Source organism: Pipistrellus hanaki, assembly GCF_964339955.1.
Source record: "Pipistrellus hanaki genome assembly, chromosome: 3".
NCBI lineage: Eukaryota > Metazoa > Chordata > Mammalia > Chiroptera > Vespertilionidae > Pipistrellus > Pipistrellus hanaki.
The window spans coordinates 35,147,764-35,282,142 of record NC_140505.1 but is presented as its reverse complement, the minus strand read 5'-3'; the positions used below and the strand labels follow the sequence as shown (position 1 = coordinate 35,282,142).

At 44.7% G+C, this 134,379-nt stretch overlaps 3 protein-coding genes across 5 annotated transcripts in view; 1 reads left to right on the top strand and 2 right to left on the bottom strand.

The window, feature by feature from the left end:
* Positions 1–2,925, top strand: part of PCCA (propionyl-CoA carboxylase subunit alpha) — a 348,368-nt gene extending 345,443 nt beyond the window's left edge. Inside the window, exon 24 of the mRNA XM_084880267.1 lies at positions 2,581–2,925. Within this exon, the coding sequence (XP_084736393.1) occupies positions 2,581–2,649 (69 nt within the window). The 3' untranslated portion in view covers positions 2,650–2,925. The remainder of the gene's footprint in view (positions 1–2,580) is intronic.
* On the bottom strand, positions 2,752–44,616 carry GGACT (gamma-glutamylamine cyclotransferase). 3 transcript variants are annotated; one of them, XM_084880305.1, is made up of 3 exons: positions 44,529–44,616; positions 21,175–21,300; positions 2,752–5,051 (listed from the first exon to the last, which is right to left on the bottom strand). In XM_084880305.1, the coding sequence occupies exons 2-3, from the start codon at positions 21,206–21,208 to the stop codon at positions 4,582–4,584; spliced, it is 504 nt and encodes a 167-aa protein (XP_084736431.1). In that variant the 5' UTR covers positions 21,209–21,300; positions 44,529–44,616; the 3' UTR covers positions 2,752–4,581. The 3 variants fall into 3 exon arrangements, with proteins under 3 accessions (XP_084736431.1, XP_084736433.1, XP_084736432.1); XM_084880307.1 differs by having other exon boundaries at positions 21,175–21,374; positions 44,481–44,606; XM_084880306.1 differs by lacking the exon at positions 44,529–44,616 and adding an exon at positions 44,278–44,463.
* An 8,697-nt stretch (positions 44,617–53,313) lies between these two features.
* TMTC4 (transmembrane O-mannosyltransferase targeting cadherins 4) lies at positions 53,314–114,127 on the bottom strand. The gene is made up of 18 exons (XM_084880265.1): positions 113,943–114,127; positions 110,776–110,988; positions 104,615–104,730; positions 103,264–103,480; positions 96,264–96,351; positions 83,366–83,463; positions 78,776–78,868; positions 78,393–78,557; positions 77,409–77,611; positions 75,707–75,878; positions 75,483–75,614; positions 70,310–70,389; positions 69,257–69,364; positions 69,009–69,150; positions 61,779–61,893; positions 60,681–60,793; positions 55,389–55,458; positions 53,314–53,735 (listed from the first exon to the last, which is right to left on the bottom strand). The coding sequence occupies exons 2-18, from the start codon at positions 110,932–110,934 to the stop codon at positions 53,587–53,589; spliced, it is 2,220 nt and encodes a 739-aa protein (XP_084736391.1). The 5' UTR covers positions 110,935–110,988; positions 113,943–114,127; the 3' UTR covers positions 53,314–53,586.
* Between the last annotated feature and the right edge of the window lie 20,252 nt (positions 114,128–134,379).

Sequence of the window (134,379 nt, the reverse complement as noted above, 5' to 3'; positions counted from 1 at the left end):
ACACCTGACAGAGGCGGGGCCTGTGGCAGAGAGGTGCTGTCAGCTCACAGTGAAATCTGCATTAGGGAGACACAGCTTCCATTTGTCACCCAAAGAGAAGTGAACCGATGCTCAGAGAATGTGCTGAGGACTCCAGTCCGTCCCGGCGGGAGGGCGAGGCCAGGCCAGAGGGGGCTGCACACAGCTGTCCCATCTCCATGGTTTTGGAAGAGGAGAAAGGCATGATTTGTACTTTTTTTTTTTTTTTTTTTTTTTTTTTTTTTAAGGAATCATGCTTTCTAGATGATTACTTTTTAAAAATATATATATATTATTGATTTTTTACAGAGAGGAAGGGAGAAGAATAGAGAGAAACATCGATGAGAGAGACATATCGATCAGCTGCCTCCTGCACACTCCCTACTGGGGATGTGCCCACATCCAACGTACATGCCCTTGACCGAAATCAAACCTGGAACCCTTCAGTCCGCAGGCTGACACTCTGTCCACTGAGCCAAACCAGCTAGGGCTAAATGATTACTTTTTTAATATATATATATATATATATATATATATATATATACACATATATATTAATATATATATTAATATATATATATTTTATTATTGATTTCAGAGAGGGAGAAGCGAGAGTTAGAAACATCAATGATGAAAGAGAATCATTGATCGGCCGCCTCCTCCTGCGTGCCCCCTATTGGGGATTGAGCCCACAACCCAGGCATGTACCCTTGACGGGAATCGAACCTGGGACCCTTCAGTCAGAAGACTGATGCTCTATCCACTGATCTAGACCAGCTAGGGCTACTTGATAACTTTTTATAAGGTGAACAAGAAAATATTGGTTTCTGCTCTTGTGAAACTGTTACGTTTGTTCCTGGAGATTAACACTGACCCTGCATTGGCACCATGAGATTTCCATCTGTGATGAGACCTGCCTTCATTTGGGGGGAAGCATAATATGTCAGATGCATGTCAAGGGCCTGAATTGATGGACTGAGGTACTCACACAGAAATGAACTTGGTCACAGCTCCCTGAAGGAGCAGGGCTTGTGTCTGTCCGTGTGTTTACGTCCTTGTGGCCTGGGCGTCACCGTGAAGGCTCAGCTGCTCCCTGGTCAGCAGCCCAGAGCTGCTTTCAGGGTGTCACTGGGCTCTGGGCGAATTTGTCTGTGGCCTGACCCCATTAGTTGCATTGCTTCCTGCTCATCCGTCTCCCTCCGCCCCCCAGCAGGGCTCCAGGATTGGCTAGAGCCCCAGCCCAGAGCACCAGGCCCTGGGGAGCCGAGGGGCTGGTGGTTCCTACCTGGGGGCCATTTTTCCTCCCAGAGAAAAGGTTCACAAAGAAGCAAGCTCTTTACTTTAGTAATCGCAATGAAAAATACTGCCTCTATAAACACTGGTTTCAGATCATAAAAGCAGCCACTTCGCCGAAACCAGTTTGGTTCAGTGGATAGAGCGTCAGCCTACGGACTGAAAGGTCCCAGGTTCGATTCCGGTCAAGGGCATGTGCCTTGGTTGCAGGCACATCCCCAGTAGGAGGTGTGCAAGAGGAAGCTGATCGATGATTCTCTCTCATCGATGTTTCTAACTCACTATCCCTCTCCTTTCCTCTCTGTAAAAAATCAATAAAATATATTTAAAAAATAAAATAAAATAAAAGCAGCCACCTCAGTGCAAACAGCCCCTGTTGAACAAGGCCTGGGAAGTAGTCATTGCACAGGTTCAGGTCGGCCTGAAAGGGCCTGGGCTACCGCTTAGGGAAGGGGGCCCTTCTAGCCCGCTGGCACGGAGCCAGCTGTCGCTGGTGCTGTTCCTGTGTGCCATTCATTAGTTCCAACCCTTCATTCATTTTTTCACCCGAGGAACCAACTCCCAAGAAGTCAAACCACTATTTCTTTCCCAGTTCAACCCGTTGCCCTCTTATTTGAGATCTGAACACAACTTGGGAAAGCAAACCTGATTAACGTTGGGAGAAATGAATAGAATGAAAGAGCACACCAGCAACATCGAGGGCGCTAAGTGCTTGTTCCATATCACACCAGAGTACTGCTATCCCTGTAGCCCACCGCTTCTGAGCATGTCATTTCCCTTCAGCAGGAAGTTTCTGGTGAGGCTAGGGAGTTTCTCCTGTGAATTAGTACCTGTTTGGCCTTTGGTATAATTGTATTTTGTTTCGGGCTTGTTGTTGTTGTTATATACCATTAACTCAAAGAGAACATTTCTGCAACCTAAAACAGCAGATTATGGAGGGCTGGGTGTTGAGAGCTTATCCAGGATCAACCCTAGTGGCTCTTAGGGTGCTGCCTAGACCCGTGAGCACCCAGGGCAAGGGCCGGCCAGCGGAAATTGCCTCCTCCAGCGACTTAAGGACAAGGACAGGAACACCAGGGGAGGGCAAGGTGGTGAGTCAGGGCCCTGCACGGCCGTCCCTCAGCACGAGATCCCCTGTGACTGCGACCCTGGAGTCCTACCTGTGCTCCCAGCCCGACCATCTCTCCAATTCCAAAATCGATAACAGCATTGCTTCTTCCTGGTCCAGTTAATCATTCTTACCCCCCCCCCCTTTTTTTTTTATTCAAGGTGAAATCAGTGCATTGTAAAGCTGGGGACACAGTTGGAGAAGGAGATCTGCTCGTGGAACTGCAATGAAGTATTTATAGCCTTTCAGCCGTCACCTGGTTTAATTAGCCATTTATATTATTATTCTTTCACTCAATTTATCCAAGCATTTTGCGGGAACACCCCTGCGCAGCAGATTTTACACGGTCATATTTATTCCACATATAGTCAAAACCAACATTCTGCCAAAAAAAATCACCAATGGAAATTTTTACTGTTATAAATACTTGTACATATGATTTGTACTTCTGCTATGAGATTTCCTAGTGTCAAAGTTAAATCAATAAAATTGAGCGTTTGTCTAAATATCAGTTTGCCCTTTTTTGAATGAAGACAACGTGCGCGTGGACTTTAAACACTAGCATTTCATTGTGATCCTTTAAAATATTTATATAAATCCCAGCTCTTTGTCGTCAGTTTTAGTAGGTTGGCATTTGCCAGCCTATAACCTGGATGCCTGCTCATCCTGGCTGAGGACTCCTGCTTGTGGTTACTTGTAACCTCCTGCAGCACTGACGGGATCACGGAGATCCCACTGCACGGCTCTGATGGGTGAGTACTGGATCTGCTGGATCCCTAGCCGTCACCTTAAGGAGAGATGAGTCACGGGGTCCCTCTTCCCCCTGGTACCCCCTCGCCCCAACTGCAGTGGGTGGGGTTGCCACCAGCTCTTCAGCTGATACCCATCCTTGCCTTTTTGTGTCTTTGTGAAACAAGTTTCCAACCAGGAAAAAGGGGCTAAAAATAATGATCGTGTCTTTGTGCCAGATGCAGTTAGTGATCACAGTCTTCCATTAAGTTGAAGAGTGAGCGAGCCCTCCCAAAGGAGACGAGGTTTCTGAGATCAGCAGCTGCATTTTCGTTCGGTTCCGAAGTTCTTGGAATACATTTCACACTTTGCTGGTAAGCGAGCAGAGGCAGTCGCGCACTGATCTGAATCTACGCTGACAGATCACGAGGTGGAGGTGGGTAGTAATTGCTGCTTCGTGCCTCACCAAAATTATTTTAAGTGCTGTTTGCGTTTGGAAGCTAAGCTCTCTGTCAGGCCTGAGGAACAAATTGCTAATGTGCTGGTTCTTCTCCAGAGACCCACCCCCAAATGCCGCTCCCTCGGAAGCAGGGACAGTGCCTGCCGCTGAGCAGTGGGCTTGGGGACCTTCCATCTGAAATCAGGGTGTTCAGCTGTGTCTGCCAGCAAGCGGGTGCTCATTGTTTTTGCTAGATTAGAAGAAAAAGAACCTTCTACCAAATAAGGGCCAAGAAAAGGGCCAAAAATGGCACCAGCACTTTTATATTTGACTTTCTAAAACATTTAATTTTAAACGATCATCTTTAATAGTCTCTTTAATAAGCTTGATCTGAAAATGGTGAAGAACAATGTTGTATGTTCTCCAAAACTACTCTAAAATGCAGCATGGTTTTCTTGAGTTTCTTTTATTATTTATTACACCGAGACATCCAAGATCAGCTCAGCATTTTTTTTCCCTCGGTGCTATGCAGGTCAGAATCAATAGAGTTGGGCTGCTAAAATCTAGCTGCAACACAAAGTCTTCACATTCATTTTAAATGTCATCGTCAGATTAAAGCAAAGCAGACAAAGAAGAAAGAAAGGGATGATAACATATGAGTTCCTGAAATGCCAGTTAAAATTAAAAGCCTAAATTTTTCTTACCCAGTACATTCAGACACCTAATGCTCTTTAAGCAGCAAGCGATAAAGCAGAGTAGTGGATGGACAGATTTCAGGGCACAATCTTATTACTGGTATGTCAAAACTATCTAGGAAATTGGCTGGCACCAAAAGAGAGTATGTCTTTCTCCGCAGATTGAGTTCCACAAATATTTGTTGCAAAGGACATCATTAGGCTTTTGCATTGGGTGCGTGCAGACCGAGCTGAGGTGATCTCGCCGTCCTCGGGGCTCTGTGTGTCTGCGCCCTGGCTGGAGGGCATTCCTCGGGCGGTCATCTGTTTTCCCGTGGGTTGTAGCGGAGCCCGTGCGGCCCCTGCGAGTCGTAATCGTCGAGGTGGGGGAGCCGGGCCCACTCGGGCGGGAAGGTGGCCGTGCTGTACACGAAGCACTGCCGGCTGCTCCCGGCGGCGGGCGGCTCCCCGGAGGCCTCCCCCTCGAGCGGCGCCACGCGCACCCGCACGCGCTGGTACATGTCGGGGCAGCCCTCGAACTCGTCGAGGAAGCGCAGCATCTGCTCGTCCACGGCGTAGATCTCCCCGGCCACGCGGAGGCCTCGCCCCGGCAGGTGCAGCAGCCGCGGGATGTTGTGCTCCCCGGCGATCACCAGCGGGTACGGCTCCTCCGTGCGGCCGCGGCCGCGGAAGGTGGCCCGTCCGTTGGCGCCGTCCAGCAGGACCTTGTGGTTGGGCTGGCCCCGCTTCAGGGTCCCGTACACGAACACGTCGGCCGTCGGGCAGAGGCCTGCGGAGGAGAAAGGAAGCGGGCTGTCAGCACACGTGCCAGAGACGGGCACGGCTTTGGGCTGAGCTGGGGCTGAAAGTTTGCCTGGAAGGCCAGAGAGTCAATATTTTGGATACTGCTGGAGCAGCTGTTCCCAACCCCAGCGCAGCCCAGAGCCCACTGCCCTGGACCACCCTGTGGTGGCTTGAGGTTCCAGGAGACACCTCAACCCTTTGTAGTCATTTTCTGGGGAAAGGCACTCTTGGTAGGAACACACTTGCCAGATGGAGCTTGGACTAGGATCCAGCCCTGAGAACTGCAGTTTTCCAGAGCAGTTCATTTTTAATCATTTTATTTATTTAAATATATTTTTATTGATTTTAGAGAGGAAGGGAGAGAGAGAAACATCAATGATGAGAGAGAATCATTGATCAGCTGCCTCCTGCACGCCCCACACTAGGAATCGAGCCTGCAATCTGGGTAGGTGCCCTTGACCAGAATCGAACCCAGGATCGTTCAGTCCACAGGCCAACACTATTCACTGAGCCAAGCCGACTAGGGCCACTTTTAATCATTTTAAAAGGACTTTAAAAAGCACACGATACATATTACAGAAGAAAATACGAGTGATGATGAATGAAAGTGTGCATGTGTGTGTGCGTGTTGTGCGTGTGTGTGTGTGTGTGTGTGTGTGTGTAAAATAGTCACCTGTGATGGGCTACAAGACAGAATTCAGGGGGCAGCACTGGCTTTACATCCCAGTCATGACAGCATGACCCAGCAGCCCTGCAACAAGCAGCTTCCTGTTCCCTTTTCAAGGTCCTGGAGGGCAATGAGGCTTCCCTGTGACTCACCGTGACTCACGCAGCGGCCTTGGCTCCGGTGTGAAGGTGAGTCCTCACTGCTGCCTGGGCCTGGGCCACAGGCTGTTATGTAACCCACCAGAGTAATGTGTGTAAAAATGACTCGGAGAGAAGTGGAAATAAATCAGAGCGGAGCCGGTTGGGCTCTCGTCAAAGCCTGGCATCTCCCTGCCCTGCTTGCCCAGCGCTGTGCAGGCTTCGGACACCAGGCGCCTGTGCAGGAAACAAAGGGTGTGTCCACCTGCCAGCGGCAGCCTACGGCCAGCCAGCAACGCCTGGAGGTGACACCCCTGGACATGCATCGCCTGGCAAGTGGCCCTTGGAGGAGCCACACGTAGTTCCTAGGTCTTGTGCTTTCTTCTCAGCCAACAGGCCTGGTCCGGGGTCTCCCTGCCTCTTCAGGGAGGAAGGACATTCCCAATGGGACTTTGCCCACCCACTCACCCCCCTCTACGGCCCTGTTCTCAGTCACCGGCCTGTGGAATGTCGGGAGTCCCATGGGGTTCAGGAAATTGTACTTGGGGAGGTGTGGCCATGGGGAAAACACAGGGCTGGCAGGCACATGCAGTCCAGGCATTTGACAACACCGAGACACCTCGAGCAGGACCGGGGCCTGCTGGGAGCTCCGGGCTGGTTACTCTGACGAGGCAGAGGACAGATCAGGCTTGTGGGACTTGGGGGGGGAGGAGGACCTGCCTCAAGCATGGAAAGTTAGGAAGTGAGTCAAGCAGAGCCTGGAATTGAAGTGCAGAGAGGAGGGAGGCACAGGTGCACAGAAGCGTGGGAGCTGCAGGTGGCAGGACTGCTGCATGGAGAATGGTGGGAGGACAGGAGACCGGAGAGCAAGCAGACAGGGTGGCGGGGACTGTGTATGGAGAGGTGGCCTGAGGAGTGATCTGGAGAGGAGGGTGGGATGGGATCAGAGCATGAAGGAGCCATCCCCGACTTCTGTCTCCCACACTTGCATCCCGTCTTGTCGCTCAATCTGTTTACTCCTCCAGGACGCACCCATGAGCAGGAGTTCTCACCTCTTCACTCTGTCCCCCTGTTCCCTAACGGGCCCGCTTCTCTGTTCCCTCCAGCCTGGACCCATCGCAGTCACGATCAGTCTCGCTGCAGACTCCATGACCCTGTTGGTGCAGCTGCCTTATTGCCCCTCATCGCCCTCCAGCCACCCTTGGAATGACGCCTGCCCACCCTGGGCCTTTGCAGTCACTACTTGCCCACTGGGTTCTAATCCCTTTAGATGCCCTCCTGAACAGCTGACCTGAAACAGCATCCATCCAACCTTTCAGTCCTATCACATCTTCCCCCTTTCGATAACATTTTATCACTATTATATATTTTTAATCATCACCCGAGGACATGTTTTTGTTTTTTTAATTTTGGAGAGAGAGGAAGTGAGAGAGGAGAAAGAACTGTCAATGTGAGAGAGAAACACCGATTGCTTGCCTCTTATACACAGCCCAACTGGAATCAAACCCACAGCTTGGGTATGTGATGATGGGGAATTTAACCCATGACCTTGCAGTGCATAGGACTTAGCTCCTACCAACTGAGCCACGCCAGCCAGGGCTCCTTAAATTCTTAAAAGTACCAGATGGACATAGTGTAAAAGTCAAAAAACTTCTCACAAAAAATGAAATTCCCTACCATTTGCTACCTTGAGACAACACGTTTAAGCCTTTTAGCTGCTGCATTTGATATTTATCTCCACACTCGAGGCCCGGTGCACGACATTCATGCACTGGGTTTGGGGGGGAGGGGCAGCCCGGCCTGCACACCCCTTGCAGTGCAACGGAGGTGGGAGAGGCTCCTACCACCACCGCTGCGCTTGCCAGCCATGAGCCCGGGCTTCTGGCTGAGTGGTGCTCACCCTGTGGAAGCGCACTGACCACCAGGGGGCAGCTCCTGCATTGAGTGTCTGTCCCCTGGTAGACAGTGTGCATGATAGCAACTGGTTATTCCACCGTTTGGTTGATTTACATATTAGCCTTTTATTATATAGGATTGATAGTTATACTGTTACTTCTTGATGTTTTAAATAATGTCTTGCCTTTGTACCCCAAAGCAGGTGAGCCATGCATTTTTAAAGTGCAGGCTTTAGAACCAACCTGCCTGGGTTGAAATCCTGGTTCTAGCAGTTTTAAACTATGACTTTAGGCAAACCACTCTCCCTCTCTGAGCCTGGGCTTCCTCGGCTCTAAAAGGAATACTATCTGCCTGCTTCAGAGGACTGTTGTGGTTCCTGCACATTTGGTAAGCCTGCATTCCACACCTGCAGGTTATTATTGCTACAGAAGCTCTCTCTGCCCACACCCCAAACCTACGTGGTCTCTGCCCCACGTTCCTCCAATAGACTCACATCTCAATTTCGGTCAAATCCATATTCAGCATTAGAGCTATGTAAACACTGTTCTCAGATAAGGCACATAGTGTACTGTGATTAATTTCCTTCCTTGGACAACTTTTTGTTTTTCTTGGAAAAATAGCTTTAGCTCTTGTCTCTCCCCGCAACTCACCACCCCCTTCGCTCAAGTTTCTCTGACAGTAATTTGGCCTCACATTGTCTAGAGCCCTGGAAGAATCCTTTCAGCCTTGGCCACCCATCGTTCACGTGTCCCTGCAGCCGTGGCTCCTGGAAGCTGTGCTGCTCCCGCCTGGGTACTGCTACCATCGGGCATCCCTCATGCCCCCCTGGGTCTCCCTGGGCCCCAGGACCCCTTCTTGGTTGGCTTTCTCACTTCACTGAGGCTTATTATTTCACATCCTCGATTAACAGTGTGGCTGGGCAGAGAACTCTAGAAATAAGTAACTTCAGAACTGTGACGGCATTTCCTGTGTCTTCTAGTCATTCAAGTTCTTGCTGAGAAGTCCCGTGACGCTGGGACCCATGGTCCTTTGCACAGGACGTGAGCTTCTCTCTGGAGGTTCTCAGGTCTTCCTCTGTCCCTGGGATTCTGCGATTCTATAAGGATGTGTCTGCATATATTTTGTTTTGTCTTGTTCCATTCATTGTGCCAGGAATTTCCACCTGAAAACGCATTATCTTGGATCGTGGAGAATTTTCTTCCCCAGCCTTCCTTATTCATTTTAAAAAATATATGTTTTTATTGATTTCAGAGAGGAAAGGAGATGGGGGAGAGAAACATTAGTGATGAGAGGGAAACATTGATCAGCTGCCTCCTGCACACACCACACTGGGGATTGAGACTGCAACCTGGGCATGTGCCCTGACAGGGAATCAAACCATAACCTTCTGGTTCATAGGTTGATGCTCAACCACTGAACCTCCTAGTCTTCCTTCTTGCTCTTTTTCTGGATCTCTAGTACTCAGATTTTGCATAACCTGGATTAATCTTCTAACGTGCTCTTTATATTCTACTTTATCTTCTAATTCTCCTCAAATTTTAAGTATTTTTATCCTATTTATTTCTAAAGTCTTTTTCTTCTTACATTTTGTTAACACCTGTTCATTCACAGCATAATACCATCTCTCATCATCTTTGGGAAGATCTTAGGAGTTTTTGTTTAAGTTTTCATCTTTCCCTCCAATGTCTCGATTCCTCTTAAATTCCTCTTTTCTTTGTTTTGGAATGCTTCTTGAAAAGATTTTCTTCCCTCGCCTAGCCTTTCACATTGAAAAGCGAGACACCAGTCCCAGCTGGGAGGCTGAGTTGGTTGGAGCATGGCCCCGCACACCAGAGAGGCTGCAGATTTGATTCCCAGTCAGGCACGTCTGGGAGGCAATTGATCGATGTTTCTTTCTCACATCCATGATTCACTCTCTCTCTGCCCACTCGCCCCCACCCCTCCTTCCTCTCTCTACAAAAATCAATAAACTTGTCCTTGGGTGAAGATTAAAAAACAACAACTACTACTACAACCACAAAAACTGACTCTATATGGGAAACTGAAGCTCTGTGGGAGGGGTGGGAGCCTGATGGTTGGCAGGCCTTGTGTGAGGGTTCTGGAGACAGGCTTTGAGGGGCCCCCAGATAACAATCTGTAGATATGCAGATTTTTCCTTGATCCCATATTCAAGGTGGCCCCTCACCACCACCCTCAGCTGGGCTTGGAGTTCCCAATACCAAGCCTTCTGCTCAGCCTCTCTGGACAGTAACCCAGCCTCTCTTCCTTTCCTGCCCTAATGTTTTTCCACACACATGGCTCACGAGTCATGCTTCTCTGCACTCCCGGCATCAGCTGGCTAGCTTCTGACCATTTAGGGATGTAGGTTTCTGGCTTCTCCAAGCTGCTAAGTCAGTAACCACTTATTTCTGTTTTCTACCTTCTAGAATTTTGTTGCCCTCTCCTATCTTCTGTCCTTCCAAGTCATTGGAATAGCAGTTAGGGCACTAGCAGGGATAAAGGAACCTGAGTCTATTCCCTGGGGAGCCCTCCATTATAGCACCCAACCTTCCAGAGGGCTCCGTATTGTTTTCCACTGTGGTTACACCAACGTACAGTCCTACCAACAGTGCACAAGGGCAGCCTTTTCTTCACATCCTTACCAATACTTGTTTTTGTTGATTTATTTAATGATAGCCATTCTGGCAGGTGTGAGGTGATGTCTTGTGGTCTTAATTTGCATTTTCCTGATGATTAGTGATGTTGAGCATCTTTTCATGTCTATTGGCCATCTGTATGTCCTCTCCTTTGCCCATTTTTTAATTAGATTATTTTTTTGGTATTAAGTAGTATGAGTTCCTTATATATTTTGGATGATAACCCCTCATTGTATATATCACCGGCAAATACATCTTTCCATTTCCTTTTGTTGATGGCTTTCTTTGTTGTGCAAAAAAATTTTAGTTTGATGTAGTTCCATTTGTTTATTTTTTTCTTTTGTGTCCCTTGCCCAAGAAGATAGATAGATAGACAGACAGACAGACAGACAGACAGATAGATAGATAGATAGATAGATAGATATTGCTAAGAGAGATGTCAGAGATTTTATTTATTGTCCATGTTTTCTTCTAAGAATTTTGTGGCTTCAAGTCTTATATTTACATCATTAATCCATTTTGAGTTTATTCTTGTATATGGCGTATAATTTCTTTATTTTTTAAAAAAATATATTTTATTGATTTTTTTACAGAGAGGAAGAGAGGAGGATAGAGAGTTAGAAACATTGATGTGAGAGAAACATCGATCAGCTGCCTCTTTCACACCCCCTACTGGGGATGTGCCCACAACCAAGGTACAGACCCTTGACCGGAATCGAACCCAGGACTTTTCAGTCCGCAAACCGACGCTCTATCCACTGAGCCAAACCAGTTTCGGCTAATTTCATTCCAGTATCTGTCCAATTTTTTAATAGACTATCTTTAGCCCACCATTATTTGAATGGACTGTCTTTAATCCATTGTATGTTCTTGCTCATTTGTCATAAACTGATCATATAGACATTGGTTTGGGGTTCTCTATTCTGTTTCATTGATCTGTATGTCTGTTTTTTTATGCCAGTACCATGCTGTTTTGATTACTAGAGCCATGTGGTATAGTAGTTAGATATCAAGTAGTGTGATACCTCCAACTTTGTTCTTCTTTCTCAAGATTTCTTTGACTATTCAGGGTCTTTTGTGGTGACATAAATTTTAGAGGAGTATTTATTCTAGTTCTGGAAAGATGCCATTGGTATTTTCATAGGAATTGCATTGAAACTATTGATTGCTTTGGATAGTATAGATATTTTAATGACGTTAATTCTTCCTATCCATGATCACGGTTTATGCTTCTATTTATCAGTATTTATATCTTCTTCAATTTCTTACTTCAATATCTTATAGTTTTCTGGGTTAACCTTTTTGGTTAAATTTATTCCTAGGTTTTTTGTGGAGTTTTAGATGTAATTATAAATGGGATTGTTTGCTAAATTTCACTTTTTGAATATTTGTTATTAGTGTATAAAAATGCAACAAATTTCTGAATATTAATGTTGTATACTGATACTTTACTGAACTCATTTATTAGTTCTAATAGCTTTTTTTGTGGAGTGTTTAGGTTCTCTATATATAGTATCATTATCATCAAATAATGACAGTATTCTTTCTTTCTAATTTGGATGCTTTTTATATCTTTTTCTTATCTGATTGATATGGCTAGGACTTCCAGGACTGTGCTTAATAAAAGTGGTAAAAGTAGAATCCTTTTCTTATTCCTGATCCTAAAGGAAAAGCTTTCAGTTTTTCACTGTTGAGTATGATGTTAGCTGTGGGTTTGTCATACATACCTTTATTATGTTGAGATATGGTCCCTCTTTGTTGAGAGTTTTATCATAAATGGATGTTGGATTTTGTAAAAAAAAAAAAAATAAATAAATAAATTTTTTGCATATGTTGATATGACCATATGGTTTTTATCCTTTAGGTGGTATATCACATTCATTGATTTGCAAATATTGAACCAGTCTTGCATCCCAGGAATAAGTTCCACTTGATCATGGTGTATGATCTTTTTATTGTATTACTGGATCCAGTTTGCTAATATTTTGTTGAGGATTTTAGCATCTACATTCATCAGGAATACTGGCCTGTAATTTTCTTTCTTTATAGTGTCTTTATTTGGTTTTGGAATTAGGGTAATGCTGGCTTTGTAAAATGAGGTTGGGCGTCTTCCCTCCTCTTGAATTTTTTTCGAATAGTTTGAGAAGAATAGGTGTTAATTCCTTGAACGTTTGGTAAAATTCACCTGTAAAGCCAGTTGGTCCAGGACTTTTGTTTGTTAGGAGGTTTTTGATAACTTTTAATGGACTAGAAATCAGTAAGTAATCTATCTGTTCAAATTTACTGTTCTTCTTGATTCAGTCTTGGGAGATTGTATGTTTCTAAGAAATTATTAATTACTTACAGGCTGTCCAATTTGTTGGCATGTAATTGTGTGTAGTATTTCCTTATATACCTTTGTATCTGTGATGTCCATTGTCATTTCTCCTTTTATTTGGGCCCCCTTTTTTTTCTTGATGAGTCTGGCTAAAGGTTTATCAATTTTGTTTCTTTTCAAAGAACCAGTTCCTTGTTTCATTGATCTTTTCTGTTGTATTTTTTAAGACTCTCCTTTATTTTTATGCTCTGATCTTTATTAATTCCTTCATTCTACTCACTGTCAGCTTTGTTTTTTTCTCTTGCTAGTAGATGAAGGGAGAGGGAGAGACAGAAATATCAATGATGAGAAAGTTTCATATATATGTGTTTTTTGTTTGTTTGTTTGTTTTTTCAGAGAAGAAGGGAGAGGGAGAGACAGAAACATCAATGAGGAGAGAGAACCACTGACAGGCTGCCTCCCGCATGGTCCTCACTGGGGATCGAGCCCACAACCAGGCATATGCCCTTGACCAAAGTTGAACCCAGGACCTCCAGTCTGCAGGCTGAATCTCTATCCACTGAGCCAAACCAGCTAGGGCTCTTTCTGGTTTCTTCAGGTGTAAGGTTAGATTGAGATTTTTGTTTCTTGGAGGCCTTTATTGCTATACATTTTCCTCTTAGAAATGTTTTGGCTGTATCCCATAGATTTTGTGTACTGTGTTTTCATTTTCATTTGTCTCAGGGTATCTTTTGACTTCTTCCTTGATCTCACTGTTAACTCATTTATTATTGAATAGCATGTTATTTGGCCTCCACGTATTTTTATGTTTTTCAGTTTTCTTCCTAGTTTATCTTGGAAAATATTCTATATGCACTTGAAAACAATGTATAATCTGCTGCTTTGGGATAAAGTGCTCTAAAAATATCAATTAAGTCCATCTGATAAAATGTATCATTTAAGGCTTCTCTTTCCTTATTGATTTTGTCTGGATGATCTATCCCTTAATTTACTGAGTGCACATGATCTTCCTACTTTTGCCTTTTAATTTTTGTACTAGCTTGATTGTTGATTGACTCCCTCTTTTTATTAATTGCCTTGTTGGAATTTTTTCTTTCCTATATTTTTCTTGTGTTTCTGATCTTTTCTAAAGAAATCCCATTAATATTTCATGTTATGCTAGTTTAGTGGTCATGAACTCCTTTAGTTTTTTTCTTGTCTGAGAAACTCTTTTCTCTCCTTTGATTCTTAATGATAGCCTGGTAGGTTAGAATAATCTTGGTTGTAGGTCTTTCTCTTCATCGCTTTACATGTTTCATGCCACTCCCTTTCCAGCCTGCAAAATTTGTGTTAAGAAACCAACTGGTTATTTTATGGGGTCTCTCTTGTACATAACTAACTGCTTTTTCTCTTGCTAGTTTTAAGATTCTATTCTCTGTCTTTAACCTTTGAAATTTTAATTATGATCTGTCTTGATGTGGGCCTCTTTGGGTTCATCTTGTTTGGGACTGTCTGCCTTTTTCCTTCACCGGGTTAGGGAGGTTTTTAACCATTATTTCTTTAAATTGGCTTTCAATCCCTTACTGTCTATCCCCTCCTTCCATTAATCCTATGATGAGAATGTTTCTACACTTGTTATCCCAGACGTCTCTAAACTATCTCATTTTTAAAATATCTTTAGCTCTTCTAATTAGATGTTTTCCACTACCTTGTTTTTTCAACAAGTCCACTGATTTAGTCCTCTGCTGATTCCCTCTAATGTATCCTTCATTTCAGTTCTTGTATTCTTAATTTCTGACTGGTTTCTATCTCTTTGTATAAGTTCTGAGTTAATCTAATCTTCCCTAAGTCCATTAAGCATCCTTAGAACCACTGTTTTGAACTGTATCTGGCAGATTGCTTGTCACCATTTTGTTTAGTTCTTTTTCTGGAGTTTTGTCCTTTTCTTTCATTTGGGACATGTTTGTCTCATTTTAGCTGACTCCCTGCTTGTTTCTACGCCTTAGGTTTGCCACTTCTCCCAGTCTTTGAAGAATGACCTTATGTAATAGCCCTGTGAGTCCCAATGGTACAGTTTCCTTTCTCACCTGAGCCAGGTGCTCCAGGAGTGTCCGTTGGGTGGGTTGTATGTGGCATCCTGTTGGCACTGGTATCCCAGGCTGGGTGTGAGGCTGGGTGAAAGTCTTCAAGGGGGACTTTCACAGCTGAGCTATTCCTCCTGATTCTCAATCGCCAAATCGTGAGTGTGGGACCTGCCTGTTTCTTTTCTCCCTGCCTCTTTTAGTCTCATTGTTTTTCTTCCTTATGTCCTTGGTTATAGGACGTCTGCTCAGCTAGTCTTCAGGTGGTTCTCCAGGATGGTTGTTCTATAATATAGTTGTAATTTTGGTGTGGTCATAGGAGAAGGTGAGCACAGCAGTTCCCTGTTCCAGCATCTTGCTCAGAAGTCCCCGTTTTTAAATGTACACTTTAGTTTTAAGTACATTCACATTGTTATACAACCATCATCCATCTCCAGAACTCTTTTCACTTTGCAAAACTGAAACTCTGTACCCGTTAAGCAGTAACTCCCCATTTTCCTTCCCCAGCCCGTCCTTACTGTTTCTATGAGTCTGATTACTTAGATACCAAAATCATACAATATTAAAATCATACAGTATTTGTCTTTCTGTGGCTTTTTTCATTTAGGATAATGTTTTCAAGGTTCATCCGTGTTGTAGCATGTAATGGAATTTCCTCCCTACATTATTTAAGGCTGAATAAGATGCTATTGATTTTATATACCACATTTTGTTCATCAATGGACATGTGGGTTGCTTCCACTAACTGTAATTGCTTCCACCTATTGTAAATAGTGCTGCTATGAACATGAGTGTATAAATACACTGAGTGGCCAGATTATTATGACCAACTCATCAGTACTTCTTTGGGCCACCTTTTGCCTTCAAACTGTGGCGATTCTTTTTGGCATTGACTCCACAAGATGTTGAAGGTGATGCGAGGAATCTGACACCATGCCTGATGAATAGCACTGTCCAGTTCTATGAGATTGGACGGTTGTGGAACCAGCTGCCTGATGGCTCTTTTAACTTCGTCCCACAAATGCTCAATTGGATTGAGATCTGGTGATTTGTCGGGCCACCTAAGCAAGGTAAAGTCTCCCTCATGTTCTTGAAACCACTCCTGCACAATGTGAGCACCGTGGCATGGCCCATTGTCTTGTTGGAAGAAGTCATCTCCATTGGGATACACCATCAACATAATAGGATGAACTTGATCAGCAATGATACTTAGGTATGTTGTGCTTTTCAGACCTTGTTCCACATAAATTAAAGGGCCCAAATCATGCCAGGAAAACATGCCCCAAACCATAACACTGCCCCCACCAGCTTGAAGGGTTGTACTCATGCATGTTGGGTGCATGCTTTCATGTTGTTTCCACGAATTCTCACTCTGCCATCTGCATGATGCAACTGGAAATGTGATTTATCGAACCACATGAATTTTTTCCAATGCTCAACTGTCCAATCCTGTGTTCCTGTGTGAATTGGAGACATTTTATCTTGGTAACTGCAGACAGCAAAGGTGTTCGAACAGGCCTTCACCTTCCATATCCCATAGGTTGCAGAGTACAGCTAATTTGCCTACAAACGTCAGGTGGTCATAATAATCTGGCCATTCAGTGTACATATTGACTGCCGACTGTAGGCCAGGCTGCAACACCCAATGAGTAATAGCCTCTTCCCCTTAACCCTGTCCCTTCCTCAGTTCTCTACCCCAACTTCTTCCTTTATCAAAATTATATGAAAACATGTGTTAGCTTATATTTTTCTCATAAAGCTCCTTAAAAAAATAAAACAAAAAGGAATATTATACATAATAAATGGAAGAGGGAATCAAGCCATATCAAGTATTGGTTGTGGCTTTAATGATTTTTCAGAGCCAAAAACACATAGTAAGGTGATATTACATAGAAATGATCATGGTTGGGCTGAAACTGGTTTGGCTCAGTGGATGGAGCGTCGGTCTGTAGACAGAAGGGTCCCAAGTTCGATTCCAATCAAGGGCATGTACCTTGGTTGCGGGCACATCCCCAATAGGGGATGTGCAAGAGGCAGCTGATGTATGATTCTCTCTCATCAATGTTTCTAACTCTCTATCCCTCTCTCTTCCTCTCTGTAAAAAATCAATAAAATATATTTTTAAAAAAAGAAAAAAGAAATGATCATGGTTGGGCCATAGGATGGTAATTGCGACTCTGCAGAAAATCAGTTCAGCAACTTTCTTCTTGAAGATGACAGCTTATTTTCATAAATGAAAACCCAACAATAAAAATTAAACTCCTTTTCTAGGAAATAATTTAGCCTACTAGAATGACCAAAATATAATTTTCTACTTTTTATCTGTTGAATTGAATCCTTTATATTAGTTTGAGAATAGTTACTTATGTAATAAAAAAATAAATAAAATTAATATTCTGCACTTCTGGCTCCTTTCACAAGAAAAACATCATTACCTTTCTGATTGTGTTTAGAACAACAAACACAGGTCCTTCAGGAAGAAACTTATCCTGTGGGGATTGGGAAAGGATCAGAGTTAAGCACTGAAACAAGCAATTAATTCCCATTAGAGGATTAAGGCAGTCATGTTCACTTTGAATCAGAAAAAGGAATTGTGAATAAAATCATGTACAAGCAAGAGGTTACTTGTCAAAGTTAATAAATTAGAGAATTGAAGGGCAAACTGGAATGCATAGAAGCTGAGCAGCCAATGCTGCCCTGGCAAAGAAACTGGTGGGCTCTGTATTCACGGACAAGACCCACGATTCTCAGAGAGCTTCGGGAACATGGGGGTGGGGACAGTCACCGCCATATGGTGCTGTCCCACAGCACTGCCCACCCTGTTCTGTCACCGTCCCCCAGGCACGATTTCCCTCTGGCACCTCCTCATTAAGACGTGAGACATTAATTAACATTCTATTGATATTTAACAATTTTACTCTTAGGTTTTATAGTTGATTCTAAAGGAATTCAAGCAGCATCTCTATAAACAACTTTACCAACCTATAAAGGATTGAGTGGGAGGTCACTTGGGAATCAAAAAGCCCAACCCAGCTGGTCTGGGATAATGTGGCCATCCAGGAGTCAGCACAGAGGTGGAACAGGCTCGGAGTCTCAAAAAGTTTCACTTCAGCAAAATTTGGCTAGTTTAACATTGTCAATATTTAAGAAAACAAAAACACTCATGAAAATGTCCATCTGGCCTGGCACTGCTTGAAATGCCTGTCACTTACTCAGCAGTTTTCCTTCTTGAAACACAGTCCACCTACAGTTTCATATTTCATCACTTAAGCAGAAATTGAAAGTGATTACAAGTCCTTCGCATAATTGTTAGAAAAAAAAAATCGAGCAGGAAAAATCTAAGCCACCTGGTGGTAAGAGTGTAAAAGGCAGGATTTAAGAGTTCATTGTGCTAGTTTTCAAATGACAACGACTGCATATGCCTAGACCACATTTAGAAACAAAAACATACCAAGTGAACCAAACAAGAAAAGTGCTGGTATTTAACTCTTCTTAAACCAATCTGCAAAAGGATTTACATGGACACCAGCTTCTACTATGAAAACCTTTAAAAAAAGGTGCCTCCATAAAATATTCATCCTGTCTGTATTAAAATTTAATGATACGAAGAAATATTAGTAAAAGCTGTATGTAATCACTTCAAACTGTTTTCTCCAAGCGAAAAAACATCAAACCACTAACCCTACCCAATTTGGCTCAGTGGATGGAGAGTCGGCTTGCAGACTCAAGGGTCCCAGGTTCAATTCTGGTCAAGGGCATGTACCTTGGTTTGCAGGCACATACCCAGTAGGGGGTGTGCAGGAGGCAGCTGATTGATGTTTCTCTCTCATTGATTTTTCTAACTCTCTATCCCTTTCCCTTCCTCTCTGTTAAAAAACCAATAAAATATATAAAACAAAACATCAAATCACTAACAATGCTTCCTGCCTGTTGCCAAGGTAAGACTGTTTGACTGGATTGGTGTCCCTCGAAGTTAAGGCCTCCAAGGAGCCTGCTGTGCACTCACCACTGGCTGGACGACGGACTGTTCCCGAGCAGAAGCACCTGCCCGAAGACCTGCCAGAAGCTCCCTCTTACCTGTCCTTCCCCACTTGCTGTATAAATTAGCTCTCATCGTCCAACATCTTCCGTAAAAGTCGGCTCCAGCAGAGCCCTGTCCCCACCGAATTTGTGAGGGGCCCCCCGTCACAGCTGAGCACCAGTTTCGGTGGAGCCACAGCAGACATTACTGAGCGTGGATGGATCTCGGTAAAAGCACAGATGATGCCGTGCATGGCTGCTCTCAAGAGGATTTTTATTTTACAGAAACCTTACAGTTCAGTCAAGTAGCCACTTCTCTCCCTTCCTATTTTTTTAAAAATATATTTTTATTGACTTTTCACAGAGAGGAAGGGAGAGAGATAGAGAGATAGAAAGGTCGATGAGAGAGAAACATCGGCCAGCTGCCTCTTGCAGGCACATCCCGCCCGCAACCAATGTACATGCCCTTGACCGGAATCAAACCCAGGACCTTTCAGTCCACAGACCGACGCTCTACCACTGAGCCAAACTGGTTTCGGCTCTCCCTTCCTATTGTAATGTTATTTTCCCCTGAGAAAACGCCGTGTGTCTGATGTAGTTACACACTAATTCCTCAGAAGTTCCTTGGAACTGTAGGAAACAGGTGAAAAAACAAAGTGCCCTGAACTTTAAACTGGAGTTTGGCCTGCGAGCATGAAGCGCTCCAAGGTCACGTCACTCGCCCCTCGGAGGGGCCGGAGGTGGGGGGACGGGGACGGCCGGGGGGGGGGGGGGGATGGACGGGGAGGGCTTGGGCATCCTGTGGGCGCTGAGACACTTGCATTCTCCAGCTGGCTGGTTGCTCTATAGCAATGACAAGCGCTTCCTGCCCAGCCCACCCCGCTGAATGCCCCGGAAATGTTCATGGCAAACACCTTCCTTACATTAACCAAGCAGCTCGGGTGAAATGGCTGGAGTTGAAATCAAGAAGTGAGGGCTGCATGCCCATCTCTCCCTGCACTCCCCCTGCATGGGACCCTGCACACAAACGGCCCGCAGGGTCTCCGGCCACACCGGGTCCTCGCACGCTGCCTCGGCGCCCATCCTGTGGGGTGTTACTCTGGGGCCATGCCAGAAATTTCTCAAGGAAGAAATCTTACTGCTGCACCACTTTAACGGTAATTGTGTTGTTGTTTTAAAAGCACAGTGACCAACAAGGGAGATGGCCAGCCCCCAGGCCCTCTCTGGAGACGACCAGCAGGAAAATTCCCAAACCCTGAGTCAGGAAAGGGTTCTATGAAACGGAGGATGGTGACCTGGCCAGGCCTGCCAGGGCCGCGGCTCCAAATACCGGGCACAGCCGGGGGTGGAGGTGCAGCCAGCTCCCCGGCTCCCAGGGCTCCCGGCAGGAGGTGCAGGAAGCACTGGGCTGGAACACCAGTCCGGGCGGAATGCTGTGGAGACAGCACGGGGGCCTGGCAGCAGGTCTGAGGCCCAGAGAAGAGGTGCAAGAGTCATCGTCGTCATGAAGCGCCTGCCTGCCCTGTGGGTGAGGCTTCGGGAACAAGACTACCTGCTGGCCACCTGGGGCTCAGAGGGGGAAATATAAATAACGCTGGCCGCCACGATTGAGAGCATTTACTGTGTGCCTGGCCCAGGCCGTATGTTTCACTTATATTTTCAAGCTAACAACCCCGAGACCTCCTCACTGCCTAGCTTCTTCCCGTTTTACGGACGGGGCTCTGAGACAGAGGTGAGGTGGCTTCCACAGGTGTGTCTGCCTTCACCCCTCCTTCCTGCCCTGCAAAGCTGGGCCCTCAGCTCTAGGAGGGGGACACTCCTGGTTCCCTCCCGCCCAACACTCTGGCAGGAACAACTTCCAGCAGCCAGAGGGCAACAGGCAGTTGGCTTGGGCCACTGCCCACACCAGGTTCCATTGGCATCTTCCTCGAGAAGGCATCTCGGGTACTTACTGAGCACCAAACACACACAGGGTACTTACTGAGCACCACACACACACCGGGGCAGTGGGCTGGGGAATCCTCAGTCTAGAGCGGCCACCGTGCTGGAACTCCTAACGACTGTACTGTGTGAGCGGGGCCTGAGGACACTGGAGCACACTCCAGTGAGCAGGGAGGTCCGTGCAGCCCTGCAGGCATTCCCCTTCTCGGTGCCCACAGCATGGAACCCCGGGGGACCCGCAGTGGATGGGATTCAGTGAGGACGAGGTAACGTCTCACATCTATGACTGGGTCCGCCCGAGGGGCCACACTTTCCACTCCAAGCAGAACTTGCTCGGAACGCAGTTCAACCACAAAGCCTACCCCATCTTCCTGTGGACCAGACGGCCACACACAGCGAGGAGGGTGACACAGAGGGCAAGGGGGCTCAGAGTACCTCGTGTTTCTCTTCCTTCCAGGCTTTGCTCCATCGTCAGGAGCTGAGGGCGGGCAGTGTTGGTAGAATGTACATATATCAAGAGGTGAGGTACAGTTGAGAGTGTTCTGAGCAGAGTTCCCAGTTCTGTTAAGAATAAAAGACATGCATGCACAAGTTATGGAATATCATTTCTGTGATTCCACATGAGTCAAATACTCCTATGTTTGCATTTAAATTTAAAATGGACATTGTACAATTATAAATATGAATGATAAGCTCAATACTAAGAATTTAATATAATAAATCATGGTAAAATGACAAAATGTAAATGACAATAGCCCTAGCTGGTTTGGCTTGGGTTGTGGGCTTGATCCCCAGTAGGGATATATAGGAGATAGCCAATCAATGATTTTCTCTCTGCCTCCCTCCCCCTCCCCCTCCCCCTCCCCCTCCCCCTCCCCCTCCCCTTCCACCTCCCCCTCCCCCTCCCCCTTCCCCTCCCCCTCCCCCTCTCCCTCCCCCTCCCCCTCCCCCTCTCCCTCTCCCTCCACCTTGCCGAGGTGAGTGGGCGTCTGAAGGAAATGGGAGCAGAGCCTGATTCCTGGAGACTTATACCCTGAGCAGTATTTGAACTTGTATTTTTTTGTGACTAAGAGAAATTGAGAAATTCCAGACTGAAGGCCTGCATGGTCTCTTTGGGAATTTGGACTGAGAGGAAGATCCACTTGCTTTACTGTAGCAGGTATTGAGTGCCTACTGCATGCACGGAGCTGCTAGCTGACGAGAAGGTTCAACCCCCACTCCTAAGCTCGTGGTTTGAGAAACAGTTTAGAGAGAAATGCAGGGTCCCTTGTTCAGAAAGCAGAAAGAGGGAGAGGGAGCGGGAGAGGGAGAGGGAGAGGGAGAGGGAGAGGGAGAGGGAGAGGGAGAGGGAGAGGGAGAGGGAGAGGGAGAGAAGGACTCTCCCGGGGCCAGTTATCCCCTGCCCTGGCCCAGCCTCCCTGGGAGCAGGGGCAGAGGAAGCCCCTTACAGAGACGAAAGGACATCTAGAACCTGCAAAACTAACCTCTAGGGACAGACCCAGATCAGTGGGGATAGGAAGATGGAAATGTCCTTTTGTCAAAAATCACTAACCTGTGCACTTCATGGGTGAATTTTCTTGCACCTCAAAGAAAGTTAATCTAAAAAAAATTAAATGAGGTCATGGGAGGAAGGCAATCTGTAGGCCACTCCGTCTGTAATTATTATTACTGGTTTCTATTCTTATCTGAGTTCAACATACTTCACAGTCCATAACCAAGAGCAGACACGTATCTTTTATTCAGCATTTCCCCAAGCATCCAAGTAGTTCCAAAGTATTTCTGACGCAGACTTGCGGTGGCCTCCCTTACACTCATTCACTGTCTGGAACCCAGCAGGCAGTGAAACAGCAGACAGACCTGCCTGTAACCGCTGCCTGGGGTCCCGGGAGGAGGCAGCAGACAGGGAGAGCAGTCCCAGTATGATGGAGGGTGCAGGGCCCTCCGAGGGACAAGGACTAGGACCAGGATTTGGGCCTCACCAGCTTCCAGCACCCACCCAGGGCCTGTCTGACCACGCAGAGGCTTCCGAGGCTGGCTGCTAAGAAATGCAGCAAACTACTTGCCTTTAAAGGTATTTTTGCAAGCCCGCTAGAGGAGAGTGCAGCTTTTAACTGACTTGCTGGCAGTTGTTCAAAATATATATATATTTTTTTTTCTGTTTGGAACAAGACCCCAGTCAAAGGGGAGAGAGCTGAGGATCTGCATGTTGTCAAAAACCGCAGTCCATTCTGATGGGCATCGGAAGGGCCATCGGGTTTGGTTGAAGGCGGTAACTCCCGTTCTACCTTGTGTGCCCCCACATGGTAATTTTTTTCTCTCTTGGTGACAACTCAGACAGAAAGCAATGGAGGGAAAGGTAATGACTATCTTAGTGTATTATTTATATACTAGAGGCCTGGTGCACGAAATTCGTGCACGGGTAAGGTCCCTAGACCTGGCATGTCATAGTGAGAGGTTGAACTCACAGTTGGTCAAACTCCCTAGGGGACAATTTGCATATTAGCCTTTTATTATATAGGAAGATTTTTATTGGCTTCAGAGAGGAAGAGAGAGAGAGTGACAGAAACATTGATGAAAGAAATCACTGATTGGCTGCTTCCTGCACACCCCTCACTGGGGGATTCAAGCCATAACCCGGGCATGGGCCCTGACCAGGAATGAAACTACAACTTCCTAGTTATAGGTCGATGCTGAACCACTGAGCCATGCCGGCCGGGCATAATATATTATTTAAAAGGTTTTGTTTTTCAGGAACATTTTAAGGTTATATCACTTTAAAATGGCTTTTATTTAACTGTTTTTTGTTTACTTGGGTGAGAAATAAGGAGTTTGGGCACACCACTTAAATTTAAGCTAGAAGCATCACAGGATAATAATTACAAAATATCACATTGAACCATTCATTCCCTGCTAGGTAGCTTGCTAGCTAAATATTTTAGAAAGAAGAGAACATATACCTGTTTAAACAACTCTTAGATAACCATCTTAGAAGTCAGGCCTACCCCAAAGTGATAATAAAATAGCTATAAATGCAGGTGAAGCTCCTAGCTAGGCCTGGGCCCAGGCCCCCTACCTCAATATAGTATTTCACAGCTTTGGAGGAACAAGTCTCCCAGCGGGAGCACAGGACAGAGAGCCAAGGGGTCAGAGGTCAAAGCCAATCCACTGCTGACCTCAGGCTGACTTGTCCAGGCCAAGTGAGGCAAGGGCAGGGCAGGTGGCAGGAGATGGAAGGTGTGGTGGGCCTGGCTCCACTGGGGCCCAGGTCCCCAGGAGAGCAACCACGGGCCTCCCCCAGGGACTGGGGACAGAACGAGTGAGTCAGCAAAAAGACTGTGTGAGCGGGGCCTGAGGACACTAGAGCGCACTCCAGTGAGCAGGGAGGTCCGTGCAGCCCTGCAGGCATTCCCCTTCTCGGTGCCCACAGCATGGAACCCTGGGGGACCCGCAGTGGATGGAATTCAGTGAGGACGAGGTAAAGTCCAACCACCAGCTGTCCTGGGACACTACCTGCACTATCACAGGAACCCTGAGCGCTCAGAGACCACCAGCACAGGGGCCGCACTGGCCGCTCCAATGCCCCTCACCCACTCCCCCCCCCTGCCACTGGCCCAGGAACATGAACTAATCCAAACTCCATTTCCAGGGGGCTCTCCAAGTCAGGGCCCAATTCTTTTTTTATTTTATTTAGTTTATATATATTTTAGTGATTTTTTACAGAGAGGAAGGGAAAGGGACAGAGAGAAACATCAATGAGAGAGAATCATCGGCCAGCTGCCTCCTGCACACCTCCTACTGGGGATGTGCCCGCAACCAAGGTACATGCCCCTGACCAGAATCGAACCTGGGACCCTTGAGTCCACAGGCCGATGCTCTATCCACTGAGCCAAACCGGTTTCGGCATAGGGCTCAATTCTTTTGGAAGCAATAACAGATTTACCTTCGGAATTTCCTTTTGCCAAAAATATTATTAAACAGCAAAAAAGTTGTTACCTGGAGAATGTCAGGTAGGCAGGAGGAATGCAACCTCCATTAGTGCCAGCAAAGAATCACCCCAACACACACATACGCGCGCACACACACACACACACACACACACACGCGCGCGCGCGCACATTTTAAAACATTTTTTAAAAGGAAACTTAAAGAAAAACACACCAGAACCAGAACACAAAATAAGCCTGGTGGGTTTTTTGATTAATTACCTGTCCCCAAAGCACCCAAATCTTTTTGTGCTTTTCTAATTATCCCCGCGTAAAACTCAATAAAAAGAGCTGCGAGATTAGTGAAAACTGAATTGGAAGAGGCGAGTAGGAGAAGAAATTAAGAGAGTGTTATTGAATATGCTTTAAACACGTTAGTGAATCCATTTACTCACGTCCCTGTGAGTACTAAACACAGCTGGTCACTGTTTGCTGACAGCAGTCAGAATGCTTTGGTGCCAAAACTTCTAGAAAAAGATGTTGTGTGGGCGTCAAATCGGTTTCGAGGGGAACTGGCATCACTGAACTAAGTGAATCCAACCCTTTTATACACTATATCCTCTCCCCCACCCCCAGATCCTGCTTTAAATGTATTAACTGAGAGCAGGGGCCCTGGAGATGATCCTCAGCTTCTCTCTAGGGTTTGGGGCTGGATCCCAGGACCCTAAACATCACTAGATAGCACAGGTTGGTTTATACGTGGCTCTTAAAAAAGCTCTTAAACAGCACTTAAAAGCCAACACACAGTCCACTCCTGGGAGAGCAAAATCCCTGTTAAAATAAAATAAAAAAATCCCTTGTGATTATCAGAGAATAGATGCTACTGCATTCAGGTTGGACACTTTTTCAGACTTATTTGAAAGCAACAGGACACTGGCTTTGGTTTTCATTATCAGACTTTTTTTTTTTTAGCTTATAGTGTGCTTTCAATCATAATAAAGAGCTGGTATTTAGTCTGTTACTATCTCAGGAGTTCCCGCCAAAAGAAAATAGAACACTCCTCCCCCTCCCCCCAGAGGACCATGCTTCACAAACCACCCCATCATTAAGGGTCAGGCAGACTCCTAGCTGAGACCCTTACAGCTGCACCTGGTCCTGATGCGCAGCCCCCTGTGAACAGCGGGAGGAGGGAGGCGGGTCCGCTCCCCCAGAGCCTTTCCAGCGGGAGAAGAGGACCCTCAGCGGCCCAGAGGACATGGCCCTTCAAAACCCATGCAAACTGCGCATTGTTTTAATACAGCAATGATGTCAGTTACTTTTGAGTTAAGGAATTTATCTCGGCCCCATCTTGGAGTAGAGACCATTCTCCACGGAGCTGGTCCCTGGCTCGCCAGGCTTTGGAAAGACCAGTCTTGCCCAGGAGGGCTACATCTCCCAAGAAGGAAAGGAGAGCCCTAACCGGTTTGGCTCAGTGGATAGAGCGTCGGTCTGCGGGCTGAAGGTTCCCAGGTTCGATTCCGGTCAAGAGCATGTACCTTGGTTGCGGGCACATCCCCAGTTGGGGGTGTGCAGGAGGCAGCTGATTGATGTTTCTCTCTCATCGATGTTTCTAACTCTCTCTCTCCCTTCCTCTCTGTAAAATATCAATAAAATATATTAAAAAAAAAAAAAAAAAAAAAAAAAAAGGAAAGGAGAGACTTCTCAGATCCGTGCCTCCCTGTGGGTGAGAGAAAGCTCTGAAGTTGCCGGTCCCTTTCCTCCCCACATGACCCTTGACCTCTGCCCTGCTCTCCAGCAAGGCTGCAAGGCCAACCCCCAGTCTCTAGGGCAGGGGGAGCTGTGAATGAACCCCGCCCGCCCAGATCTCTCAGGCAGACAGGATGGCGCAGACACATACGGACCAAGTGGAAACTGGTTTGAGCCCAGTTTGTTCATCTCTCCCATTTCCCCAGGAGAGAGGAAGAAAACGAGTTGTATGGGGCTGTCAGTGGGTTCTGGGAACTGACCCATTCTCTTCAATCCTCAGCAGCCCCGAAAGGCAGGCGTTATTGTGCCGTTTCACACACGGGAAACCAAGGCTCCGGAGTTCTTTAAAACAGCACAGCTATTAAATGGAATGGCTGGGGCTGGGGGCGGGGGGTGGTGAGGGGAGTTTGAAGGGGGCGTGGAGGGGGTCCATGGAAGGAAAAAAGAGGAACATCTATAATATGTTCAACAATGAAGATAAATTCAAAAATTAAATTTAAAAAAAATGTCAAGGCTTAATCCAAAATCCACATACGTTCCCCCAACACACACTGTGGTCAACCAGGAGAAAAACACAGACGCCAGGTGGCAGAAAACACGGCCGCTCTCGCCGGCTCTCACAGCAGATGGCCAGGTTCACTGTGGAAGTCCTGTTACTGCCCACTGTCCGCCACAGAGCAGGGGCTGTGCTTTTAAGACCTTCTCTTTACAACTTTGAAGACCCAAGCCAGATGTGAAGTGTTTGTAAAGCAAGGAGGGATTGGCCAGCCACCAAGATTATGTGACTATTACCTGCCAGAGTTCAGCAATCCCAGGCTAGCTGAGAGGTTATTCGTTCACTCGCCCACTCAGTGTTATCTGAGCACCGATGGTGGGTCAGGCATCACGCTAAGTGCCAGAGACATGAATATACAGTACACAGGACAACGGTCCCTATTCTAAAAGGCTGCTGTCTGATTGGGGAGACAAATACATTGAAAGGTAAGACAGGCATGGGGAAGAAGGTGTCCTGTGACCCGAAGGAGAGTGTTACCCCAGCAACAGGGCCCGCTGGGAGAATCAGGAGCCGGGGCCAGGGGCAGGGGCTGGCAGGGGAGGAGAGGCTGGTCTGACCTGGGAGCTGGAGCCAGAGCCGGAAGCCACGAGGACTGGGGAAGAGCCCAGCTCACTAGGGACTCTGGATTTCAGCTGTGCGTGATGGCGGTGATTGAGGGGTATTGAGTAAGCCTGGGAAGGGGCATGGTAAAGTTTATAATTTAAAAGATTATCTCCTGCGACCCTGGTGGAAGACCGTTGGCAGTGGTGATGAGAGCTGAGCCTGTGTTTACCCAGTGACCCAGCAACTCCGCTGCAGGCACAGGCTCCACAGAAGCGTGGGCATAGCTGCACCAGAGAGACATGATAAGATGATCCCGATCAGCACGTTCACACAGCACAGAACAACATACTACCCAAACGCCCACCAACAGTAAAATGGTCTAGTAAACGGTGTAATACTGTGGGAAATACGGCAAGAACAAATGAACAACTACACATAGCAGCTTGGATGTGCCTCACCACCCAAGCCAGGGAGAGGAGTCAGACAAACTGCCTACTCCGTGACTGGATTCACATGAAGGCACACAACTCCGCACTGACCTCTGCGCAGACAGCAGAGCAGTCCTCCCGGGAGGAAAGCAGCGCCTGAAGGGCATGGCCACCGGATCTAGCTGCTGGTCCCATGGTGTGCTCCTGGTAGAAAATCCATCAGCTATATGACTTCTCTTTCCCGATACAGCTTGGTAAATATACATTAAAATTGAGAAACCCACAGTAAGAGAGTAGACACTTTTGTGAGGAAAAATGCTTACAAGCATGAAACTACAGTGAACAAGAGGAAGACACAGAATGAAGGGCTCCCTAAAACTTAATGGAATCTGTAGGTGAGGGCGATGGAAGTCTTCACAGGAGTGGCCTGGCTGAGCGGACAGAGAAGCAGGATACTCAGGGGCTTGGAAAGGGAAGTGGCCACCGCTCCTCCCTCCCCCAGGGCCCGGGAGTGCAGGCAGATGCCCCTGGGTTGAGAGGGCTCCGAGTCATAACAGTCTTTCTCAATTGGAAGAACCTCCAATCACAGAAAATATTAAATAAAATTTAAATGAAAAATAATTAATAAAATTTTAAATGAAAAATAATTAAGTGAAACCAACTGAAAGCAAAATGGGCATTCCATGGGAGAAAGAAAAAAAGAAAGGAAGAGAGGGGGCGGGGAGAGGGAGGGAGAAAGAGAGGCCATCGTTGGCCCGCCAGGTGCACTGTAAGATTGAGAGAAAACGTACCGAGCTTAAGAAGTCTGCCCCAAGAGGAAGCAGAGCATGGAGTAGGCGTATTCCTACAAGGGCGAGAAGGCTTCAGAATCTCTAGCAGGACTGATGGGGGTGACTCTCTCCTGAAGGCAGTTAATAAAGTTTGGAGGAAGCGACTGCTACTTCAGAGGTGAAAACTGCAATGCAAACTCCAAGGATCATGAAAGATCAAGGAAACATGGCATCACCAAGGATCACCACACTCACCCCGAAACCAAACCCAAACACACAGATCTAAGGTTCACCCAATAAAGAATCAAAAACAGCTGTTAGGAGGAAACTCAATGAGTTACAAGAAAATACAGAAAGGCAATTCACTGAAATCAGGAAAAACAATCACATACAAAAAAAAAAAAAAAATGAGAACTTTAAGTAGCAGAAATCATAAAAAAGAACTAAATTCTAGAGCTAAAGAAGTCATGAATGAAATGGGAAAAAATGCAATAGAGAAAAATCTTCTGTTTGATTTATTCTGCTATTGATGCTCAGTGAAACAGAGTTAAAAGACAGGAACTTTGAAATAACCCAGTCATAAGAAGAAAAACAAATTGAAAAGAGTGAAGAAAGCCTATGTGAATTATGGGACACCATCAAAAGAACCAATATAGGAAGTGCACAGAAAACTTTAAAGAAATAACGGCTGAGAAACTCCCAGACCTGGGGAGAAAGTTGGACATCCAGGTTCATGAAGCTAATAGGTCACTCTGTTATTTCAATCCCCAAGATATTCCTCAAGACATAGTGTAATAACACTGTCAAAAAATCAAAGACAAAGAGAGAATCCTAAAAGCATCAGGAAAGAACAAAACTGTAATCTACCAAGGAATGCCCGTTAGGCCATCAGTGGCTTTCTCAGCAGAAACCTTATGTGTCAGTCTCCTGTTTGGGGGAGGAGGACTTTCGGGGAGGGGGGTAGTAAGTCTGAAGTCAGGGGGCAGAAACCTCAACTTGAACCACATCACCACCTTTTAAAAAGCTCTCGAAGGTGATGCTGGTGACCTGCCTCTTGGGAAACCACCGACTTCCCAGTGTTTCCCATTCAGGGAAGGCTTTCCTTTCCCAGCTTCACTGAGCTGTAATTCACTAAAACTGCACCTATTGAAGGTAGGTGTACAACGTGATGATTTGATGTGTATATGCATTGTGAAACTAACACAATCAGATTAACACATCCATCACCTCGCCTCGTTACCTTCTGTGCATATTTGCTTAAGATGTGATCAGAAAATGTTAAGAATTCATGCGCTGGTGGGGTCTGGCCGGCCCCCCCCTATTGGCCCGGGAGGGGACAAGGGAGGTTGGCTGGCTGGCCCCGCCCCCTACTGGGGTGTGGTGGTGGTGGGGGCGATGAGGGGCGGGGCTAGTTGGGGGGAGGGGCTCTGGTGGTTGGCAGGCCAGGCCTGCCCGCTGGTCGAACTCCAATCACACTCCTGGTGGAAGGGACAATTTGCATATTACCCTTTTATTATATAGGATAGTCGCCATCTGTCTGTACTTTAGATCCCCAGAAATTACTCATCTTGTAACTGAAACTTTATGCCCTTTCACCAACATTTACCACTGCCCTGCCCCCAGCCTTCTCCTTCTGCTTCTGTGACTTCCACTTTTTGGAGCCCGCACATTAGGTGGCATTGTACAGTGCAGTGAGTCCTCACTTAGTATCACTGGCAGGAACTGCAGCATTAAGTGAAATGACATGTAATAGAACTACAATACTTTTACCACAGGGCAGCAATTTTCAGCCTTTTTCAATTCATGGCACGAAAACTAATTACTGAAATTCTGCAGCACACCAAAAAATATATATATATATTTTCTGCCAACCTGATAAAAAAAAAATAGGTATAACTTTGACTCACTCACACCAACAGCTATTGTGTTGGCTGTTATCCTTTTTTAAATTTGACAATCTAAGGAAAAAGAGGTCATTAGACGCACATGTGACTAAATAAGCACTGCATAAAAATTCTTGCAAAAGACCACAAAAACATTACCAAACTTCTAAGACCCAAAACACTTCTATCATTAAACACTGACATCAGTTTGGGTTATTCGTCATTTAAGATGAATAAAAACAAGTAAGGGAGTTCTTTTCCAGCCGCTTAGTCCGGTTCGGGGTCATGGTGGGCGGAGCCTGTCCCGGCAGCTCAGGGCACAAGGCGGGCACCCACCCGGGACAGGACGCCCTTCTATTGCGGGCACGCTCACCGCCCCACTCCCTCAGCCTGGGCCAATGTGGACACGCCCGTTCACCTCATGTGCATGCCTTTGGCATGGGGAGGAACCAGAGAACCCGGAGAAACCCACACAGACATGGGGGGACATGAAACTCCACACGGACCGCGGCCCCGGGTGGGAATCAGTTTTTTTTTCTCATCATGATGACAGTGAACTGACATTATCCAGCCCTCCTCTATTTGTCTTTCTGTGTCTGCTTATTTCACTTAGAATAACGTCCTCCAGGTTCATCCATGCTGTTGCAAATGGCATGATTTCCTTCTTTTTATGGCGGGATAATATTTGTCTATTTCCATTATATATAATGGTCATCACTTGTGAATTTTATATGTGGAGAAAAGCGTAATATATAAGTAGACATATATAATGGGATATTATACACACACATACACACACACACACAGTTTCTTTATCTATTCATCTCTTGACAGACACTGAAGTTATTTCCATGTCTTGCCTATTGTGAATAAGGTCTTTCATTTCCACAATAATGCTACTGAAAAGTATTGACTTTTGGATTACAGAGGATTCCTTATGTAAAAACAGGGAAGGTACACTAATTCATGTTCACATGATTTTCTAGATAGTGTTTTTGTTTAATCTTTATTTATATGTTAAGTTCAATTAACCAGAAAAGCAAATTTTTCAAATATTAAAGATTTAACATGTGTACAAACCTGTATCTTGTTTTTTTTTTTTTTAAAAAAAAATACTTCCAGTATCCAAGCTATACAAAAAAGAAAAACAAAACACCTAAAAACAAAGATAATAATAAAAAAAAAAAGTCTTAAAATAACTAATACTGGCCCTTTCCAAGTTTTATACATATTAGCCCTTTAAATTTTGCCATTATTGTATGCAACTATGAGACTGTTCCCTAAATCAGTGGTCGGCAAACTCATTAGTCCAGTGTTTTTCAACCTTTTTTGGGCAAAGGCACACTTGTTTCATGAAAAAAATCACGAGGCACACCACCATTAGAAAATGTTAAAAATTTTAACTCTGTGCCTATATTGACTATATATAAAGTAATTCTCTTGAATAGGAATCAAATAAACACAAAGAAAGTATTTTATAATTACTTTATTATGAAATATTAAGTAAACAAAATAGTGAAAAATTATAAAATTCTTGTCTTGTCTGCACCTACGGCACACCAGGAACAGCGGTTGAAAAACGCTGCATTAGTCAACAGGGCCAAATATCAACAGTACAACGATTGAAATTTCTTTTGAGAGCCAAAATTTTTAAACTTAAACTTCTTCTAATGCCACTTCTTCAAAACAGACTTGCCCAAGTTGTGGTATTTTGTGGAATAGCCACACTCAAGGGGCCAAAGAGCCGCATGTGGCTCACGAGCTGCAGTCTGCCGACCACGGCCCTAAACAATATCACTGAATACAATTTTCCTAAGAGCATTACATGGTTACTTTCTTATGATTCAAGGTTGAGTTTAAGCATAAGTATTGAGCAACAAGAATAACCATCAGAAACATGGGGAATAAATTACATTTTTTACTTTCAACACCTGGTGTCGCCAGCATAACACAGCACAGAGACGCTCCGTGCTGTGTCCGATGGAGGGGAAGCTGGGTCTTCCCCGGGGAGATGAGCCCAGAGGCCCGGCCACACCCTCCAGCACGACCTACCTACACCCCGGGCGGGTGCCAGTCTCAGGAATCACATGGGTCTACAAGGTGCCTTTTATGTCTGTGTTTAATTTTGAGCATAATGACGCAAGGCAAAGACACGAGTGAAGTAAATTTGGAATACTTTTTTGTTACATGTAATATTTCACAAGCCATGGCTTGTTCACTTCCACCAACGAGTACCCCAATCTTTTGACCCTCTGCCCACTGCACGTGTGTGTCTGCTCCCCAAATTCACAGTTGCTCTTGTTCAGACTGGCTTGTTAACGACACGCCTGGAATTAAAAATCCAAAAATCTCCGCGAAAACATCATTCTTTAAAGTAACTGTGTTCATGTTGGACTTCAAAAAAAGGGGAGATTTCAAGAAGGAAATAGAGTGTCCTCCAGTGTCACAACCAAAGGTCACAGCGCAGACCCGCGAGAGGATGAGTTACTGCTGTGAGGCCTGTCGGCTTCAACCGCCTGACAATGTGAGCCTCTTCCATTGGCACACGGAACTGCTGACGGGCTAGCTGGGGAAGCACTTGTTAGATAAAACTGGAAAAAAACAAACAAAAAAAAAATCACAGCCCCAGTACTTCACAACTCGAGAAGCTGTTTTAAAACAAGATTACTGCCTAATAGCTCTCAGTTGTTTTCAGGCAGCAAACCCTGCAAAACCCTCTGGCAGTATAATTTTTTGATATTATTTCAATACCCTTCAGATTGCAGGAGTGTAATGTTATGCCTGGAGGCAGGAAGAAGCATGGTGTAGACTGAAGAACCTCTATGTCTGAAATAGACATACAGCTCATGATTCTCAGGTGAAACCTGGCCACCGTTTAGCTGGGTGACTGTGTCTGAGTTATTTCATCCTCGGAGCTTCGGTTACATGACCTGAGGATGATAATGCCACGTCAGCGATTGCTACGTTATAATGTATATAAAAATCCTGGCACACAGAGACTTTAATAAATATTAATCCCCCTCTGAAAGAAGGGGAAATCACGGAATTATTGTAAGGAAAAAAATAACAGAATGTATTACAGAGGGGTGTCTGGCATATAGTTTGTGTCCAGTAAATGTTAGTTCCTTTTTAACTTAGTAATCCCTAGAAAAAGCCATATCCTATCTAGAATAATTCAATGGTGTTCTTTGTAATGAAGTTTAATCTCTTGTGCATAGAAAAAGCTGTATAACCCTCTCTGCGATCCTAAACACTGCACACTAAGGATGATGTAGCACACCCACAGTTGATTGCAGAATTATTCACAGTAACCAAGAGGCGGAAGCAACCCTAGTGTTGGATAAACAAAATGTGAAATCCATTCCTAGCTAATAAAGAGGGAATATGCTAATTGACCGTCACACCCTCACAAAGGTGGCAGTGCCCGCAGCCAATAAGGAGGGAATATGCCAACTGACTGCCACACCCTCAAAGATGGTGGTGCCCATAGCCACAAGATGGTGGTGCCCAACCACCTAGGGTGGTCCGAGGTGCAAGTAAGCCTCAGATGGCAGCTGCCCAGCCACCCAAGGCTGCTCGAGACTTGTGCTGTCGGCAGTGGCAGCAGCAGAGGTGTGATGGGGGTATCATCTTCCCCAGTTCACTGGGTCACCTGCTGGACTGTGAGAGGGGGCAGGCTAGGCGAGGGGCCCCCCCTCCCCCTGCAGCTCCAGTGCATGAATTTTCATGCACCAGACCTCTAGGATACAATATTCAGTCAGACAGGAAGGAAATTCTGACACATGCTACAATGTGGATGAGCCTTGGGGACATTAATTATTCTGAGTGAAATAAGCCAGTCACACACACACACACACACACACACACACACACACACACAAATACTGTATGATCCCACTTGTATGAGATCTCTAGAGCAGTTACATTTCATAGACAGAAGTAGATGGTGGGCGCCAGGACCTGGGGGAGGAGAAATGGGGAGTGGCTGTATAGTGATGGGTAAAGAGTTTCAGTTTTGCAAGATGAAATCGTCTCAGAGTTCCGTTGTACAACAATGTGAATATACTTAACACCACTGAACTATGCACTTAAATAGTTAAGATGGTAAATTTTATGTGATGATTTATCACAGTTAAACATGAGGAAATGGTCGGTTTCATGAGGTAACTGGTAACCTGTCGTAATAACACAGGGTCCTCAAGCTGGTCCATTGTGGACTATTACAGATAGCGCGGAATCCATATCAAGCTGCAGGACTTACGCCTGCCACCTGAATAATTATCTGGGACTTATAGCAGGATTCACCTGCTAGAAAAATACGTGGAACTTGACATCTCTCACCATATAATATTTGCTATTATCATTGGAAAACTATAAGTTGTTAAAGCTGGAAGGAACTTTACAAATTACACTTTACAGTCCAAGAAAGTGAAATATAGACCTTAACCCAGTGAGAAAATTTAAGATAATACAGACAGTAATTATGAGAAGAACTGGAAAGAGAAACCATCTCCGGCTCCCTCTACGATCCTCTTAATGAATGGACACCTTAACTCTCCAGAATTCCTTAACCTCTGAACTGCACTGTTTAAGATGCTGCCACCAGGGGGCAGCAGGGGTATTAGGCTGGTATTCTAAAACCATGGCTTTAAGGCCCCAAGACATTTCTATTATTCCTTCCTCAAACCCAAAATATACATGCATATTTATAAAACTTTATTAATATTAACAAGCATAAAGTTTAAAAGACATCCATAACTTTGTTGTTAATTCTCACCTGAAGATTTTTTTCCCATTGATTTTTAGAGAATGGAAGGGAGGGAAGAAGGGGGAGGAGAGAGGAGGAAGAGAGAGCAAGCAACACTGATGTAAAAGACACACATTGATTGGTTGCCTCCTGCATGCGCCCCAACCAGATTGGGAATACATGAGTGCCTTTGACCAGGAATGGAATCCGTGACCCTTCGGTGCATGGGCTGATGCTCTAACCACTGAGCCCACTGGTCAGGGCATAGTACACCATAACTTTTAAACAAAACAATATGTGGGTCCAATGGAAGTAACATCCTTTCTAAGCCTTCACTGTCTTTTATTTAGTCCAGTCCTAACTGATGTAAAGGTTAATGAATGTTAGTTTTAAATAAAAAAATGACTTACGTACAGAAACCTATCCTATTTCTTTACATTTGGAAACAGATTTTCCTACTACTTGGCCTGTGAGGCTTCAGACTACAACCCCAAGCCCATTGGAGAATTTGTCCTCAATCTTCCTTTCTTGGTCAAGCTCAGGCTTTCTTTTAAGACCCCTGTGTTACAAAGGAAGGTATCTCAACAGGTTTAACCCTTCAGCAACTGTTCACAATAAAAAGCAGGAGATCCTAGTGAACCCTACGTGCACACCATCCTCCCAATGACACGACAGCAATTTCCACTCTGCCTTTAGACATAATACCACCAACCAGAAGCTCACAGCACAGCCGCCAGAGGGCGAGACCTGAGTTTAAAGACAGGCCCTCCCCGAACTGAGACTTTCAGAGTTCCATCTAACGCTAGGCATGAGGGGCGACAACGTTAGCAGTGACATTTTGGTAATTAAGCCAGTAGTCACCTTCACACTTTCAAGCAATAGTGACCAGGGACCATGGTCCCTAAATTATTCAAATGCAAGGCTTTTACTGCTGCCTCAGACACATGGGAGCAGTCCACTTTGACATTACAACAGAGCTCACTAGAGTTAAAGGCATTCAAAGAAATTATTCTCTGCTCAGATCATTTATTCTCCTGTAACTAATGAGTCACCAGTTAACCTAACCTAGCATGAAGCAATGAACTATTGGTTACTAATGGCAAAATAGGAATGGGACATGCATAAAATGCTTATAATGAATGAATTACTGCAAAATGCATCATGTATTTAGATACTATTTTGGAATCCTTTGCCATCTATTGTGTATCAATGATGAGATCTAAGAAAGAGTCCTAACCACATATTCTGCTTTTAACTTTTCCCCCAATAAAATAATTACTATTTTTAAATGTAGACTATCCCCCAAAACAGAAATATTTATTTTTATAATGGTATATAAAGTAAGCTTAATTCAGTAATTTATTAAAGAATTATTAGAAATGATTTTTGTAACACTTAAAAAACTGAAATAAAGTAATAAAAAATAAAAACAACATATATATTAGGATAACTCAAATTTTAAAAAAAACAAAAAAAAACAATAGCAAGTGCTGACAAGGATACGAAGCAACTAGAACTCCCATACATTCCGGGTGGGGATACAAAGACAGGGCACAGCCACCCTGGAAAACAGTTTGGTAGTTTCTTATAGACATTTATCAAATGACCCAGACATCCCACTCCCAAGATCTGCCCCCCAGAAAGATGAAAACTTTTGACCAAAAACCCATATAAAAATGTTTATAGTGCCGAAACCGGTTTGGCTCAGTGGATAGAGCATCAGCCTGCAGACTGAAAGGTCCCAGGTTCGATTCCCATCAAGGACATGTACCTTGATTGCAGGCACATCCCCAGTAGGGGGTGTGCAGGAGGCATCTAGTCGATGTTTCTCTCATTGATGTTTCTAACTCTCTACCCCTCTCCCTTCCTCTCTGTAAAAAATCAATAAAATATATTTTAAAAAAATGTTTATAGCAGCTCTATTCATAATTCCCCCCAAACTGTAAAGAATCCAAATGTCTTTCAACAATGATTGAATACAAAAATTATGGTATGTCTGTAAGATGGAATGCCATTTGGGAATAAGAAAGAATACACACGTCTGTGTGAAAAAAAGCCAGTCTCAAAGGTTTCACACTATATAATTTCATTTATGTGACTTTCTGGAAATGGCAAAACTTATACTAATCCCCCCTCATGGTTTTCATTATGTTTTTTATAATCTGCATATAACTTTATAGAAAACAAAATCAAGAGAGAAAGAGTAATTCAAGGCAGGCAATTATGACTCTACTAAAAAATAAAAGTCCTTAAAGAATGCTATTCAGTCCTCATTCAATGCTCATAAATCAGTAAAAAATCATGAGCCGTAGAAATATTAATACTTTTCATTAGCTTTGCTGCATGCTCCTAAGTAGAGATGACAACAGGAAGAGCTAAACATTCAAAAAGTTAAAAAGCAGATGTAATAATCTGAACAAATGGACAAGGGTACAGCATAATGTGCAAAGTTCCTCTCCAATTTACTCCGGCATAACTCAAAATGTCAGACACACATTCCATAAAACACCCCCCACTGACGGAAGTGAGCTCTTTCTTTCTTTCTTTCTTTTTTTAAAATATATTTTATTGATTTTTTTACAGAGAGGAAGAGAGAGGGATAGTGAGTTAGAAACATGGATGAGAGAGAATCATCCATCAGCTGCCTCCTGCACACCCCCTACTGGGGATGTGCCTGCAACCAAGGCACATGCCCTTGACCGGAATCAAATCCGGGACCTTTCAGTCTGCAGGCCGATGCTCTATCCACTGAGCCAAACCGGTTTCGGCAGAAGTGAGCTCTTTCTGACTGGCTGCCCATTATGTGGAAGGCAAAACTGGGGAATCAAACTGAGGAAGTCCTGATTCTCATGCAATCAGCATTAACAGATGAGAAAATGCTAAACATTTTTGTCTGAATTTCGTTTGAAATAGTCCAACACTGTGTAAGGCTAGCATGCAAACACAATGACATGGGTATGAATAAGAGAAAGAACGAAAAGGCGAAGCAACTGCAGCAGCCAAGCCCCAACAGGGTGTGGAGACAGGTGTGGCCATGGGGAGGACGGGCACAGGAGGGGGCCACTGAAGGTTCCTGACAGCCCGTGAGTGGAGCTCTGAAGAACGGGTGACACTTCCCATGGGGAGCCAGTGACTCCGGTCCCTCAGAAGTGTTGTTCATGTCGAGGAAGGAGGGGCCCAAGGCGTCTGGAGCAGAGCCACCGCCTCAGCGTGGAGGAGCAGCGGAAACAGGCTGAGAGCGATGAGCACCTGGGAGTAACGCATCTGACGGCCCCCGATGTCTGGACAGTGCCCTGATCTGCAGCAGCTAATGCATCAGGAGGCGGGGTGAATGAATAAAGCCCCTCCCTCCCTAGAGATGTCCATGTCCTAATCCCCAAAACCTGTGAACATGTTACCGTGCAACGCCTTGGGATGCAGAAATGATCCTGGGTTATCCACATGGGCCCAATCTGACAGCCCCTTCTCTCCTAAAGAGCAGAGAAGCTTTCCCGGCTCCTAGCAGAGAGCGAGTTGTGACCGCCTTGGAGGGGTCAGAGGGATGCGATATGTCTATCTTTCAAGGTGGAGGGCAATAAGCCAAGGAATGTGGACAGAAAACTGATTGTCCTCCAGGGCCTCAGGGTGGGCCTCGGCCCCGCTGACGCCTTCCTTCCAGGCAGGGAGATCCTTCCATTACAGTATGTGACCTTCCGAATCTCTTCCCTCCACACCCCACTGAACCACCCATGTGAGGTCATGACCCTTACTACATGGAGTCACTTAGCACCAACACCGCTCCACCTGCGTCCATGCTATTTGCATTCTTCTCCTTTTCAGAGTTTACATGGATTGAATAGGTACGAAATGCCAAGTACTATGTATAGAATTCCTCATGGGTTTTCTTATTCAATTCTCCCCAACAACCTTATCAGGTAGACATGACTGTTATGCGCATTTTTAAAAAAATAAAATAGTTGAAAATCATCCCGCTGATAAATGACAGAACCAGGATTAAAACCAGGAGTCTGACCAAAGAGTTGGTCCCTTTAACCGTGACAATAGCTGTCCCCTAAGTGAGAAATAGAAGTTCCAAGATCTTGTGCATTTAGTAACACAATACCCTTTAGCATACAGACCATTAATAGTTGCTGAATATGAACCAATGGGGCAAAGAGAGTTTTACCTTACTATTCTTCTTTTTTTAAAAGAAAACTTTATTATGAGAAGTCAAGTACATATAAAAAAAATAAAGTTATGATATAATGATCCTCCAAACACCCATCCCCCAACTTCAATACTTATCAATGTAGGGTCTATCTTAATGCTAACATTTAATCAATTTAATATGATATTATCTGGTAGAAAAAGTTCCCTATAATGCTATTCTTTTTCAGAATCACATGTTCTTTTTTTTTTTTCAATATATTTTATTGATTTTTTACAAAGAGGAAGAGAGAGGAATAGAGAGTTAGAAACATCGATGAGAGAGAAACATCGATCAGCTGCCTCTTGCACACCCCCTACTGGGGATGTGCCCGCAACCAAGGTACATGCCCTTGACCGGAATCAAACCTGGGACCCTTCAGTCTGCAGGCCGACGCTCTATCCACTGAGCCAAACCGGTTTCGGCAGAGTCACATGTTCTTAGCTCTCATTACATGTTCATTTATCTGTGTTAAAGAAATTTTTTTTTAAAATAACCTTGAAATGGTTATTATCTTTCTAAGCAAAACACAAAGCAAGTAAAACTGTAAAGAGATTTTATTTTTTCCCTACTATATAGAATTAAAATTTTCTGCAGAGCATAAATACTGTAAACAAAGTTTTAAAAAATGGGGGAAAAGTTGTAACATATTATATGACAAAAATTAGCATTCTCAGAATATAAAGAATTCTTACAAACCAATAAGAAAAAGACCGCGCCCCAATGGCGGTTGACTGGAAATAAGGAGGGAATATGCAAATTGACGTGACCAGGCGAGAGGCAGAAAGAGGCTCTGGGTCAGAGTGAAGGCGGTGCTGGCAGCCAGGGGAAGAAAAGCCAATTCTTGCATGAATTTTCATGCATCAGGCCTCTAGTAGTAATATCTAAAAATGCCCCCTTTTTGGGGGGTGCCTACTGCACGATCTAGGGTGAAATATTGTGTTATCTGAAATTTAAACTGCTGCAACAACAGCAAAAAACAAAACAAAACAAAACAAAAAAAACAATAAAGAAACTGTTTTTAGCAAACTGTTAACTATTTGATGGATATACTGAAGTCCATCATATCATTCCCTCTGCTTTTGTTTGCTTTAATTAAAAAGAAAAATAAACCAAAACCAAAACCTTGATTAAAAAATAAAAAGTTTATCGCCACACAGCCTCTCTCTCCAGGCACACCTCACCCGACCCCACTCCTTCTTACACCGGGTCCAACCTCAAAGTATCATTTGCTCCCATATCTCTGAACACAGTTACATTGTAAACTTCTTATCTTTGCTCATGGTGTCTACCATCAGGAATGCAACATGACACTCCTCTGCCTATAAAAATTCTAACTCTTGCCCTAACTGGTTTGGCTCAGTGGATAGAGCATTGGCCTGTGGACTGAAGGGTCCCAGGTTTGATTCCTGTCAAGGGCATGTACCTTGGTTGTGGGCAAATCCCCAGTGGGGAGTGTGCAGGAGGCAGCTGATTGATGTTTCTCATCGATGTTTCTAACTCTCTATCCTTCTCCCTTCCTCTCTGTAAAACATCAATAAAATATATTAAAATAAAATTCTACTCTCTGCTCAGGGTCCAGCTGTGACCTTCTCCGGATCCTCCAGCAAGAATTCATTGTTGTGCTCCCACAGCACCCTGCCTCTTTGGCAGGCATCCATCCTTCTCAGCACTTTAGCTATTCACCGTGTCTGTTACCTCATCATGCCACACAAACCCTGAAACTTTCAGTACCCAGCTGTCTTCTGTAAACCCACTGGAGGGCTACAGTAATATCACCTTACACAGCTCTCAGGTCCAACCCAAACAAGGCTTTCTGGCCCTGAGCAGCTTCCCTGACAAGAGAGAGAGAGACCCTCCATTAAAGAACAGGTCCCTGCTAAGCAAGATGCTGGTCACATATAGCCAATGCTCTCTTTCTTAACAAAATCCCTAATGATTGACGTTTGCACCTGGCTAAGGTCACTTGCTTTCGTCCTCCTCCGGTCACCTCTGCTTGAGCTGGGTCCCTCTGCAAACACGGCTGCCTGCAGCATGCCAGCCCGCAGGGCGCCCCACCCCCTCCGAAAGGCCCTGGCCAATGTGGGTACAAAGCCTTTCAGACTCCACTGGGAACAGCTGACGCAGACTAGGACTTTTGAGAGATCTTACTAGATCAAAGGAAGAGAAAAATGAGCAGGTAATTTAAAACATAAACATGTCTTCCGAAACCGGTTTGGCTCAATGGATAGAGCGTCGGCCTGCGAACTGAAAGGTCGCAGGTTTGATTCTGGTCAAGGGCATGTACCTTAGTTGCGGGCACATCCACAGTAGGGGGCGTGCAGGAGGCAGCTGATTGATGATTCTCTCTCATAGATGTTTCTAACCCTCTATCCCTCTCTCTTACTCTCTGTAAAAAAATCAATAAAAATATTTTAAAAAAACATAAACATGATAAAATTTCACAACAGGAAATGAATCTAAAGCAGTCATATTGTAGTGCAAAAAAATATTAACATTTAAAAGCTATCAAGACTACATTACAACATTTTCAAAAGCCTCCTAATATGTAAATCAAAAAAGGAGGAAAGTAGAAGAATAGCATGTAAGGAAAAATATCCTGTAAATAGATTGCATCTAGAAAATTTGTACTTTAGAAAATTAATTGTAATCCTAACAGCAAGACTCCCTTGAAAAAACACACATGGTGTCAAAACAAGCCCGAGGAAAATCATTTGAGCAAAAAAATGAAAAAGGATCCCAAGTCAAATTTATAGAAAATATTCCTATATTAACTTCTGGTCGAGAATATGTTTGTGTATTTTCAGAAAACAACTCCGAGACCATGTGGATTCTGGCAACAGAGAGGAATTGACAGGACTACTCCAACCATGAAGACAGAAGACACCTTGCCATAATAGCAGTCAGCAGCTGTGTGTCACTGCAGGTTGCCCAGGACCAAACCAGAGAGGGTTGGACCTGCATTACCACCATTTGCCCACCATCCAGAACTGAAATATCATTGCTGACATATACACATAAGGAACTGTTTGACATTGGAATTGGGTCTCAAAAGGGAGAGATCAACCAAAGGATTTGTGTGCATACCTATGAGCCTAACCAGTAGTCAAGGACAATAGGGGGGTGGGAGCATGCGTGGGGAGGGGGAGGGGATTGGAATGGGGGGTTGAGGACAAATATGTGATACCTTAATCAATAAAGAAATTAAATAAATAAATAAGTAAAAATAAGAACATAAACAGTTTCAGTTTCTATCTGTGTCCCATTCTGCTTCCTGCTGCCCGTTACCCAAGGCCGGCAGGAATAAGCGCCCTCTCTAGGACCAGGGGTAATGGTGAGGGCCCTGGTTAGCAAGGTCAGCTGGTCCAAAACATGTCCGAACAAAAACCCACCCATGAGAAAGTTTAACTTTGCAAACTCCACTTTTGAAACAGAACACTCTCTGCCAGGTAGTGTGCTTCGGAGTTTCTGGTTTCTCCTGGGAGTCAGTTCAAGAAAACAGCATTTGGGGGAAATGAGGGCAAACTACAGGAGCTCTTCAATATCAGCATTTCAGTAAATTGTGTGAGACCGGGGAGACCAGTCTTCAATTGAAGGAAAAAGTGCATACGTACATGCTTAAGACCTACACTTTACATGGGTCGACCCAACTGACTTAGAGGTACCCCTTAGTTGTTGTTTTTTTAAATTAAAATTTTATTTTATTTTTTAAATTATATTTTATTGATTTTTTTACCGAGAGGAAGAGAGAGGGATAGAGAGTTAGAAACATCAACCAGCTGCCTACTGCACACCCCCTACTGAGGATGTGCCCGCAACCAAGGTATTATACATGCCCTTGATGGGAATCAAACCCGGGACCTTTCAGTCCGCAGGCCGATGCTCTATCCACTGAGCCAAACCGGTTTTGGCTACTCCTTAGTTTTTAATACATGATTTCTCCCCGGGACATGAAGCAAAATTAAAGAGCAACCAGGAACTTTCTTGTCAGTTCAACATGAACAAAGTCCGCTTGGGCTGAACCGTGCCCTTATTTAGGGTTTCCAGTGCGATTGTATTATCTTTGGTCAACAGAGTGAACCAGCAATAACCGTATTGCATAATCAAGACAGCAAGAGAAACACACTGCTCCAACATTTCCTCCGTGTCACCCACGGCTCCAAAGGAAACGAAGCTCAAAAACTGGCAAATGCCAGAAATTTTTACATTTCTTTTTGCAGCTTTTGGTCTCCTCACAAACACAAACCTCTAACATTAAAAACAATCCCAGCCCAGCCAGCCTAGCTCAGCGGTTGAGCATCGACTTAGGAACCAGGAGGCCACTGGTTCGATTCCCGGTCAAGGGCACATGCCTGGGTTGTGGGCTTGATGTCCGTGCAGGAGGCAGCAGATAAATGATTCTCTCATTGATGCTTCTCTCTCCCTTCCACTCCGAAGTCAATAAAAAGATATTAAAAAATAAAATAGCCGAAACCGGTTTGCTCAGTGGATAGAGCGTCTGCCTCAGGACTGAAGGGTCCCAGGTTCCATTCCGGTCAAGGGCATGTACCTTGATTGCGGGCACATCCCCAGTGGGGGGTGTGCAGGAGGCAGCAGCTGATCGATGTTTCTCTCTCATCATGTTTCTAACTTTCTATCCCTCTCAATTCCTCTCTGTAAAAAATCAATAAAATATATTTAAAAAAATAAAAGAACATTAAAACAAATCCCGAAAAGTGTTAAGTGTTATTGAACGGAGAAATCCTTTCACAACTACCTTGTGAAGTATTCCCCTTTTCCTATTAGCAACAGCCGTGCACACCCGGAGGCAGGTCCTGTTCCCGCAGCGGAAGGAGCCGGCCCCCCCCTCCTCCTGTCCCCCCTCCCGCACCCCGCGGGCCGGGCCGGGACGCGGCCCCGGAGCTGCACCCGCGCAGGGACGGGCGGCCGGAGTCCCGGGGTCCCCGGGCCACAGCGCACACGGGCGGGGCAGCCCTGGTCCTCGGCTCGGCCCAGCCGGACCCTCACCTGCTGCGGAGCGGCGCCCTGGGAAGCACGGGCCGGGCCGCCGAGCGGAAATCTCCGGCCCAGACTCACCGGCCCCTCCGGGAGGCCGCCCCCGGCGGCGCCCCCTGGAGGCGGGACGCGGTACCAGCCCGCCCGGCCCCGCCGCGGGGTGCCTTTGCCGGGGCAGACAGGTGCGCTCTGACCCGCCCCACTGGCGCTCCTGGCTGCCTCCCTCCCTCCCCGGGGACCCAGAGCGCCTGGGGGGGAAGTTGGGGGGGGGGGGGAGATACACCACCTCAGCTACACACAAACACACACATAGACCAGCTTCTGTGGAATGAAGTCATCAGTGATCTGTAAAAACAGAACACCCATAAACAAATAGTTCAAAGTAGTGGTTTTCAAAATGTGGTCCCAGAACAGTAGCTTCAGCTACTGAACAAAGAAATGCACAATCTCAGGTACAACCCAGACTTTCTGAACCAGCAGCTGGGGGGGGGGAGGGTGTATGGGGGCGGGGAGGGGGCAGGTGTGCGCATTTTAATGAGAGCTTCAGGTGTATGTTCAAGTTTGAGAACCATGGTTTATTGAAGATTTGCTCTAGTTACTCTCAAACTGTATTGTCTATATGAATCAACTGTAAGATCTTGTTTAAAAATGCAGATTCTAAATGCAAAATAGTAGCCGACTACAAGTTGTGATTGAAAAATAAAATTTAGCCGAAACCGGTTTGGCTCAGTGATAGAGCGTCAGCCTGTGGACTGAAGAGTCCAAGTTTGATTCTGGTCAAGGGCATGTACCTCGGTTGCTGCGGACACATCCCCAGTGTGGAGTGTGCGGGAGGCAGCTGATCGATGTTTCTAGCTCTCTATCCCTCTCCCTTCCTGTTTGTAAAAATCAATAAAATATATTTTAAAAAAAAATAAAATTTAAAAAGTGCAGATTCTAGTTTGGGTAGTCTGGAGCAGGATCGCGATTCCACAGGATTTACACGTGAATGGGCACACACAAGGGCAGGCCACAGCACTCATGGCTGCCCTGCAAACGCAGGGGTGGGGACTACCCTCATCAAGTCTCTCAAGAAAAGTTCTCCGTCAGTTCAGAGGAGTCCTTGGCTTGTCAGTTTAGGGTTGGGGGGTTACACGGGAGCCCTTGTGAGCCAACCGCTCTGGAGGGGTTAGTTGCTGAGTTGATTCATCGAGGTTGTCAGATTGCATCCAAATGGCACAGAGGAGTCACCCCCTGAAAAGGATTTCGCCCACCGCCCCCTCTTTTCCTGCTCACCGCGGTCCATTGCTCTGCCATGTACAACCTCCCACAGCCTCCAGGCCCAGGGTTCTGCAGCTGGTAAATGACATGCCTGTTTTCAAAACTCAACAAACATTTCCTTTCTCATCCGAAATAATTTAAGCTAGCAAATGATCTCTAACTGGAATCATCCAGTTTGGCCATTTTTGTTATTTAAATCTCAGCAGGAAACTGCCAAATTCTGCTTTCCAGACCTTGGTGTCAGAAGGTAGATGCCTAATTTCTATTCGACAAAATACAGTGCACTGCCCTTCCCACCATGGTGCACAGGATAGGTATTCAGTAATATTTATTTAATTGGTTTACTTTTTGATCCTTTACCCTCTGTGAATCAATACAAACTTAACAGAAAGGCTTTACAGTTAAACATGGGATCCATGAAATAGGCTAATTTAGAAAATATGTGTGCAAAAAGTACAAAAAATAAATTATGCAAATAATTGGATTCCTTGCTTCCATTTCTAAACCTAGTTCTGAAAACATTGTTCAATTTGAAAGCAGCAGGGTTATTTTTCATTACCTTATCAAGTTATTTTACTTAGTACAACAGGTCTTACTGCTAAACAATATTCGTGGCAAAGAAATAAATGAGTAGACAAAACCAACCTCATGAAGCTAATAAGTTCATTCACATTAAATGCAGTCTAGTATCTCTGGAATCAATGTTTTAAAGATTATGCGAACTGCTCTCACACATTTAAAATTAAGGCATTGACCTTTCCTCCACAAAACATATTTAGCATCTGTTCTAAAAAGTCTGTGAAACTTCCTAAGCAATTACAGATGAGATGGTCTCATCTTGCCCATCTTCTGTAAATTTTAGGAATAACAAGCAAAGAATCAAGTGAAGTGTTAGATAAGATTGTTTTATTAGTTTTGGTAAATACAAACTTAATTCCTTAATATTAAAAATATTCTCTCTCAACGATGTTTCTAACTCTCTATCCCTCTCTTCCTCTCTGCAAAAAATCAATAAAATATATATTTAAAAAAATAATAAAAATGCACCTCCAGGCCCTGGTTGATGTGGATCAGTAGTTAGAGTGTCCTCCCGCGTACCAAAGGGTGATGGGTTCGATTCCAGGTGAGGGCACATACACAGGTTGTGGGTTCCATCCTTGTTGGATTGCTTGGGCAACTGATCAATTTTCTCTTTCTCTTTCTCTCTCTCTCTCTCTCTCTCTCTCTCTCTCTCTCTCTCTCTCTCATCAATGAAAAGAACATATCCTTAGAGGAGAACTTAAAAAGAAAAAAAAAAATGCTGGTTTGGTTCAGTGGATAGTGCTTCTATGGACTGAAGGGTACCGGTTGGATTCTGATCAAGGGCACATACCTGGGTTGCCGGCTCAGTCTGAGGCCCTGGTTGGGAATTCAGCAAGAGGCAACCGATTGATGTCTCTCACATTAGTTTCTCTCTTTCTCTCTCTCTTCCACTCTCTGTAAAAAAATAAAATAAAATAAAAAATAAATCAATGCAAAAATGTCCTCAGATAAGGTTTAACCAAAGCAAGCAAACAAACAAACAAACACCCATCCCGGTGTGATTACTGAAGGAGCACATGAAGAATTTCTTGAGTGAATGGGAAGGGATGGGACTTTGCTTTCTAACTGTTTTAGCAACTCTGCAAGCCAGAGAGTTTGTTTTTTTATTTTAATTTTGATTGATTATTTTAGAGAGAGGAAGGGAACGGGAGAAACACCAGTGTGTTGTTCCATTTATTATGCTCTTTTTAGTTGCTTCTTTTCTGGGCCCTGACCAGGGATCCAGCCCACAACCTTTCTGTATCAGGAGGAGTTCTAACCCACTGCGCTGGGTGCTGCCTGTCAGGGCCCCCCAACAAACCCCTCTGGTGCTCTGGCCCTGCTGTGGCCGGAGCTCCTTTCCACAGCAAAGGTGTGGGTTCATTCTGTCAGGGCACCTCTTAGGTTTCGGGTTTGATCCCCAGTGGGGATGACTGCTGCTCAGGCAGTGACCAAGGACCGCTGAGGTCCCTGTGCTCCAGTCATTGGGCGGGGAGCTGAGGTTCCATTGCCCGCATAGCCCACTCCTATCCCATTACCCCCGCTCCTCCATCGAGGATGACTTCAACTGTGGCAGCTGCGGGGCCTCCGCCCTGTACACATCCGCAGGGGTAGGTCGCCCTCCCGCAGCTCGCCAGGCCTGGCTGCTGCGCAGTCACCCCGGGAGGCAGATCTCTGGGTCCCCAGGGAGAGCGGGTCCCGGAGGGGCTCCTGGGCCGGAGTGGAGCGCCCATCCTACTCAGGGCTCAGACGGGAGAGCTGCCCAGGGAGGCCTCCCAGCTGGGTGCTGAGAAAGCGAAACTGGAGCCCTTCCTCCTGGAACTTCTGCCATCTTCGGTGCAGAAAGGGACGGATGAAAGCCTCAGCAGCCTTACTGGGGCATCTTTAAGTGAAGATGTTATTTTTTTTCAGTGAAAATAAGTTTATTGTGTCATCAGTATTGTGTAATCATTGTGATTAACACAATAACCTGCATGGAGTTATCTGCTGGGATGTTTTGTGCTGTAGGGCATGTGAATGCATTTTTTTTGACACAGCCTCACATCCCTCCCCCAACTCCCCCCACACCTGCAGCAGGAAGCCACGCCCACCCGTTCCAGCTGGTCATACCGTGAGGGCGTCCTGGACAAAGTTGCATATTCTTCCATTATATATATAAATATACAGTATATGTAGATTATGTGCCAAGCAGTGGTCTAGGGCTTTATATAACTCGTCTCATTTAAACCTCCCAGTAATCCTGGGCAAAAGGTCATATCACACCCCGTTTTATGGACGAGGAAGCTGAGTCGCTGCGTTAGTTTCCTAGGTCAGCCATAAAACAGCACGGGCTGGGTGGCTTCAGGTAGAAATGTTGTTCTGGAGGCCAGAAGTCCAAAGTCAAGGTGAGGGCACTACCTCCCTCGGAAGGCTCTTTCCTGGTGGATGGATCCTTCCTGGTCTCTTTCCGTTCTCGGTGGCTCCCTGGTATACTTTGGTTTGTGGCAGCATTAGTCCAATTTTTGCCTCCGTCCGCCCATGGCCTTCTTATTTTACGTGATACCCGTCTTTGGATTTAGGGTCCACCCTAAATCCGGTATGATTTCCTCTCTACCTTCTTAACTAATTGTATCTGTAAAGACCCTATTTCCAGGTGGCCATGAATTTTGGAGGACACAATTCAACCCACTACACTTGCCTAAGTCAGTGGTCGGCAAACTGTGGCTCTCGAGCCACATGTGGCTCTTTGGTCTCTTGAGGTTTTAGCAAAGGCCAGCTTAGGAGTACCCTAATTAATAACAATATACCTACCTATACAGTTTAAGTTTTAAAAATTTGGCTCTCAAAAGAAATTTCAATCGTTGTACTCTTGATATTTGGCTCTGCTGACTGAGTTTGCCGACTACTGGCCTAAGTTCCTACAAAAGAATGGGATTCAAATCCAGTTATAACATGCTTTCATTGCACATTCAAGCTTTGTGTACCCAAATGACAGCTGTTTCCAGACAACCACAGAGTACACAGAATTCACTGACGATTTAAAGACACGCTTCAGAGAAGAGTCTGTATGGCTGCACTCCAGTAGTTCAGCCAATAATCTGAAAAAATGCTGCCTCCCCAATTCTTGTCACTCAGCACTGCTCTGGGGCCCGAGACTCCTCAGCGTCTCTCTTGTCTGTTGGGCAAAGCAATTTAGCAAACACCCTGGTTACCTGAGTTTCCCTTATGGTGTTTCTTTCCCAGCAGGAACCTTATCACAGCTTTATTGCAAATGCATCCACGGCTCTCTTGAATAAAAATTTCTCTGTGCTGTCACACATGTTCCTTTATTTAGAAAGAAAATTTATTTCAAATAATGCAGAAATTTGCAAAGGAGAAGTCTCTCCCCACTCCAATTCTGTTCCTCTCAAAAAGCCCATGTAAATATAAACTGTGCTTTCTATAAGTTTAAAGAACACGTGAAGACGTGTAGTATTTGTTAGCATCCCCTGGGCTCCTGTCTCCACCATTCTCTCCTTGTCTGCTTCATTGTAACCAGACTGTCCCATGCAGGACCTTGGCTTCTTCTGCTTTGAACTAGATCAGCTCTGATCAGCATTTTGTGAGGAACCTCATCCTGAAAGAGGCCATCACCAAACCAATATCTTCTTGGTACAATTTAGAGCCGAGGGAGACCATTTAAGACAAGACTGTGAGGGGTTTTACAATGAGACTGTAATAATCATATTTGGTATTTATGAATGAATCAAGTAATATTAAATGTCTCACTTTACTGAAAATCAGGGTTACTCAACTCTTGTCCCAGCAGAACTCTGTTTTCCCTGGATGCCTAGCCAAGTTTTTATATCAATATGAGGTCAAAGAAGAAGGCAAAGGCAGCTGAACCAATATCTGTTCTTAGGAAGCAGATACCACAAACATTTGAGATGATTCTGTTTCATTGCCTCCGGGGGGGAAAAATAGATTTACAAACTGAGGGTGAATTTGCAACACAGAAGGAAAGAAATGTCCTGACAACCTTGGCAGGAAACTACGTGAATGAGCGGCTCCCGGAGAAGTCCCCTGGAGAGGGCCTGTTAACAATAGCTTGGTCCCAGATGCCTCCACCAGCATGGGTCACCGTCACCGGGGTATACAAGAAGGTTGAGGTAACCTAAACTGTGAGCTTCCCCAAGGGCAGGAATCCCCTCCGTTTTATTATTGTTTATTTTTTTGTGTATATTTTTTATTGATTTCAGAAAGGGAGAAAAAGAGATAGAAACAGCAATGATGAAAGAGAATCATTGATTGGTTGGCTGCCTCCTGCATGCCCCCACTGGTGATTAAGCCTGCAACCTAGGCATGTGCGCTGACCGGGAATCGAACCATAACCTCCTGGTTCGTAGGTCAATGCTCAATCTCTGACCCATCTGTTTTCATTTTCCATTGTATCACAGCAGCTAGAGCACTGCTAGTACACAGGCAGTGCTCAAGAAAGTATTTTGAAAAAAGTAGTAACATGAAAATGGCTCGAGAGATCCTTGTAATGGAACTGTTCTGTATCTTCACTATGGTGACCATAGGTGTGATAAAAACCGCACAGAGCACATCATGCAAGTGAGTTTATGTAAGACTGGTGACATCTGAATGAGGCTGGTGGGTGCATCAATGCCAATATCCTGGCTATGGTAATGTACTCCAGTCATGCAAGATGTTACCATTGGGGCAAACTGGGTGCAGGGTATATGAGGTCTCTTTATTATTTCTTTTTTTAAAATATATATATTTTATTGACTTCCACAGAAAGGAAGGGAGAGGGACAGAGAGTTAGGAACATCGATGAGAGAAACATCGACCAGCTGCCTCCTGCACACACCCTATTGGGGATGTGCCCACAACCAAGGTACATGCCCTTGACTGGAATCGAACCTGAGACCCTTGTCTGCAGGCTGATGCTCTATCCACTGAGCCAAACGGGTTACAGCTCTTTATTATTTCTTACAACTGCATGTGAATCTATAATTATCTCCAAATAAACATGACAGAAGAGGAGAAACAGTCTCAGATTGCCGATGTTAACCTAAAATCTAGTAGGATGGAGGTTAAGATGGACAATGGCTTTGAAAAGCTGTACTGGATTTAAGAGAGGCCACCGAGGGAGGAGACACACTAATCAGAGACAGACACTGGTGGGGACATTCTGGGGTGGAGCTCACCGGAGGGGGAGAAAAAGAGGAAGGAGGACTGTGGGATTACTGCCGCAGTCCAGTACTGTCTTCTTGGCCAGGCAGGGGAATGAATAATGGGTCTCAAGATGCAAAATCCATTAAGAAATAAATGTAAGCCTGCATTAAAACAGGGAAGAGTTGCAGCAGTAACACATGTTAAACAAACCAAGAACAAGCCCAGATCGCCACCTGGGATTCATGATGCTCACTACCAGGGAGGCGAAAGATGACGATTAGGAATCTCAAGATTTTCCCAACTGGAAACTCCCCCCATGTCTGTTTTTTAAAATACATTTTTATTGATTTCAGAGAGGAAGGGAGAGAGAAATAGAAACGTCAATGATGAGAATCATTGATTGGCTGCTGCCTGCTCTCCCCCACTGGGGATCACACCCACAACCCGGGTACGTGCCCCAAAGGGGGATCGAGTCTTGACCTCCCAATTCATAGGTCGAAGCTCAGAAGAGAAGTACTATTTTAAAGAAATTTGATTTAAAAAAAAAAAATATCAACAAGCATATAGTGTATCTGTTATCTGTCATGTTAAGCACTGTAAAGACCTAAATAAGAATAAGACAGCTCCTGCTCCTAACGGATCTATAAACTGTTATTGCTATTTTGGAACCAATTAAGAAATGTTTGAAACACAGCATCTTCTTTTCTGATTTATGTCAATCCTCAGCACTTTGTTTTCTGATGTAATGGAACCAATTAAATTACAATTACTGATATACAATTCTAAGTAGTTTCACACCCCCCCAAGAAAGTGCAGAGAATCAAATTCATCTCAAAGTGGGATCTATTCACCCAGTCCTCTGACTGACCCTGGGTAAAAATAAAATAAAATAAAATAATATATATATATATATATTATTTTATTTTATATATATATATTTTATTTTATATATATAAAATTCTGTTAAATGGCGCCTAAAGCCAAATAGAAGCCACACACTCGACAGGATTTGTGCAATAATTTTACTGCGTAAGAAATCAGAGATTGTATAAATCATTAAGTCAACATACATAGAAGAATGAAACAGAACAAACATGATTATTTTGAGCAAGTAAAATAGAAAAATAATCCGATTCTTAAAAATACAACAAACTCCCCAAATGTGGCTTCCTTTGAGAGAAAAATACACATCTTGCGTTTTCTGAATATAGTGATGACTAGGATTCCCTTAAGCCAGATGGTAAACTGCTTTACAGCTAAAAACATTAAAAAAGCAACTTACATAGATGTGTAGCCCTCTTACTACTGGATATAACACATAAAGACACCAGGCTGCCTGCTTTTGCCTGTAGCATAGCTTGGATTTTCTATTAGTAGTAACAATTCATGTAGAATGCTACACAATTTCCTGTGTTATGAAACTACAGGAGTTGGAGAATCCAAAAAATATTGCAGGAGTGAACTTCTTCCTATGAAGGAAAAGGTATATAAATGCACTAGATGTTAACATTTCCATTCTTCACTCAATTATTTGCCCTGTCCAAAACATAAAAGTACACATAAATATATTTCCTTACACATGAAGTTCATACTATATTATTTAAAAGATTAAGAAACCCAAAAATCTTAATTTACCCTTTGTTGTCATTAAATAAAATGCCTAATATACAGACACATTTGATATTTACATAAATTGTAGGAATCAGCTTGTCCTTTCCTGTTCACAGCCGATGTTGAATAAGTGCTAGTTTACACAGCACGGTTCACATCCCGAAGGCAGGGTTAATTCTAGTGTAAGTTGCTCCAGATAATATTTTTCTCTTTTTCTTTTGAATTAAAAAAAAAAAAAAAAAGATTTCATTCTGGAAATCTTGGGACTTATATTTGAGTGGTCTGAAAAAATACAACTTCAATGCAAAAACCTCATCACGTATTCAAGAGTATATACTGCTGGTGCTGTCATCTTTTTGCATGTCTTTGTTTTCATAGGAAAAAAAGAAAACAGAATAAGAACACGTAAGATTTTAAAATGTTGAAACGTAACCATAGGATATTAGCGATACGCCTCATGCACACAAACACACGCCAAATGGAGGAAGAGAAAGGATCAGCCGTCCTTCTTTTGCATCTGTTCCAGCTTGCGTCGCAGGAGGCCGTAATTCTCTTTAGTTCCCGGTGCCGCGGGGTCGAGCTGCAGGGAGATCTCATAGTGTTTTTTGGCCAGGTCCAGATGCCCCCAGCGATGATAGAGCACAGCTGAAATAGCAAGAGAGGCGTTTCACTGGGCACGCTCTCAATACCTCGCCGTGTTCCCAACCACTTCTACAAAGAAGTACTGAAGAGCCTCTGAAACTGTTTTCAACAATCAGTGTTTAAAACAATATTGCCTGTACCACAGACTTTATTTATTGGAATCACACTCCCTGTGATTGTCCGCTGAAACACCCCCAAGTCAGTCCTGGGGGGTGGTCTTCGTATCACTAGGCATGAGCCGTCTCCCTACAGCAACATTCTTACATAAAAGGTAAAAGGGAAGAGTGCCTTATGTTTCTCAGTCCTGCCGTGACATTTCTAGGAAGCCAGGCTGAATAGCTAGGGTGGGCTCCCTCATTGCTCAGAGCCCTATTTATTTTACATTAAGATCCCCCAGCCGAAACCAGTTTGGCTCAGTGGATAGAGCACCGGTCTGCGGAGTGAAAAGTCCCGGGTTCGGTTCCGGTCAAGGGCATGTACATTGGTTGTGGGCACATCCCCGGTGGGGGGTGTGCAGGAGGCAGCTGGTTGATGTTTCTCTCTCATCGATGTTTCTAGCTCTCTATCCCTCTCCCTTCCTCTCTGTAAAAATCAATTAAAAATATATTAATTAAAAAAAAAATTTCCCCAAATACTACCTTGTTTGTTGCCAGTTGAAAATAAGGGTGCTCACATAGAGGTCTGACCCTAGAGTAAATCTAATTATTAGAATGGCAAGCTTCTGAAGATGATAAAGATTGTGTAGGTAAAACCAACTTGCTAGACGGGCAGAAGAGCAACCATGCATGGGTCATGACTACAGAGTCTGTAGGGAACAGATTTGGTGGGGGGGGGGAAAAATAGTCACACGATTGAGCATTTTGAACATCAACCTACGGTGCTCTAAAAATCTTAGTTATTGAGATGTATAACGGAAGAAAAGAATTCTAGGGGACAAATCTTTGCAAATGCATTTCTAGCTGAGGCAAAGGAGAACAGAAGAAAGTGGAGGACAGGCTAGAATGGAAGGTCCACTAGGCAAGACGGGAAAAGGCTGTAAGTCAAAATTCCACAGCACATCTGTTTAGCATTCCTAAAACCCTTCTCATAAAGAAGGAAAACCCAAGTTTTATCATCAGAGTGAATGATGTGGGAGACTGTCCTGGTCACATAACTAAGATCTGTAAATATGACTATTATTTACCTCCCATTTTAGTATAATGATTTATTGATATTTTACAGAGAACAAGGGAGAGAGATAGAAAGCTAGAAACGTCGATGAGAGAGAAACAACGACCAGCTGCCTCTTGCACACCCCCTACCGGGGATGTGCCCGCAACCAAGGTACATGCCCTTGACCGGAATCGAATCCGGGACCTTTCAGTCCGCAGACCGACGCTCTACCACTGAGCCAAACCGGTTCCGGCTAGTATAATGATTTCTTAAACAACAACAACAACAAAACAAAACACACATTTTGTAAGCATGATACAGGCTAGGTTTGAAAAATCTACAACAACAACAACAACAACAACAAAACAAAACACACATTTTGAAAGCATGATACAGGCTAGGTTTGAAAAATCTACTTTTCCAGTATCCGTTTTACAGAAATCCACCCATTTCATCAAAATTACACAGACTTTCCATACGATCCAAATGGAAAAATTTCCTTACCCAAATTGCCATGGTAACTTGCGGTATTTGGATGAGCTTTAATTGCTTTGAGGAATAACGCTTCCGATTCCTAAAAAAATGAGATACATAAAAAGGTAATGCGCACAATACAAAACCAGTGCACAGTGTTATTGCCTATGGTTTCCGAACGCTCAATGTGCTGTTTTGGTTCCACCTCATTCTTCTCCCGGGGACACCGGGAAGCCCAGCACAGCCACGCCCTGTTGAGAAGAGGCTTGGAAGGACAATCGGGGGAGCGTGTGACAGGGCAAAGGGGACAGGGTCATAGTGGAGTGAGAGCAATGGGAAGCGATGATGGCTGAAGAGAGAAAATGAATATGCTAATGAGCTCTGCCACCTGCCTTAATGACATGGCAGGAATTCTCGGACTTCAGGCAAGTAGCTCAGCTCAGGGTGCGGAGGAGGGCAAGTGAAGGTCAAAGACTAAAAAGGGCTGGACTGTTGAAGACACCTATGAAGGTGTCCTTTTCTCCTCTTCTCTTTTCTTTTGAAAGTGTCATTTCCAGTCAGCATCAAGGAGCTCATTTCCAGGGTACTCAAGGTAGGAAGGAGTTGGGGCTCTTTTAATCTCCCCCAAAAGCCCACAGCCCAGAAGCAGCCCCTTCTCTCAGCTGGAAAAAATGAGCAGAGAGAATGAGGGAGAGGCAGCCGCCTGTCACCTGAGCCATCGCAGTACTGTACATGCCCGTGACCAAATGCCCCTGGTGTGTGTGAACGGATCTTTCTATAGATTTGCATTTCCCTCATGTAGAACTCACTTCCAGTGAGGTCAGAGGAAGCACGGCCGAGTGTTTGCTTCCCTGATCGTTACTGGCCATGGCCGGCTGGCTGGTCCCTTTCCACCCAAATGTGGAGAAATAAAGATGCCTGGTGGGTCTCACCGACACCTGCTGGGGACAGCCATTCCCGCCATTTACTCCTGATGCCGAAGGGCCCAGCGAGCTCTCCAGTGTGAGGACAGGTCCACTCATTCTGTCGGTGGGTGCCCTGGGCTGGCGGGTTTTTCCAGGTGGGCTTCCCAGGGCAGGTCCTAGCACTTCATAAAGTGTAAGACGTCTCGTTCCCCTGCTCCAGGATGGCCAGCGGCACTCCTGAGGAGCAGGCTGGGAAGGGGGTGGGGGCGGACATCTCTGAAACCACCTTCTCGACAGAAGTGGCAGGAGAACGTGTGTGTTTTAGAAACGTCGTCCAAGGGGGAAAACAGCACACGGGATGTCGGCAAGCATCCCTCTCAGAGCTCAGCTCAGACATGGCGCCCACATCCCACGTTTTAGAGGCTGCAACTCCTTCAAGGAGGCCTAAGATTTTCCTGCTCTCTTAGGAACACCGGGGGGGGGGGGGGGGGGGGGGGGGGGGGGGAAATCAAGTGAACTGTAGAGATTTGTAGTAGTTTCTAAGTAGCAGTGCTATTTCTGATGATTCTTAAATATTTCCATTTAAAACCTAAAATTTGAGAAATAGGAAAGCCAGGGAATCTGAGTCTAGTTTAAAACGCTCCGAGACATGCCCAATGTGCTAGCGAGAGAAAGCTGACAGATAAAAACCAAGTCAGGAGTTGGAGGATGCTGGACTCACTGCTTGATGAACTAATTTCTCAAATGCCCACCCGTGTGGACATCACTGAAGATGGCGTGGCGCCGAAGTCAAGTGTGGGAACGTTCGGGGCGCTGTGCACAGGGAGGGTCTCAGGGCTTACGCCCCATTAGGGGCTGCTGCCCTTGGCTAGGCACGGCCTGAACCCCGAGAGGTGAGGAGGAGGCTGGGTGGGAAGGAATGGGAAAACAGGAAAACCAGCGAGGTGATGGGGGAGGAAAAAATGAGCCTGGAAGATAGGAAAATGATGGCACGTTGACAAAAGAGGTGCCGGGAGGAAGGGCAGGTCTGGGGGGCACGGAGAGTGTGGGCTGGACAACCTCCCTCTCAGACGGCACCGGGGCAACCTTGAAAAGAGGCTTCCTTGGCCTCTGGGGCTGTACGTGGGCTTGGGAGGCAGGGCTGGGCCACAGGCCTGTTTCCATTACAAACGTCTGTGGGCATTCCAGGCCCAGAAAATGCTCCTAGATCAGGCCTTGTAATGCCCTGTTCCGGAGAGCAATGAACTGTCTATAAACTGATCTTCTGTGGGAGTGTGTGGATGCTTAGAGACCCAGGGAACATGCTGATTTATGCCAAGGAATAAATAAATGAACTCCCATTTTAAATCAGGTATATTTTTTCATTCACAGAAAAGGAAAAAGAATATTATTTTCTGAAGTGCAATAGACAAGATGGACTTAACAAAGGGGTAGGGCAGTGGTTGGCAAACTCATTAGTCAACAGAGCCAAATATCAACAGGACAGCGATTGAAATTTCTTTTGAGAGCCAAATTTTTTAAACTTAAACTATATAGGCAGATACAGTGTTGTTAATTTAATTAGGGTACTCCTAAGCTGGCCTTTGCTAAAATCTCAAGGGACCAAAGAGCCACATGTGGCTAGCGAGCTGCAGTTTGCTGCCCACTGGTTTAGGGCAACATGTGAGGCAGAGAAAGGCCTTGCGAGGGAATAAGCCAGGGTCTTTATGTCTAGGTGGAGCGGACGGGGCAGTCAGAGGTCAGTTCAGCCACACTGGCTGGCAGGGCAGCACCCTTAAACCACAGACAGAGTTTCGCAAGGGCCATCCATCCTGGAGCCTGCTCCAACAAGGGCCTCATGTAGGCAGTCCAGAGTTAAAATGAAACCACAAGTCACATAGGAAGTGAGTGGTTCCCTCTAATTTGCCTTCCTTTCTTCCCGTTCACCCCACACAAAAGTCTCTGTCTGGTGGTGATTTGGGGGCCACAACCTCAACGTCTGTTATTCTCCCTTTGAAGCTAAAAGAAGGCAAACCTCAGGATCAGAGCCCTGGCCAGCAATAGTGCCTACCTGAGATTTAGAAAAATTATTTTATTTTCAGTTATCTTACATTTGTAGCAATACTATGCTTCCACTTTAATACATGTTTCTGTGTTAAAAATTTAAATAAAGGTAATTAAGTAAATAATAATAAAAAAAAAGTAATATGTAGATGTGGCCAAAGAAATTCATGAAGATGTGACATAAATGTCTGGAATTGGGGAAACTGCTCTGTAAACATAATCTGTGGAACAGGCAATATAGAAAGAGGAATTAGGTCGAGAGGGAGTATTTTAAGCACTAAAACATTATTCTTCTATTTTTGCTGTACCACATTAGCCATAAATTGGAAATTAAATGGCAATAAGTTATATCAAATCTAGTTGGTTTTAATGATCCTTAGAATTTAATTTAATAATCATTGAACTAAAATTACTGTATATACTAGTATATATACACACATATACACACCATTCAGTAGTTATAAATTACCTTCTTGTGCATTTTTCCCTCTATCATTTCTGTTGTACAGATGAGTAAAGTAAGGATTGGTTAAGTGACTGCTGTTAGGTAAAAAGGGCTGCTCGCATAAGCAGATGTCCCGTAGTCACAGGGGTATAATAACGAGAACACTCACTCTGCACACCAAAGTCTCAACAGAGATTCTGGAAGCTTAAATGTCTCAGAGCCAAATGTGAGGCGCATTCAGCCATTTCCCAATTACTCCTGGGGCACTTAATAGAGGCCCATTAGCACGCTGGGCAGCAGTGGAGATGGAAAAATAGGACCAAGGACTCTGACCTCAAAAAGGCTTCAGGCTCACCAAAGAGACTCATCAAAAGTTCATGAGACTCTGGAACAGCAAAAGCTTAGGTGGAAAGGGAGCTGACGGGCAGCAGGCATCTGTCCCTGTGGGGACCGTGCCGAGCAGGAGGCCAGGCTCCGGGTACCCGGAGAGCCCCATCTCGGCCTCCTCTCCAGAGCTGCCCGCCCGGGGCTCTGCAGGAACAGGTTGCAATGGCTGACCAATAGCAACAGGTGTCACTTCTGTGGGAGAAAACCCTAAACAGTGGTTTAAAGTTCCAAATCTCGAATTTAAAAAATGTATGAAGCCAGGGCGTGGTGGCTGACTCACAGCTCATAATGTACCACCCCATCCCTCCTTAGGTAGCTCCTGAAGAGTTCATAGCAAGCCCTTCAGTTCAGGTTTCATTTCGGTTTCCTCACCTCAGCTGAGTCTTGAAGACTCACTGGAGATGGTCCCTGGCCTTCCCCAAGATGCCCCAGGCTGACACAGATGGCTGGAAAGGTCATTAGAAGGGAAACACACACACCTCACCTCCTTTCTGCACCCACACCTCTACACAAATAGATCCGTAAAAAAATAAAACTTAACCCTTCAAAAAGTCATCTCTGGAGTACAATCTAGAAATGCTAAGATGGATATTGAAGCTATTAAACAACCTGACATTAAAAAATGAGATAAATGCAAGAAATATGTTAACTGTTGTTATAGGAAATGATACTGGCAATGATACCTAATGAGCAGGACAGGAGAGGTAAATAACAGGCAAGTATGAATTAATCGCCACCTTGATGCCTAGTGCGATTAAAATCAAAATTTAAAAGGAAAAATGTCCCTCATGCATGGACTAAAGCGCTGCTTCTAAAAGTGTTTTCTGCAGCATCTGTGTTAGATACCGAGGATGCCGGCTAACACTGCCAATCCCCCGACCTTACGCAACCGACAATGTACTGGGGAGGACGGTGGACAGCTGCGTTCTAACACTCTCCCTTGGTGATGCTGGTAGAATTAAAGCTTGATATCACCAGTATTAGCAACACTGAGTCCCTCTTCAGCACACCTTTTCGGATTCACAGTCTACTCCTGGCCAACCCAGTCAGATAGAGCCCGGGTAAGTGATCTTGGGTTTTTCATTGGCCAGGAATTTCTAGGGCCGTGCAGATGACCTAAACTTAACTTGCGATGAGGAAACACTTGGAAGCAGCAAGAAGCAGTCCTGCATTCTCTGTGGGCTGTTATTTCCTTTTGTGTGGAAGATGTCACCCTCACCTAAACCAGAGCGCCAGCCCCACTGCAAGGGGCGGACTCACAGCTTCTCGCCAGGGTGGGGCTTGGGCATCTGCTATGATGAACCTCTTCTTGGGCTTCTCCTCCCGCCCACCTTTGAGCAATGGCAGTGAATTCCAATGACAAAGAACACAGAGTCTGACCCTTTTTTGGGGCTTCTCCAGGAAGCAAACTGACCAAGCCACACCGGTGTACTGCTCCCCCTGTTTTGGTCTAATTCCGAATTTAACTGGGCCCAAGTAACATGCATGGTTTCTGTCAGAGGCTGGCATTCATTGAAACCACGGCCTGCAGTTCACACACACCTTGTATTTCTGGGACTTTCCCAGAACGTTTGCCAACGAGAACATGAGAGAGTGATCATTGGGTATTAATTCCAGCGCCTCTCTTCCAACTGCTTCGGCTTGGGCTAAGTTACCTGCGAGTAAAAAAAGGAAAAACAAGTAGTAGCATTTTTGGTTTCTCTCCAACAGGGTTTATGTACATTAGACACAATGATTATGAATTAACTACTTAAGAAAATGTAAATGTGTAACACCACACACACACACACACACACACACACACACACACGATCCTATCAGTTGCAAAGCCAATGCAGCCCAGTGCCGTTCCGACGTAATACAGAAACCGCTTTTGATTAAATGCTGTATGAAACCTGATTTTAATTTTCTCCCAGATACCAATTATACCCAAATCAGAGAAAACAAGACTGTGGAATAAGAACATCGCAGGAACACTTTAATCACGGGATATGTATCGTACCAAAGGACATGTTCTATGCTTTCATTAGAAACAATGAAGTATCTCTTCTCCACACTCATTAGAAGTATCTCTTACTCACTGGCTCCAGAGTCTGCCAAGTGAAAACTACCATTTCTTAGGAGATGCTTGAATTTTTAAAACCAGAGGAGCAGAGTGTCTCCTAGTGGGTCAAGCCTCCCAAGGGCTAAGGAACTAGATCGCCAAGGCTGTTGTTAGAATTATATATAAAATGGGAATCTCTGAGTGACGTTTGAGGGCCTGTGCTTTGAGAACAGTCCGTGAGCTTTAGAGCAAGGACCTCGCACCGCCCACTGCACAAGCCCAGAGCATTGCCGCTCCCAGAGAACAGGCTTCGGAGAAATGGGAGGTAAGCACACATTTTCCTTCATCATGACTCAACTCCAATGTTAAGCCAAGTACCATTCCCCCAGGCATTTATATTCTATCAAAGGAAGCTCCATGTTCTAGAAGAATAGACATTTTGTAATGCAAAATATTAAAACCCATCACAATTTTTAAAAACAACAACTCTAGCACACACTAGGAAAACCCTCCCCAAAAGTCTACATTTCCTAGTGACTCAGTGGTACTGTCCCAGGAAACGACTCCCCTGACTTAGGCAATTCACCTCTCTGTACCTGTGTTATCGAGGAGTATGATCATGTTGTTCCACGCCAGGCTGTGCTCCGGCTTCAGCACAGTGGCGTTCCTCCACGCATTCAACGCATCCACGTGGCGATTTAGATCTGCATACTGAAAACAAAGCATGGACTGGAAAAATCAACTTTCCAGTATTTCTATTCATCTAAAACATAACTGAAAACAAACCCCAAATCAAATAATATCTAACCTGGATTGACTTTCTAATTTTCCACATCAATTTACTTAATACTCAAAACAATCCCAAAGAAGTAGACATCTATCCCCATTTTACATCTGAAGTAACTGAGGCACAGAGTAATTAAGTAACATATCCAAAGTTATACATCTAGAAATAGTAGGGCCAGCTTAGAACCAGGTGGTGTAGCTCCCCAGCCTACAACATCTTACCTGGAACCCATAAGTCAGTGACTCCAGGTGTCAAATCATATTTCAGGCTAGTTGATGAGAGAGAAGTTAAAAACTTAATCACTAGTCCTTTTCTAGGAAGACTTCACATAGTCCCTCTTCGGTAAGTTTTTAGTTAAGGGTAAATAAAATATTTAATGTGATTACAAGCTACATGTGTCAACTTCACCGTCGTTTGTGCCTCTTTCTGCCTACATCTGAGCTTCATAAACAACTATGAGACCAGACTTGTAAACTCCCTGGAAAAGTCGTAAGTGGTGCTGTAGAACCTTGGTCATTTGGAGCCTGCTAGCCTCCTTTAGAAAGGAGAGGATTATTTATTGCTTTCTTTTGACAGGCAATGCTATCTAACTTTGGAACAGAAAACAAAATGGCTGGCTCTCAATTTGCATAGTTACCAAAAGTTCGCCAAGGGAGAAAGTGATGGATGTTTTAGCAGGTGACCCTCTTGCCCTCTTTAACTCAGTTCAAATGCACATCTCATCTGAATGAACCTGGTTCCTTTAACTCTACAAAGTACAAATGATAACATTTATCAGAGTTTAAGGCTATTTTCTTACTGTCAGGTCTGTCTTTTCCTTAGGAAACAGAAACATTTTGCCTTGCCCTGTGACCCACACCGCAAATAGGTGGCATGTTATGCAAAAAAGATATAATGAATTATGAAAATATTTACAAATACCCATTTGCTTAAGATGTTGTCAGAATTTTCCACGAGGCTTGGAAACTCAAGTTTCTGAATCTTACACCTTAAATAAGGAAATGATATGAAAAGTTCAAAACCTTAAAGTAATTTAGACTACTAATTATTCCAACATTTAATTGTCTCTCTATATTTGATGTTCCCATTGATTTCTTGGTCAGTTCTCTCCAGCAAATGACATGTATTTGAGTAGACAAAAATCTGTGATGACATTCTTTCTAACAAACCCAGGAAAACCAGCATAACTTCATTTAAGCAACAATATAATTTCTCACATATATTGCTATTTATGACTATTACTAGAGGCCCAGTGTACAAAATTCGTGCATTTGTGGGTGGGGGGAGGGGAGTATCCCTTAGTCTGGCCTGCACCCTCTCCAATCCAGGAGCCCTTGAGGGACATCCCTCTTACAATCCAGGACTGCTGACTCCCAACTGTTTGCCTGTGTGCCTTCCTGATTGCCCCTAACTGCTTCTGCCTGCCAGCCTGATCAACCCTAACCACTCCCATGCCAGCCTCATTGATGTCTAACTGCTCCTCTGACAGCCTTGTTTGCCCCTAACTGCCCTTCCCTGCAGGCGTGGTCACCCTAACTGCCCTCCTGCAGGCCTGGTCCTAACTGCTCTCCCCATGCAGGCCTGGGTTCCCCCCAACTGCCCTTTCCTGCAGGCCTGGTTGCCCCTAACTTTCCTCCTCTGCTGGCCTGGTCACCCCTAACTGCCCTCCCCTGCAGGCTTGATTGCCCCCAACTGCTCTCCCTTGAAGGCCTGGCCCCTCGCAACTGCCCTCCCCTGCTGGCCATCTGTGTCCACATGGGGTCAGTAATCTTTGACCACATGAGGGCAGCCATCTTATCTGTTGGAGTGACAGTTAATTTACCTATTATTCTTTTATTAGATAGGAGGATTAGATAGGATAAAGGCTTGGTGCATGGGTGGGGCCAGGTGGTTTGCCCTGAAGGGTGTCCCAGATCAGGGTGAGGGTTCCCTTGGGGCATGGGGCTGCCTGGGTGAGGGGTCTATGGTGGTTTGCAGGCTGGCCACACACCACTGGCGGCCCATCTGGGATTTATTTATCTTCTACAATTGAAACTTTGTAGACTTGAGTGAAGCCAAGCTTCCTGCTTGCTCCGTGGCCGCAGCCATTTTTGTTGGGATTTATTTATCTTCTATCATTGAAACTTTGTAGCCTTAAGCGGACACCAAGGCAGGCAAGGGCAGGCAGAAAGCTTGGCTACCTCCATTGCCAGGGAAACCCAAGCTTCCTGCTCTCTCCGTGGCCACAGCCATCTTTGTTAATTTGCATATCCACTCCTGATTGGCTGGTGGGCATGGCTTGTGGGTGTAGCAGAGATTTGGTAAATTTGCATATTACTCTTTTATTAGATAAGATTATTATTACTATTTATTAAAGAATAACAACATGCTGAAACCGGTTTGGCTCAGTGGATAGAGCATCGGTCTGCAGACTGAAAGGTCCCAGGATTGATTCCGGTCAAGGGCATGTAGTATATTGGTTGTGGGCACATCCTCAGTGGGGGGTGTGCAGGACGCAGCTGGTTGATGTTTCTCTCTCATCAATGTTCTAGCTCTCTGTCCCTCTTTCTCTCTCTTCCTCTCTGTAAAAAATCAATAAAATATATTTAAAAAAATAAAGAATAACAACAGACTGAAATTTACTTTTATTTCATGTTGACCTTCATCCTTCTCATAGCTTCTATACAAAGTGAAGAAAGTGCTTTAAGGAAAGCAGAGACAAATGGTAATTTAGCAAGAACTATGCATCCAGAAAATGGATATGTAATGCACGTGTTATATATCTATTAGATCTATGCCTGTCCTTCTATACTCCCCATACTACATTTCCCAGGGTCCTTTGCTCCTTAAGATTCTGCCAATAGGAGTCAGAGGTGATTATCAGCTGGTAGGAAGAGTGAGTAGTGCTTTCCCTCTACTCTCAATCCTTTCTATTTCTTGGCAGCATCTCTGAAGGGCCTGTGTCCCTTCCTCCACAGTGCCACGGCAGGAAGCAGTGGTTCTGCCTTAATGACCTCAGCTCTTGAGGCTGTGGTAGCTCTGGAGATGGTGGCCCCTTCTCTGAGCTCTTACCTTTTGGTGGCACCACTTCCTCCCCTTTGTTTCCCTTGACACCTTTCCATTTTTGTTCTTCTGGTCTTTTAACAATTGTCTAACTACTTCCCTATATTAAATCTTCCCCATTTAAATACTTGCAATGGTTTCTATTTTCCTGAATGGATCCTGCCTAATGCAATTAGTCCCTGCAATAATGACGTGTCTCTAGTAAATATCCCAGTCACTATTGTTATAGTTTTCTATTATCAGTAATATGTCCCAAATAATCCAGCTCTTGCCAATTCCTGTTTCACAGGAGAACAGCATTATATTCTTTTCTTATCTGGATCTAGAAATCAAAATACATTTCTGTACCCTGTTACTGCACAGTGACTAGAGGATTTAAAAAATATTTACTTAGCCGAAACCGGTTTGGCTCAGTGGATAGAGCGTCGGTCTGCGGACTGAAAGGTTCCAGGTTCGATTCCGGTCAAGGGCATGTACATTGGTTGTGAGCACATCCCCAGTGGGGGGTGTGCAGGAGGCAGCTGGTTGATGATTCTCTCTCATCAACGTTTCTAACTCTCTATCCCTCTCCCTTCCTCTCTGTAAAAAAATCAATAAAATATATTTTTTTTTAAAATAAAATAAAAATATTTACTTAAATTGATTGGGGTGACATTGGTCAACATGAACATATAGGTTTCAGGTGTGGGTTTCTATGTTACAAGATCTGTTTATTGCACCATGAGCCCATTACCCAAAATCAAATCTCCTCTCACCAGCTCCTTCCCTCTGGCAATCATCACACTGCTGTTTGTGTTCACGAGTTTCACTTTCATATCCCACATATGAGTGAAATTATTCAGTTCTTAGCTTTTTCTGACTGACTTATGGCACTTAGCATAATGTTCTCAAGGTCCATCCATGTTGTTGCAAATGGTGCTATTTCATCCTTTCTTATATGGCTGAGTAGAATTCCATTGTGTATATTTACCACATCTTCTTTATCCAGTTCTCTATTACAGGACACGTTGGTTGTTTCCATTTCTTGGCCACCATGAATAATGTTGCATTGAACACAGGGGTATATATCTCTTTGTGAATATATAATTTTGAGTGTTTTCAATATATCCCCAGCAAAGGAATTACTGGGTTGTATGGTAGCTCTATTAAATTTTTGAGGAATCGCCAGACTGCTTATATCAATCTACATTCCCACCAGCAGTGAATGAAAGTTCCTTTTTTCCCCATAGCCTCTCCAACACTGTTATTGCTTGTCTTATTGATAATGGCCGCTCTAACAGATGTGAGGTGGCATCTCATTGTAGTTTTGATTTGCATTTCCCTCACTGCCAGTGAGGTTGAACATCTTTTCATGTATCTATTGGCTATTTGTGTGTTTTCTGGGAAAAAGTGTATTTCCAGGTCCTCTTCCCACTCTTTGGTCGGGTTGTTAGTTTGCTTTGTGTTGAGTTTTATGAGTTCTTTATGGAAATTAAACCTTTGCTGGAGCTACTGCTTGCAAATACCATCTCCCATCTGGTTGGCTGTCTTTTTGTTTTGTTGTTTCTTTTGCTGTGCAGAAGCTTTTTAGTTTGATATAGTCCCATTCCTTTATTTTTGCCTTTACTTTAAGGAGGGTTTTTTAAAAAAGAAACTTTTAAGTTATTTTGTTCATTTTATTTGTCAATATATAAATGCGTTGGTTGAGCTGTTAAAAGATTAAGCTCTTAATGCTTTTAAGTTGTCAAGCAGGCCAAGGCTGGATAATTAAACAACAATGGAGAACAAAATCTTTAAATAAGCAAGAACAGTTGGCAGAGGGAAGAGGAAGATCACTTCATGGCAGCATAATTAGTAAACAATATACTCAGAGAGCAATAAAGGTCTCGGTCTATTTAAATTATTTTATTACTACTGATTTTCGGAGAGGGAGAAAGGGAGAGGAAGAGGGAAACAGCAATGTGAGAGAGATACATTGATTGGTTGCCTCTTGCACATGCGTTGACTGGGGATTTAACCCACAACTTAGGTATGTGCCCTCAACTGGAATCAAACCTGCAACCTTCTGGTGTATGGGATGATGCTCCAACCCACTGAACCACACCAGCCAGGACAAGTATCAGCCTATTTAACAGTATACATGATCTTCTACACGAAAGTGGGAATGAATTCCAAGCACTGGAACACATGATAAAAACCTAAACTTTATATTCCAACTTCCTTTCTTGGGATGTAATTCTTACAGAAGGCACATTTAGCTTAAATACTGTATTTTCCAAATCCCAAGGAATTGCAGTGACAGGCAGCTACTAGGGTTAAGGAATAAGACTATTTCAGTATTAGGGCTTTAAAGCATAACCTACAAAGCTATAGGTTTAGATCATTTGCATGCAATGAAATGAAAAAAGAGTCCCCCCCCCCCCCAAAAAAAAAAGAATAAAAAAGGAATTCATATGGAATCAAGTATGATATGTCATGCAAGTACTAGTTTAAAAGACACAGTAAATAGAGACAGTAACCACCAATGCAGGGATTCAGGTAACACCCGATTTGTTCCCGTCCCTCAGCTAGCCCTTATTCTCACTTAATTAACTTTGCAAGGGTCCACCTGCTTTGTGTGTGATTGAATTTTTTGGTCTCTACTTACATGATTATGCTGAAAGTTTTACTGTCTTGCAACCCCTCTCCCCAGAGAGAACTACAGACATATAAAAAGATGCTCCACATCACTACTCATCAGAGAAATGCAAATTAAAACCACAGTGAGATATCACCTCACACCTGTCAAGAATGGCTGTCATCAATAAATCAACAAGCAACGGTATTGGCGAGGATGTGGAGAAGAGAGGACCCTCATGCACTGTTGGTGCAGCCCCCGTGGAAAGCAGGATGGAGTTTCCTCAAAAATTTAAAAACGCAACTGCCTCAAGACCCAGCAATTCCACTTCTGGGAATATATCCCAAGAAACCAGAAACACTAATTAGAAAGAATGTATGAAAATAGGGGTTCATTGCAACATTATTTACAATAGCCAAGATTTGGAAGCAGTTCAAGTGCCCCTGTAGATGAAAGGATAAAAATGCTGTGGCATATTTACGCAATGGTATACTACTCAGCCATAAAAAAAAAAAAAAGAGAGAGAGAGAGAGAGAGAGAGAGAGAGAGAGAGAGAGAAAAAGGAAATCTTACATTTTGTTATAGCATGGATGGACTTGGAGAGCATTATGCTAAGTGAAATAAGCCAGTCCGAGAAAGACAAATATCATATGATTTTACGTATATGTGGAATCCAATGAATAAAATAAATGAACAACCATAATAGAAACAGATCAATAGATACTGAGACAGACTGATAGCTGCCAAAGGGGAAGGAGGTTAAGGGGCTTGGTGAAAAAGGTGAAGGGATTCGGTAAGAAAAAAAAAAATCCCTTCAGACACAGGCAACAACTGGGGATTACCAGAGGGTGAGGGGGCTATGGAGGAGGTAGAAGAGGGTAAAGAGGGAATAAATGGGATGGAAGGAGACTTGATTTGGGGTGGTGAACACACGATATATACTATACAGATGATGTATCATAGAATTGTACACCTGAAACTTATACAATTTTATTAATCAATATCACCCCAAGAAATTCAATAAAAATAAAAAAATCAAAGAAATCACATTATAGGTTTATGTTTTTTTTAAATCTCAGTATTTATTTGTGATTTCAAAACAGAGGAACTAATGTTTATCAGGAAGTTACCTTATCCCTAGGAGTGCAAGGCACAAGGGACTTTAAAAATTCTAATTTATTCTCTGGTTTGACCTATTGACTCTGTGCTCTCTTAAGCTTGGCTAATTCAAGTTGGACGGCTCTCTAATTAAGCTTTAGAAGTTAAATATAAGGAAATCAAATAGCAGCCTTCAAATGAGATAAACTTAAGTGAAAGAACTGTATGGGGTATTAGTATCCTCATTTTATTATAAATAAAGAAAAAACCCAAACTTTTCTTCTGCAGTCACAGGCTACTTACCAAGCGCCCGAGGTTGTAGTAACAGTCGGGGTACTTCCTCCTGTGTCGGATTGCTGTCCGGTAGCTGTGCTCGGCAGCTTCGAACCGTTTCAGGCTGTTCTGCACGATGCCCAAGTTCATCCACGCCGCAGCAAAGTCTGGCCTGGAAGAGCAGTTTGAAAAGGAAAACAAGGAAGAGAAAGGCTCAGGCCCCCAAAGGCAGGAGCTCATTTCTTTACCACGAGCAGAATTCTAAAAACAATGCTTACTGTATTTGTACAGCCAAAGACAGCAGCTCCTCCGCTTCCTGTAGCTCATTCCTTTCCTTTAAAATATTTCCAAGGTTATTCATGGCATGAACATACTTGGGATTTAATCTGAAAGTGGAGAGAAGAAACCAAGCCATCTGTTAATGTTCAGTTGTCTTCACTAAGCTCTGAGGAATTGGCAAGGGTATCTTAAAGTTGGGGTCGTTAAGGAGACAGCTTTTTATTTTTAAATATACTTGTATTGATTTTAGAGGGAAAGGGAGAGACAGAAACATCAACGATGAGAGAGAATCATTAATTGGCTGCCTTCTGTACGGCCCTCACTGGGGATTGAGCCCATAACCCAGGCATGTCCCCTTGACCGGGATCGAACCTATGAACCATCAGTCCACAGGCCAATGCTCTATCCAATGAGCCAAACTGGCTAGGGTAAGGGGACAGGTATTTAACTTTAGAAAGTTATGAGTCTATAATAATAAAAGCATGATATGCTAATTAGACCAGACAGTCGAACGACCTTATGGAAGCCACTGTGGCGGGGGCTGAGGCAGAAGTGGTTAGGGGTGATCAGGCAAGCAGGCAGAGTGCTCAGGGGCAATCAGGCAGAGTTGTTAGATGCGATCAGGCAGGTAGGCAAGCAAGTGGTTAGGGGTGATGAGGCAGGCAGGCAGAGGTGGTTAGGGGAGAACAGGCAGGTAGGTGAGCAGTTAGGGGCAATCAGGCAGGCAGAGTGGTCAGAGGCAATTAGGAAGACAGGTGAGTGGCTGGGGTGATCAGGCAGGCAGAGGGGTTAGAAACAATCAGGCAGGTAGGCAGAGTGGTTAGGGGTGATGAGGCAGGCAGGCGAGTGGTTAGGGGCGATCAATCAGGTAGGCAGGTGAATGGTTAGGAGCCATCGGTCCCAGATTGCAAAAGGGCAGTTGGACATCCCCCGAGGGGTCCTGGATTGTGAGAGGGTGCAGGCCGGGCTGAGGGATCCCCTCCCCCATGCACAAATTTCATGCACCGGGCCTCTAGTACATATATATAAATGAGACAGAATGCCTGCAGTACCTTACAGCTTCCCTATAATATCTGATGGCAGCTGTTTGATTGCCTTTGTCAGCCAGGTTTTTGCCAACATTGTAGTGAACCTGAAAATAAGAGATAAAAACTTGGTCATTAGCTGATAGACTTCTTCTCCAGAATAGGGATAACTACCATATCTTCTAAATGAAAACAAAAGGTAATGGTATTTAAAACCAAAACAACCCCACCCTTCCCACCCAGCCCCCTGCACCAGAACTTTAGCTAAAACCCTACAGACGTGGCCAGGGGCTTGCGCCACCATGTGAGAAAAGAATAGAAGAAAGGGAGATAACAATCAGGGATGCCGCGGGTGACAGAAACGTGCACCACTGCACAGCACATTGCATAATTTAAAACTTCCTGGCTCAAATTACTGTCCATCCGTAGGTGCAATCATCTTCAAATCATAGCTTGGAGGCTGGTTAATGCCAGGGTCAGCTGTTGAAAAGTATGTTCTAAATGGTTTGATTTTGTGCCTCTCCCAGACACGTTACTCCACCTCCTGGCCCCTCACACAAAAGAACCAAATCTGGAGAATCCAGCCCAGGAGGGATGTGCCCGCGGTCCCCAGAATACAAAGAGGGCTCTGAGGCACGCTCCCCCGCCTCTTCCCCCCGGAGCTCCCGCTGCTTTCCTTTGTTCCGGGGAAATTCTGTTTTCTCAATAAAAAGCTCAAACAAAGAGTTCAAGTGCCCTCTGCAGCACAGACGGTGTTCTGCCAGACACCCTCCGCCAGACACCTGCAAGGCGAGATGCGGGAAGATGAGGGAGGGCGAGGGCCCTCAGGGCATTCAGGCTGCCGTCATTTCTGTTCTGGGGCACTCCTTAACAACCTGACGGCTCGGAAGGAAGCACTGGCACATGGGTTGGCCCCGAGGCCAGCCGTATCCTCGGGTTATGGGAGGGGAAGTATTTGAACAGAAAACAGCAGCTTGGATAACCCACCTTACAAAGACAAAACAAAATAACCCGGCCACGGATTACTTAAAATAGTGTTTAAAAGAATGAGTGATTTCTGTTTCCAGGGAAGGGAAGAGACTGAAAAACCCTATTTAGACGTGAGCTTTCCCTCCAGCCTTTGTGATTCCTGAGCTGAGGCAATGACCCAGCACAGAAGCCGCAGAGAAAGCCAGCCGCAGCCCAAGGACCTGTGAGTGTAAAGGAGGTAAAAGCCACAGTAACGGAAGGCGGTTTTAACACCAGCAACAAAACCAGCTCGTTTCAAACATCCTGCCAAGGGTGGATGTTAAATTTAAAATCTTCTAAGCCCCTGAAAATCCTATAATCTATCCCGGATCCCTCCTTAAAGGAAATGCCTCATTGTGGGATGTGATCCTTTCATTGTTAAAAGAGAGTTTAGAATTGTATCCCAGAGTTGACACAAAAGTGACACACACGTTAAAGCCTTAAAAACTAGAAATGGCTGAAACCGGTTTGGCTCAGTGGATAGAGCTTCGGCCTGCGGACTGAAGGGTCCTGGGGTTCGATTCCGGTCAGGGGCATGTACCTTGGTTGTGGGCACATCTGGGGGGTGTGCAGGAGGCAGCTAATTGATGATTCTCTCTCATCGATGTTTCAAGCTCTCTATCCCTCTCCCTTCTTCTCTGTAAAAAATCACTAAAATATATTAAAACAAGACAAACAAACAAACAAAAAAAACACCTAGAAATGACTATCAACTTAGGTAGATACTTGGCATTTCACCACAGTAAGCTCAAGGAATTTAATTTCCATTTGGCTCAATTCAGTCACTAATATTGAGTGCGTACCATATGCAAAAGCACTGTTCAAACGAAGACCAAGCACTGCCTAGACATTGCAAACTTTTGAGAAAGATGAGCCTGTTTGTAAATCTGGGCCTACTCTAGAACCAGGTGTCAACTGCTTACTTAATAGTCATTGAACATAAAGTAGATACCAGTGCAAAAACTGTACCTCCTGTAACGGAGTTGAAGGAAACCAGTGTCTTCCTAATGAGATCTCTGCCCTGAAATCAACCTAGCTTTTTTTTCCCCTAAACAAAAGAAAGTAAAGACAATTTTATAACATTTCAATTTATAGTGGAAAGTAAAATATAATCTCTCCTTTGCTCGGACTAAATGGCATCACTAAAAAAAGTTCTTAGAAAGGACTATCACCACCAGGTCCATTTTTGAAGAAGACATAGAATTACTGTGGGTGTGCCCATGTGTGCACACCCTGTGTTTTCTGGTCTACAACATATGAAGTCATGTCACTAGGACACATAGATACCCTGTTTCCCTGAAAATAAGACAGTGTCTTATATTAATTTTTCTCCCAAAGTTGCGCTAGGTCTTATTTTCAGGGGATGTCTTATCTTTCCATGCGCTAGGTCTTATTTTCAGAGGATGTCTTATTTTTGGGGAAACACGGTAGGTTCCATACACATGCCCCATTTCTCACCTCCCCTATTTACTGGAGTAACTTGTATCATATCAGGTCTCCATCTAGCCACCCAGATCACTAAGCTAGTGATTTTTCTATGCCTCACTTTCTCCCATCCTATCTAATAAAAGAGTAATATACAGATTGACCATCACTCCAACACACAATATGGCTGCCCCCATGTGGTCAAAGATCCTGCCCCCATGTGGACACAAGATGGCCACCACATGATGGCCAGCAGGGAAGGGCAGTTGGGAGGGACCAGGCCTGCAAGGGAGGGCAGTTGTGGGTGATTAACTCTGCAGGGGAGGGCAGTTAGGCTGGCAGAGGAGGGAAGTTGGGGGCAAACAGGTTGGCAGGGGAGCAGTTAGACATTAATCAGGCTGGCATGGGAGTGGCCAGGGGGTGATCAGGCTGGCAGGCAGAAGCGGTTAGGGGCAATCAGGAAGGCAGGCAGGTGAGCAGTTGGGAGCCAGCAGTCCTGGATTGTGAGAGGAATGTCCGACTGCCCACTTAGGCAGTGAGATTGGGACTAAACCGGCAGTCGGACATCCCTCGAAGGGCCCCAGATTGGAGAGGGTGTAGGCTGGGCTGAAGGACATCCCCCCCCCCCCCATGCACGAATTTCATGCACTGGGCCTCTAGTTTATAATAATAATAATAATAATAATAATAATAATAATCCTCTCTCTAAAAACCTTAAAGGGAATATAATGAGATTAATGATAGAGCCACTACAAAGAAATTTGAGTTTCTTATAGGAAAGAACTATATAAATAGGAGACATAATTTCTGCTATTCAAATACCAAAGTAAAAATAAAACAAATCTATTAACATGCATAAAATTAAATCACAGACAATTTGTTTTTAGTAATGGGCAGGCAAACAAATCAAATTAATGCTAAGTTTAAAATAATTCACTTTTTTTTATTTAAGTCTCTTAGTTATAAAGCATGATCAAGGGTTTTTTTAATCCAAAAAAAAGACAAACAAGGAGTCAGTATTTTTTATGCTATTCTTTGCTTCGAGGTCACAATAAGATATCAACTACTCATTAGATTTGCTCATATAACTTTACCTGAAATCACTGCTTTTTCTTAGAGAATGTAAAAACGAGAGAGCTGCAGGAAGCTCTTTATTTCTACCTCCTGAGGGTTCATTTGGAGCATCCAATTCTTATGATCCAAGGCAGAATGAACCCTTACCTATACTAATAAAAGTGTAATATGCAAATCAACATATCCGTTCTGAACAGCAGAACGACTGAACAGCGGAACGACATCCAGATAAACTTCAAGACAACCTTCCAGATGAAGCCAGGGCTGTGAGGGCCGAGACCTTGCACGAATTTTGTGCACTGGGCCTCTAGTTTAGTAATAATGATCTCCATGAACAGACATCCTTCTAACCTAACTCCCTGGGATCCCACTTTGAGCAAGTAACATTCCCTTCTTGTCAGTGAATGTGACAACTAAAACTAAGATGAGCCTAAGAAAGCCAGCATTTCTTAAGCACCTGCTATGTTCTCACTACCCTATGAGGCCACGCCAGACGCCAGGTTTCTGGAAGGCCTCGACACAAACTCAAGAGATGGGCATTATCGGCCCCCTTTACTAAGGGCACTGAAAGTTCAAAAAAGTTTAGTGTCGTCCAAGCAGGCAGAGCCAATGAAGCGAAGAGCTTGGATTCAGGAAGAATCCAAGTGGAAAAATTCCTTCCAGACTGCTTCAACAAAAACACTACCCACTTTAAAATTGATACATTTATTTTCTCCCAGCCCCGTGGTCGGCAAACTGTGGCTCGCGAGCCCCATGCAGCTCGTTGGCCCCTTGAGTGTGGCTCTTCCACAAAATACCATGGCCTGGGCGAGTCTATTTTGAAGAAGTGGTGTTAGAAGAAGTTTAAGTTTAAAAAATTTGGCTCTCAAAAAAAATTCCAGTGCTGTTGATACTTGGCTCTGTTGACTAATGAGTTTGCCAACCACTGCCCCAGCCTAACAAAAGGAATTATGAGCAGGGAAACCACAGGTGACGCAAATGTGTACCAGTGCTATCACATAGCACAATTTAAACCTCCTGAATCCAATGACTGTCTATTTGTAGGTACTATCACCTTCCAATGATGGTGTGAGGCTGGTGGATGCTATGGCCGGAGCATGTATTTTGAAAAGCTTGCTCTGTGTGATTCAGCTGTGGCCCGCCTCCAGCGCAGCCTGGATGTATGGTGTTAGCTCCCCTGCCACCACTTCAAAAGGAGGTGAGTAACACTTCCTTTCAGTAAACCCTTGCTTCACTGACATTGTCTTTTTTAAATGTATTTTTACTGATTTTTTTTTTTTTGAGAGACAGGAAGGGAAAAGGGAGAGAGAGAAAAATACGTCGATATGAGATCAAAACCTCTATAGACTGTGTCACGCATTCCCCCTACTGCAGATCGAACCCACAACACTCCCAGGCACGTGCCCTGACTGAATCATACCAGCAACCTTCCGGTGCTCGGGATGAAGCCCCACCGAGTCCTACTGGCCAGGGCAGATATTGCTTGGCTTTAATAGCTTCTTCTGAATTATTCTGGCACAGGGGAATTTTAATACATTTTTATCAAAAGAAAAGAAAAAAAAAAAGAGAGAGAGAGAGAAACCCAGACTTATGCTAGATTCTGTCTGAAGGCAAACATTCTTCTTATTCAGTCTTGGAATGGAAAACAATTTCCTAGGAACGTCTCTCTAAGGACACAGGGCAGCCAACACACCTTAGCATTGAGAGGGCACACAGACAGGGCGCTTCTAAAGAGCTGTTCTTCGCTCCGCCACTCGCCGCTGCGAATGATGCACCTCAGCGTGTTTAGGAACAGAATCCCCAGTACGAGAGCAGCGATCAGTTTCTTGAGAACAGAGAGACATGGTAAATGTCGTGAGGAAACTCCGTCCAACCATCCAACCAGCTGGTTCCGGAGGGCCCCCTCCTGGCCAGTACCTTTCTCGGCGTGTGTTTGCCGAGGGCGCCACACCCGAGCGTCAGCAGCATGCAGTACCCCGCGCTGGGAAGGTACAGCACTCTCTCCGCCACCACGAAGCCCACGCGGAAGAACAGGTTACTTGCGGGGAGAAACGGGATAACGAGGAATCCCAGGCCCAGCGTGAGGATCCTGGAAAATGAGAGATATGCAAATGGCTATTTGTAACTATCTCAAGAAAACGTACTAGTCAACATGAAAATAATAATAAAGGCTTTTTCCCCCCATGCTATCCATGGAGAAAAGGTACTGGCAGCAGCAAAACGCTGTCATCAGCAGAGAGGGTTTAGCCTGGCAATATTAAAAGAAGGTGGAGCCGAAACTGGGTTGGCTCAGTGGATAGAGCGTCGGTCTACGGACTGAAAGGTCCCGGATTTGATTCCGGTCAAGGGCATGTACATTGGTTGTGGGCACATCCCCATTGGGAAGTGTGCAGGAGGCAGCTGATTGATGTTTCTCTCTCATGGATTGATGTTTCTAACTTACTATCCCTCTCATTTCCTGTCTGTAAAAAAATCAATAAAATATATCTTAAAAAAAAAGATGTAAAAATCTCACAGAGGCACTCAGCATCAAGCATAAGGATAAAGTCACACGATTCATAACAATGAAATTAGAATGACTCTGTTTGTGAGGCCTTCTTAATTCATCTACTCCTAACACACCTCAAACCATGTAGGTATTGAACAGCTCAGTCGATGTTGGTTCCAATTAGTCTAACATAGTTTATATAGGGGGAAAAAATTCCCCTATGAACTTAACAGGGATAATATTAATTAATTAGCTTCAACTTTATAAAACCTGAAATAAACTAATATCACCTTGGGGGTTACAACCCCACAAACTTCAGTCAAGTAGAAGGCGGCTGGACCAGGTTATCATTTCTAATGTCCCATATGATACAAGAGGATGAACTGGGAAACTAGGTCAAATTTGCTGGCTCCTTCCTGGTCCCTGTGCCTACAGTATGTTAAAAATAAAGTCTAATGGCACACGTATAAATGAACTGGGGCAAAAGTTTGTCGACCTTTAGAATTACGAACCAATTTAAAACACAGGTAAACTCGAACCTTAATTGATTTTGAGAAAGTACTCATCTAAATCCATACTTCTACGAAAAGGAAATCATCTTAAATCATTTTCTTTCTCACGAAACACATTTGTTTTTCCTCCAATTTTATTCTCAATAACCTCCCCTCCTCCCCCTTTTTTTTTGGTGAGAAAAGAAGAGTCTCTTTGGGGTAGCAGTTTATTTTGTCCCAAACAACAACAGAAAGAATCACTATGGCAATCACCAGGGTTTTCTGAAGGAGAACTGTGAAATAACCGGCACAACACACATCAATTACACCCTCTGTTCTGACCATAAATTACTCTTTACCACCTGCCGAGAAAAGGATCTCAAAATGCTACTTACTTCAGGAGGGGAGGAGGGGGAGATAAGGCAGTCATCCATACCCCCTATTCCAAGTTCACTCCCCACCAGTTGGAGCCAGCGATGGATTCCGAGTGGGTGAACTCCTCCTCGTCAAAAATATGCACCGGAAATGAATGTCCTCAGACATTACTTCCACAGAATCATTAAAACGATCGGTGATGGATTCAGCAAAATGCTTCTGACTTAACCCGGGGTGGGAGTTAAAACTCGGCGCTGTCTCTTACCTTCTCCTGTGACTGTCTGCAGAGCACAGGGCTTGGCATATGAGGCCAATTAGGCAGAACCAGAGTGCTGCCAGTGCAATTACCCTCCAGTCCCCGGCGGACTTAATGAGGGGGATGCAGCCCATTGACCAATCAAAGCACAGCCACCAGGGGCACAGCAGCAGCCAGGCATTCAAGGAATAGTAGTAATTATAGTTTATGGCCTGTCAGTCAAAAGGAAAACAAACATTTACTTCATACTAAACTTGAAAATGTACCTATGTGTCCTAACTTCGCTTGGGAGGCATCCGCAGGCTTCTCTTTCAGGAGAGCGGTGATAGAAGATAAAATGTGGCCACTTTCGACCGTGGGCAAGGGGCTCTAATTTGCAATTTATGAAATGCACGGAGATTTTAAGAGAGAAAAACACAGCATTGCCGCCAGACTCTGCTATACGTTATCCCATTTCTGATCAGTCTGTGACCCACTTGCATAGAGAGGCCCGAAGTCTGTGACCCAGGAAATCTGAGGCCCGGGGGTCACCTGTGTGCCTCACAACGTAAGACCAGGATTCCATGCTGTTCCTCTTGGTTTCCGTCTCTGTGAAACGCACTGCTCTATGAAAGCGCCGGCACCCTGGCCTTCAGAGAGAGCCAACCTTTGCAATGGAGTCTTGACACCATTAGACTTTTAAAGGTATCACTTGACACGGCTATATTTTATCTTAACCCCGCCATGCCAATTTCCTTTATAAGGAAAGTCTCGGGGTTAGGAGATACTAACGAGACCGGCGAAAAGCCTGATGTTAGAAGGAACCTCTCCATTTTGATTAGAATGGAGATACAGGGGGGCTTCTGCCTGCTCAATCGCCCGATCAAAGCCTGGTTTCCTCCTGGAGTGTCCTTCGTGATGGCAAACAAACACGGAGGGGTTCCGCTGATTAGGGGTTTTGTGGGTGTGCTGGGTGAAGGGCAGGGGAACTGGGTGGACACGCCCGGAACTCACCCTGACCACCATGCTGTCGGCGAAGGAGGCGGGGTTGTCCACCTCGGTGAAGGGCGGCGGGCCGGTGCCCATGATCTTCCAGCGCACGTAGAGCACCCCGGCTCCCCCCAAAGCCAGGAGGGCCATTCTGGAGAGGAGACCCCCGTTTCTGAGCACGCCAATGCTCTGCAAAGACACCGCAAAGCCCCCGATGTCACAGATTTTCAAACAGAAGTGTGGCCCAGCCAGGAACAATTCTACCTGAACTGTGCTGACACGGTGCTTTAAAAGGCTGGCTATTTTAGAATTCAGACGCGCAGGAAGGACTTTGAAAATGGCATTTTAAATCAGCTGGTACTTGACATTTTCCGTGTCAGGGCTGAAGACAAAAAGTACACACTCACCTCTAATGACTTGTCCTTGTATAGTGCCTTCTGGACGATTTCCAGGACGTTTAATTTGCCGATCACCAAGATGTCAAAGACCGCATTTAAGCCCTGAGGAGGCAAAACAAGGCAATCAAGGATGCGAGTGCCTAACTCTGATTAGGTAGCAATTATATACTGGGTGATTATATTGTTACATCTAGGTGAGAAATAGAGTGGATCAGCTCTTGGAAAAACAACCATTGTTCCTACAAAATTAGTTCATAGTAATATGTCAAATTTATTAGCTAATAAATACCTGTTAGTCATAATTTCATAGTCGGCATGTTGGAATACTGTAAGATTTGGGATAACTTAGAAATTTGGACCTCCTCAAAGGTTGTTCCTTCCCTCCTTTTCCTGTTATCCGGGAAGTTCCCTTTTTAATGACACAACCTGTAACGGGCGCGTACTCTTTCACTAGGACGTGTCAGTACGTCACGCCCGGAGGACGTAATTTCATATTATTTTTTATTTATTTATACTTAATAAAAATAAATGAAATATATATATATTTTCGTTTATTCATATATATAAAGCACAAAGGAAAATACAAAATTACAAAAAAATAGAAAAGAATACCGACAAAAAAAAAATGGACACGTCGAATTAAAAAATTATAAATTTTACAAACAATGATAAAGATTACAAAAAATAGCCGAAACCGGTTTGGCTCAGTGGATAGAGCGTCGGCCTTTGGACCTTTAGGTTCGATTCCGGTCAAGGGCATGTACCTTGGTTACTGGCACATCCCCAGTGGGGGGTGTGCAAGAGGCAGCTGATCGATGTTTCTCTCTCATCTCATCAATATTTCTAACTCTCTATCCCTCCCCTTTCCTTCCTCTCTGTAAAAAATCAATAAAATATTTTTTAAAAAATTACAAAAAATATATACCGTCCCTCTTGGGGCGCAACATATATTTCAAGGACGTATTCATACGTCCTACCCTTTCCCGATATTGTTTACGTTTGACGTATTTATAGGTCCCGCTCGGTTAACAGGTTAATTGACATAACAGAGTGGTTATGTGGGCAGTTATTATGCCTAAGAAGACAAAGGCAGCCATCAACCTCGGAAACCCAGCCACATAAGTAAAGACACCTCAGGAACCCCAGGAACACCAGGAGCTGACAACTTCAGCAAGGGCAGCAGAAGCAGGAGCAGAACATGCACAAGGGTCTGTGATGGGCTGTTGGAGATTCCTTAGCTTTAGACTCCTAAATGTCCACCAGCTTGCTATACTTCTTGTTTTCTGTAATCCTCACCCAAGGATATATTTTACTGATTTTAGAGAGAGGGGAAGTGGGGAACAAAGGGAAAGAGATAGATAGATAGATAGATAGATAGATAGATGGATAGATTAGCTGCCTCCCACACACATCCTGCCTGGGGATTGAACTCGCAACCTAGGCATGTGCCCTGACCAGGAAATCTACTGTCTGCACTGCAATGGACTTCCCAGGGCAGAACTCTGCCCACTCAAGATAAAAGTGGTCAGAATATACCTGGTGCATTTGGACAACACCGCCCCTAAATGACTTGTGGCCTTCTAATATGGAGCTTCGTGGCAAAGATCATACATCATCAGAAGCCAGTGGTGATTCATGGTTTTCCGAGCAGGGATGACACTCCTACTTAGCCCTCTCCCAGGAATGCTGGGAGCCTTTCATTATCCAATACACGGGCCAGCGCTAGATTAATCGTTTCAAGAACCCTGATTTCCTGATTTCGTTCACCCAAGAGACGCATGATTTAGTGGGTCACAGGGGACCATTTCTGCCCGGGCGTGAACGTTTTCCAGGAGGCAGAGCTCCCTGTGGAGCGGCTGCCGCCACTGTCTTTTCACACAGTCTGTGCTTCCGCCTGTGAGCTGCAGGACAGTCACCACGGGGGACGGGGCCTGGCTGTCAGGAGCACTGAGCCAAGCACAAGTCTGGCCCTCCCTCCTCCTTCCCACTTAAATGTGCCCTCAAAATGTCCACACCCTCAAAATGTCCATGGTCTTTTTTTTTTTTTTTTTTAATATTTTTTATTGATTTTTTTACAGAGAGGAAGGGAGATAGTTAGAAACATCAATGAGAGAAAAACACTGATCAGCTGCCTCCTGGAACACTTCCCACTGAGGATGTGCCCAAAACCAAAGTACATGCCCTTGACCAGAATAGAACCTAGGACCCTTGAGTCCACAGGCCGACGCTCTATCCACTGAGCCAAACCGGTTTCGGCAAAATGTCCACGTTCTTATCGAATTTTTGAAAACAGCTGAATTTCACCATGTCCTTCTTCACACAAATTCAAACGTCAACGGGAAGCACCGTGGGTCCCTGCTAAGTGGAGATTCTGACGCAGCAGTCCTGGTGTGGGGTTTGAAACCTACATTTCTACAAAGTCCCAGGGGATGCTGATGCCACTGGGCTTCAAACACCCGGAGGAGCATGGGTGCAGAGCGGTGGTTCCCAAGAGGATGATTTTGCCTCTCAGGGTATGTATGACTATGTTGGGAGACATTTTCGGTTGTTACATTTGAGGGGGTCCTACTGGAGACCAGGCATGCTGCTAAACATCCTACAGAGCACAGGATAGGCCTCCAGAAGACAAGAGATCTAGCCCTGGCTGGTTTGGCTCAGTGGATAGAGTGTCAGCCCGCAGACTGAAGGGTCATGAGTTTGATTCTGGTCAAGAGCATGTACCTTGGTTGTAGGTTTGATTCCCTGGCCCTGGTCGGGGTGCATGCAGGAGGCAACTAATTGATGTATCTCTCACATCAATGTCTCTCTTTCTCTCTTTGTCTCTCCCCCTCCCTTCCACTCTCTCTCAAAATCGATGGGAAAATATCCTTGGGTGAGGGTTAACAACAACAACAAAAAAAAAAAGATCTAGCCCATGCCAGGCTGGTGTGACTCAGTGGTTGAGAATCAATCTATGAACCAGGAGTCATGGTTCCATTCCCTGTCAGGGCACATGCCCTGGTTGCAGGCTTGATTCCCAATAGGGGGTGTGCAGGAGGCAGCGGATCAATGATTATTTCTCATCATTGATATTTCTCTCTTTCTCCCTTTCCCTTCTCTGAAATCAATAAACACACACACACACACACACTCACTAGAGGCCCGATGCATGAAATTCGTGCAAGGGGCTCAGCCTTCGCAGTCCCGATTTCATCCAGAAGGTTGTCCAAAGGTTGTTCGGCTGTCTGGTCTAATTAACATATTACACTTTTACTATTATATCAAACATACACACATACATATATATACACATATATTAATAATAAAAAGACAAAAAAAGAAAAAAAGATCCAGCACTAAATGTCAATAATAGCAAAGTTGAGAAACCCTGGCTTAGAGCAAACTTTTAAAAAGTAACTCCTGAAATTCAAGGATCTTGTCACAGTAATTCCTTTTACACCATCTTGTACATTAGATAGCTAACCTTAACATTATGGACCGAGTCCAATAAAACCACTGATCTTTCCTTGACTTGTGTCAAACCCCATGTAGCACTGACTGCCCTTCCTTTCCCAAGGTATTCCTACATGGGCCATTCACACCCCACACCTTTGTTTTCCATTTCTCTACTTCTGCTCACATCTCTAATTTATAGATTTCCCTCTAATAATGTAAGGCAGACACTGGCTAGAATAGAGAAAAAGAGGAAGTGGATTTCAATGTCTCTCCCTCCAAGGGGCTTCAATTCAGATCAGCCACCGGAGGTGCATGCCTCTCCTCCTCAAAGGCCCTCTCCTCACTCTAACTGGTTTGGCTCAGTGGATGGAGCGTTGATCTGCGGATTGAAGGGTCCCAGGTTCAATTCCGGTCAAGGGCATGTACCTTGGTTGCAGGCACATCCCCAATGGGGGGTGTGCAGGAAGCAGCTGATCAATATTTCTCTTTCATCGATGTTTCTAACTCTCTATCCCTCTCCCTTCTGCACTGTAAAAAATTAATCATTAAAAAAAGGCCCTCTTCTCTCCTTTCACATTTCCAATGGAAGCCAAATATAACATGATCTGAACTCAGTACTTCTTTAACCAGGACCAGAAGCACTAATGGGGTCAGCCCTCTGTTGCATTTAGGACTGCCAAATATGAGAGCACCCAAGAAAACCCACCTTTCTCTATGAGACTCTCCAAGAGGACTAATCACCTCTCTCTCTCTCTCTCTCTCTCTCTCTCTCTCTCTCTCTCTCTCTCTCTCTCTCTCTTTAAAATATATTTTATTGATTTTATTCCCACCAATTGCTAATGATCGCCAAATTTCTTTTGAGAGCCAAATTTTTTAAACTTAAACTTCTTCTATCGCCACGTCTTCAAAATAGACTCACCAAGGACATGGTATTCTGTGGAAGAGCTACACTCAAAGGGCCAAAGAGCCACATGTGGCTTGAGAGCCGCAATTTGCCGACCATGGCCCAAATGCAAAACCAAGATTGTAAGAGCACAAGTAATTGATCCAGAAATGTCTACCACGGTAGCTGGCAATGGGGTGCAATAGAGGAGGTCACACAGGCAGGGCTGGCTCACTCTGCCTCTACAGGAGGGGGGAGGGTGCGTTCAGAGCAGGTCTTACCAGCACAGTGATCCCCTGCTCTTTGCACAGCATGGCCACTGCGCCCAGAAGGATGCTCAGCAACACCCAGGATGTAGAATGGGTCCCTTCCTTGTTACCTGCCGATTCAGAGAAATGACAAACATAGAAGTCATACAACCCAGCTCGATTTTATTAGCGCTCTAGGAACAAAAAATTTGAAGCATGCACCTCATATCGCCACCATTTAAAAACCGGAGTTTGGTCTCTGACAGCATTTCTTTGTCGCTGAGTGTGTGAGGCCCCTGAATTCCTGATGAGATGACACCCTCTAAATGTACACACGTCCCCTCTCAAGGGGAACCCTAGCAGGTGCCCGGAGCCTTTGGGAGGCATTGTAACAAAGCCCTGGCCACAAAGACTCTCATCTCACAGTCCCCATGGGGTAAGCTCTTTCTCCCCAACCTACGGATCACCTAATAGGCCATTCCGACAACAGGTTATGTTGAGAACTCCCACCGAGAGCGGAAGCACGGCACCTGGTTGCATAAGGGCCTCAGCAGTTATAGCTGCTGTCACAACGGCAGGAGTGATAGGAATGCCTGAGCAGCTCTGAGTCTCTGCTGCAGCTGCGATGAAAGCCTGGGCTCCAAGCATTCAGAGTGTGGAATGGCTCAGACCTGCGACAATGCAGGACCACGGACTGAGGGCTGGCACCCGCCTCGCACCCGGGGCCGATAAAGGCACAGGCCAGCCTGGGCTGCCATCCGGCATGAGGACTCAGGCATCACCAGGAAGACAAAACATCGCCAGACATGCGAAGGCTGCCGCAGGAAGCGTGAGTGGAGCTGAGCTTGAGTAGTAACTCCTGGTCCCTAAATTGCCTTTGAAGAGGGGGTGCCTGGCCAGGCACTGCTTGGTGGGTGGTATCTGCAATCTGAGGCCAGGGCTGAGATGGAGGAGAGGAGAGGAGAGGAAAAAGGTGGTATTCATCTCTGTTCTTCCTTGCTGTGGCCTTCACCTCCTCATACAGACAGATGGTGAACAAACATCTAAAAAGACAGAGCGTTGAGGTGGGGCAAAATGAGCCTGCGTGGAGGACGAGATTAGCTTGCCTGTGTGTCCGTGAATCTTGGTTTAGTTTTGCCTAAAACCAGAGCTCCTGGTCTAAATTCCAGCTCTGTACCTACTATGGGACCCGGAGCAAGTTACTTATACTCACCGTCTCAGTGACATTACCTAGAAAATGCAGGTAACATTATATATTCCTCGTTTGAGAGGGAAATTTTAGATAGAAATGTCTGGACACCCATGCTAAAAATTACATAAATATCCTTGCAAATGCAAAACATATCTCTGGAAAACACACAAGAAACCAACTATATTGGTTTTTGAATAATTTTAAGTAGGAAAATTTGGGTAGGGGAGGAAGTCTTCTCATAATATATATAACATTTTCTTATCTTTAGAATTTTCTTTACTGTGTGCATGCATTAAAAAACCACTCATCTAAAAAAAAAACCACATGGTATAGAGTAGGACCACAAAAAGGATTCAATATTCGTTGGCTACACACAAATCAGCAAACCCGCCTGGGGTCCCAGGAAGTGGATCTCCAGGGGGCCGCGAGGCTGTGGTTCCTGCCGCAGCTGCTCATCACCTGGTCAGAAAGATGTGCCCAGCTCATCACGCAGTGAAAAGATGCACTTTGGTTTTCATTAAACTGCTGGATCATGAAACCAACACTTAAGTGTGTGGGGAGAGAGGAAAGGAGGAAGGAGAGAGAGAGAAGAGAGAGACTAAAACCAACCCAAGTGTATTTGGCATGGGTGTGTGTCATGGTGTAGACTCTGAGTGAAGTGATATGAAAAGTCCTGGGAATGTTTAAGACCCAATAGACAAAGCCACGGGATGGAAGTCCTAACGGATCCCCAGGCTTCCTGTCCAGGAACAGCCACGGGCTCTGGAGTGGGAGAGCCTCCGAGCCGCACACATTCTATTGTCTCCACCCAGCTGAGCGAACTGTGAGCAGGACTAACCCTCCTGTGACCGACACCCACTCGGGCACTGGCAGGAGGCTGGAGGCCCCGTGGGCTCATTGAGAAATGTTCTCATTCACAAACAGGCTCTGGGAGCAGGAGACATTCGGGAACCAAGCAGAAAGGATGCATGCGCTAGCATTTTCTGAACGTTCCATCTTTTCTTCAGAATCTCTGTATATAAAATTTCCAGGCTTCATGTACAAAGAGGCAGGATAGATATAACAGAAAACAATGTTATTGGACTAGGATAGCTGAGGCACGTTTACGCCTCTCCACAAGGCCAACGGACCAGCAGCAAAGCCTCATTCACTTGGATTCCACTGTCTCCTAAACCACAATGAACACTCTGGTTTTGAGCCTTTATCCTACTGCCTCCTGGATGAAGGTGACCGTCCTGAGGATAATAACATTTAAGGCTTTGTGACCTGGCCACATAAAACCTCTCCAGCTTTTTGGGGCCCCCATGACCAGTTCTTCTTGGCTACAATGCCCCTGGCAAAACCCAAGCCATTTTATGGAGCTGTCAAATGTCACTTAACGCCGTAAAACCCCATCCATGCCCTCCCAGGTAGTGTCCTTTCTCAATTCACCAGTCTTACTCCAAAGTTAAAATAGCAAATGGGCCTACTGTGTGCATGTCTGGTGCCCCTGAGAGCAGCATCTGTCTTACCTACCTCAATGCCCCTGGTTGAAACCTACATCAGCTGCAGCATCCTACACTGCCCTTACCACAACCTACCCCTACGTTCCTTACACAGTTTATTACAAATACTTGATTTTCTTCATTTTCCCCAAGACAGGGGTCTCCCAACCTCAGCACTACTATTTGGGCCGGTTAATTCCTTGTGCGGGCTGGGCTACCCTGTGCATTGCAGGATGCTTAGTAGGACCCCTAGTTCTCCCCATTAGATGCCAGTAACATTGCAGCCTTCAGCTGTGACAAACAAAACATCTCAGATTTTGACAAATGTCTTGGAGACAGGAAAAGAAATGAGATCTTCGCCCTAAACCAGTGCTCCTCACAGCGTGAGGTCCATGGACCTGCCCTTGGGTCCTGTTCGAAACAGACTCCCAGGCCCCACCCAGATCTGCAGAGTCGGAAACTGGCCTTTTAACCAGGTCTCCAGGTGATCCTGATTGAGCTAAAGCCTTGCCTGCCCCTGACAAGGCAACAAGCGGTCCATGACTGACATAACTGTTCACTATCTACCAAAAGGGGCAATAAGCCCACAGATCACAAAACCACAATGTGGTAAGTCAAAGCTGGAGTAGTGCTTCTCCGAGGTTTTGCAGTGATGGAAATGCTGGACTCCTTTCCATAAAGCTTCCAGCAGGGGGCCACCTGGCCTTCCCCTCAGTAACGTGGAGCTAGATGGGTGGGCATTAACTTTGTATGGTCACAGCCCATTTTGTTTTCTAAACGTTTGGCTGTTAGCATATTCTTTCTTAGAGTGAAAATATGCAGACAACTGTCTCTTTCTGGATGTTTCTTCAATTTCAGTGATTATTAAATATTGAGGTCGCATCTCAACAGTGACACTATCAGATCAAAGACAGAATTTCAGTGACCAGTTATAAACCAGTGGTGGCTTCACAGTCAGAAAACCACTTAGACCAGCGCTGCCCAGAAGCATTAATGAGCGCCTGAAATTCACCCCGTTACTACTGACGTGTTTTAGCTGTAAAACACTCACCTGATACTGAACAGTTCAGTATAAAAAAGACCGTAAAATATTTCATAAAACTTTTAAACTGATGTCATGCTGAAATCAGTCATTGGGCTAAATAAAATGTACTGTTCAAATTCATCTCACCTATTTCTTTTTTTTTTCTTTTTTTTAAAATCAATCTTTATTGTTCATATTATTACAAAGGTTCCTCATTTCTTTCCCCCTCCACCAGGTTCCCACCCCACCCTCCGCTCCCTCCCCATCCCCCATTGTCCTCATCCATAGGTGCAGTTTATGTTCAGTCTCTTCCTCCCTCCCTTTCCCCGATAGTAAATCCCTTTTCAGACAGTAAATCAGTTACTTAGCATTTTCTCATATCAATAATATCTCCACATGCCCAATGATACACTTCACACAAAAGACATTTCCAAATAGGTCAACCAGCCTCATCCAGGCCCCACCCAAGGCACTCACAGATCAACACCCCAGTGCTATACTAACTCAACATATCCAGATCTAAGCCTTCATCACTTGATTCAGCAGACCCCCAAGTTCCCGCAAAAGTCACCAGCCATGTCTGAGAGGCAGCCGTGGGGCAGGGGCAGGCGAGGAGCGAGCTGTTCCGGGCCTGGCTGCTCCGGGCCTGGCCTCTGTTGCTCTGGTTCGTTCCACAACCAGCTGCTCCGGGTCTGGTCACTGCCGCTCCCGACCTAGTTGCTCTGGACTTGGCTGCTGCTGCTCCAGGCCTGGCCGCACCCGACCCGGCTGCTCTGGGCCCGGCTGCTCCCAGCCTGGCAGCCGCTGCTCCGGGCCTGGCCGCACCCGACCCAGCTGCTCTGGGCCCGGCTGCTCCCAGCCTGGCAGCCGCTGCTCCGGGACTGGCTGCTCTCACCTTTTTATTTTGATAATGTGACCAGCACAAACTTTTAAATTACATGCATGGCTCATGCCTCTCTACTGCACAGCACTGTCTACATCACGTGATCAAAGACCCAGCTCAGAGATGGAATGGCTGGCACAGGGCTATGTCTGCATACCAAGCCTGCCTTTGAAAACAGGCAATGAGAAATGATTTTGCGTATTTGAATCCAACTCTTTTCCCCCCAGATAAGCCATTTGGTATTTTATCAGGAGTCGTAAGACTAAGCATTCGCATGCACTTCAGTTTTTCCAGAATCTGAACTGGAAACGTAAGTAATATTTATCAACTATGTTATATAAGTCAAAAGGGTCTCTTTCCAGATGTGTGGCAGGGATGTGCATGATAACCCATGGCAAGTGTTTCCAGTGAGGTGGTGAACAAGAAGGGGCACATAAAGATTAAACAATCTGCTCGGGAGCTGGTCCTGGGTTTGGGGACCACCCAGCCTAATAGGCTTCTGGCAATACAACCTGCTGTGGTATCATTTTACCAGGGATGTCCCCAAATTAAGATTCTGTTTGAGTCTTTATTTGTCAAAGTGACGAATGCTAATAGACAAGGTGACTAATTGCCAATATACGGCATAATCTTGATGAATTTGGACTCTATTTTTTTGTGACTATGTTCTTATTTAGTGACGAATGCAAACCAAACTTATTTCCAAACTTGAGCATTTTAATAAAACAACTAAAACAGATAGTGGTAAGCCACCTTGTGTATAGTTGGCACTCAATAAATATCTGTCCAATCAGTACTTTCACTTATTTCCATGTGTACCAGAAGTCTTATTTAACTATATTTGTTAAGCAATTTAATGTTTTGGTAATTTAATATCAAAGAGTTAACAATTTATTTAATGTAAACAAATACAGCCCAAAGTCAAGTCTTTCCACTTTTAATTTAGTCTTTGAAACTCTTCACAATGAAAAGTTCTTCACTGTGTGATTCTTTTTTAAAAAATCAATTAAAAAATTAGATAAGGAATATTAAAAAGGCATAAGAAAAATGGACTATTTTATTTATTTATTTATTTTTTATTTTTAAAAAAATATATTTTATTGATTTTGTACAGAGAGGAAGGGAGAGAGATAGAGAGTTAGAGACATCGATGAGAGAGAGTCATCGATCAGCTGCCTCTTGCACACCCCCTACTGGGGATATGCCTGCAACCAAGATATATGCCCTTGACCGGAATCGAACCGGGGACCTTTCAGTCCCCAAGCTGACGCTCTATCCATTGAGCCAAACCGGTTTCGGCAAGAAAAATAGACTATCTTAATTTTAAATTTGGTAGTAACTGTAAAAAATAGTAAAAATAAATCCCGAGAGGCAGATGTGGTGTCCAGTAGTTGCATTTATGAATATTTTTATTAAAATAAATCTCCTCCAAATAGGGAATTCTAACTGGTTGGTGCATTGCTTGACAGCATTCTCCATCTCACCTCCATTCAGCCTGCTACATTTTAAGTGCCCAGGAGAAGAGAAAAAAACCCACAAGCTCTTTTTCCACCATGCGACATCTCCCATTACTTAAGAAGACAACTTGCTCTAAGATAATCATGCAGCATGGGAAACATCAATAGTTTATGATCCAGAATTCAATAGAGGTAGCCCTAGAAAACATTTTCCTTATTTCTGTATAGGTCTCTACCATCGAAGATAATTCAACCACTTAGGTAAATGGAGTGCTGGGAGCATGGGGGGGTGAGGGGGGTGACGGGGACACAAAAATGCACTCCCTAATGGAAAGATACTTGTCAGTGCTAACACCCACAAGTGCCAACAGATGTGATCCATTTAATGAAGCACGTGCCTCGGATTTGGCACTCTGTTCCAGTGGGAAGATCTTTCGGAAAAAGCACCACATTATACCAGCTCCCCTCTTCACCACTCAATGCCTGGCATCTCTGCCGCCTTGAAACTGGCACGTCGTGTTGCGTGTGGGAACCACGCCACCCTGACAGGTGGCCCCGAGTCCCTTTGCCAGAGCGACACAATGAGCATCAGATTCTCTGTCCAAAAGTTGGAGCCAACTAAGCCGTGCTTCCCCCAGAGAATGAAAGAAGTCAGACACTGCCGTGCTACACTACAGGGCCATTCTGGGGAAATCGAGACACGCAGAAACCGAAGGAACACGAGGGCCGAGAAAAGAGAATATACATGAATACAGCTGTCACAATTCAGTTGGCAAGGACTCCAAATCCAAAAACAAGAGGCCTACCCTATGTGACTTACTCAATCGACCTATTTTTTTTTTTTTTTTTAAAGCTAGCACGATTCTAATTCAAAAAAAGAGAGATGTCTTAAATCAGAACAAAAATATGAGGAAATGATAGCTCAAGAGTTAGAGTTATTCTGCTTCAGCTGCCTGAACTATGATAAGGAGAGCAACATAGCAAATCAAGTTTAAGAATTTAAAACAACTGAGATTTAAGATTTGGTCTTTTACAAATGGATTAGAATTTAAAATAGTTGATCTACCGTGTTTCCCCGAAAATTAAGACATCCTCCGAAAATAAGACCTAGCGCATGGAAAGATAAGACATCCCCTGAAAATAAGACCTAGTGCAACTTTGGGAGAAAAAATTAATTTAAGACAATGTCTTATTTTCTGGGAAACAGGGTAGTTATGTAGCAAATTCATTGCTGAGTCCCCCGTTTTCCCCCCCGCCCAAGAAAAAGATTCCCTCCTCTCCACTATAAGTGAGACTGATTAAATTTATCTTCATAGTTCTCACTTCCATGAAACATGTATTTTAAGGTATCAATTTTAAAAAATTGTTTTGGTCATTCTAGCAAGTTTATTGTGCAGAGAGATTATGTTCCTGATCCAAAGTATGAGATTTTAAGAGAGAGATAAATATTGAAAAGATTACAGTGGGAAGGCTAGGGAGAGGTGGGGGAGATAAGAGATCAACCGGAAAGACTTGTGTGCATGCATATAAGCATAACCAACAGACACAAAACTCTGGGGGGTGAGGGCATGTATAGGAGTGGGATGGGGGTGGGGCAATGGTAAGATATGTACACATATAATACCTTAATAGAAAAATTTAAAAAATATTGAAAATATGTCATATCATAAGAATAATACTTTTTGTTTTGGGTATTCAGAAATAGTAACTAAAAAAAAAAGAAGAAAGAAAAAAGAAATAGTAACTAGTGCACCATCGACTTCATCTGACTTAGAGTTTTTCCTTTTTATGAGAAAATGTATGCTTCCTTTATAAGGAAACTTCTTTTTGAAAAAGGATTCTGTTTCAAAAGATCTTGCTTAGAGATACTCAATTTAAGCACACACCAGAAAAGGGCAGACAAATGTTATGTGTGTAATTTTTTTCATTTTATAAAAACCCCAGGATTCTGGAAGTTAGTACAGAATGGCTTGTTGTTAAACTCAAGCAGTTAAAAATTGTCCTAAGGTTTATAATACGGACATCGCATCTATAAAGAGAGCTAATGAGGTTATCAAAAAAATATACAACCTCTGAAAGAGCTTTTCAACTAGTTCCACCATTAATTCCAGAGTACTCAATATTTTGTTTCCTTATAAAAAATATTAAATCTGTTTCTCTGCAAAAACCTTTCTTGAACTTCAAGTTTATATGCAACTAATGTTAGACCTTTCTTTGAATTCATGTTCAGATCCAAGAAGAACAAAGCCCAGGTCACTTTAAACATAAATTTAAGTCATAAATAGCATTAGTATTTGTATTCCTTCAATGCTGGGCTGAACTTCCACCACAGAAGAGCTGTGGGTCCCAGTGGAACACTGGCAAACATGTGGACAACACGAGCAACTGGCCCAAGGATTCCTCATTCCATGACATTACGTGTTTATCCCCTCCTCCCCCCGGTGTTTTTTACAGTCCACACTGACTCGATGGGAAAAAATAAAAATGTATGACTATTGTTTGAGATATCTCCAAGTCCAGATGAAAATATACACACCCAATGTCCATTAGTATCAAGAAATTTAATAGAGTAAATGGAAAAAATGAGTAATATAAAAAATGAATTACTATATGATCCAGCAATTGTACTTCATGGTATTTACCCGAAGGAAACAAAATCACTATCTCGAGACAACACATGCACCATCGTCAAGATATGGAAATAATCTAACTGTCCACTGACAGACCCATGCATGAAGAAAATGTGGCACATGTGCACGAAGAAATATTATCTGGCCGTAAAAAGGAAATCTTGTCATTTGCAACACAACAGACCTTGAAGGCATTATGCTAACTGAAATAAGTCAGACAGAGAAAAACAAATACTGTATGACCTCACCTTTCTGAGGGGGTCTAAACACACACACACACCAAACTCAGAGAGAGAACAGAGTAGTAGCTGCCAGAGGTGGGGTGGGGATGGGGCGGATGAAGGTAGTGAAAAGGTACAAACAGCCAATTATAAAATAACTAGAGGCCCGATGCACAGAAATTCATGCAAGAGCAGGCCTTCCTTCCCTCAGCTACCGGCACCAGCTTCCCTCCGGCACCCAGGACCCAGGCAGCTTCCTCTGGCCCTGGCTTCGTCTGGCAGGATGTCCGGTCTAACTAACATATTACCCTTTTATTATTATAGATAAGTCCTGGGGTGTGATGTACACCATGGTAACAGCAGTTAATACTGTACTGTATTTCTGCAAGTTGCTGAGAGAGTAAATCTTAAAAGTTCTTATAAGAAAAAAAAAAAAAGGTATATGCCGAAACCGGTTTGGCTCAATGGATGGAGCGTTAGCCTGCGGATTGAAGGGTCCCAGGTTCGATTCTGATCAAGGGCATGTACTTTGGTTGTGGGCACATCCCCCAGTAGGGGGTGTGCAGGAGGCAGTTGATCGATGTTTCTAACTATCTCTCTCCCTTCCTCTCTGTAAAAAATCATAAAACATTAAAAAAAAAAAAAAAAAAAGTATAGCCATGTGGGGTGATGAATGTCAACTAGACTTATTATAGTGATCATTTTGTAATATATACATATATCAAAGGATTATGATGTACGCTTACAATGAATATAATGTTATATGCTAATTATATCTCAATAAAATAATAAATTGTATGTTCCAGGGCAAACAAAGAAATTAGCAGTACAGAGGTCACAGTCATCAATTCTGCATAAACACACCACGAAAAGAAGGGGGTACCTATTGAGTACCTGCGGTGAGGAGGCTACAGGGAGGAAAACGTTGACAGAGTAGTATGGAAAACCAGAATATTTTGTTCCCTGAGTAGTCTGAATAATGGAAGCTTTATTTTAGTCAAACTGTGCCAGGCTCTATGTCCTTCAAGGGCAGGGCTGTGTCCTTCTAGGTTTTGAGTGCCTGACACAGGGCCTGGTACAACGATGCCCTCATGTTTGATTCATTATTGGTGAGAGAATGAATGACCAACACGGATAATCCTGTATGCCATTTTAGAACAGAATCAGAAGTGTCTCATCATTAATTCCTGAACCAGAATTATTTTTGCACAGAGCTCTCACTGTTTCTCCTCTGTAAAGCTATTACCACTTTGTGAAAACTGTGCTCCTCTTAAACAAGACTCGGCCATCATATTATATTGTGAAGTTGGACATTACTATGATGTTTAAAAATTATTCCAGAAAGGTATTCTCTATAAACAAAAAAGTTGTTTTTTTTTTTAAATCCTCACCTGAAAATATGTTTCCCCATTGAGTTTTTGCAAGTGGAAAGGCGGGGGAAGGGGGTGAGAGAGAGAAAATCGATTGGCTGCCTCCCAAACACCAGGGCCAGGGATGGAACCTGCAACCCAGGTACATGCCCTTGACTAGAAATGGAACCCAAGACCTTCTGGTATGAAGGTTAACACTCTAACCACTGGGAAACCCTGGCTGCCAGGGCAGAAGTAGTTTCTATTTTAGCATGTTTAAAAAGGAGTACGGAGAATCTGACACAGGGAGTGAGGCTGAACACATATTGCCTGTGTCAACAGAGACTAGGAAAGGCTCCACACACCTTCATCAGCACTGCGACAGAGGGATTTGGGAGTGGTGGACAAGAGAGGGCAGGGCAGTGGCCGGCAGAGTGAAGGGGCTGTTCCAGTGGTGCCATCTGAGGAGAGAAAGGGATAGGGCTGGGCACCTGGTCTGCTGAATCCTACAGTTACAGCGGGTGGCGCTGGGGACATGGAACCTTCGTGGGGAGGGGACAGAGAACTGCCTTGTGTGTAGGACACAGGACTTCCTCCAAATGAGTGAGTCACTGAGTGTAAGCTCCGCTCTTAAGAGTCCTGTGGTTCTGCACCTCCAGACCCACAACAAGCATGGGAGGCAGATTTGTGAAAATCTGTGAAAACAGTGAGTGGGAACTGGAAGTGGCGGCGAAAACCAACTCTCAAGGATGGAGAGTGCAGCTTGAGGGGTGGGTGTTCCCAGCTCACTTTAAACTTCCAAGGAGAAACCATTCTGAGACAGCTTCACTCCACGCCTGTGTGGCAAGAGGCCACGGTTAGAAGACAGGAAGGAAACTGAAGTCTGTGGCCAAAAATGACTTTCAGGGTCAAGACCCTGAGGCCTGGATGTGAGTAGAGGGGCAACCTCCAACAGCTTTCTATTTTCCAAAGACTAAGCAAGCTGTCGGTGACTGCGAGGAGCCACACCAGTCTGGAGGTGGGTCCAAAGACGCCATTTAATCCACTCTTTCCTTTTTCTAAAGAGGGCTCATGTGAACAGAACACCAGAGCCCGGGAAGGCCAGGCCTTCCTGCAGACACGAGGCCATCAGGAAGGCTTCTTCAAAGGCGGAATTCCTTACCCATCCATCCATCTTCTCACTGTGCTAAGTCGCTCCAACCAAACGAAAACCTATTCATGTTCCTAAAAGGGTTTCCGCTGAAGCCACATCAAGCACTGTTATTGGTGTGCGAGCACTAAGTATTCCCAGGTTAGCTTTCTGGAAAACATCTGCATCCTTAACATGAAAGGCCTACAACAAATCTCTTTATAAAGTCTCCTTCCAATTTTAAAGTAAAAATGTCATAAATGTTAAAAGAATGCTCCTGAAGTAAAAAAAAGAAAGGTTATATTGCTGTTAAGAGTTAAGATAATTCCATTGATACTGAAATATGCGTAACTAATTTTTCATGAATCAAAGTATTAAGCACTTTTACCTGTGGTATTACGTTTCCAAAGGCTTTATTAAAACAAAACAAAACAAAAAAAACCTCTCTTTTGTCTGGATGGCTCTCAGATATAATTTTATAATTTACATATGAATTAAAAACAGACACATATCTCAGAAAATGTATGTATATGAATTGGAACAGAGAAAAGATTAGTAAAAGGACCCAGGAAAACAATATACAGTATCTTTAGTTTTTCACAATTCTGTGAGAATATTCAATTAAAGGAGACTAATAAATGTATCAATTCACTTGATAGAATTTATAGTGTCCTGATAATTTTTCCTTTATTTCATAAGAACAATCGTTAGAATTAAAGGAAAGGTTTTATTATACCTCCTAAATAATGTGCCCCAAATATGTTAAAACTATCAACATTTAATACTTTATTCAAAAAGCATTTCTGAGGTCTTTGAAATCTACTCAGAATAGGAAGTAGTTCCTTTAAAGGAAGATATGTTAAAATTAATAAAATGGTACTTCCTGACACTTTAGAGTTGTCTTTGAGAAAAGTCAACAGATTTTGTAAGTATTAATAATGCTCCGATGAAAAAACAAGAACCTCACACTCGAGGTGCATAACTATCCATTTCAGCATTTTTCTATTTCCCACCCCCCTTCCATGAGGTTTTAATAAAAAAAGAACCAAAAGCTTTTTTTTCTCCTACAATTTTGCTGGAAATAAAATCACAAAAATCAATCACAACTGCTTCAGTGCCTAGGGCAGAAGCTCTTGGTCTCACCGCCTAGCAGGCTGCTCCTGTGTGACTACTGATGTCCAAACTCTGCGTTATTAAAAAAGCAATGGAGCCAAAACCGGTTTGGCTCAGTGGTAGAGCGTCGGTCTGCGGACTGAAAGGTCCTGGGTTCGATTCCGGTCAGGGGCATGTACCTTGGTTGCGGGCACATCCCCGGTAGGGGGTGTGCAAGAGGCAGCTGGTGGGTGTTTCTCTCCCATCGACGTTTCTAGCTCTCTATCTCTCTCCCTTCCTCTCTGTAAAAAATCAATAAAATATATTAAAAAAAAAAAAAAAAAACAATGGAGTGAAACAAGACACCTACAGAGGGCATACACCTTTCCCCCACATTCCCTCAAAGGGATGACCTTATATAAGCAAATAATTTCCCATCTCAAAATGAAGAAGACAAACATCACGCTTACTTTCTCTAAACGCTCTACAGTAGCCCAGGAAGGATAACAGAAAGAACAGGGCACCCAGGAGGTCTGCGCGGCCCACAATACCAGCAACCTTAAAAGAAGGGGAAGAAAAAGAAATTTACATTAAAAAAAATTCTTTTTTGACAAATCCTAAACTTAAGAAATACAAATTCCTTAGAAGTAGAAAACAAAAATCTTATTAGACTCTGCCATCTCTATTAAAATAATCTATGTACCTTCAACAGCCTGAGGTCTTATCTTAGAACTAGAGGCCCGATGCACGAAGATTCATGCAAGAGCAGGCCTTCCTTCCCCTGGCTGCTGGCACCCCCTTTGCTCCAGCCTGGAGCCGCCTTTCCACCTTCCCACCCTGCCCAGAGGCCCGGAGCAGCTGGGGCAGTGCAGAACACCTGCCCCCCCTCCCCCGCCCACTCAGCATCTGCATATGCAAATTAACCCACCATCTTTGTTGGGTTAATCTGCATACTCACTCCTGATTGGCTGGTGGGCATCGCAAAGGTACGGTCAATTTGCGTCTCACACATTTATTAGTGTAGATTGGTTTTCTTATGCTTTTGGTCTAGGACTTGAGTTAGCTGTTTCTAAGAGAAAGTCGGATTGCTTTGAACCTACTGATGGCTATTGTGTGGACTGCACGTATGTAACAGAAGTCCTGTTCGTTAGCACCCTCTCCCCGAGGGTGGCAGAGACCTGTGTTTCTGATGTCTCCAAAGTGGACTGTCACGTGGAAAATGCTATTAGCTGAAAGGGAATGATATTTAAAGAAGGAAATTCAATTCAAAACATGAAGGGAAGGTGGGAAGTAAGGGTTAAAAGTCATCAGGCAGATAGAAAAAGACAGGAATAATTACTCAAAGCTGCCTCTGCCACCTATTCCTCCCATCAGACCAAAACTGATAAAGTGGGTTAATCTGGAAAGGATTCTTCAAAAGCAATGGAAAAGTAAGACAAAAACAGAATAACATTTCTACCATCCCTCCCCACATTTTCTACATCTACAGACTGTCCTTCCCTTCGTTATATTAGTAACAATGAAGCAATAATGCAATTCGCGTTTCATTTCTTTCAGGCTGATTACTACAATTTGTGTTCTCCAAATGTTTCGTGGCAATGAAAGACGCAGAATTCCACCCATGAGTATTGGGCTAGTTTATGCGGCATCCCTTACTAACAAGCACCTGGATGGTGACATTTATCAAAGTGGTTCTTTAGGTATCACTTTAATGACTGGTAAGTTCACCTTTTCTTAGAGGGCACATATGACATATGAGATACAGAATAAAGACTATTCTATAAACGGAAATAAGAGAACATGCAATGAACATGAAATTACTATGTTTACATATGAACCACGAGTGTGTGTATAAGCAATGAGCTATAAAGAAAGCCTTTTGCGAGTTTCCTGCCACACTAGTTAGCTCTGAAAGCTGAGGGCAATTGCACATTCTGATCCTGAACTCCTGATGCAGGTGAACATGGCAGCCTGTGGTGTCCCTCCGTCTCTGAAAGGGCTGATGACTCTTTCCAACCTGTGAATGCCACCCACATCCAAGAAGGAAGCCAAGGACGAAGGCTCAGCAGGTCTGAATGACTATGTCGGCATGCCGGAGGGTTAAACGGTGCAATCACATCACGAGTGAAGTAAATATGCAATGAGAGTTCTCGACCAGTCCGGCCTGTCACTCACTCACTAAGGGATGCAGTAAATCAGGAATGAAGAGAAACGGGGCAGAGCACACAGTAGGGGCAGGCTCACTGTCAGTTCCCCGCAGGAATCCCAAATTGTGCTTCTGTAAATGTGAGGAGCAGAAAGGAATGAAAACAGGACACAGCAGCTGAGGGTGAGGCAGGTCAGGGGCTCCAGAGCACCTTGGTGAGTGAGGGATGGAGCAGCCGGTCCTGTGGGCCTGCCGCCAGGAGAGAGATGGGAGAGAAAGGAGGGCACCTTCCAGCTGTGGCTATCTACAGAGCCTGAGGGTGGCCCGGAACCCGAATTCCTTAGAGAGAGTAAAACAAGCAAAGTCAACCCAGAGAAGCTTATCCAAAGGGGTCCTCAGATCATGAAGGGATTGGGAAGGGGGTTCAGAGAAAAAGGTTCCTTGAAAGGAGTGAAGGGGAAGGAAGCGGTTTGGATAAATACAAGAATGAGAGCCAAAACAACCACCACTTGTTACCTAGGGACAGTTAGAGACTAACCCTTTACTAGGAGTTTCCCGCTACGCTGATTAGATAGGAAATGCTAAGGGCAACTATGCATTCTGATCTTGAACTCTTGATGCAGGTTCACTAATGTGAACTTTAAACATCACTTATTTTTAAAACAAATATTCTTCCTTTGGCTAGCTTGTGAAGACACTACCAAGTTTTACGCAATATACATTACACGGTCTGACATAGAGAAAAACGTGTTTTTTAAACAGTATGGCAATTGTTTTAAAGTAAAGAGAGTACTTAGTCTTTACAGTAAATTTTTCACATAGTAAAGAGATTTCAGAGACAAGACTGTAAAAGGCTATCCAAGCGGGCACCACATCTAACTGGTAAATGGGCATGAGTACAAAGAGACTTTATTCTTCCTTTCTGATTTTTGCATAATATATTTTCAGGCAAAGTTCTTTACAAAGGCTATTTTTTTTCTTACAAATAACCTTAAACATTCATATCAGGATTCTGAAGAGGTTCAGAACAAATTTTCCCACAATGCACCATTTTGGCATGCTATTTTGAGCTGAAGGCAGCTGAGATCCTGTGGGCTCAGGAGAAATTTTCTGCTCTTCCCTTAACTATCCAGAAATCTAAATTGGGGGCCTTGCCCTTAATGACTTATTACCAGAAATAACTTTTCATGAACTACCTATAGGGCAGGGCAAACTTCTAATTACTGAACATCTGCTCTTACCAGCCTGCAAATTTTCCTCCTCCCCGCCCCCATCTGATACCCCAAGGCATCTCCCATCATTCCTTGGTGCAGGATGCCTTCTATACCTCATTTTCCCTTTTCTGTCTCTGAACCTTCATGTATATGGGATCTCTGACTTTCTCATGTATGTGGGGCTCCCATACATACACATGTAGTTAAATTTGGTTACTTTCTCTTGTTAATCTGTCTCATGGTGATTTCATTACTAGACCAGCTGAAAAAACCTAGACTAAAATTTTTTCCTCCTCCAGAGTTCTCTAGAGGAATCACTGCCAACCGTCCCCCCTCCCCCCAACCCTCCCGAATCCTTAAAGCAGATGGCTCCCTTTTCCCCACCAGGAACCACGTGCACAGGGGCCACAGGGAGGAATTAGGAGGAGGTGACAGGGGAACGTCTCCCCACCCAGCACTTTCAGCGCGAAGCTCTGGGTTTACTGAACGGGCAGATTAAGGAGGCCTGAGCATCCCTCTCTGATACCCAAACTCAGGCAACTGGACATCTTCATCAGTGCTCTGAGGAAAACGAAAACTTATAATTAATTGCACTGTGTCCTCAGGGAACCCCCAGGGCTGCTTCCTGGTCTCCAAAGAGACAAGGAACTAGGCAACTGGCTCCCTTAGCTCCCCTCCCTCCTCTGGTGAGTAGGGTGTCAGAGCCCTTACCATCCACAAACACCCCAGAGTGATTTGGGGTGGCAGAGTTGAAAATAAGAGACATTCATAGGAATTGGAAAGCAAAATCAAACAAATTACATGTATGCATATATGGATAACCCTTGGACACAGACAATAGGGTGGTGGAGGCCTGGGGCGGGGGTGGGCTAGAGGGGGCCAATGGGGGAAAGAGGGAGCATATGTAATACTTCCCACAATAAAAATTTCAAAAATAAAACAACAAAGAAAAGGATGACAATTATTTTACTACCAACTGGAGACCATGAGGTAGGAAGTCTGTAGGGTGTGACTGACCAATCTCAGTTTGCCTAGGGCTATCCCATAACCCCCTTAGTCTTAAGCAAAGTGGACGGCTGATCACCCCAAAGACTGGAAAATGTAGGCTCAACCAAGGATATGCCTTTTATTGATTTTTATAGAGAGAGGAAGGGAGGTTGCCTCCCACATGCGCCCCAAGGATGGAGCCCACAACCTAGGTACGTGCTCTGACTGGGAATCGAACACACAACCCTTTGGTGCACGGGACAATGCGCCAACCGAGTCACCCAGCCAGGGCACAGAAAATGTAGGTTCTTATTTTCATTGTGCAAAAACATTTTTAATATTAACGTTAAGACACAAAACATGTCAATGCTAATATAGGGAGATTTACTAGTGCAGTACTAACACTGGAGGGACCTACACTGCCATGACTTTCCCTTAATAAATGTGAACAGAAGCAGCACAATTACTCCCAAATCCTCAATCCTCATCCCAGGTCAATGTTCAGTGGGGGCAGGAGGTGAGGATGCTGTGCCCAGGGTCGTTACTAGGGACCCCGGCCAGGCCCCAGCCCACAGCACAGGGCGGCTCCCTCGGTCCTGCCCTGGAACACTCTGAAGAGTCTCCCTCCATCTTAGTGGTCGGCAAAACTCGGCTCGCGAGCCACATGTGGCTCTTTGGCCCTTTGAATGTGGCTCTTCCAGAAAATACCATGTGCAGGTGCACATGTACAGTGGGATTGAAACTTTGTGGCCCATGGGCAGAAGTCAGTTTTCAGCCTGGGTGAGTCTATTTTGAAGGAGTGGCGTTTATACACTCAAGGGGCCAAAGAGCCACATGTGGCTAGCAAGCTCTGGTTTGCCCACCATTGCTCCATCTGATTCTTTGGGTAGTCCTGCTTTATGCTCACTTTAAAGCTAAGTTACATGTAGAGCAGAAAATAAAAGGGAGATAAAGATAAATACTATTTGTCAAAACAATGAAAGGTGAATATATAAATTATCTGTCTTAGGAATGCTAATTTCTAATAACCCTAAACTTTTCCTTGCATTATGAATTCGAATGACTTTCATAGAATGGAAGGGTGGGAGATATTAAGAAATTTTTTTCAGATACTCCCCTTTCTCCTAAAGCTAGATTTCTTTGGGCTTATTTTTAAATATCCCAAATGTAGAATTTTGGTGGTAACATCCCCGGATTGCATTTACCTGGGGAGGTGTGTGCACATCCAGTTATACTTGTCGGCATTTCAAACTTGTTTATAAACTAACTTTTCAGTATTTAAAATCAGAGTTTTAGAAAAACTTCTTTGGTTAATAATTCAAATATTTGATTTTGCTTTTAAGATCACACTACATCAGATAAGTACCAAATCAGTACTTCTGCCTGAAATACCCTTATTTCTGATTAATGTGTACACTATTTCTGAATCCCAACAAATACTTAGGCCATAAAGAGAACTAGGACAGAAACAAATTCTAATTTGAACACAAACATATAGATTGCAGCAGTTCCCAGCTTGCCAATACATTAAGTCCTCTGAATTTGCTGAAGTAAAACATTATGAGGATTTTTTAAAGCTTCAAAGTAGATAAAATTTTAAAGAACACTGAAAGAACAATTCCACAATCTTCTTAATACCAAAGAAGAGGTAGTTTAATAAAATTTATAAAATCAGACACTAGCCCTAGTCGGTTTGGCTCAGTGGATAGGCAGGGGTCCTCAAACTTTTTAAAGTGGGGGCCAGATCACGGTCCCTCAGAGAGCTGGAAGGCCGGACTATATGAACTACTAACTCCTACTGTAACACCTCGGCTGCGCTCACTGCCCAAAAAACCTGGCGGGCCGGATCAGACTCCTCTGCGGGCCGCATGTGGCCCGCGGGCCGTAGTTTGAAGACCCCTGGGATAGAGCATCCGGCTAGGAGACTCAAGGGTCCCAGGTTCAATTCCTGTCAAGGGCATATACCTTGGTTGCAGGCACATACCCAGTAGGGAGTGTGCAGGAGGCAGCTGATTGATGTTTCTAACTCTCTATCCCTCTCCCTTCCTCTCTGTAAAAAAATAAATAAAATATACTTTTTTAAAAATTAAAAAAATCAGATGCTAAAGGCAGGAATTTTGCTCAGTATTTTGAAACTTAATTCCAAGATGCTCAAAGCACTTGGTTAACGTATTTAATAACACATGAAATTCAGAAATCAATTGTGGAGAAGTAGTAAAGTAATACATGCAGTATTTTATATGAGGTACTTCATGCTCACAGAATGAATAAAATAAAATATTTTACCTAAGCAAACATGATGATTTACATTTTCAAAGGGTCCCCATGGAGGTGGGGTGGCGTGGTTTCTGAAAATCCCATATAATTTCTACCAAATATACTCAGCAGCAGCTCAGTGGACGAAAGGCCCGGCCCACAGGACAGCGGGCCAGGCCCATCAGGAGCTGCCAAACCACATGGCCAGGGAGAAGAGAATAATGCGGGGGGCGCCAAGGAGAGGAGAAGGAAGGGGGGGAGAACTCGTGAGTAATGTCACAGCAGGACTTGGGGACCAGCTTTCTAGTTCAACTCAAGAGCATGGCGGCAGCGTCTCTGCACAGACCTGGGACAGCCAGGTTCCCAGTTCTATTCCTACACCCGCCAGCCACAGGACTGCCCTGGGAGAAGTCCTCTACCGGTCCTCCCAGGCCAGTTCCTCTTCTGTAAAGTGAAACTGTGATGCCGCCCAATCTGATCCAACAGAGTGTTTGTGGCAATCATGACAGTACGAGGGAGTATTTTGCAAACTATACACCTCTCAGCGAACACAGGAAAATGGAGAAAGGTAACCTTGGCCTCTAGCTTATATACCCCAAAGCCAGGCAACATGCAATATGCACACCTTTACAGTGTGGGTATAGAAGGGAACCAGAGAGCATCACCAGCGAGCAAACCATGCTGCCGTTATAAAGTCTTCGTCAACCAGGACTCTGCATTTTCCCGTAAGAGAGGCCTGCTGGATCTGCCTACGATGGTTTCAAACGCCTGGCAGGGCACCACCACAGCTCTACGAGCATTTACAGGAAGCCTGTCTTAGGACACACACCGACACACGTGCGGGGGCCGCGGGTGGGTGATACTCACGCACTCCGTGTGCACCGGGTGCACAGCGAACAGCAGAGCGGCCAGCAGGGACGCCCTGGGGGCCAGGTTTACCCTCCGGCCTCTGCTGGTGTACTGCAGGCCGCCGAACAGCACCGAGAAGACATCCACCAGGAGGACCGAGATGCCGGCGTGCAGGAGGATGTTGACCACGTGGAAGCTCACCGGGTGGAAGCCTCCCGACAAATAGTAGTTAATCCTGCGGCAAAGGAAGGGTGCTCACACCAGGTGCGCAGAAGCACCTGAAGCAAAACGCAAACCATCTACAGAGAAAGGCTGGTGAGTAAAAACGCTCCAAGGAGGAAAGAAGACTTTGTGCAATGTTGGTTAAAATAACACCCAGATAAACAATGCCGCTAAGCTGAGGAAATTGGAGAGAAGGTAAGAACAATGAGCTGCAGAGGGGGGAAGAGGACGACAAGGGGATCTCAGAGGAGTGGGACAGAAAATACACAGAGAGGGAAGGCAGAAGGAATTTTTAAGTGCAAAACAGGCAAGACTGAAAAAAAAAACACCGGATCGCACATTACTCATGGCTATCCCACAGGAACCTGGATATAAGATAGTCATGTAACTTGCTTATTCAAAAAAAGAAAAAGAAAAGAAAGTACAGGTTTTCTACCAGGCTTCTGAACAATGAACCACTTTTTCATTGTCAGGGATTCTTATTTTCCTGACTGCGTTCCCATTACCAGTGGTTCCATTTCATCATCTCCATGCTTCTTTGAGAGATCTATAGACAAGTGTTTAATGCGTCAAAGAAATAGCTATGAATAGGAACTCTGTGTGGTGAATAAATCTATTTCATGCAAACAGCTCCCTGATTAATGGGGAGAGTGGGATTGGTTTTTTAACCTTTTTTTTTTTTTGCCTATTGACTTGGTAACAGCAGGAAGATTGATGCCTTTTATTCGTAGTGGGGGGAAAAATGGCAATTTCATGTGATGCCACATGTTGCCTTGTCTTGTGTTGCTTCCTAGGTATGCAGGAGCAAAGGGTCCAACCTCCAGGAGCTGTGAAAAACAGACACTTCACCCATGTACATGTCATTCTTGACAGGGGCCGTGCTAGCCTCTGCATTGTTGTTCCACTTTTAGCACCTCTTCTGCCAAAGCAAGCCCTGCGATGACGTTTCCACAGGCAGTAGGCCTAACTCCTAACAGTGAGAACTATCACGTACGTCTTGGAAACCCCTAGAGGCGAGTGGCTTATGCTTCCCTGGGAACTATTCACTGGACTCCTAGACGCCGGGACTCCTGTCACATGCCACCTGGTACATGATAACGCACAAGCTGTGGGTGGCCCTCGCGGGCAGCCCACAGTCATTCCTCACCTGAAAGTCAGCACGGTGAGAGGCCTGTAGGACTTGTGGCTGGTGTTGCTGCTCAGCCGACTGCCCCAGAAGTCATGATGCCACAGGTCCCCAAGGGGCGTTTCTGCTCGGAGGTCCTGCGGGAACACAACCAGAGGACGTTCAGGACAAAGGAGTCCTGACTCCTGAACCCAGAGCTAAGCCCTCACGAGTCCCCTTCTCTAAAGTTCCTTATACCTCTACCAGGCACCTGTTGCAGGAATATTCCTGCCAGACTTCCAGTGGGCTTCCTTCCCACCACCCGCACATCCCCCGATGCGGAGGGTAGGGTGGGGTGGGGCCACCATCTCACCATCTCCACAGCCATGTGCACTGCCCCACTGCTGCACGCCTTGCCCCACATGCCCCACCCGCTGTGCCCACCACCCCCATTGCCTCGCCCCGCCCTGCAGGTGCTGCCAGTTTTCCCTCCAGCAGCCACAGCCGCCTTGCTTTCCACTTTCCTTCCCTCTTCCTTCTATGCTGTCTTCTTCACTCCTCCCTCTTTCCACATATGCAAATCAACCGTCCATCTTTGTTGGGTTAATTTGCATACTCACTTTGATTGGTTAGTGGCCGTGGCTTGTGTGGCGGAATAATGGTTAATTTGCATATTACTCTATTATTAGGTTAGATTCTCCAACTCTTCCACCACGTGGGCTGCCAGCAGGTCCCCTGGGCCCTCTGACACATTCTCCACATTGCTCTTTCCAAAATGCAAATGGAGTCACTCCACCCACATCAGCTTGAAACAATGCTACAGCTCCCTCCCTCCCCCCTTTCTAGGACAAGGCCGATGTTTTGACATAGATGCCACAGTCCGGGTGCTCTGTCTCCCACCAGCCTCTGCAGGCTCATCTCTTGGACTCAGTGATCTGCTAATGGCCTGCATCTGATCCCCACACAGCTCTTGCTACCATCCACTCAAAGGCTTTGCATGTTCAGATTTCCATCCAGCTGGTCACTCCTCAACTCTTCACAACTCAGCTCCTGGTGGCATTGGTAAACCTAACTGCAGCCTCACACAACAATTTCAATAAAATACAACTAAAATACAAAATGGACATTACCCAGAACTACAGGAAAATCGACTGACTAGAAATTCTACAAGAAGGAAAGAGAAAACCAGAAGGAAAAGCAGAGGAGCTGTAAAAGCCTAAGGTACGGAGACATGCTGCGCATGCAGAGAGGACAGAGCCGGAGAGGAGGGGGAGGCTGAGTGCCTGGCTGGCGTTCCCTAAAGGGAAGGAGATAAAAGCTCCGGACTGTGCTGAATCCCAGTTCTAGGCCAGACCCTGGGGACCCAGGCTCATACAGAGGGAGCCTGGGCTGTAAGGCGGAACCCCGGGGGAACGGCGAAAGGCAGAGCCCCCGGAGGTGCGCACATTGCGCACAGAGGACGACGGACTGTTGGCTCTGCTGCTAGATTGCCCTAGTGGGAAGAAGACAAAAGCTACGGACTGTGCTGAGCCCCAGTTCTGACTGCACTGAACCCCAGTTCTAGGCCAGACCCTGGGGACCCAGGCTCATACAGAGGGAGCTGGGCTGTAAGGTGGAACCCCGGGGGAGGGGCAAAAGGAAGTCCCGGAGGCGCGGACATTGTGCGTAGAGACCGGGTGGTTGACTGTGCCGCTGGATTGCCCTGGCGGGAAGGAGACAAAAGCTCCAGACTGCTCTGAACCCCACTTCCAACTGAACTGAACCCCAGTTCTGGGTTCATTGGGGGAGAGCCTAGACTGTTTGGTAGCAGGCGAAACTCGAGGGCACCTTTCTCTCAGAGGTGCTTGCAATGAGTACTGAAGGACCCGGAGGAACACTGAGACTCAGGAGCCTCATAGGGCGTGGCTGACGGAAGCCAAGGCTGTAGGCTTCACCCTGAAACACAACTCAGCTCCTCCTGCTATTCATACCTCAGCCACTGAGCTATGACCTTTCTAAGCTGATGCGATTTCCCTTCTGTGGGTCCTGGGCATCTTGCACCCATCCTCACAGCCCCTGGCACACTGGCAATTTATAGTCTAGTGACTGTTATCTGTCTGCCCCGCTGGCTTGGGGCTCCGAGAGGCCTGGGACACATCGGTGTTTGCTGGCGGTACATGGAAGATGCTTAATCTATGCTGAATGAATGAATGGACCATATAGCTAAATGAGATCACTATTACTTTCTCTCATGAGTGTGGATAAACATGTATTTTTTTTAAGTTTCTCATTTTTAGTCATGAGCTAAGCAGATAGTAAAATTAAAGGAAAAACAACTTCCACATAATTTTTTAAAGATACATATCACTAGCTATTTAAAAAAATAGGCCTATCTTACTAATAAGGTAATTTAATTTGGTACTGTATTATGGATGCTTAAAAACATGTATATATTTTTTTTTACATTTAAATATGAAACTAGATTGTTTAAACTGTCTCTAACAAGAAGAAAAGCTACTGTGGAGTAACAAAACTGAGTATTAATTTTCTCTTTAAAGCATAATTACACAGGAATAGTTTAGGGACTAGACATCATGATGTTCTGAGCACCGCAGGAGCAGACTGTTGCAGTAACCAAAATCAACTCTGATGTGAGCAAAAAGGGAAGGCTTTAAAGTTAGTGCACGGTTCCCACACTCCCAGGTGGGCTGGAAAACCAGGTCAGGGCTGTGCAGCCAGGAGCACACCCACAATCCCCACTGCTGGCACCTCCCTGAGGCTGCCCGGGCACCTCCAGACCCCACCTCTGTGCATTATGAGCTCCTCACTCCAGCAGGTGGTACACCTGACAGGAGAGCCCACGTCTGTGCCTGTGTCTGCGTCTGAAAATGCCGCACACAGAGGCAGTGTGTCAAATCGTGGCTGGTGCAGAGAGCCTCCAGTGTCCATGGCGCCCAGTGGAGTGCAGTGAGTCCTGGCCACTGAAGTGCTTGCTGGCTCAAAGGGACAGGCTTCAGAAGAGGCAAGAGCCGAAACCGGTTTGGCTCAGTGGATAGAGCGTCGACCTGCAGACTGAAAGGTCCCAGGTTCGATTCTGGTCAAGGGCATGGTACCTTGGTTGTGGGCACATCCCCAGTGGGGGGTGTGCAAAAGGCAGCTGATCGATATTTTTCTCTCTCTCTCTCTCCCTTTCTCTCTGTAAAAAATCAATAAAATATATATTAAAAAAAAAAAAAAAAAAAAAAAAAGAAGAGGCAAGAGATACAAGGCTGGTCACCTGATACCTACTCTGAGGCTGCAGTTCTCTTCCAGTGGGTGTCCGCTTCAGAGGCCCTGCGTGTACCAACACCCTCTCTGAGTCGGTTAGCTATTTCTGGAAGTCCCTGTGGTCCACCCACCAACTAAGTCCACTCAGTTATGAAACTGGAAGTCCATCTTCTTTTGCACTGTCCCAGAAGCACCTGTCCGGCTGTGAAAGGGTTGGGCAGAGGCTCTTTCCTTCCACGTGAGCAGTAAGTAAACACCAACGAAGCTTTAAATATTTGATTAGGTGTAGCCTACACAAGCGGGGCGCGCCATAGGAAGGTCGATTCTTCCTGATAAGGATTGACGGGAAAGACGTGTTCTGTATGAAATTCCTGCTAACGTCATGTCTCAGAGAAAATCATCATCTCAATGAAAGAAGGCAACCGGACACTGCAAGGACGCATCTGGAAAGCAGCCCTGAACACCAGAAACACCCGGTAACAGCCTGCTTCACATGACGGTAGGCACGGTGCCAGTGAAGGGAGAAGAGCCTTTCATGAAACACGAAAGGGAAAAGGAGGGCTAGCGAGCTGACAAAGGGGCAGTGTGATGCTCTAGGAAACACTGACAATGTGCTGTGGAGCCATGATGCGTGGCTTCCTCAGCCTAACCCCACCCAGAAGGAAGGAGAACTACAGCCACCCCCCAGGGCATCCCACATCCCACAGAGCTCCAGCTGTCCCGGCTTATGGAAGTTCTCCCCTATATAAGTTAACGCCTTAAATACCTTCCACTTAACCAACGTGGAAGAGTCAAGAAACTCTCAATAAAATGAAGAATAGCCCTAACCGGTTTGACTCAGTAGACAGAGCGTCGGCCTGCAGATACAAGGGTCCCAGGTTTGATTCTGGTCAAGGGCATGTACCTCGGTGGCAGGCACATCCCCAATAGGGGGTGTGCAGGAGGCAGCTGATCAATGTTTCTCTCTCATCGATGTTTCTAACTCTCTAGCCCTCTCCCTTCCTCTCTGTGAAAAGAATCAATAAAAATATATATTAAAAAATAAAATAAAAATAAAACGAAGAATAAATATTTTAAAGTCAAGTCATGCCCTCAATTCCTTGTTAGGAATTCTATAGTTATTAAGCCACGCGTGTGACATAACACAGTTGCTTAGGGCTACAAACATCCTTCTTTTTCCTTTAAGCCTGGCTTTAAAAAGAACTAAAATAGAAACATCTGCAGTAATGGCTGGGTGAATTGAGGAAAACTACAAACGAAGAACTTGAATTAAAAGCAAGCATCAACAATGCTGTCGTATGTGCCTTCAAAACAGAGAAAATCAGTTGCAACGCATGAAAATAAAATACATGCAAAAAACAGTCATTCCTCTCAGCCCTCCTAGAAAAGAATGTTTGCCACATAGACAATTTCCCCCAATATTCCCAATGTGATAATGAGTTTTCCCACATTTGGTTGAATCCATGACTGAAAAAATTTCAGAGCATTAAAAAACGGCGGGACAAAGAGTTGCTACAATTGTAGCTACTACCTGTTTCCCCGAAAATAAGACAGTGTCTTATATTAATTTTTGCTCCCAAAGATGTGCTAGATCTTATTTTCAGGGGATGTCTTATTTTTCCATGCGCTAGGTCTTATTTTCGGAGGATGTTTTATTTTCGGGGAAACACAGGTAGAGAGAAAAACTAGTATATTCCTTCAAACCCTCTTCATTGGTGAAGGCATATATAAATATCTGCTGAGTAACTAGACTGTCACAGGACTCTAATCTGGGCCATTTCCACGGTCTGTCTCCTCTCGGCCCTTGCCTGCCTCCGCCTGTCTTGTTCTGGTTTTCTTCGCCGAAATCTTTTTCCTTCCTTCCCACAACCTTATGTCTTCTTCCTTACCCCTAGGTAGCAAGGGAAAGAGGCAGCACTTTCCCTGGACCGATGTAGCACCCACTGGTGAGCACAAGTGCTGGGATTCCGCTGACTCTGCAAATTTGAGTCAGAACGCGAAACGAGCAGGCACTGCAGCGCTCCCCACCCTCCAGCAGCTGTCAGCAGCTGTCCCGAAGCTATCATTGAAGGACAAAGAAGCCAGCGCGCTGCCTGCTGCTGAGGATGTACCTTTTGGTGGATGATCACTGCAGTATGTGTGTGATTTTCTTTTTTTTTCCTGGAACAGTTCTGCCCTAGAAGTTCGGGGGATTTATCACAAACCCTGAAATCCTCCGTCTGCAAGGCCCTACAAAACGCTCGCCTTGAAATCTTAGAATAACAGTCTCTCTGATACATGTGGGAGGCCTGTGGTCTCACATCACAGAGGGCATATGGGGAGGGTAGAGCCCGAGGGGAGGCAGGGGTTGGAGACCCCGCTGCCAGCAATAAAAGGGGCCCTATACCCAGGAGACGCTATCTAAAAGAGATGGGGAGCTGAAACCAGTTTGGTTCAGTGGATAGAGCGTCAGCCTGCGGACTGAAAGGTCCCGGGTTCGATTCCGGTCAAGGGCATGTACCTGGGTTGCAGGCACATCCCCAGTAGGAGGTGTGCAAGAGGCAGCTGATCGATGATTCTCTCAATGAATTATATTTAAAAATCAGCCGAAACCGGTTTGGCTCAGTGGTAGAGCATCGGTCTGCAGACTGAAGGGTCCCAGGTTCAATTCCGGTCAAGGGCATGTATATTGGTTGCGGGCACATCCCCGGTAGGGGGTGTGCAAGAGGCAGCTGGTCGATGTTTCTCTCTCATCGACGTTTCTAGCCATCTTTCTCCCTTCCTCTCTGTAAAAAATCAATAAAATATATTTAATTAATTAATTAATTAATTAAATGGGGAATCTAGAGCACAACCGGAGCCCAGGCAAAGGCTTACCCCCCGTGGAAGGGAAAACAACTCAACACAAACGTAGACCATGACTGAGACGTAGGCGAGCGGTGAACGTCAGTTTATCAGGAAGGAATTAAGATACGAACCTTATTGTTAACGATCGCTTCAGAGTCATCAAAGACAAACTCTCCATCGTAGCTGCGTGCGAAACACAGGAGGGAAGCCAAGCCCACGACCAACTTGGCCCGGAAAGGGGGGACGGAGGACGGGACGATGTGCTCCAAGTCGGCCTCCAGCTCGGCCATTCTGAAAACTGCAGGCTGTCCGTCTCTGGCTCCAGCATTCTGCTGGTTAGAAATCTGCAAGAAAAATAACAGGCTACGATTATTGATCAGCGCACCGTTAGGAATGCTTCCGCCGTGGACATACCTCGAGTAAGAGTTAGGCAGCCATGATGCTGCAATTTTAGAGCATGCACTCCTTAGGAAGTGTAAGGTGCCATTTTCAAACTTCTGGTGGGCAGAAAAGCCACCTGGGACACATTCGGATTCTCCGGGGGCCCAACCGCAGCCTAGCAGACTGACACCCCTGCGTTTCCGATGCTGGGTTATCTGTGAGAAACACTGATGTAACGGACTCCTATACTTATCAACCTCCTATTGGAAATGATTTTTTTTTTTTTTTTTTACAGGCTTGTAATCAGTTTACAAAATTAAAAAAAGAAAATAGTTAACACCTTACTGCATCCAATCAAGAAAAATCAAGAAATATTCACGGTTTGGTCTTATCACATTGTATGTGGGGGATGGTCGGGGGTATGAGACATGACTGGGATTCTGAGAAGTCAGGCCAGTTAGATGAAAATCTGGGAGAGGGGAGCTTTGATAGAGATAGCGAGGCAGGGCACACGGATGGCCACGTCAGTGCTTCACACACGGACGACAGAGGAAGGAGAGAATGTTGTAGACTGACTGGTCTGAGGTAATACCTTATCGCAGAAAGAGCTGAGCTGTATCAAAAAGAGGAGGGGAAGTGATTCTAGGTGAGACCTTCAATATCTGTGAAGGGGTCAAGTTAAAAATATCCATTTATTTTTACCTTTTCTTTCAAACAGGCAAAATGTTAAAGCGAGAAATGTCTGTCTCAGCCTTGCCACTTTGTCCTCTGGCCTGGCGGATGCTACCTATCGTCTCAGGACCCACTTCCGGTGGGACTCTGCAAAGCGGAGTCACTCCCCAGCAGCGAGAGCTCCCTGCCTTGGGATTCACCCAAACCAGCAGGTTATCTGTCCCCATTCCCACCACACCTTGAATAGGTCCGTTCTTTGCATTTACCAGAACTATGTTTGGGTCAGACTTGCTTGGATTCCATTTTGGTTAAGTTCCTATCATTTCTCTTTGGGCCTCAGTTTCCTCACCTCTAATGTGAGGGTGATACTGTGCTGACCTTACATGGTTGTCAAGGGGGTGAACCAGGACATGCACCTAGAGCTTGGAAGCACTGCCTTTAGAAACACTGGCTTTCATAAATGCCCACGGATGGTTAGCGTCATTACAAGTACCTTCTTCAAGGTGGGGGGAAGCACAGGTACACAACTAACTGCTTTCTTTGGAACATCTTTGGTTCGGAGGCCCTTGTCTTTCCTAGCTAAGGGACCTGCCCCCATCCCTTTCCTGCCGAGACAGAGGAGAATCCCAGGCCCCTGAACGGGGGAAGGCAATTGGATTGCATTTGTTTCCAGGTCTCCCAGGGAATCGCCCAGATTATGGAATCAATAAGAAGTCAGCCACAGAGGCCCTCTGAGGTCACAGACATCTTTTCGATAGGCTTCTGCGTGAACGTCGAGACAGACCCGACAGTCAACAGGACTCATCATCTGATGGCCTTCTCAGATTTCCAATCCAGAGAGGAAAGGCTCAGCATCTCTCCCTGCTTGATGGTCCCTCGAGCTTCCCCGCCTGATGTAACGCATGCTCTCTCGGGAGCTGGGGCAATTCCAGCTGCTACCTGCTGCTGCCTTTTCTTTCTTTTCCGAGGAAAGGATAAACTATTGCTCAACTCCAAACTACAGCTGCAAACACAATCCAGGTCCTCATGCAGGCCCCAACCATTCATTGTTGTCTACATTTCAGTTAAACAAATTGCTCCTACTACTTAAGACAGACACATAAACCAGACTGAATAGTTAGAAAGATCCCATGATTTAATATGGAGCTAATCAAGTATTCTTTGATTCCAAAAGTTAACGTGGAGGAAAGCAAGTACTTCACACAGTTCTAAATGCAAAACATGACAGATGGCTTTGATGGTATCTACCTTAGTCCCACATATTTGAGCATTACTTCACAAAAGGTGGTCAAATAGCCTCACGGGAATACTGAATCAGAAAATTGTGCCTCTTTAACTAATTGCCAGGCCTCACCTGTTACCTCAGACTGTAACAGATGTAATCTTTTGGTGCTCAGGTAACAGGAGATTAAGGCATGATGTGGACCCTAACATCTGGGGGGGTGCCTGTTGGGATCAGGGCCGGGTCCTGGGGAACCAGCAAGAAAGCTGAGTCGGTCTCCCCCTCCTCCTCTCCTGCAGGGCCCATCAGAGACCCTGGAATGCCCAGTTAGTTCCTGCCTTCTGCATGTCTCCATCCTGCCAGGCCTCCCCGCCTCTGAGCAGCTTCCCTCTCTCAGGATCCAAGGTTCCTTCCCACTTCTTCGCTGGGCCACCTGCTCGGCTTCCCCAAACTCCAAGCCCGCGCGCAAGGAGCGCCGGCTGGGTGGCCCCGGCAGTGGCACGGGGCTCCCGGTCGTTCGGCTCAGCAGCCAGCGAGGAGCAGGGATCACTGGCTGCGCTGCAGGGGAGCCGCCTTTCACCCCGGGCGGACGGCCACGCGGCCAGGCTGCGCCCAGCCCTAACCCGCACCGCGGCCAGGCGCGGGGTGGCGCGGGTCCCCAAGGCCAGGTGCCCTCGGCTCCCGGGATCCCCCACGATGAGCTGGAGCAGGCGGGGTGACCACGGCACCGGGTGCAGGGAACTCCGGAGCCGACACGCGGGGCGTGGACAGGGGGAGCGCGCACCCTCCGCGCCGAGCCCTTTGTCCCGCGTGCGGCTTGCGTGCAGCTTACCCTGGGGCGCCCGCGTCCCCGTGACCCCGCTCGCAATCGCGGTCCCGGAGCCAACTCCCCCAGCAGACCCGCCGCGGGGACCGGGCCGGGGGGCGGAGCGGGGACCCCGCGTCCACTCCGCACCCCAACTCTGCTCGCCCCGCGGCGCGCTCCGCCCCACTCGGCCCTGCAGGAGCCGCCCCGCGCGTTACCTGCAAGGAGCCCGGGAGGCAGCCGCATCGCCCTCCCGGGCGCGGGAACTCCCGCCGCTTGGGTCGCCCGCCCGGAGCCGGGCACGGGGAGGGGCCGCCCGCCGCGCCCCCCTCCCGCACGGCGCGCCGCCCGCACCTCCCGCAGCTCCCCACGCGTGCGGGCGCTCACTCACAGACACTCCTGCTCGGCCCGCCCCCTCCCTGCGGCCATTGGCTGCTGCTGCCGTCACTCTCACGCAGCGGCCGTCCCTCTTCAGCCCATTGGCTGATGCACCCGGGACGTCAAGCCCGAAGGCGGTCCGCAGAGAAGGAAGCGCAGGGACTGGACGGCGGGGCGGGAAAGGAGGAAGCGAAGTGGTGGTGGCGGAGTCCCGGCGGGCCGGGGCGGGAAGGGGCGGTCCCGCCCGGCCGGGAGCAGCGGGCTGCGGGCCGGGCCCTCGCGGGTCCTCATTGCTGCGGGAGGCGGGAGGCGGGAGGCGGGAGGCGCGTGCTGTTCCCTGTCGTCGGCCAGCGCCGCGTCCTTTCCCGCATTCTCTCGAGCTGCTTGCAGCCTCCCTGCAGGAAAAGGAGCTGCATCGGAACCACCAGAACTCTAGACTTCTGACTGTCTAGGAGGGGTTACTTAAAACGTGTGTCTCCACTTTCTGCCTCTCAAAACTGGCCTGAAACCGCGTTCTTCCATCCAAGGCCTGGACGCCTTGTTTGAAGCAGGTCCTCATCCAAGGTCCAAGGGTCTTCATGCTCCTGCTGACCCGCGAACCCTGCCCTGGCGAAATCTGCCATCCACCTTCGTGCAGTAATCGTCACTTTGCCTTAAACTCCCAGTCCCAACGGGATTGCCACTCTGCCCCCCCATGACCCCTATTCTCAGATTACTTTGTCTCCTGCTTCAAGACAAAGAGAAACTGTATCCACTTTCCACCTCCAAAACCTACCAACCTACTCTTTTTTTAAAAAAAATATATATTTTATTGATTTTTTTACAGAGAGGAAGAGAGAGGGATAGAGAGTTAGAAACATTCATCAGCTGCCTCCTGCACACCCCCCACCAGGGATGTGCCCGCAACCGAGGTACATGCCCTTGGCCGGAATCGAACCTGGGACCTTTCAGTCCGCAGACTGACGCTCTATCCACTGAGCCAAACCGGTTTCGGCCCAACCTGCTCTTGAAAGCGCAGATTCCAATCTACCCCGCGGTTTTTCCAGTATCACCGAATGCATTCTAACATTAACCTTGATCTCTTGACTGAATCTGTATGATCCACAGCATTTAATCAGTCCGGAGCCTTCCCGGACAATGCGCACCTTCCCCCTGCCACCCTGCCTCTGTCTTACTCTCAGCTGAAGGCGTTGAAAGAGCTGCCTGCCCACATTCTTCTGGTCTCACTTCTTTCACTTCTTGGTTTCACACTTCCAACGAAACTGCCTCTAATAATATCAACAATCACCACATTCAGAGAACAATCTCCTTCCTCAGTTTACCTGATCTCTCAGGGAAATTCATTCTTCCTTCTTAAGGCTCGCACTTCTTTTAGTGATAGCGGTACTCTATCTTTCCCGTGTCCTAGGCTTGCTTATCTGCTTCTCCATGACCTCCAGATGACGTATTTTAAAGGTCTGGGCCCATTCCTTGCACGCCACACCTTTCCCCTGCATGATTTAATGCCAAGATTTTAATCAATATGCCCCACACTTACGATTCTGATCCGTCCTTCTCAGACCTCCAGACCCATGTAACTAGTTTCCTATTCAGCTTCTCCACATGGTTGTGTCACACAACCATCTCGGGTAGAACATAACCAAAAAGGAATCGCAAGCTTTGGCTTCTCACTCCTCTTCCCTGTGGTAAGTGATGGGTTTACCCTTGGCCCCTGACAGATCACCAACATTCTACTTGCTAAATGTCTGTCAAGACTGTCCACTTCTTTCCACTTTCAGCACTACACACAATGCCTTACTGCCCGTGCCTTCCTACACCACATTCAGCGATGTCCCACTGGTGGACTGCGATGGGCCTCCGTGGGGTTATTTACACCATGGAAATGGACAAACATTATGACTCTGATTTGTTTTGTTCATTGTCTCTAGACTTAAGAAAGTGATAGAGAACATGTTAATAATGTAGATCATACTTAACATGTGTTATGCTTAGTGCTGAAACAAAAAGAGTTTAGTTTAATGGGTTTCATCTGTGCAAGGTCGAGACATAGTTTAACAGATCACATATATTGAATGACAATAAGTTTGTTCGGGAAAAGAGCAGATGGAGATGCAATTCCATTTGTGAAATCAGGCCTGGTTGAATGACAAGCATCTGCTGGATGCAGGTACAAGCCTTGGGCAGAAACTAACAAAAGCATTCCATGAGAATCCACCAACTATATGAATTTGCAATAAAAGGTATTTGCACATTTTATCATTATATGTACATTGTGCTAAACATCCTTTATATCAGCAACCATATATACCTTTATTTCTCCCAGAGGACCAACGCTTAAACATTTACTAGTACACTACTGATTGACATCGCTAGAATTAGCACTGTATGGTGAATATAAGTTCTATTTAGTTTTACTATTGTCTTTCAGTTTTCTACAGATAATGCCCTCCTTATTTCCTGATCCCAGGACGATTCACTCTCACTGTGGCCCCTGCTGGCACACCTCTGCTCTCCATTGCTCTTAGATTGAAGGCCCAGATGCTGCTCCATGCCCTGGCCCCTTGCCTGTTGCTCCTGAACCATCTCATGCCCCTGTCAGCTTTTTTTTCTAGGATCAGCCACCTTGGCCTGTTCCGGTCCCACAGCGTCCTGGGCTCCTTTCCATCCTGAGCTGTTCATATACACCTGCAGCATTTCCCCCTGCTCTCCTCCGCAACTCCTTGCTAAGTCTAGTTCATCTTTCAGGTCGCTGCTCAAAGATAAACTTCTCAGAAAAGCCTTCCTTTGGAATAAATCTCTCCAAGCACCCACAGGTCCCTCTTTCTATACTTTCATAGTTCTTATCACAATTGCAACGAACTAACCATGTGCTAACCATTGTATAAAGTCTAGCTCCATCATTCGAGTTCCACAGAGGCAAGGACCATGTCTGTCTCAACTATACCCCCTGCAGTTTGCCATGCCCTCCGCAGAGCAGGCATTCAGAATGTCTTTCTGAGGACAGTCCATTTCTGAAAGTCACACTGCATGTCACTGGCAATGCCGGAGTGAGAATTAGAATCTCCTAACAATACAGTGGTATTCTGTTCTGTAACTGCTGAGCCAGCCAGGATCAAAATGATAACAGGTAAATTACAATCAGGCTTAGTGAGTATCTCATAGAGGAACTAGAAGCTTGGGGAATGAAATTTTGAGCCTTTGGGAAGAGCAGGTAACTACTCTCATCTGTTTGCAGATTTTGGTGGGGTGCTTGAAATATTTTGGCTTCTGGGAAGTCTTAGGTCTCTAGGTAGGGTCCCTAGGCCTGACTGGCGATCAGGGCTGATCGGACCTTCTGGCTGCTGGCTGGAGCTTTCCTTCATTTCACGCTGCTCCCTGGTGGTCAGCACACCATAATGAGTAATTGAACTCCCAGTCTCCTGGTTGAACTCCCGAGGGGACACTTTGCATATTAGGCTTTTATATATATAGCTGTTTAGGAATTTGTGAATGTGCCCAAGGCCCAGCAGGTAAGGGTGAAGAAGGGAGGAAAATAAGAGTGTGTCAGAGCAGTACTTTTCAGAAGCATGGTTCCTGGGCCATGCCAATCCACGAAATGTTTCTTACTGGTCTGCAATCTGCAATGAGATCAGTACACACATTATGAGTCACTAGAAAATTTGTAGCTATTTGATGATGCCTAGGAAATTGATTAATTAATTATTTAGGCTTGTATATTTCTGTGTCTTTGTTTAAATTATGTTTCTTGTTATTTATTTTTACTGTACTTTTAAAAAGTATTGGTCCAGGATGGACTAGAAATAAAAACTTAGAGGTCTTCGCCACAGATGGTTTGAGAAATTTTAGATGAAGGGTTAGTTCTCTAAAAGAAAACATACCTATGTTAGTTATTTTTTTTTTTTTTAATCAATCTTTATTGTTCATATTATTTCAAAGGTTCCTCATTTCTTCCCCCCTCCACCAGGTTCCCACCCCACCCTCCGCCCCCTCCCCATCCCCCATTGTCCTCATCCATAGGTGCACAGTTTATGTTCAGTCTCTTCCTCCCTCCCTTTCCCAGATAGTAAATCCCTTTTCAGATAGTAAATCAATTACTTAGCATTTTCTCATATCAATAATACCTCCACATGCCCAATGATACACTTCACACAAAAGACATTTCCAAATAGGTCAACCAGCCTCATCCAGGCCCCACCCAAGGCACTCACAGATCAACACCCCAGTGCTATACTAACTCGACACATCCAGATCTAAGCCTTCATCACTTGATTCAGCAGACCCTCAAGTTCCCACAAAAGTTTCCAGCCATGTCTGAGAGGCAGCCGTGGGGCAGGGGCAGGCGAGGAGCGAGCTGTTCCGGATCTGGCTGCTCCGGGCCTGGTCTCTGTTGCTCTGGTTCGTTCCACCACCAGCTGCTCCAGGTCTGGTCACTGCTGCTCCCGACCTAGTTGCTCTGGACTTGGCTGCTGCTGCTCCGGGCCTGGCCGCACCCGACCCGGCTGCTCCGGGCCTGGCCTATGTTAGTTCTTGAAAGATTAATAGTTATTGAAAAATCAGATAAATTCTGAAGGTGTCCTAAGCAAATGAATTGGACTGAACAAAAATATGGAGACATGAAAATATATAATACATTTTGGTCGCCTATTGTGCATGAGGAATTGGAGACAGGTGAGCATGAATGGATAATGTTTTGAGCATTAGTATTATTTGCCAAATTTTTCTAGCTCTTTGCTTTTCAGTCACATGGTAGGATTACTTTTCTCCATCCTCTTTGCAATTAAGTATACCTCATGAGTCTGGTTTTGGGCAATGAAATGTGAGCAGAAGAGACGTGTCATTTTTGGATGGAAAATGTAAGGGTCAGATTGAATTTAGCACATGTCATTCCTGCACTGGGGTGATCTTGAAAACATATGTCATTGTAAAGTCTCCATTAGCTTGGGACCTCGAGAAACCAAGGTGGGCAGTTCTCTTCCAACATACAGTGATTTGTAGCACAGAGAAATATACATGCTTTTGTCTGGTGAGCCACTGATATTTTGGGATTGTTTGTTACTGCAGCATATTGTAGTTTATTCTGACTGATATAAGTAAGAAGAAGCTAAATAAGAAAAGCTTCCAGTGCTTTTAAGAAGTAAAGGTAATGAAAAACAATGGAAAGATAAATAAACAGGAAATGACATGTTTTTAGAAAGACCACTCCAGCAGCAATGTAAACAGTGGGTTAGAATGGAGTAAGGTTAGAGGCAGGGAGATTCTAAGCAGATAATTATGGTAGTGCACGGGAGAAGGGCTACTCGTGAAATTAAATATTTGGGGATAAAAAGAAGGGAATTTGGGAAATATTTAGTAACTACAGTTGACAATGCTTAGTGATTGATTATGAGTAGGAAGTGAAGTATAAAGAGAAACCTAGAATGATTTCCACATTGATTTTTAACCGATAGGGCCACTTACAAGGCAGCAAATACAGAAGGAAGAGGCTTTCGGGGCATGTGGACTAGTGGTCAGTTTGGCATAAACAGAGTTTGATAATCAGGGCTCACTGTATGCAGTCTTCTTTCCCTAAGTCACATGAGGAGGGGATTGTTCATGTTTGACAATTTGGAGGTCCTATTGAGAGAAGGATAGATAGCAAACAGTGCTTTTTAGCTGATGGCACTTGGAAGGGATAAAGTGTTAAGGGGGAATTTTATTTGTAACACAAGAAATATTTTGTTTGTATGCTGAGAATTAAGAATCAGAAGAGAGAAAGAGGTTGAAGATAAAATAGAAAAAATATATATGTGTATTATATCTATCATGGTGTCCGAAGAACTAAGAAGAAAATGTAATTCACAGTACAGGTTAGAATAGATTACCCCCCCCCCCCCTTGAGCTAAAGTTAATGATACTAAAGAACATAAACATCCCATTCATGTATTATTTACTTTTTCGGAAACATCTTACATTTTCATTGATTCACCCGAGTTAAACAAGTTAGCTAACTACTCTATCTTTTAATTAGCTAGCTACTTTTTTTTTTAAAAAAAGATGTTGATTTTTAAAAGGAGAGGAAGGGAGAGGGAGAGATAGAAACATCTATTAGGGAGAATCATTGATTGGATGCCTCCTGCATGTCCTGCCCCCTACTAGGGATTGAACCTGCAATCCAGGCATGTGCCCTGAACTGGAATTAAACAGGTTTGTGATCATCTCTATTTTTTTTTAATTTATTATGCTCTCACATAATTGTCCTTACTTCCCCATTCCCATCCCAAACTCCTCCCTAGATATGCCCCCCCCCCCCAACCCCCGTTGTCCATGACCACTGGCTAGGCCCATATGTATGCACACAAGTCCTTTGGTTGATCTCTTTCCCTTACCCCCATCCGCTCTTACTTTCCCTATGAGGTTTGAGAGTCTGATCACTGCTTCTCTTTCTCTGGGTCTGTTTATTTTGTTCATTTCCTCCAGATGTGTGAGATCATGTGATCCAAGAAATACCCTTGTAAGAACCTAAACTGCAACAAGCCATAATGGTTATGCTGAGAGGCAAATGAATCATTCTGTAGTGAGTTCCTTTCTGGGCCAACAGTTCTTTTGAGTCCCAATTTCAATGCCAGATAGTTCCTTTTGTGTACATGCCAGACATGATATTTCAGATCTGGTTGGTGGACAAATGGTAATGCAGGTCCGCCCGTCTCTGGTTTGGTCCTGGGTATCCTTCAGCAACCCACAGCTGCTGTCTGCTGGTATGCTGAGGCGTCGTCAGCATCTTCCATCTTTGAATAGTGTCTCTTCTGTCTTCATGGCTGGGGCGCTTCTGTCTATTCCTCTTTGTTACAGGATTTCAGATGATCTCGGAGTTGTTTTCTGAAAATATACAAACATATTCTTGACTAAAAGTTAAAGGGATATTTTCTTTAAATTTGATTTGGGATTCTTTTCCATTTTTTCCCCCCAAATGATTTTCCCCTGGCTTGTTTTGTCACTACGTGTGTATTTTCATGGGTATCTTGCTATTAGTGTTTCGAATGAAGGTTAATTTTCTAAAGCACAAATATTTTAGATGTAAATTATTCTCAGGATATTTTTCCTTACATGATATTCTTCCACTGTCACCCCCGATCATCTCTATTTTTAGAATTCCCAGATTTCTCAAGAGCTGTTGAGAATTATTATAGGTCAATCAATATTTGTTAAGTGTAGATTTTTAAAAATAAATATAAAAAAGATTTTGGAGAAAAATTCTAAATGGTTTTAGTTGCTTAATCTTAAAACATTATATTTTACATAGTATTTCTATAAATTTTCATTTCAGTGTGCATTTTCAACGCTAGGTGTTTTATAATAAATTAAGCAAACAGGCTTGTGGAGCTTATGTAGTTATATTTGAATCTAAACTTTAAGTTCTGAAATAACTGGGAAAACCATCATGATGATAGAAGAGGAAGTAAAAGAGTAGTGCTCACCGAAACCACTTTGGCTCAGTGGATAGAGTGTCGGTCTGCGGACTGAAAGGCCCCAGGTTCGATTCCAGTCAAGGGCATGTACATTGGTTTCGGGCACATCCACAGTAGGGGGTGTGCAGGAGGCAGCTGGTTGATGTTTCTAGCTCTATATCACTGTCCCTTCCTCTATGAAAAAAATCAATAAAATATATTTAAAAAGAAAAGAAAAGAAAAGAGTAGTGCTTACTCTATGCCAATAGTGTTCTGAGAACATTATGTGTATCAGTTAATTTGGTCCATACAACACCTTATAAGGTAGACCTACTATTATTGTCCCCTTCTATAGATGTGAACCCTGAGGCACAGAGAGGTTAAGTCACAGCTGTATGTTGTGTGAGGCAGTCTGTCTGGGAAAGGGTCATGATTTAACCAGTTCACTCTCTTGCCTCTACACGTCCTGGGATGGACATCAATCAAGAATTATACAAAATCCTTCTCAAAACCTGCATCTTTATCTCTGCAGCCTTTCTTCTTTCTCAGTCATCCTTTGTCCTACCCCCAGCATCTTGCTCTCTTCTCTTTATGCCAGTTGTCTCATTTTAACTATCTATTTAAAATAAATGGCATGATAACATAATAGTTAATAATAAAATAGTTCACCTTAATGGATAGCTTAGTATGTGTCAGGCATGTAATATACGCTTTCTTTCATGGATTATTTTTATTTGACCCTAATGACCCCTTGGGGTGTGCTATTCTTGTTGATTTTATAGATGAGGAAGTTGGATCTTAGAGATGTTAAGCAGCTTGCTCAAGGTCATGCATAAGTCAAGGGCAGAGCTGAAATTGGCACTGGGCAACATGGCACCAGATCCCAATGTTCTGAATCGTTACTCAAGGTAGCCTTCCATTTAATTACTGTTTTTTCAAACTTCTGTTTTTCTCCTTCAAAATACAAAGTCTTCCTAATATTCTCCTTTTCCTTGGGTTTATAAATTCTTGCTATTTAGCTCAAGTTTTATTATCTTTGTGCAGACCAATACCCTCCTGCCTACTATTTTTAGTAATAAGCTGTTCTTCCATAATTATAATTTAAAAAAACAACACAAATTATACTTACATTGTTGTGATTCTCATGGGATTTGAAGGGCATGCTAGTACCTTGTGATTAAGAAATTTTCTTTGGCCTTTTGTTCATACGTTTGCCTACCTGTTGCCTGGCTTTTTTTGTTCATATCTTTTTCTTTCTTCTTTGACCTCCTGAGTGCTTCCCACTTACCCTTAGAACCAAGTTCAAGAAGCACTTTCTCTAATCTCCAGGTAGAATTCCGAATGCCCACTCTTGGGTCCTCCGTGGATCCCACAAAGCTGTGAGAATCTAACTTTTTAATTTTCTTTCAGAGAATTGTTTCTTTCACTATGATATGAATGGTATCTGATTCCCTTTCTATGTCTCCAGGGCTCAATACAGTTGAAACTAAAAAAGAAAAGAAAAAGAAAAAAAAAGTGTTTGTTGAATTTAATTTGATTTTTCAAATTCAATACCACTATCTATGAGGAATACTCTAGTGTGTATAGGGATCTAAGCATGGGGGAGAAAATACCAAGGCGGGTATGATCTTAACTATTCCAAGGACGGTCACCTTCTGTGCTCGTTTAAGCACAATTAAAACTATAACAGATACGAGTTGGAAGGAGATTTGCCTCAATTTAAGAACTAACTTTCTAATAGTTAATATATAAAATGGAACAGGCTACCTTAAAAGCAACCATGAATTCCCCATCAAGTAAAGTCTTCAAGGACAGGCTGAACAAACCAATGACAAGTGTACTGAGAAAGGAATTCTTTTCTGTATTCAGACACTGAATAAGGTGTAACCTCACAAGGATGTCTTGACCCTGACAATTATGGTTGCTGTTAAAGAATAATTTCCAAAAAAGTTGAAAACATGTCTCCCATAGATGTTAGCATAAAAATATTTTATTCTACTAGAAAGATGATAAAACTAGTTCAATAAAATGAGAGGAGTAGGTATTAACTCCAGAAAAGACATTCTGATGTAGCTTTGCTGAGTTTGACATAAAACTGGTTAATGCCCTTGGATCTGCTTTGACTCCCGGTGCCCCTGTGAATGAGTGATTCCACAATGTCCAGCCCTCAGCAGCCCTCCTATGGCTTCCTCCATGGAATCCCTACATTTCATACTTGGTCCTCCTCTTTTCCTGGTGCCTTCTATATTCCCAGCATCATTGCTTTTCCCAAAGACCCCTGCCTTCTCACAAATGCCTGATGTAGGACAGCTTCAGGTTTGCCATTTTTGCCTCTAGCAATGGATTAGGCTTAATTTGCTCTTGGACACACTTGTTCAGCTTTCACGGTAGCCCCACACCTTTCCTCCAGCACCATGTCGGAGGCTGTCCTACAGGGCAATAAAACTGTGGCCTTTAGGATTATCCTTTTTACCATACAGACATTTTTCACATCTCTGCTGCACGAGGCTTACAAGTTCACATGGGACTTTACAGACATAGAACTCTTACTGAAGAGTCAGTAGAGCAGGCAAATGACAGGCTCTGGAGACTGTGCGGGCAATCTGCGCCATGTTTCTCACCCAGCTTCTGGTGGTGGCCGGCAATATTTGCTGCTGCTTGCCTTGTAGACGCATCACTAATCTCTGCCTCTGTGTTCACATGGGATTTTTCCCCTGTGTGTCTGTCTGTTTCCCTGTCTTCAATACAAGGACACCAGTCCGGTTGGATTTAGGGTGCACTTTTCTTCAGTATGACCTCATCTTAACTAATGACTTTTGCCAAGGCCCTATTTCCAAATCAGTTCACATTTCGAGGTTCTGGGAAGGGCATACATTGGGGTGGGGGTACTATTTAAACTAGTACACCCAGTAAGATAGTAAAAGGAAATGTCACCTACTTAACCTACTTTTTTTAAGCCTTATTTTCAAGTTTTAAGGACTTTTTCTTAACAGTGGCAGACACATGCCTTTCCCGTCTCTCAATTGATGTCTCATGTATTTCAATGGTAGTCATCCAGCTGAGGTCAGCTCTCTATAGATGGTTATAATTAACACAAAGGAAGATACTAATTATGTCTAATAAAAACGTAAGGTGTAGATCACCTAGAAATGCTTGACTGTAATGATAAGAAAGAAAAAAGCTTAATTTCCAGCGCAGGTCTCAGGTCACTGTGTTACTATTTTGGGAGAAATCATTTTCATGAGCTGTTTTGGTGCCTAACATGTTCCAGGAATTATTAAGGCCGATTCAAGGAGATAGGTCTTGGCACACATTATGAACAGAGGATGGGATTTTAAGTTACACAGGCAGCTTCAACTGCCCTCCTTTTCTGTTCAAATGGAAGCTTTTTAATACGATATCTAGTTAGGCAGAATTTTGGATTTCATAGCAGAGAAGTTGCTAGCACTTGTCTAGTATAGCCGCTGTAGCAAGTCTCCTTAGAATAGAGATTTTGGGGGTGGGGCAGGGTGGGTAAGGGAGTCACTTTAACCATCCCCTAGTGGGGACCATTACCCATGGTAATTTAACAGAAACTATTTGAGATAGGTTTTGCTCCAAAACTCTGAGTTAAGCGGTGGGTAGATTTGAGTGGAAAGGGTCTGAGATTCACCTTCCACCCTTTAACCACTGAGATTCCACTTTCTTGAGGCTTTTCTGATGAGTCGTCAAGCTGACCTTGACATAGATAAAGTCAGTTGATGGGAAAGGTCACCTAGGCTTCAAGTGGAAACTCATTTATCTATTCATCTATCTGTCTGTCGTCTGTCTATGTAGGTGGGAGGTATCTGGGCTGGTGAACTATGCTCAGCACAAGCTTCAAATATTTGTTGCCTTCTTACATCTAACTGGTCTGGCAGAGTTTCATGCTGGGGGAAAAAAAAAAGGTTGAGCATGTGGTTGAACTAAATAAAGGTGGTATAACCTTAAGATCCAAGTGTAGGGCACTCCTGTATCTGAAACCATGAGCCATAACAACCAACCGGGCATCCATCAGCATGGTGGTAGATCAGAAAGATGGTGCTGGGCTTGATCTGCAAAACTTAGAGTTCCTCTGCCTGTTCCTTTGGGGCTGAGTAATTAAACTTTGGATTTTTGGCAGGTGTAAGGAAGCTTTCCAGAAGGAGATAAATGAACTTTCTGATAAATAGGGCAGGTGAGAGCTCAAGCAAGACATCAGCAAAACTAAAAGTGATAATGACCTCAGTTTTCTCCCAGGTTGATAAAATGGCTCAATCAATTTCAAGGCAGTTAGGGACATTTTTGCCTGACTAGAAATCACCCCCAGGTAAATGATTCTTTCCTTTTTCCCTTCTTTATATAAAAACTTTGGCTTGCTGCCTAGAATTGTGTTAGTCTTATTTCTGGAAAAAACATTCAAAAGAATTAGAGAGAATAATTTCATTTAAAACAGATGATAACACACATTCTGTTTATTTTCTCTTGGCATTTGCCAAAGCGCACTTCATGGTATTCTAATTATCTACAAACATTCTGCAGCACACCAATTTTTTTTCCTTCTTTTTGTTGACTTGCCAAAAAAAAAAAAAGTATACTTTGAATTTATTCACTATTGTGTTGATTGTTGTCATTTTTTAAAATTGACAATCTAAGGGAAAAGAGGTAAGTGCCCCTCACTAAATAGTCAGGTATTGCATGCTTTAAAATCTCTTGAGGCACACCACTGTGCACCTTGTGGGTACTGCACACCAGTTGAAAACTGCTGCCCTTAATTGATTAGAGTCTTGTCCTGATACACCAAGGTTATGGGTTCCATTCTCGGTCCTGACATACAAAAATCAACCAATGAATGCATAAATAATTGGGACAACAAATCGGTTTCTCTCTCTATCCTTTTTCTCTTTAAAAGTCATTGGAAAAAAAGAAAATTGTTGCCCTAAAGGAAAGTAACCTTGCCTGAAATAATCCACTCATTTAACTGCCTTGTCCCACACTTCCTTGGCCTATAAGACCCTTCCATTTTGTAAGGCTTCTCAGAGTTCCTTTCTATTTGCTAGATGAGGTGCTGCCCAATTCATGAATAATTTAATAAAGTCAGTAATCTCTTTAAGTACTATGTTGTATTTTTGTGCTTTAACAATATAAATACATACTAAACATGTTCTGCAATTAACATCATTGCTCAATAATTTGTCACAGACACTTTTTCAGCTCCTTAAATCTAGATCTAGAAATCACTTATGTTCATTGGAGTTTATCACATTGTCTGTACTATAATTTAGGGCCATTGGGTGTCTTGATTTTTCATCATTATAAACAATGCTGAACATCTTTTGCCTACATTTTTCACATTTTGTTAATGATTACCTTAAGGAAAATTCCAAAAACATTTCTAGAAAAGTCATAGCCATTTATGTTTCCTGCAACAGTTTGCAGAAGCCTATTTCTCAATACCTTGCCCAATGGATTTTGTCTGTATATTTAATCTCTGCCAATCTTCTAGGCATAAAAGTTTAACTTTGTTTTAAAAATATTATCAGTAAAGTATTTAAAATTTTAAAATTCACCCTCACTAGTTTGGCTCCGTGGATAGAGCATTGACCTGCAGACTGAGAGGTCCTAGGTTCAATTCCTGTCAAGGGCATGTACCTTGGTTGTGGGCACATCCCCTATAGGAGGTGTGCAGGAGGCAGCTGATTGATGTCTCTCTCTCATCGATGTTCCTAGTTCTCTATCCCTTTCTCTTCCTTTCTGTAAAAAAAAATCAATAAAAAATATTTAAAAAAATATTTAAAATTCATGGTTGCAGTTTTACTCCATAATATCCCTTATTTTAAATATTTCTATTTTTCTTATTCATGATGACTATTTGTGTAACTTAAGATAATACTGCTTTATATACGTACTTATTTATAAGCCTTAGAGATCATATTTATGTCCATTTGGACATGTGTTTTCATGGTCTTTTCTGCCTCTATTTTTCTGCCTCTACTCCTGCTCTATTTATTTTATCTCACATTAATCCAGAGCTAAAAGTCAATATTTGTTTGGATTTTTAAACAAGTCCACACACACAAAGCTTCCATAAACAATGTACATCCCCCAAAGAGATCAGAGATAAGTTTATATTGATGCAAAGCAAACGGGGGCATGGAAGACATTCCCGTTTTCCCCAGCTCCATCAGCTGCCTGTGGTTAGTTACACAGGGCAGCCAGCTGTTTGCCATTCTCCCCGCTAGGAGGTGGCCTTCATTTCCCCTCCCTCTGATTCTGGGCTGGCCCACGACAGCTCCAACAATAGAATGCAGTGGACACTAACTGGAGTCTTTTTTCTTTGAGGACTGGCAACTTCTTCTTCCTCTCTCTCATAATGCTGGTCCTTGGGATATCTCCTCTTGAACTTGGCCACCATGGTGTGAGAAGCTCCAGATGACATGTACCCACCCCAAATCCCAGCTAACTGCCTGCATCCACTGCCAGCCATGCAGGTGAGCCATCTTGAACATTCTAGTCTAGTTGAGTACCCAGCTGTTTGTAGTTTCAGCTACCTGTGATAATGTGGAAATGGGAAAATATATCTAATGTACTTATGGATTTGGCCTAAGGAGATGTCCATTGAGCTCCTAGATGTCTTCTGACCCAGATCACATCATGTGGGGCAAAATAAATGCCCAGGTGAGTCCAGACTTAGGGTGGGCTGCTGGAGAGCAATACATACCTGAACCAGCTGCCCGCCCCCCCCACCACTCCCACTGTGTTTATCCTTCAGCTCATCCCAGCATCACCCTTTTATACTGGCTCCTCAGCCATTCTCTCCCCATCTCTAGTTCTCTCTGCCACCATCATCACTTCTCTTTCTTTCAAGGGGCAAACTAGCCAAATTCCTCCTCTAGTTTCATTGAAAATATCTTCCCCCACCCTGAAAATGTTATGCCTACTGAGCCAGGTTCTCAGCATTCTTCCAAATAAAGTCAGTTCTCTCTCAAAGGAGGACAGTGATGAGTGACATTTTCTCCACCGATGAACCATGCAGAACCTACCCTCATCACTTCTCCTGCATCCACAGCTGAGAGAACTTCTCATTCTGTTCCTTTTCTGTGCTCTCCCCTTTTCTTTTTCTGTCTTTTTAAAAAAAAATTATTTTTATTTTTCTGTCTCCTTTTCTCCCCCTCAGTCCTTTGTTCATCAGGAGGAGACTAAAAATATAAACTGTCAATGATGAGATACCCTGTTGTTCTGTCCAGTCACTATTCCAATCCCAAGAAACAAATTATCTCACTGCAGAACTGTGCACCCAGAATCTCTAAATAAGTGTTAGATGATGGGGGAAATGAATTACTCAGTTAATCAACCACATTTGTTAAGCACTTTTGTTTTGGAAGGCACTTAGCTAACGAAGGGCGAAGCGATAAAAAAATATATTATATCGGTTCCCCACTTTATTTCCTCTCTTACTGCTGCTCTCCGTACCATGTGTACATGGAAGTAACTCTCATTCTAGTCTATAAATTCAAACATATTCACTGAGCACCCCTGATGTACCAGGCACCATAGCAGGACCCCTTTCGGAGGCTTCCTTCTGCTCTTGACTCTGTCCTTGTTTCCTAGAATTGCTGAAACAGTGTACCACAAACTGCATGGCTTAAAAACGATAGATACGTATTCTCTTGTAGTTATGAAGGCCAGGACTCTGAAATCAAGGTGTTGACAAGAGCGTTTTCCTCCTGTAGCCTCTAGTGGAGGACACTTCCACGCCTCTTCCAGCTCCTGGCAGTGCCAGAAGGTCCCTGGCTTGGGACAGCATCATTCCAATCTCTGCCTCTGTCGCCACATGACTGTCTTCTCTCTGTGACTGTCTGTATCCAAATGCTCCTCTTTTTATAAGGACACCAGTTGGATTAGGGCCCACCTGATTAGAGTACTCCAGTGTGAACTCATCTTAAACTTGATTACATTGTCAAAGACCGTAGTTCCCAAAAAGGTCCTATTCACAAGCACTGGGGGTTAGGACTTCTATGTGTGTGTGGGTGTTTTGCTTTTGGTGGTGCTGGGGAGGACAACACAGTTCAACCACAACATTCTTTTTAAAAAATATATATTTTATTTATTTTTTACAGAGAGGAATGGAGATGGACAGAGTTAGAAACATCGATCAGCTGCCTCTGGCACACGTCCTACTGGGGATGTGCCTGAAACCAAGGTACATGCCCTTGATCAGAATTGAACCCAGGACCTTTCAGTCCACAGGCCATCTATCCACTGAGCCAAACCAGCTAGGGCTCAACTCACAATATTCTTATTTTCTCTTTCTCTTTCACTCTAAACATCACCTCTCCTCTATGCCCCATCCTATACAATAAAAGGCTAATATGCAAATTGTCCCCTCAACTGAGAGTTAGACCAGGAGTTCAGCCCCACCTGGCTAACCACCTGCAGCCTCTCCCCTCAGCTGGTCCTGCCCTGAAGGTCACCTACACCCTGATTGGGGGCAGGGGCCAGCCGACCAACCTCCTACAGGGACACCCTTCCCCCCACCCCAGGCTTGCCCCCAATCGGCTCTCTTGCCCCATCGGGGGCAGGGCTGGCCCGCCAACTGCCCAAGGCCCCTCCCCCCAGCTGGCACTGCCCTGAAGGCCCTCTACACCCCTATCAGGGGGCAGGGCTGGCCAGATCCCACAAGTGAACAAATTCGTGCACCAGGCCTCTAGTTTTCTATAACTTTCTCCCCTTTTCTTTCCACATCTGTACCCTCCATCCTCATCCCTTTCACCTCAGACCAGTTCCACCTTGGTTTCCAGCTGCATAGCAAACCCTATATCTCTCTTAGTGGTGATGCTGGCTGCCTTGAAGGTGAGTCAGAGGGGCTGAGGGTACAAAGAAGGGAGAGGGGCTTAGGTAAATGTCTCTATGGTAACAAACATCTTGGCAGTTGCTTTCTCACTCCTACTCTCCCAGTGTCCAGCAATCTTGAATATACCACCCACTGGTAAACTCTCTGGAAGGAAAGGGCTGAGAAAAAAGAAGGGAGATAAGAGTGAAGAAACTCTCTAGGTAATTATAGCAGGCAATTAATCTAATTAAGCAAATATTATTCAACCATTTCATAATACCCAGAATGTTATTGGGTTTTCATAAAGTGCAGCAATATATTTCTCAATAAGTAGAAAAAGATTACAGCTCTTAACTTTGGCAATAAAACTGTTAATAAATCCTTCAACTCCATCTCGCCCATTTTATATTTCCCCTTGTGGGTCCTGCCTTTAGTCGCATGGGGCTTGCTACTGAGCAACACATGGTGCCTAATCATGAGTGGTTCCAATTAGAGCGACCACGAGAGCTGATTCATGTAAGTCAGAGCGAGAAGCTAAGGGACTTACGTACACAAATTTGGTTTCTCCTAAGAACTCTCTTCTTGGCTTGCTGAGGGCTGCCTTCTCACAGTGTCCTCAGGTGGTCTTTCTTCCGTGTGCCCCTCCGGTGTCTCTCTGTGTCCAAATGTCTTTACACAGAAACCAGCATAATTGGGTTAGGGCTTTTCCCTCCCATGAGTAGCTTCCCCATTAAGTCCTCTCAGGGCCCCACCTTAGAGAGTAGGAATGTGTCTGGGGAACAGAAAGAGCTCACTTTAACGGCAGTGAAGAAAGGTAAGTTGGGCAAAGGTGAAGAGGGCTTTAAATGTCAGGCAAGGCATCGGTGACCTATTCTCTGGGGGACGAAATGTCACTCGTAGTTTTTTTTTTAAATTTATTTTATTTATTTTTATTGATTTTTTTACAGACAGTAAGAGAGAGGGATAGAGAGATAGAAAGAGAATCATCGACCAGCTGCCTCCTGCACACCCCCTACTGGGGATGTGCCCACAACCAAGGTACATGCCTTTGACGGGAATCGAACCTGGGACCCTTCAGTCCGCAGACCGAAGCTCTATCCACTGAGCCAAACCAGATTTGGCATCACTCGTAGATTTTCAACTGTGAATCAGCCTGTGAGTGACGGGGATTAATGAATGAACTGCAGTGAAGGAAATCTGGAGGCAATAAGCCAGCTAGAAGGTACTTTAATAATCCCAAGTTACCAAAGGCTGAACATAGGTTTGCAGGATGTGACAGCAGGAAGTGAGGGATGGGGACACAGTGAGAGGAATTTGGGAGGCTGTATTGGCACAATGTGGAAACTACCACTGAGGGCGAGGAAGAAGGCACCAAAGCTGATGCCACGTGCTGAGTCTTGGTGTGTGGGGAGATGGGGTGCCATGGACAGAAATCAGAAACAGAAAGAAGCAATGATGAATTCGGTCCCAGTTACAGCCTGCCACACTGAAATCACATATGTTAACCCGGAATTAATATTTTCTTTCCCTTGCATGTTTCATGATTTATCTTTCAGGAGCAGACAATCCTTTCCAAGTCATCGTTTTGCGTACTGCTTAGGTCATTATGGCTTAACTGGTGTTTGATCATTTTTAGCCTCAGTTTTTTAACTTCAAGGGAGAGTTTTGGGGAGGGGGAAGAGACACGGAGAGGGAGGTGGTGGTGGAAGATCTCATTGTGATGACAGCAAGGTTCGCAGAGCTCTGTGCTGCTTGCTTTTACAGGTTCTTGAATGACATGCATTGCATTTAGATAACAGCTAATGCCAGCTGAGCAGCGAGCTGTGAGAACTGAGCTGATAAACAGTTACAATAAACAGTAAGGCTTATTTCACATAATAAGCCAGTCAAAGAAAGACACATACCATATGATCTCATTATATGTGGAATCTAATGAACAAAATTGATGAACGAAATGGAAAAAGGCATGGATACATGGAACAGACTGACAGACGTCAGAGGGGAGGGGGGTTGGAGGATTGAATGAAAGAAGGAGGCGGGATTAAGCACAAAATCCAAAAATGAAAACATATATGCATAACCTATAGACTCAGACAACGGTGTGATAATAGCCAGAGGGAAACGGGGTAGGGGAGACATGCAGAAGTAGGCAAAGGTGAGGGAGAGAGACTTTGCTTGGGGCCATGAGCCCAGGATGCAGAATGCAGATGATGTTTTGTTGAGTTATACCCTTGAAACCTGTATGGTTTTTGTGAACCAATGTCACCCCAATAAATTAAACAAAACAACAACAACAACAAAAGCAAAAATGGTAGGACCGAGTTTACTGCACATTTTAAAAACGAATGATATCCTTCTTCGTGATCCTACAGTACACTCATCATTCTGCTCCTGAATTTTCAGGCTCAGAAATTCTGAACAATAAAGACAATATAACCATAATGATGATTCAGATGATTTAGGTATCACTGAAACCATTTTTCTTACAGACACGATACTTAGCTTTATTGTCCCTGTTATCTGAGATTGCATTTTGCTTGAGAGTACGAGCCCTTGTACTAAGAACTGGGAAACACTCAAAAGGCGCTCACATTTAATTGAAACCCAAGTTAAATGTACCACCCCGGAGCAGAGACAGCACCGTTGCTGTTAGTGCATCCGGGGTTTATGGCTCTCCAAATTTCCACGTTCTTTGTATTAGAGGAGGTGCTGTGCCATAGCAGCAACTCTCTGTGGGGATCCCCGGAAAAATCTTGTATTTGGAAAATGAAGACCAAACCACGGAGGGATGGTGCCTTAATTAGTTTAATCATTCATGAGTTGATTTAGTCCCACCAACATTTTTTTAAAAAAATCCACAGCCAAGGATATGTTCATATTGAGTTTTTAGAGAGTGTGAAGGGAGGGAGGGAAGGAGAGAGAGAGAGAGGGAGAGAGGAACATCGACTAGTTGCCTCCCATACATGCCCTGACCAGGGACCAAACCTGCAGTCTTTGGGTGTACAGGTCGATGCTCCAGCTGAGCCACCTGGCCAGGGCTAGACCCACTAACATTTCTGGACACCTACTATGTGTTAGGCATAAGGCTACACACTAAACATTGGAGATCCACCTATGAATAATGAGGCATGATCCCTGTTGTGGAAAGACTTACAGGCCAGGTGGGATCACAGTAAGGTGACCAGACGTCCCGTTTTTGGCGGGACAGTCCTGATTTTTAACAATTTGTCCCGCGTCCCTCGGCGTTTTTAAAAAGTGCCGATTTTTGGAAAGAATGCACGACAAGCCAGGGAATGGCAGGAGAACGGGAAGGGAATATGCGGTTTTCCGCGGCCATGTGGCTATTTAGCCAGGATATGAGTTTTATATTATTTTTGTTAATTTTATAATGTTAAACTTTAATAATAACAAATAATTGTTGAGAAGTGATTATCGAGAACTGCTTATCAAAGTTCGCATTGTTGATCAGTTGTTAGAATTCGACCACCATTGTTTGGACTTAATGAACAATGGCATTTTTGGGGTTGGCAATGACGAAAACATTTTGTAACTGTCTCTCAGACGATACACATCGTACTGCGTGCTAGTAAGCTAGTTAAACAAGTGATGGCATTACAAATCAGCTATTCAGATAATTTAGGTAAGTAATTTATTTATTTATTTCATAAAAATATTTTTGTTGTTCCATATAGACCAAATTTTTAATCAAGAACCCCCCCGCCCCTCCCGGTCAATGGTGTCCCGCTTTACCAATGTTAAAATCTGGTCACCTTAGATTAGAGACATCAGAAATGGATAATTTCCGCCTAGAGTGGTGTGGTACACGGAGTTCTCCCTGGGCTGCAGAGGGGTGGGGATGTGGCTGAGGGTTAGGGCGTCTTCCCTTTCTCCATGATAAAGCTCTCCCACTCTCCTGCCTGCCTTGGAGTCTCCCTGAAATGCAAGTGATAGTGGCTGCCTCCCTGCCACTTAAGCTCTGAATAACTAACTAGTCTTCGCCTGTGCTCACCTGTGTGGCCTTTG

Excerpts from the sequence above, each read along its gene's own strand:
- GGACT (XM_084880305.1), bottom strand. The coding sequence starts at position 21,208 with ATGGAGCAAAGCCTGGAAGGAAGAGAAACACGAG. Across the intron at positions 5,052-21,174 it reads GGAAGGAAGAGAAACACGAG|GCCTCTGCCCGACGGCCGAC; the intron begins GTACTCTGAGCC and ends TCTCCTCCGCAG.
- TMTC4 (XM_084880265.1), bottom strand. The coding sequence starts at position 110,934 with ATGGCCGAGCTGGAGGCCGACTTGGAGCACATCGTCCCGTCCTCCGTC. Across the intron at positions 103,481-104,614 it reads CTCACCGTGCTGACTTTCAG|GATTAACTACTATTTGTCGG; the intron begins GTGAGGAATGAC and ends CCTTTGCCGCAG. Across the intron at positions 75,615-75,706 it reads GCAAACACACGCCGAGAAAG|AAACTGATCGCTGCTCTCGT; the intron begins GTACTGGCCAGG and ends TCTGTTCTCAAG.